Source organism: Tauraco erythrolophus, chromosome 18, assembly GCF_009769465.1.
Source record: "Tauraco erythrolophus isolate bTauEry1 chromosome 18, bTauEry1.pri, whole genome shotgun sequence".
Lineage (NCBI taxonomy): Eukaryota > Metazoa > Chordata > Aves > Musophagiformes > Musophagidae > Tauraco > Tauraco erythrolophus.
This window is the reverse complement of record NC_141482.1, coordinates 17,186,052-17,307,947: the sequence shown is the minus strand read 5'-3', so window position 1 is coordinate 17,307,947 and position 121,896 is coordinate 17,186,052. Positions and strand designations below refer to the sequence as shown.

The 121,896-nt window shown below is 59.3% G+C and overlaps 9 protein-coding genes across 9 annotated transcripts; 3 read left to right on the top strand and 6 right to left on the bottom strand.

Annotated features, from left to right (window-relative positions):
• Positions 1–4,381: 4,381 nt before the first annotated feature.
• On the bottom strand, positions 4,382–17,308 carry KIAA1755 (KIAA1755 ortholog). The gene is given in 20 exon segments (XM_086623177.1): positions 4,382–4,836; positions 4,839–4,963; positions 4,965–5,365; positions 5,449–5,544; positions 5,546–5,641; positions 6,360–6,482; positions 6,734–6,872; positions 7,876–8,024; positions 8,260–8,358; positions 8,828–8,944; positions 9,241–9,327; positions 10,211–10,304; positions 10,701–10,824; positions 11,472–11,594; positions 11,597–11,635; positions 11,743–11,895; positions 11,898–12,564; positions 12,566–13,030; positions 13,540–13,737; positions 17,195–17,308. Coding segments are annotated over 20 exon segments (3,864 nt in total).
• Positions 17,309–22,963: 5,655 nt separating this feature from the next.
• On the top strand, positions 22,964–31,813 carry LOC104377196 (bactericidal permeability-increasing protein-like). The gene is made up of 15 exons (XM_086622943.1): positions 22,964–23,078; positions 23,772–23,886; positions 24,450–24,578; positions 25,240–25,395; positions 25,846–25,909; positions 27,762–27,825; positions 28,249–28,340; positions 28,491–28,667; positions 28,924–28,983; positions 29,098–29,265; positions 29,688–29,755; positions 29,945–29,987; positions 30,366–30,429; positions 30,920–30,996; positions 31,722–31,813. The coding sequence occupies exons 1-15, from the start codon at positions 22,964–22,966 to the stop codon at positions 31,773–31,775; spliced, it is 1,446 nt and encodes a 481-aa protein (XP_086479069.1). The 3' UTR covers positions 31,776–31,813.
• A 620-nt stretch (positions 31,814–32,433) lies between these two features.
• Positions 32,434–38,982, top strand: CDK5RAP1 (CDK5RAP1 mitochondrial tRNA methylthiotransferase). Its single transcript, XM_086622964.1, has 13 exons — positions 32,434–32,683; positions 33,140–33,243; positions 33,683–33,717; positions 34,445–34,545; positions 34,733–34,943; positions 35,777–35,897; positions 36,184–36,414; positions 36,617–36,714; positions 36,809–36,864; positions 36,981–37,111; positions 37,948–38,097; positions 38,536–38,676; positions 38,814–38,982. Exons 1-13 carry the CDS (start codon positions 32,434–32,436, stop codon positions 38,892–38,894), a joined length of 1,710 nt encoding a protein of 569 aa, XP_086479090.1. The 3' UTR covers positions 38,895–38,982.
• An 8,408-nt stretch (positions 38,983–47,390) lies between these two features.
• Positions 47,391–52,612, bottom strand: LOC147527528 (uncharacterized). The gene is made up of 10 exons (XM_086623101.1): positions 52,504–52,612; positions 51,997–52,200; positions 51,585–51,903; positions 51,039–51,143; positions 50,136–50,282; positions 49,848–49,911; positions 49,258–49,318; positions 48,231–48,322; positions 48,104–48,146; positions 47,391–47,422 (listed from the first exon to the last, which is right to left on the bottom strand). Exons 1-10 carry the CDS (start codon positions 52,610–52,612, stop codon positions 47,391–47,393), a joined length of 1,176 nt encoding a protein of 391 aa, XP_086479227.1.
• A 3,727-nt stretch (positions 52,613–56,339) lies between these two features.
• LOC147527527 (BPI fold-containing family B member 4-like) lies at positions 56,340–64,187 on the bottom strand. The gene is made up of 17 exons (XM_086623176.1): positions 64,148–64,187; positions 63,595–63,727; positions 63,150–63,343; positions 61,955–62,495; positions 61,315–61,419; positions 61,024–61,167; positions 60,338–60,398; positions 59,716–59,776; positions 59,106–59,197; positions 58,564–58,773; positions 58,291–58,344; positions 57,848–58,018; positions 57,599–57,666; positions 57,434–57,476; positions 56,700–56,763; positions 56,476–56,552; positions 56,340–56,363 (listed from the first exon to the last, which is right to left on the bottom strand). The coding sequence occupies exons 1-17, from the start codon at positions 64,185–64,187 to the stop codon at positions 56,340–56,342; spliced, it is 2,082 nt and encodes a 693-aa protein (XP_086479302.1).
• A 671-nt stretch (positions 64,188–64,858) lies between these two features.
• Positions 64,859–71,368, bottom strand: LOC147527526 (BPI fold-containing family B member 3-like). The gene is made up of 15 exons (XM_086623175.1): positions 71,272–71,368; positions 70,540–71,020; positions 70,073–70,177; positions 69,838–69,960; positions 69,371–69,434; positions 68,822–68,870; positions 67,995–68,074; positions 67,197–67,409; positions 67,020–67,073; positions 66,755–66,925; positions 66,298–66,365; positions 65,928–65,970; positions 65,467–65,530; positions 65,128–65,204; positions 64,859–64,933 (listed from the first exon to the last, which is right to left on the bottom strand). The coding sequence occupies exons 1-15, from the start codon at positions 71,366–71,368 to the stop codon at positions 64,859–64,861; spliced, it is 1,764 nt and encodes a 587-aa protein (XP_086479301.1).
• A 4,568-nt stretch (positions 71,369–75,936) lies between these two features.
• On the bottom strand, positions 75,937–83,376 carry BPIFB6 (BPI fold containing family B member 6). The gene is made up of 16 exons (XM_086623174.1): positions 83,271–83,376; positions 82,731–82,830; positions 81,998–82,102; positions 81,774–81,920; positions 81,239–81,302; positions 80,738–80,798; positions 80,287–80,378; positions 79,816–79,992; positions 79,592–79,645; positions 79,106–79,276; positions 78,776–78,843; positions 78,251–78,359; positions 77,510–77,573; positions 76,761–76,837; positions 76,579–76,628; positions 75,937–75,955 (listed from the first exon to the last, which is right to left on the bottom strand). Exons 1-16 carry the CDS (start codon positions 83,374–83,376, stop codon positions 75,937–75,939), a joined length of 1,464 nt encoding a protein of 487 aa, XP_086479300.1.
• A 4,016-nt stretch (positions 83,377–87,392) lies between these two features.
• Positions 87,393–92,752, top strand: BPIFB2 (BPI fold containing family B member 2). The gene is made up of 15 exons (XM_086622626.1): positions 87,393–87,501; positions 87,755–87,854; positions 88,011–88,115; positions 88,279–88,416; positions 88,830–88,875; positions 89,135–89,195; positions 89,459–89,550; positions 89,665–89,841; positions 90,167–90,208; positions 90,344–90,508; positions 90,614–90,681; positions 91,320–91,365; positions 91,664–91,727; positions 91,815–91,891; positions 92,684–92,752. Exons 1-15 carry the CDS (start codon positions 87,393–87,395, stop codon positions 92,750–92,752), a joined length of 1,359 nt encoding a protein of 452 aa, XP_086478752.1.
• A 2,947-nt stretch (positions 92,753–95,699) lies between these two features.
• Positions 95,700–104,529, bottom strand: LOC147527525 (BPI fold-containing family B member 4-like). The gene is made up of 14 exons (XM_086623173.1): positions 104,403–104,529; positions 103,538–103,652; positions 102,932–103,036; positions 102,520–102,675; positions 101,104–101,167; positions 100,636–100,699; positions 100,148–100,239; positions 99,626–99,799; positions 98,867–98,920; positions 98,257–98,424; positions 98,080–98,147; positions 96,765–96,807; positions 96,170–96,233; positions 95,700–95,830 (listed from the first exon to the last, which is right to left on the bottom strand). The coding sequence occupies exons 1-14, from the start codon at positions 104,512–104,514 to the stop codon at positions 95,700–95,702; spliced, it is 1,410 nt and encodes a 469-aa protein (XP_086479299.1). The 5' UTR covers positions 104,515–104,529.
• Between the last annotated feature and the right edge of the window lie 17,367 nt (positions 104,530–121,896).

The following is a 121,896-nucleotide window of genomic DNA, read 5'->3' as shown; positions in this document are numbered from 1 at the left end:
GAGGAGGGCAGTGCCCCCAGGGCTGGTGTCCGTGCTGGATCCCCAGCCTGTCTGCCTCCAGGCTGGTTTTGTCTTTCATATCCAGCATTTATTACCTTTTTTCCAAAGGAAAAAAGTATTCCCCTGAGCCTTGTGGGCACTCCTCACCACGGTGGGGCTGGCCCAGTGCCCCCCGCCCTGGCACTGCTGGACCCCTGCCAGCCTGGCCCTGCCGGACCCCCCCGCCAGCCCGTGACAAATGATTTTGCCATTTTGTGTGTGGGAAAGAGACGTTGATTAACTCCTGCACTTGCCTTTCTGGAAAGGTTAGAGCTTAATTGGTCACACTTGGAGTCATAAATCACACGCTGAAGGACCAGCAGAGATAAGAAAATTTTTGCAGAATGTTGCAAAAACACTTTTTGGTGGGAGGCATCCAGCTGTGCCCACCCAGCTGTGGGGGCTGAGGGCAGCCGAGAGCACGGGGCTCTTCTGAGAAAACGAGTCACTCTCCCGCGAGGGGCCAGAAATTCTCCCTTCTGCTATCAGTTAATCTCAGGATTTGCAAAATATCCTTTTTTTTTTTTCCCTTGTGGAAAAGAAAAACAACAGGAAAGCCATTGTTTGCTTTCTTCGGAAGAAGCTGAATTCCATCTGGTTTGGAAGATGGTTCTGTTTCTCCGTGGAAGTGCTACTCCTCTAACATGAAAATGAAAATTTAAAAAGCCCCAAGTTTTTCCTCGCCAGGGAAGGCCGTCGAGGGGGAGAAAATGGCTCTTCCCACGAGGACAGGGGAGAGCGGACTGATGGCAGCACCTTCCTGTCCCGGCGACACTGGCTGGTTTGGGCATCCCACCACCTCGGGTGCTCCCGCACTGCACGGGCTTGAGCGAAGGCAAACGCCAGCCCAGCTCGGGGGTCCCCTGCCCCTGCCAGCCCGGGGAGCCCCCCGGCCCCCTGCCCTGGGGACCCACTGGTGCTCCTGGCCAAGTGCTCCGAGCAGGCAGGGAACGGTGTCGCAGATGTGCAGCATTTATTATTCATGTCAGTAATTATTTCTTCCCTGATTCTCCCCAGCATTTTATGGGGGAATTAGGGTGTTAATATGAGGAATCTCAAAACTGTGCTGCAGACAATCCTGCTGCTGCTGCTCAGAAATGGCAACTCAGGAAATGCCCCCAGCTCGCTGGGTTTGCGGGTTTGCCCCGGCTCGGCACCATCAGACCCTCGTCTCGATGTGCAGCCGAAGAAGGGCTTGGTGCAGCTCTGGGCACCCCTCCTGCTGCAGGATTGCGGCCTCTTTTTGCTTTGCCTGAGTTTATTTCTTAACCCCTCATCCAGGTCCTCCTGGATCCACCTCCTGCTCTCGCAGCTGTTGGGCAACCGGCAGGGCCGGGGGCGAGGGGGTGCTCCCCTGCCCAGCCGGGCCCCAGGTGCCAAAACCTCTCCGGGTGAGGTTAGGGAATGCCGAGGTGGATGTGAGCGCCGTTTCAAAGGGCTCCCGGGAAACTGGCTGAACAGGGGTGAAATGTATGAAAAATGGTGACCGCCTCTCCCATTTCCCCGCGGAAGCTGAACGAGCTGTTCCGTGCCCCAGTGAAGTCGGGAGGCGACTCCCCGGCACAGGGCCGTGAAGCCCGGGGCTCGGTCCCTGCCGCTTCCACACTCAGGGGTCTGGTCCCTCCAGCCCCGACCTCGTGTCACCTCTGGGACGGTGCAGGGGAACTGCAAAGCCCAAAACGCCTCCGGGCGCTGGAGGTGTGACTCCTACAAACAAGCAAAGTGCTTTGGAATCATTCTTTTTTAAATCAAGTTTTACTGGTGGCCTCTGGAGAGGTTTCATCTCCTGAATTATATGACGGGATAAAGGAGATCCCGATCCGGCTGCCGGCCCGGGTACCAGCCGCTCTCTGTCCACAGCCGGGTTGAGCAGCTCCCAGAATTAATTAGAATAATCAAAATGACAAAAAATGACAAAAGTATTGATTGGCGTTTTGGTCTCTCCACGGCCTGGCAGTGCTGCGGCTCCGGAAGCGCTGCGGGTCGGTAAAAAAGCAGCCTCAGCCGGGGATGGGAGATGCTTCTCCAGTGGCACCGTGTGACAGTGGGGGCTTTGTCCGCGGCGATGGCATCGCCCAGACGCTGCCACGCGGTGTTATTTCCGTGATAACATTCCCATCCCTCTCCCTCGCTCTTGTTCAGTTGATGCAGCGGCTCGTTTTCAATGCCTGGTTACTACTTTCCCGGACACGGCAAGCCAGCGGGAGCGGTGGGGAGCGGACCCTGTGCACCCGCCAACGCCGGGTGGCAGCTACCCGCATTCTGGGCAGCTTGTTCCCAGCAGATCCCAGCTGGTCTGGGTAGAGCAGAAGACGGGGTGAGGGCACCGTCTGGCTGCGCTTCCGATGCTGCTGGAGGTGGAAGAGATTTTTGGCTCTCGTGACAAGCTGGACGCCGTCCAGGCAGGCACGGCTCTCGCCAGCCATGCGCGGGGGGCCGGACGGTGGCATGCTTGGCGGGCCAGCGTGGGGACAGCCAGCCCCGGGGGGCTCGTGGGAACATCGCTGGGGGGGGGAGGCCCGTCCGTCTGCGCCTTCTCTGGATTTATGGGATACATCATCTCTGCAGCAAGGGGATTTCTGAAGCCCTTTGAAGTCAGTGCAGGGCCGGGCGGCTGAGCACGGGTAAATATCGTCACATGAAGAGGCAGGAAAAGTGGCCCGGCCGGGGTGGCCCTGGTGACATTCAGGACATATTCAGGACACGGAGTTTGCTGGAGAACGCAGCACAGCCGGCTGGGCTCACCCAGGACGGGTGGTGCAGCCCCCACCCAGTGTCTCCCCATGATAGTCACTTTTAAGCCAAAAGGAGCAGGACAGCCCTCGGCTGGTGGGATTCCAGCCGCGCAGCGAGGGAAGCGCTACGGGGGACACGAGGGATAAGCTGGAGAAGACGGAGCTTAAAAGAACGGACAGAGCGTCAGCGGGTACCGGGAGCAGAAGTGCTGGGCAGGAGGTCCCAGGGCAGCGCCTGGGGAGCAGCCTGGGATCAGGCTTCGTTAATGCTGCTGTTAATGAGCTGGGCAGGAGGAGCTGGGAGGGTGCGGGACTGCAGCCTGCCCAGAGGAGCCGAGTGGGGCTCAGCTCGGGGATTTGGCAACCCCGAGGCCGCGGGGGGTACGGGCGATGCCCACAAACGCTGGGATGGGCAAGTGCCCTTCGCTGAGATGCAGCATCGCGCAGGGCTGTGAGCCACAACCGCACCACTGCTGGGAGGGGGACAGTGTTTGTCTGGGTGAGATACGGCTTCTTCTACCACGTCTCTTGATTAGCTCACGACACGGCTGGTGGGCGGCATGGCGCCCTGGCCCGGACAGCCCGTATCCCGCCTGGCTTTGTCCGCTCCCGGGTGGCCAAACTGGCAGCGCGGTGCGGCGGGACGTGCCCGTGGGGACAGGATCCCTGAGGACCCCGGGCTGTTTGGTGATCAGTGAGGTCGCACCCAGCTCAGCCGGATCCCCAAGGCTCTGGGACAGCGCGTTCCCAACAAGCGGGGAGGCTGGGCAGGGTGACACCTCCCTCGCCCATGTGCCGCGGAGGGGGTAGGACAGAAGTGAGATCTGGAGCTGGCGGTGTTTCTTTTAACCCCGAGAAAAGGGTGGGGGACTCATCCTGGCAGTGCCCACAGCCTGGCAGCTGGCACGACAGCGCCGAGCGACAGCTGTTTGTGCAGCAAAACCACGGTGCTGGGCAGGAGAGCTGGGCTGTGGCCACGGCTCACGCAGGCAGCACGGGAGGCTCTCGTGGTGGCACCGTCGGTGCTGGGACAGGGCAGGGGTGGGGAGCCCAGGGGAGCAGCCCCGTACCTGGCTCTGGGCAGGTTCTGCTCCTCGAGAACCACACCAGGAGCTTCTCTTCAGGTTTATTAACGTTAATAACGTTAGTCCCACACTAACGAGCGCACGCGAACCAAACACCTGTGGCTGTCGCTTGGCCGGAGCCACAGCCGGTGGAAGCAGCCGGCAGCACGGGGAGCGTGGCAGGGCCAGCGGGCAGGAACGCCTCGGCACAGGATCGCGCTGCCCTGGGATGCTCCAAGCGCAGCCACTGACCACAGGGCACCCTCGCTGCTGTCCGGGGGCAAACCTGGAGCTTGCAGGGATAAGTGCACTTTGGGCGAGGACTGCAAACACCCAGTAGGTGATTAACGAGCCGTGGCTGGCGATGCGGTTACTGCCGTTCCACGGCGGGGTGAGCGCTGCGGACAGGGAACTGAAGGGCTCTGGGATGTGGGCTGGGCAACAGGTCCCGGTGTCCCACCTCCAAGCACGGGCCATCCTGTCCAGTTGGGATCGGGGCGTCCACAACTGGACAGAAACGGCCCTGGCGGGAAGGGACTGGTTTTACTCAGCGTTTGCTTTAGCTGGACTCTCAGTGTGGTGGTTCTCCAGGTAAACAATCAGGGGGGGCTTTCCGGAGGGGCAAGGTGGTCTGGGGCTCGGGAGGTCCTGGGGCAAGGCCAGGGTCACTGCTGGGGCTTCCTCGGTGGAGTTCTGCGAGTCTGAGTCTTCAGAGGAGAAACTGCTCTGGCTGGACACCTGGAAGTACTGGGCAGCTTCTGCCCGCTTCTCCGCAGGAGGACCGTGTGTGCGGGGGGCTTGGACAGTGGTAGGACACAATGGATCGGATGGATCGGCACCCAGAAACAGCCCTCGGGGCGGCAGGGTGAGGGGATGCCTCTGAGGGGGGTGGCTGCCCTCCTGGGCCAGGTGTCTGGCAGCCCCTGGGCAGGCTCCGCTCTCGCCTTTCCGGAGCGGGGTGTCAGCAGAGTTGTGGCAGCGGGAGGCACGGCCGGCCCTGGCCCCCCCGGGCAGTGGGGCTGTGGGGAGCTCGGCGGTGGGGCGGTGGCCTCGCTCAGCTCCGCAGCCAGCGTGGGGCTGGGAACGCTGCCGGCCCGGGGCTGTCCTGGCCCCTGGCACTGGGCTCGGGCTGCTCCGCGCCCCCTGGCCCTCTGGCACCGCTGGCTTGGGGCTGGCGGTTGCTTTGCAGACTGGGGCTTCCTTGCGAGGGGCTGTGGACCCCGAGCTGGGGGAGCCAAAGGCATCTCCCTGCCCGTCAGCATGCCCTCCCCAGGCCTCCCGCAGCTCTGCCAGCATCTCCTCCAGGATCTGCCGGCTCTCCCGGTACCTGTGCCGTGCCTCAGTCCAGCCTGCCAGCCCTCGGCTGCTCTGCATCCTGCGCACCTGAGCCTTCATCTCCTGCAGCTTCTCCAGGGCCAAATCCACCGACAGCTTCTGCAGGGAGTTCTGCAGGCACCGCAGCGCCCGGCCCTCCCCACGCGTCCCCCGGCCCGAGCACTGCCCGCACTCCGGCCGCAGCCCTGCGATCTAGAAAAGACGTCGAAAAGCGGCTGCTGCCATGGCTGCCCCGCCGGCACCGGGTCCGGCAGGAGCAGAGCCCACGCGCTCACCTTGCTGGAGAAGAGGCCGAGCTCCTGCAGCAGCTCCTGCTCCGCCTGCCGCCGCTCCACCTGCCTGCAGAAGCTCATCAGCTTCGTCTGGAACAGGGGCTGCGGCCACCTGGAAGGGCTCTGCCTCCGGGAACGCCGCGTCTTGGACCTCGGCCGCCTCCTGACACAGCGCCAAACCGCGCCGGTACTGCGCCTGCAGGGACGGCAGGAAGGAACAAGCTCCGCGCTCCGAGACCGGCGCTGGGACGTGGTGCTGGGACGCGGGCGCAGGGGGAGGCTGGCTGCAGGTCAGCGCTCCGCGGCGCTATCGACGCTACACGGGGAGAGTTTCTGGGCAAGTGAGAAGAAACAAAGGGAACGGGCATTCTCCAAATCTCTGCTCTGCCCTGGCTCGCTCTAACGGCACAAAACGCATCGTCCTGTCCTGAGCGCCGTCACCGCGCTTCGTCCTCCCTGCAGCGCAGGTCATTAAAGGGCCCCACATCTCGGGGCACGGGAAGAACAAATCCTGGTCGTCACCTAGTCTGATGTTGGATGGACGTCTGGGCTCGGCAGCCAGCGCTGCGGGACGGAGGGGGCTGCGAGGGATGGAGCGCAGGAGGGGTCAGGAACGGCCACCCCAGCCCCAAGCGCACCAAGGAGCCATGGAACCGTCCCCCTCCCCAGAGTGGAGCTGCCCAGAGACCCTGGCAAAGCCGGGCTTGGACACCGGAGCATGATCCAGCCGGACTGGGATGGGACACCCTCCTTCCAAACCTGGGGATCTGGGCTGATTGTAGCAAACTTTGTAACAACGTTCAACGTTTCTAATTGGGCATTTTCAGTTTGCCAAGCGCCAGGCAGGCGCGGAGCCCCTAACAGCAACAACACCCGAGGGATGGATGGTAGGGAAAAGCCCCCTCCAAACATACTGTTGCCTGGGCGAGGAACTCGTCAAACGGCTCGTCAGAGCCCTGGAAGCTGTCGGGGCTCCGCTCCTTGTCGCCCATCTCCTGCAGCCCGTGCCGCTGCCTCCCGTCCAGCCAGCACCCCAGCTGCGAGAGAGAGCGGTGCCAGCGGTCAGCCGGGACCAGCTGCCGGCAGTGGCGCCTCCGCGGCACCTCCCTTTCCTTCCCCAACCGGGGAATCCCATCCCAGGCACAGTTACGCACAGTCGTCCCGTAATTAACATCAAAGCTCAGGCAATCCTGCTATTCTCTGGGCATCCTTCATCATCAGAAACCGAGGAAATGTGCCCAAAACGCTTGGCAACCTCAACTTGCCGCACCCAGGGATGCCCACTCACCTTGCCGAACTCAACCTCCAGCTCCTGGACTTTTCGGAGGAACTCCAGGTGTTCCAGGCAGCTGTTGGACTGGGACACCAGCTCATGAAGCTCCTTCTCCAGCCGGCTGTACAGCCCCTCGGCCGACTCCATGCTGGTCCTGGCCATTGGCAGGAGAGCGGCCGTCAGTGCCAGGTACCGCGGGGTGAGCTGCTGGCTGCGCTGGAGGACGCCAGCCGAGGCAGCTCTCCGGCAGGCAGGAGCCTCTGCATGGGGCAGCTCCCTGGAAGCGGGCGCTGGCACGTGACCAAGCGGGCAGCCGGGAGCCGAGCGAGTGGACGGGCAATGACCCAGCACGTGTGGCTGGCGACAGCCCAGCAGGTGCCCGGGTCAGGACCTGACCAAGAGACCCCCCCACCCACTTCGTGCACCCTCAGCGCCCACCCGGGACAGGAGGGCACTAGCCGGGCACACTGCTGGGGAGCACCCAGCCATGTACATGCCCCGACACCTCCCTGTCCCACAGAGCAGGACGGGTGCCAGGGAACACGGGGTGGGAGAGCGTTGGCTGCCGGTGTCGCCTGGCCCAGCCGAGAGTGGGGAGCAGAGGGAGCAGCAGGATTAGTGCTGCTGGCACGCAGCGACTGCCGGACATGTGCAGTGCAGCCGCACGGGCATGGCATTGTTGGACCATGTGGCATCGCTGGACACACGTGGCATCGCTGGACACACATGGCATCGCCGGACATGCATTGCTGGACACATGTGGCATCACCGGACATGCACTGCCGGACACATGCGGCATCACCGGACATGCATCACTGGACACACGCAGCACGGCCGGGGCTTGGCCCCATCTAGTGGCTTTGCCCGAGAGCAGCCCCGAGGCCTCGCCGCAGGGCTCGCCGGGCCGTACTGGAGCGTGGTCCAGGGGCAGGAGACCCTCGGAGGGACCCGCATCCCTCGCCAGCTGGGAAATCCCGCAAAGGGCCGTCAGAGACGCGCGCTCCCGGCTCGGGGCGGGTCTGCAGGGCAGGAAGCAGTGCAGCATCAGCCCCGGGGCGAGCGGGAAAGCAGCTAGTGCTGACTGGGACCGGGCTGTCCCCGGGGAGGGGGGTCCCAGGCGTTGGCACCCCTCTCCCAGCGAAGCCGCCCACTCCTACCTGACGTGTGCCAAGGCGCTGAGGCGGGCGGCCTCCCTGCGCAGCCGGGCCAGCACGGCCCCCCCCTCGCGCTGCACCTGCACCAGCTGCGGGTCGCTCAGCACCCTCTGCATCAGCTCCTGGTGCCTCCCGATGCCAGCAGCCGCATCCTGCGGAAGGAGGGTTGGACACATCTCACCTGGGGAACCACTAGCAGCTCCCAGGCCGGCACAGTGGGGGCACCTGGGGCTGCACCGAGGGACGAGCGAAGGGGACAGGGGAGAGCCCCGTGCCGGGAGCAGCTGCTCCGGGAGCGCTTGCACCGAGGTGAAACGTTGCTGCGTGTAGGACTGCAGACGGGCTCTTTGGAAATGCCCGCGAGCCGCGGTGCCGCAGGGCCGGTACCTGCGTTCCTGCCAGCGCATCGGCGCTCCGCAGCTCCTGGATGCAGCTCTGCAGCAGCTCAGACGCGTGCTCAAGGCCAGCCGTGAAGGGATGCAGCTTCTGCAGGTGGGGGACACGGGTGGTGAGTGGGGCTGGGTGCTGGGCAGCCCGCCAGGAGGAGGTATGGCATCAGATCATTATCACCCAGCTGGACTGAGTTAACTAATTAACTAACTCAAGGTACCGACCCTGCCTACAAGAGGCAGGCCATTTCCTCCTGGCTGTGGAGGATGCAACAGTGTCCTTGGTGCTGCAGCCCAGGTTGGTGAGTGACAAGGAGGAGGAACTGTGCCAGGACAGCAGGGAATACTGCAGGGACTGGGTTAAAGCCAAGCAGGAAGGGAGCGTGGAGGTGGGCAGGAGCAGGCAGGAGGGGGTTGCCCTCCTGGGCTCAGAGCTCTCCTTTCCTTCCCCTCTCCTGGGCTTTCCTGTCGCTTTTCCAGGGATGGCTGAGACACAGAAGCCGTGGTGGGGACAGAGGGGCACCGTGGGGAGGTGAGGCGATGGCTGGCGGCGTGGTAACAGACACCTGGAAGAATCGCACCCACTCGCCGTGGCAGTAGGGGAAGGTGCCGTCCAGCTCCGGTGTCAGCTGGGAGCTGTCGATGTAGCGGCCCAGAGCCTTCAGTGATGCCACAGTCTCCACCTGTGGGGCACGGGGCTCGTGAGCTCGTGGGACCATGCCGGGTCCCCCCGCCAGACACCCCCAGGGACAGCCCAAAGCAGGGGCCACAGCCCCCTCGCACCCCGAGCACCCTGCCCCATTAACCCGTGCAGCGCTGTGGCCCCAGGAGCGCTGGATGCCGCAGGGCTGAGCGTGCTGTGCCGCAGCTCCACTCGCAGCATCTCCAGAGGCGGGAGGCTCCTTCCACTCTGGCTCTGCTCTTCCCGTGGGAGACACGGGGGGACACGAGGAGGGGCTGGAGCCAGGGCCAGGCTCACCTGCACTTCGGGCAGCCTCTCGCGGTGGGCGACCAGCTCCTTCTCGGCCAGCAGCAGCACGGTATGGATGCAGCCTGGTGAGATGCTCTGTGGGAAGCGGGGAAGAGTCACCACAGCAAACCCCATGGCACAGCTCCAGGTTACCCGCGGTGATGCCAGGGCTCCGTTGCCCGAGTTGGCTGAGGCTGGTGAGCTCATTACAAAGGAAGAGGTCTCGAGCTCGCCGGTGTGGGAAGTGGCACAGGGTCGCTCAGGCCACAACCCCCTCCCAACCACCAGCTCCCCCGCAGAAAGGACCAGCGGAAAGAACCTCGTGAGCAAAACCCTTCGCACCAGCGACGCTTCTCCGCATGGGGAGCTTCGGGGCTGGTGTGGGATTTACCGGACAGGCTGCAGCCAAGCCCTGATGCCCTGAGCATGCAGAGGCGAAGGATGCTGTGGCTGGGGGGTCCCCACGGCCCCCAGGACAGCACAGGGCACTCCCGCAGCGCTGCCTCGGCACTGGCACGGAAACCCTGCCAGGACAATCAACTGCTGCGGTGGGGCTGGCTTCCAGGTGAGCTCAGCCAGGGGGGTGCTGGAGGGTTGTGGGGCGCACCGTGGTGGCGAGGCTGAGGCCAGATCCTGCAGGGCTGGGAAGGGACCTTCGGTCCCAAACCGCCGGTGCCGCACGGTTTGGGACCGAAGTTTTCTGCACAAGGGCACCGTGATGCAGCCGCAGGCAGCCGAGAGCTGCCTCGGCAAATCTGCACCGCCGCGCTCACGGGTTCCATCTGCCAGCGATGGAAAAACTGCGGCCTCAGGCGTGGCAGTGCCAGGGGCTGCTGCAGAAGCTGCTGCCAGCCAGGGATTGCATGGTGCGGCGGGCGCAGGGTGGCTTCCGAGGGACCCCCCAAAGGGCAGCAGTGCTCGCTCCTGGGCAGGAACTCCCTGGCATGTCTGTGGCACAGGCACGCAGAGCCCAGTGTACCTGGACAGAGCGGAGAGCTGAGAACAGGATGGGAGCGGGAGGCTGCTTCCTGGCATCCACCACGATGGTGAGCCCGCTGTCCTTTGCTTCTCGCCTAGCAGGGGAAAACCAGGCAGGAGGTGGAGGGCATTGGTTAGAGGTGGCACATGAAGTGGGGTCCCTCTTGGGCAGGACCCACTCAAAGCCCCCTCTGGCAGCTCCACGCCCGCAGGCAGCTGGGTGAGGGCAGGAGGAACGAGCAGCTGCCCGCAACGGCCTCAGCCCCACGGGATGCCCCAGCCAAGGGCAGTGCCAGACTTTCGGTGCCGCGTGCCTTCAGCAGGGGCACGGCACAGCAGCCACGGGGCCGGCTGCAGCCCGGACAGTGGACACAGTGCCCAACACAGCATGTGCAGGATGCTGGGCATCCATCCTGCTTGGCCTGGGGCTGCCAGGGACCCCTGCGCTGGGAAGCAGCCAAGGGGTCCCGGCAGATCCTCCTGGCCCTTACCTGGGAAGGGAGCAGAGGTAGAGGATGAGCCTGGCCAGCTCAGCAGCCGAGCACCACGCAGCCTCCCAGGCGCTGCCGCGGGTGGTCACCTGGAGGAGGGCCCTGCCCAGCCTGTCCGAGCTCCCTGCGGGCAACGGGGCGAGTGACCCCTTGGCAGCCACCCCAGCACTGAGCTCCCCACGGGGCCGGGGCTCCCACCAGCCTTGCTGCTGCCCGCCAGGCAGAGATGGCTGCTGCGGGGCGCGGGCTCTGCCCCAGCTCGGCTCGGGGGGCTCAGCCCAGGTTAACACGGTGCAGCTGCTGCAGTGCCACAGCCACCCTGGTGCCACCTCCCCTGGCCCCTCCGGCGGGGCAGCACCTCTGCAGCATGTCCTCGGCACGAACGCCGGCCTGGAAATGCCAGGGCAGAGCTGCTGGGGACATTTTTCCCAAAAAAAAAAGATGGTTTTGTGGCTGTTTTTCAGTTCCTGGGAAAGGAAGAGGCCAAACGTTTAGCGTTTGGCAGCGAAAAGCTGAACGGCTTCATTGGAGAGGAATGGTGTGGGAGGGCTGGCGCCCGGGCAGCTGCTCCGAGCAGGCTGCTCGCCTTTATGGCTTTCATTTTTTCACCCAGCTGAAAGGAAATTTTCTGCTTGGGAGCTTCTGGCCTCCAGCAAAGCCCTGAAACCTTCCTCCCGAGAACCCCCTCCAGCAGCCCTCCGGAGGACCCCCTCCCCATCCCTCCCGAGGCCTCTCCCGACCGCCCCGGGGGTCTTGCTGTGCTGGCGGTACCTGGCAGGCACACGATGCCCGAGTGCAGCAGCCCGGTGTGCAGGTCTTGCCAGGCCGGTGGCTCTCGGCCAGGGGTGCTGGTGCCAGGCACTGAGGGACCATCCTTGCAGCTGGTGCTTTCAGGGACCGTTCCTCTGCCGGGGCAATGGCTGCCGCATCCGTACCTGCCCGTGGGGACAGAGGAGAGAGGAGCTGGCGACGTGCCACATGCAGAGAAATGCAAAAGCTCCCCCGAGCCCAGGCAGGTGCCGCAGCCCCACTCATATGGTACCTTTCCCGGCTGGTTTGGCTCTGCCCATCCGGGGCGAGTAGATGGCAGACGCCTTCTTCCAGGCCCCTTCGTGCTGGCTGGTGGCTCCTTCATCCCCGGGGGCCGCGCCAAGCCGCGTGCCCTTCAGGAAGGAGAACTTGTGGCTGGAGCCTGGGGGAGCCGAGGGCTGCCCTGCTGTGCCACGGCCCCCACCTGCGCCTCGGGACCCGCTCGGCGGGGACGGCGGGTGAGGAGCACGGGGCTGCGGGCCCCGCTCCCGTGCTCACGGGAGGTGGCGGGGGATGGCTCGGGGCCAGGGCCGTCGGGCTCCTCCAGGATGGCGGCCATCAGCCCAGGACCGAAGTTCACCGGGTTCTGCAGCGCGGCCAGGTAGGAGTCACGGTGGCGGCACCGCAGGCCATGTGGCCCCTTCTCCTGGCCCAGCTTCCTCCCCAGGCACGGGGTGCAGGGACCCTCCTCTGAGCTTGGTGCCCCCAGGCAGGGCCAGGGGTCTGCCCTCGGCTCCCTGCTCGCCCAGGGGAGCATCGCTTTGGCCCTGGCCCCCATCGGCCCCGCCGGGCGGGTGGGTGGCAGGGACCTGGCCAGGAGGTCAAGCTGCTCCTGGGAGAGCTCCAGCAGGTCCACGTACTCCCCCTCCAGGTTCTGGCTGATGATCTCGCAGAGGCTGGGCATGGCCAGCGTGGCCGGCTTCTTCTGCAGCCCAGCCTGGTCCACCTTGATCAGCCCTGGGTACCTTCCCTGGCTCGACTTCCGAGAGGTGACCCTGCAGCCTGGGACGGTGCCCGCGACGTTGCCGTAGGGCACTGGGGCGTCCGCCGTGCCGCGGGGGCATGGGCGCGCTGGGTGCCGCTGGCTCAGCTGCAGGTTCAGGAGCAGGGCCATGCCAGGTCCCCGCGGGCACGCCGTCAGCTCCAGCCCTGGGCTTGTCGACAAACTCCGGTGTGGCGATCCGGCTCCACGGCAGCGCGGCGACGCCATTCTCAGTGGCCACCAGGCAGGTGTGCAGGGGGTCCCTGGTGTGGTCACAGTTGATCTCCTCCAGCCACTCGTTGGTGAAGAGCAGCGCGTAGGCGGCCTCGGGGACGGGCGTCTCCTCCACCGTGCGCAGGTCGTGCGAGAGGTGCTTGACGGTGATGCGCGCCGAGCGCTCCTCGCAGGGCTCCGCTTGCAGGTAGAAGTCCCCGGGGCGCAGCAGGAGGGGGTTGAGGGGCGCGAGGTGGACGACCACTTTCTCGTGAAGACACAAGGGCCAGCCTTCATGGAGAAAGATGCAGTTAAAGTAGGGAGCCTGGGAGGGAGGAAGAACACAGCGTGTGAGCCAGAGCCCCCAACGGCTCCATACCCTCCCGGCCGGCCCCGCACGCTCCCGCTGCCCGGCTCTGCGCTTCCCACCATGGGGACTGAAGAGCCTGGTGACTCCATGGGATGTCCCTGAGCCGACCCAGAGCAGGGTCCTGCAAGCCTCCCCCAAGCCCATGGCCCTTCCTAGGGTGCTGCATGCTCCCCATGAGCTAACAGAGGGGAAACTCCCACTGTAGCCTCCCCAGGGTGAGATAAGGTGACCCAGGAGTCCCCTACCCTTACTGCAGGGACCACATGTGCCAGGCTCCATGCCAGAGCCGTCCCAGGGAGCTGGGCACACCACAGTCCCCTCTGCGGGGACGGAGAGGGGGACATGCAGAGATGGAGCCTGCAGCTGCAGCCCAGCGCAGGGCACGGCTGCGTGGGCACCATGCTCCAGGGCGAACCCCCCATGGGTGGGCACGAGGCGCGGGGCACCGCAGCGTGGGGGCTTACGCAGGCGGCCTGCCGCACGCGCTCGAAAAGCCGCTTGGCCGGGATGAGGAAGTGGAGCAGGCAGCAGAGCCCGTCCCCCTGGTAGCTGGTCTCCAGCAGTCGGAACACCTGGCTCAGGACCGTGGGGGCCGTGGCTTCAAACGGGGGGTAGAGGGCCCGGAGGGCATTCTGCACCGCCGCATCCAGCGACCCGGCGTCCTGCGGGAGGAAAGCATCACCAGTGGGGAGAGCGGCCCTGCAGCGGGACGCCGTCTCCCCCACGGAGCCTGTGCCCACCATTCCGCGCTGCACCACGCCTCTGCCACGGCACTGCTACGTCCACACTGGCAACGCCGCTGAGCTCGCGGGGCTCCAGACCTTCCTGGGCTGGAAACTGGGGAGGAACTGGGTGTAGAGCACACCAAGCACTGCGCAGCCAGGGATAACGAGCACGGCCGGGTCTGGCTCCCAGTGCCGGCGTGGTTTAAGGAGCCTGAGATGAGCCTCGGGTGCAGCCCGTGGCCCCGCTCGGCAGCGCTGGCCGTGCGGAGGCGGAGGAGCTGCAGCAGCCAAGGGGTTAAGCTGAGCCAGACAGGGAGCGTGGGGATGTGCCGGCTCAGCTGTGGGAATGCAGCGGATGGGAGGAAGGACAAACATCTCAAGATGGATAGGGTGTTTTGGTTCAGACCCATCGCCGAATTGGCCGAACTCAGACTCAGTCCTTGGAGCGTTTTCTGGGAAGCGCTCCGCCGGGATACAGCCCCCTCCCCTGCGCCGCTCCCGCACCGCGGCCAACACGCCGGCTTCATGCCACGCGTGAGCTGGCGGTTCCGAGTTTGCTCTCCCAGCTTTGCAGGAGACGTCGGCTGGGCGGAAGGCACCGGACGGCTCCCGTTAAATCCCAGCTGCGTTACAGGCGGCGCGGGGGTGACTACAGGCAGGGCTGCCACAAGGAGCCCATCAGCAAGCGGGAAAGACGGAGACTTCTCCAGCTCCTCGGGAAACCACAGACCAGGCTGGGACGGGTGGGCAAACGGCGCCTTTTCTGCTGGAAGTGGTGTTGCTGCCAGAGGGATGCAGGTTTCTGCGCGGTGCAGGATCAGGCCCAGCCTGGTTGGCCACGGACCTGCTGATCTGCAGCGGGACACCTCTCCTTCTCCTCCTCCTCCTCCTGCAGACATGGTGTGTGCCACCTCCACCAGCCGCCGGGCACCAAGGAGCTCCAAGCTCTACCTCTGGCTGCAGCCCACGGCAAAGCCAGGCCCATCACCCAGGGCCAGGCTCCAGATTTGATGCTGGAGGGACCCCAAGGGCTGGAGGCAGCCGGTGGGGAGCGGCCACAGGGATGTCCTCGTGGCAGCTGGGACGGCAGCCGGGTCCTGCGCCTCGGGCAGCCGTGGCTCACCGTCATCCTTGAGCTCCTGCACCGGCACCCGGGAAGTTGAATGGGATTAGCCGAAGGTGGGATTAGCCGAAGGTGGGATTAGCCGAAAGTGGGATTAGCTGAAGGTGAGCATTAGTTTCAGGCAGCTCATCCCTGGCCTGGGAGCCCATACAGAGACAAAGTGGCCTCAGCTAATTCAGCTTAATTAGCTTTAATGCGCTTTAGCTAAAGCACTTTGCAGTCACCCTTTGGTTAATTCTTCTTGACTTTTTCTCCATGTTTCCACGCAGGAATCTCCTGCCCTCAGGCCTGGCAGGAGAAGCCCTGGGGCCTGAGCAGAACAGGAGAGCAAGTCCCTTCTCAGTGCCATGGTCCGCAGGTACGTTCCCTGCCAGGCTCTCTGCCGTCGGACCACCGGTCTGCTCATGTCAGAGTCCCCCTTGTGCAGCCCTGGCACATCCACAAACCAGCTGTTTTAACACCGAATTAAGCTTTCCCTGGCCGAGCTCATGTGGCACTGATAAAAAACCCAAAGAAAGCAGAAAGACAAGCCAGGCCCCTGGAGACCAGGGCCGTCGGGGCTTGGCTCCGGGCAGGCTGTGCCATGGGGCAATGAGCAGCCCCAAACCCGGCTGTTCCCCGGCTCGGCCGCGCTGCCGGGGAGGGCTCTGCAGGGTGGGGGGCGCAGACTGTGGTCCGACAGGGCCAAGGCACGTGCTTCCAGCAGTCCCATCCATTCCTGCTGCCTCTTGAACCACTGTCCCCCACAACCCCAGAGCAGCCTCCCCGGGCCACGGCACACGCTGTCTGGCTCCCATGCCCAGTCCCGCATCTTGGGGAGAAACACCCGGAGTTTGGGTAAAGTGGCTGGATAAACTCAGGGTGTTGAGTTGGGGACAGCCCTGCGGCAGGGGGGAAAGGAAAAATCTTCCAAATCACCACCAAAACCCCACAGCAAAGGGACGCGCCAGCGGGTGGTTCGACGGAACAGACAAAGCCGCAGGGACTTCATCCAGCGGCAGGGACCGTGGGAGCCGGCGCCGGGGCAGACACGCTGGCTGGGGGAGGCACCAGTCCCGGCCCACCTGGTGCTGGGGGACACTTGGGCCTGGAATGACTAAACTGATGTCACCACACACTTATCACTGGGGGAGGTTTTTGGGGTGACCATGGCGCAGCGGCACAGTGTTCGTGGGAGCAGCTGAGGCCAGGCCGGCCGAAGCCCTTAGAAAGCCAAAAGCCACCATTAGCCCACGTCCCCCCGCCAGCTGCGGGGGAGCGCAGAACCGAAACAAAAGGCATTAGGGAGCATAAGGAGATTTACATTTGCAAAGCTATTTCCATTTTAATAAGCCAAAGTGCTGTTAAATAGAGATTGATATTTCTCCCCAAATACCCATATTTTCTGAAGTGGTTTCTGCCAACGAGCCGAGCCGAGCTTTGGCGTTTCAGTGCTGTAAAGTTGTTTAACTCGTACCCAAAGCCACAGGGTCACTCAGCTCCGTCTCCTTTCTCCCGCCTGCTCAGGAAGGAGCGAGGTTTGAGTGCTGGGACCAGCCTTGAATACCAATTCCTCTCCCCCTCCTGCAGCTCTCGCTGTCAGGGAGTTTGGCAGGACACGACGCACACGCTAACGAACAGCCCCAGCGCTCAGCACCGCATCGCCCGGGAGCCCAGGGCAACGGCGCGCGCCGGCTGCGGTGACAAACAAGATGGCCAGCGCAGGGCTGATCTGCCGAGCAGCCCGCACCGGCACACCGGGCAAGGTTCACGCGCTACCACCCACTTGGTGCACCCCATCCCCTGCCAAACTTCGCAGGGAAGGTGAAGCATCACGGGCTGCAGCCCCGCACGCGCCTGCCCGAGCGGCCGATGGTCCCCTCCACCTTCGCCCCCCACCTCCGCCTTCACACCCCACTTCTGCGCCCCACCCCCGCCTTCGCCCCCCATCCCGCCTTCGCTCTCGATGCCCGCCCCGTGCCCGGGAGGGCCGCAGGTGCTGGCGGGGGCCGGCAGCGAGCGGGGAGGGTCAGCGGAAAGGAGAGGAAAACCGAAGGAATTACCATGTTTACTGGGAAGTGGCGGAGGGGCCGGGGAGCACCAACCGTCCCTCCCCTCGTCCTGCCCGGGGCCGGGCGCTGCCCCACCGCCCCGGCCCGCCGTCACCGGCCGCTCTGCCCCGGCCGCCGCCGCGTCCCCGAGCTGGGGGAGGGCGGGCGGGGGCGGGCAGCCCCGGCCCCGTCGGCCCCGGCCCGGCTCCCTCCGCCCGCCGCGCCTCTTCTGGGGGAAAAAAAAAAAAAAAAAAAAAAAGAAGGAAAAAGAAAGAAAAGACGAAGAAAGAGCGAGCGCGGCGGGGCGGGCCGGGGGAGGGGGCTGGCGGGGGGCGGCTCGGGGAGCGCCCGGCATCGCTCCCGCCGCTGCGAGCGTTGCCGGGCCGGGGCGAGCGCCCGCCGTCTGTCCCCGAGGCGGCGGCTCCTCTCGGGGAGACCCCCCCGGCCCCCCCAGCCGGGTGCCCCCGAGGTGGCAGCGGGCGGGGGGGCAGGGGCGGACGCGGCGCCGGCTCCGTCCCCCGGGGGCGCTGGGGAGCGTGCAAGACCGCCGGAGAAAAAAGCCCCGCGGGGCGTGCGGGGGACGGCAGGAGGGCGGCAGGACCCCCCCCCCCGCGGCACGGTGCCGGGCAGGGGCTCTCCGCTGCCCCCCGCCCGCGGAGCGGCTCCCGCTCCTGGCGCGGGGGGATGCTTCCCGGCACCGGGAAAGCACAAAGCTGCGAGTGTGTGGGTGTGGGGGGGTGTGTGTGTGGGGGTGTGTGTACACGTGTGTGTGTGTACACATATGTGTGTGTGTGTACACATATGTGTGTGTACACGTGTGTGTACACATATGTGTGTGTGTACACGTGTGTGTGTGTACACGTGTGTGTGCGCACACGCAGGCCCGCGCTGCTGGCAGTGGTTCCCCTCGCACAGGCCAGTGCGGACATGCACCACGGGGACTGGTTCCTGTTCAAATCTGCGCACCGCGCAGCTCCGCGCTCTCATTTCTGAACTGGCCTGAACGCGTGGCAGGAGAAAAGTGTCTCTTAAGGCTCTTGGGATGTTTCAGCCACGGAAAGTACCTACTCGAAGGCAGATCTGCGATTTAGCAACCGGGAGCCATGCAAAAACAGTCAGTGTAAGAGCCAAGGCCACAGATTTGGTCTGTCCTAACGCAACCCGCGGCTCGGCACGGCCCTGTGGTCCCTGGGCACAGCGTCCAGCGCTCCCGGCCCCTCCGCTCCCCGCTCAGGCTGACGTCGTGTTCACTGTCGTGTTCGTGGGCACCGACTCAAGGACAGGACCAGGGCTGGGACGGGGGACAGGACTGGGATGGGTGGGACAGCCGCAGCGTGGGCTGCGCGCTGCCGGGGCAGTCTGGATGATGAACATTTGTGCGGGGTTAGCGAGCGGCCAAAGGACACGCTGTGAACACAAGCCGAGACGGGAGGAGGTACAGCTGGGCTGCTGGCTTCTTCGGCGGGAGGACGGCGCCAGGGAGGGTTTGCGTTTGCTTCCCATTTCCTCGGGAGCCAGCGAGAGCCCCGTCATCACCAGCACAGATCATGAGTGCTGGAAGAGCTCAGGTGCCCACGGTTGCCCCGGGGGGGCAGGGGCTCAGCTGTGGGGAGTGGGGTCGGAGCGCCGGGCTGCAGCCCATCATGTGGCTCCGGACCCACAGGCACGGCCACAGCTCCACACAGGGCTGGCCCGTGGCTCAGACCCGGTCTGAGCCGTCTGCCCAGGAGCCCTGATGGAAACTGGGCCAGTGCCTCCCTCCCCACCAGTGGCCAATTGCTCCTTTAATTGGGCTGGTTCACACACTCTGCTTCAGCCTTTTCACAGTGGTGCTGAGTGCGAGGGGGGCGTGAGCTCATGCTCTGACCTTCCTTAATTGCCTGGTTACCTCTGAAATGAGCCCAGGAACAAACTTTGGCTCATACACCTTCTGGGAGGCAGCGGGGCTGCTGGGGGCCCACGCCAACAGGTAGGACCCCTCTGGAGCACTGGTGCTGGGGAGCAGGAGGGGAAGGACCCAGTGGGACCCCACCATGCCAGCACTATGCAGTGCCCGAGGGCAGCAGCTGCCGGCCCGGGTCCTGGGGTGCTCTTACCAGCTGTGCTAAACCAGCCCCCCCTGCAAATGCACCCAGCGGGGCTGGATCCAGCCCTCCCCATGCCCTCCTGCCTCCCTGGGACAGCACGTCTTGGAGGGGGGAGCAGGGGTGCTGGGCAGAGCTCCCGGGGGGCTCCCGGGTACCGTCCTGGGGCCCCTGACCCCATGAGCTCACCCTCCTCCTCTGCTCCCTTTCTCCACGTCCTGTTTGTCCCGACCAGCTGCCAGGACTGGCTGCATGTGGCCTCCTGCCCTGCTCCTCCGCCGGCACAGAGCCCCCATTCAGATCCCCCCGGCTCTGCCCGAGGTCACCATTCCTGCATTTTTATTTTTACTTTTCTGTAAAATCATCCCCCTTGGCTCTGTGTCCCCTTTTGTCTCCCGGAGCTCGTGCCACAAGCTGACGTGCCGTAAGAGGAGCCCGCCTGTCCGGGGGGATGGCAGCCTGCAGCGGGCTCAGGAGATGCTCTGGCTGAAGTGCTGGTCCCACGGGACTGCCGGACGTCACTGGGACGTTGGGACAGAGGGAGGGTGAGGGTGATGAGCGCAGCATCGGCCACGGTCTCTGGGGCTGGGGTCCTGCTGGGACCCTCGTTGCTTGTGCCCCTGTCCCTGCACACAGCGTCCTTGTCCGCCGGGTGCAGCTGCTCGCCGTGTCCTGCCGGGCTCCTGCTTTATTAGTGTCGGGGTGCTCCTGGCTGCCCGGTTTTGAGGCAGCGGTCAGGACTGGCGTCAGCGGCGACACGGCGCTGGCAGAGAGCCCGTCTGGCTCCGGAAACAGCTGGGGCCGGGTCGCGGCGATCCCGCAGCTGGGAAAACAAGAGCGGAGGAGCCCCCGCGCGTCCCCTGCTGTATTTTTAGATGCTGCTGGATCAAAAGTTGCCAGGGACTTGCAGGTGATGGTGGGCAGCGCTAGCGGCAGCAAACCCACATGCATGGGAGCGGGCAGGAGCTGCAGCCTCCCATCTCCACGCTGACAGTACTTTGCCGAGCTGCGGGTCCCTGTGGGCCCGGGGACACCCAGGGTGGCTGGTCGGAGCCCTGACCTGTTGGTGGCCATGAGCTTGTCCTGGCTGGAAACAGAGAGAGGGAGGTTTTATTTATTTCTGGCCGTGGACTTCTCTTTTCCAATGTCCCCAAACCAGCCAGGTTGTTCTCGCTTTTCTCGCGGAGTCCCCGGGGTTTTCCCTGTGTTTCCCCAGCCCACGGCCCTGCCCCGTGGCTCCAGAGCAGCGGCAGCAGCGATGCCTCTGGCACCAGCCCGCAGGGCCTGGCACCGGGGAATTCCCGGGTGGTTGTGGCACCGTGCGGAACGGATGTGGGCAGATTTCCTTGCAGAAGGCAAAGGTGTCTGGATGTCCTTGCTGGCAGCCCGAGGAGTGACAGCACCTGCCGCGCTGCCCTGCGTCTGCCAAGCGTCCCGGGGACAGCGGAGTGCAGGCAGCCCTCGCCGGGGGCTCCCCTGGGAAGGGGCTCGGTGTGGCAGCGAGCCCACCAGAGCCGAGCTGGTGGCTGCTGGGGATGGAGCAGAGCCCCAGCCAACACCCCGGTCCCCAGGCAGCCCCAGCAGGCAATCGCAGGGTGCTTCGGGCCACTGCATCACCGGAGAGATGCAGAAAGAGCTGTGGGCAGGATCGGGAACTGCCCACACGTGCTGAGGAGCGTGTGCGGACAGAGGAAGCCCTGACCTGGGGACCGGGGGGTGGCCTGGGGACAGCAAGGAGGGGGTCCTGACCTGCAGCCCTGGGTGAGGGACAGCCAGCAGCACAGGGAGGGACCTCCCGCAGCTCCGTGCCCTCCTGGCCCCACGCTCCCGTCTGATGATGCCCCTTTCCTGCACGTACAGCCCAACAAACCCCAGCCCTGGCAGCCCTGGGAGGATCGGTCCTTCCCCAGCGGAGCAGCCCTCGCGCTCCCGGGACTGGCAGAGCTGCCCGTCAGGCAAAGCCTTTCCCCTCTGAAGGGCTGGGTTGGGCAGGGCAGGATTTCACGCTCAGCTCCCTCCTGGCATCCCCTGCAAGAAGCCCTGCTGGGACCAGCCCATGCTGGACGTGTGTTCAGCTGTTCCTCACCAAACACGGGAGTGTTTGGTCAGGGTTTGAGCTGTTTGAAGAGCTTTTTTAGCTGAACTTTCAAATGTGCTCAAACCCAGAAGGAACATTTCCTGGTTTTGCTTCCTCTTTGGGCTGCTTCCCATAAAATGTCATTTCTCCTCATGGGAGAGGTTCTGGTTCCTCATTGCTCATCCTGAATGTCTTAAACATTGTTTTGAAACCACCGTGCCGAGATGTGGTGTCACGGACAGGAGACAGGCTCTCCTCCACACCGAGCAAGACCCAGCAAAGCGCTGACGACGGGCAGCAGCAATGTCCAGGCACCACGGGGCTGCAGGTGGGGATTTCGCCTTCCAACCTTCTCCTCTGCTCCTGGCTGCTTCTCTTTGGGCAAAATGAGCTCTGCCTGTGTGCTCCTCAACCCAAGGATGGATTGGGACAGGCACTGATGGCAGGATCGCAGCCCATGGATGCTGTCTGGGTGCCTGTGGGACATGGCTCTTCCCACTCCAGCTGGCACCAGCAGCACCAGGCCTGCGGAGCTGCTGTGTCCTTGTTTTCCTACCCTGGATCCAAGAGCCGACAGTGACTGCGGTGCCGCTCTCCAAAGCTGTAGCCACATGAAGTCTGATGGGCTTTTGCTGTGCGTCTGCCAGGCAGCCTGCAAGGTCCTGTCCGAAACACGAGGAAGGGCAGAGTGGGTCCGAGAGCCTCCATCTCTCCAGCCCTGATCCCCCACGTGCCGGGTTCCTCCAGCACAGACCGTCCCCCCCGGCTCTGCTCTCCCCATCCCTCAGGGCCTCCTGGGGCTGCAGCGCTGCAGGGCACGGCCGTGCTGGGGGCTGCACTTGGGCAATAGCTGCGTTTCACAAGCTCCTGGTTCCAGGATGTTGCCTCCAGCAGACAGGACTTCCCTGGCTCCGGCACGAGATCTGCCGGCATCAGCTGCCGCGGGCTTCCTGCGCCCCGTCCCTCCGCTTCCCCAACGGGAAGTGAAAGTACCGTTACTAATTTCTTCTTCCCTCACCTCCATCCTGCAGCCCGTGGGCAGGGTCTGGCCAGCCCTGCTCTCCCCAGTGGGGGCTGTGCGGGTGCTGCCCCTCACCCCTGCCTGGCTGCACCCAGCTCCCGCGCCCGTCTCCGGACGTCGTGAGCCCCAGAGCTGTGACATGTCAGGGCCCCAGGAGGTTTGTGTCTGGGGCTTGTGCGGGAGCCTGTGGCAGGGCTGGAGGTGCAGGGCACCCGGCTGATTGAGTCCCCCCTGGAGCCCCGCTGCGGCCGCCTGGCATGGGCAGGTGCCTCTTCGCCAGCTCTGCAGGGTGTGGGACAGGGCTGGGGGGCAGCAGGGCTGGCAGCCAGCCTGGGGGCAGCCCAGCCCCTTCGCAGCCATTGCTCGGCAAAGGCAGAGCAGAGGAGGCAGCGAGAACGTAGCCCCACCAGATGCAGGTGGCAGCGCCAAACCCGTGCCCGCAGCAGGGCTGCTTCACCGGGAACCTGCTGCTGCTGCTGGGAACCGTTTACACCCGCCGCAGAGATGGAAACTGAGCTGTCACCTCCCGGTTCTCTCTATCCCATCCCTGCCTGCGAGGAGAGGCACCGGTGTGCCCCGGGTGCAGGTGTGCCGTGCCATGTGCCATGCCGTGCGGTGCTGTGCGTGCCGTAAGCATGGGTGCCACCTGTGCAGAGTAGCGGGGCGGTGGCAGAGCAGGAAGCTCTGGGGCTCCAGGGCACACGCTGCACAGGCTGCGTCAGCAGCTCGGCACCCCTCCCTCGCCCGCGGTTCCCGTTTTGGCATAGATATAAAGGTGGCGTGGGCAGGGAGAGCCCAGCAGCCACGCGGCACCACGAGGCAGCCTGGATGGGGACACAGAGCCAGGTAGTGGCTTGTGGGGCGCTGGCTTTGTGCCTGGCACTCGCCGGGGCTGCCAACCCTGGCTTCGTGGTGAGGATCACGCAGGCGGGCTTGGACTACGGTGGGTTCAGCTTCTGCCTTCCCTGCTCGCGGGAGTGCCAGGGGCTTGTGCCCGGGCTGTGCCAGGGCAGGCGCAGGGCAGGGGGTGGCAGGGTCCTGCTCTCATGGCTGAAGTCCAGGCAGCCCAGTGTGAGTCCCGCAGCAGCAAGCGGCAGAGAGGGGCTGGGAGGTGCGGGGGGGCAGGGATGGAGATGGATGGCATTGGGTGGGTTCATGGAGGCAGCGGTTATGGATTGAAATGCACCACGAGAAGCGGCTCATTCACCGGCAGCTCCGCGAGTCACACTGGAGCGGAGGACAGGACCCCCCCTTCCCGGAGGGATGCAGGGACACAGCACCCATTCACACTGTGCTGCTCCCTGTGACATGGGCTCCATCCAGCTTTGCCCTCCGGCACTGGGCACAGAGCGATGCAGTGTCTGGGGCCTCCCGTACCCCTCCCACAGCACCCACAGAGCCGGGACTGGGACCTCTGCCCACTTTCCTGCTGCCTGGCCACCACCTGCCCCCAGAGCTCGCCAGTGGGCAAGCAGCCATCCGGCTCCCAGGGCTCCGCGCACTGAGATTAGCTTAGACACAGCCTGGGAGCTGGGAAGCAATCAGGGCATCGCCTTGGTGTTTCCTTTAGCCCTCTCGCTGTGTGCCCAGTGCCCACTCCCTGCACGGCGCTGACGCTCCCCCTCTGCCCCTGCAGCCAATCAGTACGGCATCACAGTCCTGGAGAAGGAGCTGGCTCAGCTGAAGCTGCCGGACATCTCGGGTGACTTTCGCATCCGGCACGTGGGGAAGCTGCACTATGAGATCTCCAGGTGAGCCCTGGGAGCTGCTCTCTGCCCCCCACACCCCACGCAAGGGGCAGGAGGGGTGGGGGAGGACCGTGCTGTCCCCTCCACAGCCCCCTGCGACGTTTGCTCTGTGCTCGGTGCAGGTGGAGACGCTCCTGCTTTGCCCCCTGCCCAAAGGGGGAAAGGGAACCGGGGTGTTGGCACTGGGTGCGGGTGGGTTTGCGCAGTGGACGCCCAGGTGGTGGAGGTGGCCTTGTTTGCGGGAGCGGGGTGCCCGTACCCCCTGCGGAGCAGGACCCCAGCCCCTGTGGCGATCCTGGCTCCTCGCTGCCTTGTGGCACCTCTCTGCTCCCACTGCACGGGGTTTCCAGCTGCTGTCCGGGTGGCCACAGGGACCACATTTCCAGAGGCACCGCTTTGCTCCACACGTCCCAGCCTGGCATCACTTTGCCACGGCAGGATGAGAGCTGGGGATGCTGCCGGCGTGGTGGCCGCCGTCCCTCCCTCCCGCCCCAGCCGCGTGCTTGGAGGGTGAGGCACCCCCTGCAATGGGACTTTTCTCTTATTTTGTATTTATTCTCTTTTAGATTGGACCTCCGCAGTTTCCACTTGCCGTACTCGCGGATCTCCCTGGTCCCCAACGTGGGGCTGCAGGTCTCCATCTCCAACGCCTTCGCCGAGGTGGATGGGAACTGGCGGGTGAAGATCCACTTCATGTGCGTGTCCGGCCGCCCCTTCCCCGCTCTGGCCCTTCGCTCTGCGCCTCCCGCTCGGGGTCTGGACAGGTGTTTTCTCCTCTCCCCCTCCCCTGTGCCAGGGAAGCTGTCGCTTTGCTCTCTGGGAGCCCCTGGCCCCAGGGGAGCCCCTCGCCCTGGGGGAGCTCCGCCAGGTCTCCCTCCACACTGGGAGCCCTCGGAGCTGGCCGGGCAGTTTTTCTTCCACTCCCAAGTGGTTGGGAAGACGATGTGAAAGCCATCTCCCCTCTCGCTGGCACTGGGGGTACCGTCCTGAGCACCCGCAGGGACAGACCTGAGCCGGGACCCGGGGCGGGCAGAGGTCGCTGCTGCTCGTAAAGCCACTGAGATGGACAAAACGGGGCGGGGGCAAGAAGAAGGTGGACGATGGAGGAGCTGTGCACCAACGGTCCTTTCTCTTCCATCTCCCCCACTTGCTCTTGGTCCTCTCTATTTAAAGGTTACTTCTCCTAGTTTATGCTCTGGCGAAATTAGGTTTCCTGGAGTGTAAAATCCTTCTTGGTCCCCTCTGGGTGCTCACTACAAGGGAGAGCCTGAGCTAGATAGGTCTGTCCCAAAGCTCTGGCTGATTTGGGGTCCCTTCCCCAGGATTTGTCCCTTTCTCATCCTCCTCTCCCTGCAGCCGGGACCATGGCTCGTTTGACCTGAAGGTAGAGAACGTTGATATCAAAATCGACCTGAAGCTGGGCAGCGACGCCTCGGGGAAGCCCACCATCGACACCTCTGACTGCACGACCCGCATCTCCAAAGTCCGGGTACATTTTTCGGGCAAGTTTGGGTACGTATCTCCACCGTGCCGGCCTAGAAACGCTGTGTCAGCCCGTCTGCCGGGGAATGGGCTTCCAGGTCCTGCTGCAAGGAGTAAGGTGTCGGATGTCTGTGGCCCGTGGGGGCTGCCCCTCCTGCCCGCGGGCTGCCCGCACTTGTGCCCAGCAGTGAGCTGCCTCCGGGCTCCTGCGATGTACCTCTCACCCAGCCGTGCAACCGAATGAACTTAAACCTGCTCCGCATTTGTCCTGCCGTGGCTGCACACTGAGGGCAGTCACTAGACCTGCCTGCACGTGCTTTACCAGCAGGTCTGTTTGCAAATGTAAAGCCTGAGGCGAAGCTCGGTGCCAAATTGCTATGGGAATGCCGTTCCCGGTGTGCCACATCTCCAGCATCTCTCTTTCCTGGCAAACACTCCTGCAGCAGCCTCTGAGCTGAAGGACTCCTCTCTTCTCCGCAGATGGCTTTACAACCTCTTCTACGGCGCGGTTGAGCCCCCGTTCAGGAGGAGCTTGGAGAGGGAGGTAGGTGAGCGGCGGAGGCAGAGCTCCGGGCGTCCTGGTGCCCTCCAGCCCTCGCTCCTGGCTGATGCACGGGAAGGATCGGAGCCCACGGAGGGATTTAACCAGAGCCAGAGCACACGGGCACGTTGCCGATCTGGTGAAAACGAGAGGAATGGGCATCACTAACTGCAGTCCCTGCAGCTCCGTGTTGCTCAGGCTGAATCCAAAACCTGCAGCCTTTGCCAAAGGCCAGCATAATTAGTTCCTAATTAACAAAGACTTTTCTTTCCATGTGGTCAGTTAATTAGATCTTCTGCCTTGGCCATACTCCCTGGAACAGAGGAAACCTGATCAGAGCTGTCCTTTAAACGGCTGCGCTCCTGAACGCTTTGGGGAGCAATGGGGAGAAATTCTCATTTCTGGATGTCAGGCACTCGCCGTCTCGGTGTAACGGGGTCCGGCAGGGAGGCCCCGGTGCCGCCGCCCGGCACGAAAGCCTACATGCAGGAGAGCTGCGACAGGACACAGGAACAAGCTGTTAGCAGTAATTACTACAAGGCCAACTGGCACGAGTTACAGCCTCCCTGGCTGTGAACCTTGCTCAGGAAGGAGGCAGTTGGAGAACAGGCAAATCCCACTCCCGCAGCAGATCCCACCCTGCCCGGGCACTATTCCCGATGCCAGGTAGTGGCTTTCCCAAGGCCCCCGGGCACCATGGCAGCAGACGGGCTGGCAGCAGCAGCGAAGCTGGGGCTCAAAGGCCTTTTCTGCTGTTTTGCCTCCTGGAAGGAGGGCAGCTCGGGGACTCCGAGGGGATCTCTGCTGCCTCTGCCCCTCCTGCAGCGTGTCCGAGCCCCCTTTGCCCAGTGCATGGTGCGCAGTGTCTTACTCCACGTGTGAGCTGGCATGAGGAGTGATGGGCAGGAGAGGGCAGGGGCTGAGCAGTCCTCGTGCCCCCCGTGCCAGCGAGATCCCACTCCCGGGGAGATCCTGCTCCCTGGGGTCAGGGCTGCGTTTGCCCGTCTGCAGCTCGGTGCTCCCAGGCAGCGATGGGGCTTTTCCAGCAGAGACAGATGAATATCGGCTGGGCACAGGGAAGAGCAGCAACCCTCTGCGACAAGGCCATGCCCAAGGTTCTGTCCCTCCTCTTCCTCCCCAGCACGGCACAGCCCGTGGCCGCGTTGCTGCCAGTGTGGTCGCTGCTCTTCCACCGCATCTCGCTGTCAGCTGCCGCGGGCTGGATGCCCGGACAGACAGACGATGCCCTGATCCTGCCTGGCAGCTTCTGTGCCATAATGGGCAAAGCCCTGGAAAAGAGCTCATGCAGATTATCTCAGCCGTCTGCAGGACCGTGCCCTGCAGTAAATTTCCTGGATCAGTGTTTAGGCTGCAATTAAATCCCCCGGTAATGCTGAGGCTTCGCCAGTGGATGACAGTGGCAGAGGGATTTGCTCCTCTCCTCTGTGGGAGCTGGGATAACTCTGCTTTGTCGGTGCATCCAGTGCTGCTGGCCCTGCGGGGTGGGTTAACCCTTTCAGTTGCTGCACTTCAGCCAAGACTGGGCTGCTGAGCACCGTTCATCCCAGGTAGGAACAGTCTGAGGGCACACGTGAGATTCCTTCCATGGGCCTCGATGCAGCCGAACTGTGCACGGGGAGCTTGCTGTAAGCACATGTTTGCAGGTGTAAACCTTTCCTGTATCTTGGACACTTAATTAATGTGCTGCCTGATGGGCAGAGACAAGTGTCACTGTGCCCTTCCATTTGAGCAGGCTTTCGCACGGGCTCAGAACGGCACCGGGCAGCACAGCAGAGCCCACGGCTGAGGCAGGAGAGCTGCCCCTGCTCAGCTTCGCTGCCATTCTCGCCCGCAGGTCTGCGAGACCGTGGTCCAGTCTGTGCGCCGTGATCTCCAGCCCTACCTCCAGACCCTGCCAGGTACCAGGCGGGCACTGCGCAGGGTTGTGGGAGCGTTTCTCCATAGCGCTTCCCGGCCACGAGGACAGTGCTTCACCTCGTGTCCGCTCCCCATTTCCTTGTATTTGGGCACCCAAGCCGGGAGTGGGGAACACTGGTCAGCAGAGACCTGTCACCGCTCCGGCCGCGGGGAGAGGCAGTGCAGGCGGCTCAGCCGCAGGCAGCACCCAATGAGCCATGCCCCAGAGCCGGCGGGAGCACGGGCTGCCTTGGCAGGGGAACACAGGCCGTTCCTGGGGGCCAGGAGTTAGTCCATGTGGCAGGAGGGAAACGTGGGTTTTTGGAAGCCCAGCTATGGCACTGACTGGATGTCAGTGGATGCAATCTGCTCCCAGCTTTCCTGTGCCATCTCCCTCCCGCTCATCTATCTGTCCCGTTTTACAGTCACAGCCAGGATAGATGCCATGGCTGGGATCGATTACTCCTTGGTGGCACCCCCGACTGCTACTGCCCAGTCGCTGGACGCGGAACTGAAGGTGAGAGGCTGCCCTGATAAAGCTTGATGGGGCTGATGCCATCACCATGGGCGAGTGGGAACCACGTTCGGGTGCCTCCTGCAAATGCTGTTTCCCAGCTGAGTCCCACCACCCTCTGCTCTCCTGCTTCACCTCTTTCCCTCCTCCCAGGGTGAATTCTTCTCCCTGGCCCACCGCTCTGCCGTCCCCTTCCCTCCGCTGGCGCTGGCCTTGCCCCCGGATCACGACCGCATGGTTTACTTCGGAGCCTCCAGCTACTTCTTCAACACCGCTGGCTTTGCCTACCACGCAGCCGGAGCCCTGGTCTTCGAAATCACAGACTCCATGGTGAGCTGCGCAGGTGGGACTGGGGCTGTCCCAGCACCCCCGGGGTGCTCCATTTGCAGAGGAGCTCCGGCAGCAGCCTGCGGTCTCGGAGGGCTCCCCAGCTCCCCCGGCTCCCCCGGCTCCCTGCCCGGAGGCTGGGGGGTGCGGGATGGGGCTGGGGCCATACGGCACAGCAGCACGCGGGGGTGGAAGGGTCGATCTCACCGCGGGCTCGGCCATGCCGCATCGCTCCGGCGTGACCGTCCTCCCTCCGCAGATCCCAAAGGGTGTTGTCTTCCACTTGAACACCTCTTCCTTCTCAGCCTTCATCCCCCAGGTCAGTGGTCCAGCCCTGCCTCCCCGCAGTCGGGGGTTTGCTCTGTGCAAGGTGGTCCCCCCCAGCGATGGGGGTTTGTGCCGCTGTCCCTACCCTCTCCCTGCCCCTCTGCAGCTGGAGAAGATATACCCGGACATGCTGATGAAGCTCAAGCTGTCCGCCCCCTCCGCCCCATTCCTGAGCATCGGACCAGAGGGGCTCTCGCTCAGGCCTGTTGTGGACATCCAGGCTTACGCCATCCTTCCCAACTCCAGCCTGGCTCCTCTCTTCCTCCTCAGCCTGGTGAGTTTGGGCCCAGCGTGCCGTGGTGACTGTGGTCCTGGCTGGGCGGCTCCGGGTGCAGCCGCAGCTCCGGCTGACACAGTGCCGTCGGTGAGCTCTCCCCTGCATCTCAGTGGGGCAGAGACGGGAGCTGGAGCTGTGCACCGTCCCGCTGCGCTCGGCGATGCTGAGCCGCTGCTGCCGCGCTCCTGCCAGGAGAGGTGCCAGACACTGCCCCAAACCAGCCCAGTCCCGGCGCAGGGGGGTTGTGCCCAACAGAAAAATTCCCGAGCTTACAAATGCCAGGGTTAAGGCTGTGTGTGAACGTGCCCCTGGGCGGGCAGTGGTCCCGCTGCGTTTCGGCTGGCCTGAGCCGGTCCCCGGGTGTGTGGTTTGGGGGGAGGTGGGGTGAGCGCTGCTGCAGCGCTGCACTCTCTCCCCAGACAGGCAACGTGTCTGCCGTCGTCGGCGTGAGGTCCGGCCGCATAGTGGGGAGCCTGGAGGTGGGCAGGTACGGAGTGGGAGCAGCGCAGGGGGTGGCTGGGGGGTGCTTCTGTTCTGGGCTCCCGGGGACAGAGCGGAGGTGGGGGGGTGCTGGGGATGAGCTGGGGCTGGAGGGAGCAGGAACCGCACAGCCATCGCGGTGGGAACCGCTCCCTCCATGGGGACGGCCGTCACGGCACTGCTCGTGTCTGCGCAGGATGAAGCTCTCCCTGAAGCATTCGGATGTTGGCAGTTTCGAGGTAAGCTGCCCTCTGGGCCATGACCAGAGCCCCCAGCATGGGGGTGAGAGCCTGCTGGGGCCAAGGACAGGGCTCATTCCCCCCTGGCCCCCAACACCGGACCTGGGGGTGCACCCCGGACCCCACACTGACCCCACGGATGCCTCCTGCCTCAGCCCGCGAGCCTGGGAGAGGCCGCAGAGGCAGCTGCCACCGCCTCTCCCACCCCTACGCCCCTGGCCCCACCAGCGTGGCCAGACAAAGCCGTGGGTCTCTGGTGAAGCGTGTGCCCATCCCAGCTCCTCGTCTCTCTTGCTTTTCCTAATCATCCTGCAGTGCCCGGTCACCTGCTCTTCGCAGGCTGAAGCTCTTCTCCTTCCCCCTCTCTCCGCTCCCCAGGTACGGACACTCCAGTCCATGATGAACATGTTTGCTTCCAGTGTCCTGCTCCCGCGTCTTAACGGTGAGAACCTGCTGGGGGAGCGGGGGTGCTGGAGCAGTTGCTGGCCAAGTCGCTCCGTCGGAGCCGGCCCAGCTCGCCAATTAAATCCCTGCTGCCAAGCCACATCGCAGGTAAAACCTGCAGCGAGCGCAGGGGGCGGCAGTAAAGGCGCGTGGCAGAGGCCGGCTGCGGGCAGCGGCGTGCGGGAGTCCTCGGCTCCGGGACACGCATCCGGCGGTGAACACAATGGAAACAATGAGCCCGACACACATCCTAATGCTTTCCAGACCTCTCCCCACTCCCTGCTTCTCCTGACTCCCCAGCACGTGGGGCCTGAGCGGGGCTGGCGGCAGAGGGGCACGGCACAGCGTGCACCCCTGGCCCTTCTGGGGAGCCTGGGGTGGGGGCAAAGAGAGGGCCGGGGGAGGAGGCGGCTGCCACTTTGCACCGCCCGTGCTCCCTCTCGCTCCGGTTCCCATCCCAATGCGGCCACGTGCCTTGTCTCTTCCAGACCGGTTGGATCAGGGTTTCCCCCTGCCGCTGCCGGACAGAATACAGCTCTCCAACATCCTCGTGCGCTTTCACCAGGTGAGTGAGGGGCAGCGCCCAGCTCCGGCCAGAGCCCATTCCGCTGCTGCCAAGCCCCCCCACCGGAGAGCCCGGCTGCCTGCTGCTGCTGGCACAGCGTGCAAAGGCAGTTCCCCAGCCCGTGCTGGGCAGTGGGCAGGAGCGTACGCTCGGCAGGGATTCCAGCTGCAAACCAGAGCCCCGATTTTCCCGTCCACACCGTGGGGGTCTGGGCTCTGCGCCCCCAGGACAGCACCGCATCATTCGTCCGTTCTTAAACCCAGGGCCTGGATTTCCCACGGTGCTTTTTATAGCACAGAGCTCTGCAGTAGCGTTCACCCCAAGCCCCTGCCCTCCCCGGCTGGCAGTGCCCGGTTCGGTGCTGCACGTGAGTGCGGAGCAGCTGCTGCCAGACGCGTCTGCCCACAGTGGGACAGGCAGCACCTGCTGACCCAGCAGAAGGAGCCCGGCCAGGTCCTAGGGAGCGGAGGAAACCCATTATGGGAGGACTTGGGGATCCCAGAGGGGTGCCCCGACTGGGATGCTGATTATTTATTGCGAGGTGTGGTGGTGAAACGCCTTCAGAGCCCTTCCAGGGCTCAAATCAGGCAGAGGGGCTGGCAGATCCACATGCGCCAGCCATCCTCCTTCCCCAGGCGGGGTGGGTACTGGGCAGCACGGCAGCCCGCAATGAAAAGCGGCTGCCAGGGCCTGTCGCAGCGCCCCGCTTGCTTTCTTTCTCCCAGAATTTCCTGCTGCTTGGAGCAGATGTTCACTATTATCCCCGGGGACGGAACTAAGCCAGCGAGAGCCACCTCAAGCACCAGAAACGCTTCATCCATCCCATCCCTCCCTCTGGCGCTGCTGCCACAGATGAAGACTCCCGGTTCCGCCGCAGCCCCTCACCGCCTGCCCCGGCCCGGCTCGTGGCGGGGGCACGACCCCCCCCGGGGCTCAGCCCCGCGTTCCCCGGCCGGGGCCTCGCCCTGCGCTACCGGCGGCGGGGGGTCCCTGCCCCCTCCCGCCCCCTCCCTCCCTCCCGCTTTCCCGTGCCAGGGGCAGCTGGTGCCAATAAAGGTGCCAATAAAGGCGGCTGTGCTGGGGCCGCGTTCGCGCTGGTGCTGCTGTCGCTGCGGGACCTTCCCGGGGCGCTTCGCCCGGGCCCGGGGTCTGCGGGGGGGCAGGGGAGGGCGGGCGCCCGGGAACGCCCGGTTCGGCGGGTTTTGTCCCTGCGATCGTGGCAAAGCCCCGCGGACCATCGTGTTTTCAGTGTTATTTCACGTTTCCGCGGAAGCCCCGGCTCCGGGCGGAACGGCGGCGGCGCGGAACGCAGCGCGGCGGGGCAGAGCGCGGCGGGGCCCGCGTTTGGCGGCGCACGGCGGGGCCGCCCCCTCCCCGTTCGCGCCGCTTCCCGGCCCGTCCGTCCCGCAAAGCGCTCCGCCGGCCGCCGCCGCGGCCATGCTGCCCCGGGGCCGAGCGCTGCGGGCGGCGGGGCTCCTCCGCTCGGCCGCCGGCCCCCGCCCCGGTGCCGCCCGCCGGGCGCGCTGCGGGCCGGGCGAGGGGCCGGTGGGGCGCGGGGCCGCGCTGCCCGCGGGGCCGGACCTGCGGCACTTCCTGAGAGCGGCCGCCGCCGGGGAGCCGCGGCCCGGGCCGGAGCTGGAGCTGGAGCCGCAGCCGGAGGCGGCCTCTGCCCCCGGGACCGGGAAAGGTCTGTGGTGCCGCCTCCCCTCCGCCGTTCCCCCTCCGCGGGCGGTGCTGACCCCCGGGGCTGGCCCGGGGGCTGGCGGGGTCAGCCGTGCCCGCGGCCGTGCCGGGCCGGGGGGTGCGGGGGGGCCGGGGCAGAGCTTTCGGGCGCCGGTGCCCCCGGAGCTGGGCTCTCACGGCACCCGCTGTTATCTCGGTAACAACGCAGCTCCCCGTTCCCTGCCAGCCCCGATCCAGACCCGCTGTGCTGGGCGAGGTGCTCTGGGGCACTCGAGTGCCCCGGGCTCTGCCCCTCGGTTTGGCTTTTCCTCCCCGCATGGGCTGCCAGTGAAGGCGGCCGTCGTGCTGCTGCCCTGACTCCATGGTGGGACCGAAGGTTCCTTCCTATGGAAAAGGTCCTGGAAGCAGGTTGCAGGTGGGAGCTGAGGCGGACTTCTGCATCACGCTGCCTTTGTTGCAGTGTACCTGGAGACGTACGGCTGCCAGATGAACGTCAACGACACGGAGATCGCCTGGAGCATCCTGCAGAAGAGCGGCTACGCGAGGACGAGGGAGCTGGAGGAGGTGAGGCGGCTGTCCTGTAGCGCAGGGCTGCGCGCACGTGGCAGCAATGTCGTGCCCGTTGGTCCCACGGTGCTGATTTCTGCAGTCCAAGTCTTGGGCAGGAAGGGAAGTTACTTACCAAGCGTGCTAGAAAGCTGTGGGTTGGTTTTTTTCTTTAAATTGCTGGGTTTCCTCTCAGTCGGAGAGCAGTCGGACACAGCGGAATGCTCCCGACTCCTCTTTGCCCGAGTTTGCTTCTGCCATTTAGCGGAACACTCTGCTTGTCTGCTCTTAGTTTCTTGCTCCTTCGTTTGTTGGAACCCACCGTGTACTTGGGCAGATCTTTTTCACTGAGTTGAGTGAGTTTCATACTCTGCCTCTCCAGGCTACCTGTGCAGGGCATGAGTACTTACCGTGTGGGTTTTACAAATTCTTCCCTTTTTTGCTGTTTTCAACTTAGGCAGACGTGATTCTCCTTGTCACCTGTTCCGTGAGGTAAGGAAACTGTCGTCACTGCTGGTTTTGGACAGTTTTTAAGGAATTACCATTTGAAAACCAAGGCGATAAATGGGTTGTGTGTGGAAAAGAGCATGATGACGTGAAACTACCAGTTTAGTTGAGGGTAGGGCTAGCTGATGCTACAACGTGCAACGTTAGTTGCACTATGGATTGCTTTTCTATGCAGTGAGAAGCTCTTTGATAGTGTAAGCTCTGTGTATGTGTCATGGGCCGTTAGATACCTGTGCAGATTTCTGCTTTAACTGGTTTTTAATTTTATTTTTATTCTGTCTTTTCTTGAACTGACTATCTCTCTCGTACAGAGTCTGTACTTGAAAAAATTGGGGAATATGTTTAGGGGCAATTTGGGATATAAACGTCCAGGGAACATCGCTTGTTTTTTCTGAACGCCAGAGATCCAAATGCTCATTGTCACTTGCAAGGCAGCTCATTTTGGTGGCGAGGCAGATGTTTCCTCTGCAAGAGCTGAGTCCCTGAGTTGTTTCTGCAGTGCGGATGCTCCCAAGTGAGCGAAATGACAGCAGATAAGACAGAGTCAAGACCTAATCCCCGCACCACAAATGGCACTATGCCGTCAGATCCATTGGGTGGATGATTCCCTGTATTTAGTTGAACCTTCCTCTTAAAGCACTTGGGCTGCTTCAGGTTGGAGGACTGTTAAAGTGCAACAACTGGAATAACCGCTCTTTTCCTGGCTTCCCAGGGAGAAGGCAGAGCAGGCCATCTGGAATCGCCTGCGGCACCTCAAGGCGCTGAAAGCCCGGCGGCAGCAGGCTGGCTCGCCGCTCCGCATCGGGATCCTAGGTACCTGGCGGGATGGGCAGCGACGGGTGGCACACGCCGTTGTGCCACATCCCATCGTGCTGCATTTCCCCTTCCCCTCCGACAGCATCAAGCCTTTTCTGCGGGGTGAAAGCAGGTGGTGAAGGGGTGCAGAGGGGTAACAGGGGGTGGGTGCTTCCTGACGAGGACCCTTCTCCTTTGGCGGCAGGATGCATGGCTGAGAGGCTTAAGGAGGAGATTCTGCACAGGGAGAAGCTGGTCGATATTGTGGCAGGCCCTGACGCGTATCGTGACCTTCCGCGGCTGCTGGCCGTGGCGCAGTCTGGCCAGCAGGCTGCTAACGTCCTGCTGTCGCTGGATGAGACTTATGCAGATATCCTGCCTGTCCAGACTAGCGCGGGTGGCACAACAGCGTTTGTGTAAGTACTTTTCTTTCCTGTGTGTGTTTCTGTGGTTCCAGTTTGGAAATACTGCTGTGCAGAACAGACGTGTCAGTGACAGCAGCTACCCAAGAGATGCAACGCCTGGTCGCACTCGCTCCCGGCAGCCCAGAGGCACGAGTCTCCCAGACTGTGTGTTTGCTGCTGCTTCGCTGTCTGGCTGAGCCCTGGAGAGACTGCCCCGTGCTCTGGCTGTCTGCGGGCTTCTCTTGCTCTCCTTTGGGAACACTGACTGTCTAGGCATGATACTGCACCGAGTGATTTCTGTCCCACTGATGTCTGTGCCTTTCTAAAGTCTGTGCCTCTCTCATCCCCTGCCTTCTGCTACGTCCTGCCTCAGGTTCTCCTATTTAATTCTGCTGATCCTCCATACATTGTAGCTTCTGTTGAGTTTGTTTCTGGTTGTCCAGTTTTGATAATAGTATTCCCAAATGGGAAATCAGACTCTGTTCCGTGTGGCCGTAGAGTACAGAGTGACAGTATCCCGCTCGGTAGGAGCCGGATGCAGGAGGATCTTCCATCACTGCCAGATCGCACTGCAAGTCTGTGCCTCATTAGTTTTTCTTGGAAACGTGCGTGGAGAATTAGGAGGTGTTAACTGGCGGGAAGCAGAAGCCAGCTCTGCTTGGAGCAGTGTGTCAGGGAAAGCTGCAGAGCTGTGAGCTCTGTTCAGAGCCGGTGCTGTGCGTGCTGCGGGCCAGGGGAGTTGGCTGAAGGCAGGAGTGCTGGGCCAGGTCAGAGCAGGGCAGGATGCCACATGGATGATTCTTCTGGAGCAGTCGTAGTCTGACCTGTGCTTTACCCCTCGGCAGATCCATCATGCGGGGCTGCGACAACATGTGCAGCTATTGCATCGTGCCCTTCACCCGGGGCCGCGAAAGGAGCCGCCCCATCGCGTCCATCCTGCAGGAAGTGAGGATGCTCTCGGATCAGGTGAGGCAGAGCCACCTTCCCACCTGCCCCGAACCACGGGTGGAAGGATGATTCTCAGTGGAAGTGGTTTTCTGTGGTACCTTTTACCACTGACACTGCCTTAATCTGTGGAGATGAGGTTGCCACAGGGTTCCACCAGTGGCTGTTTGATTCCCCTCGTAATACTCTGAGACAGAGAGGGGAGGGAGGGCTTCCCTGGGAGACTCCTTGACGCGAAATCGCGGCTGCCCTCGCAGCTTAGCCGTCCTGCCAGGCTGTGCTTTTTCCTCTCCGCTTATTTGTGTAGGGAGTGAAAGAAGTGACCCTTCTGGGTCAGAACGTCAACAGCTTTCGAGACACGTCTGAGGTGCAGTTTCAGTCAGCTGCAGCCCCAGCGCTCAGTCGTGGCTTTAGCACAGTCTACAGAGCTAAACCAGGAGGACTGCGCTTTGCGCATCTGCTGGACCAGGTGTCTAGAATTGATCCGGAAATGAGGATCCGCTTCACCTCTCCACACCCCAAGGATTTTCCTGATGAGGCAAGTGTAAAATAAACACCTGGACCTCTGCTTGCAGGCGGGCAGCTCTCATCTGCCAGATATGGGCTGTGTCCTGGGAAGGAGAATGTGCCAAAGCTGGCAGGTTTGCATTTGCTGGCTTTTACCCAGGGAATACTCTTCCTCTTGGCATCCTGGCAGAGTTGAACTGTCTCTGATGTTGTCTCCTGATTGCCCATCGCAGGTCCTGCAGCTTGTCCGGGAGCGACACAACATCTGCAAACAGCTTCACCTCCCAGCCCAGAGCGGGAGCACACGAGTCCTGGAGGCCATGCGACGAGGGTGGGTCCTGTGCCCTGCCCTCTGGTTTAGGGTGCTGGTTTCTCCTCACCGATGTGACTTTCTGATTAGCAAATCCATGTGGTGTTCGTTGCAGGTACACAAGAGAAGCGTATTTAGAGCTTGTACACCACGTGCGTGAGTGTGTTCCAGGTAGGGGCTCCCTTTAGCTTCGTCTGAGCTCAGCACAGCTGTATCTTACTGTCCTTTCTTGAGTGAAGTGTTGGTCTCTTCCTTGAGGGAAGTGTAAAGCTGTGTCTCTGTTACAGGAGTGAGCTTAAGCAGTGATTTCATTGCCGGCTTCTGCGGAGAGACGGAAGAAGATCACCAGCAGACCGTGTCCTTGCTGCGAGAAGTCCGCTACAACGTAGGATTCCTGTTTGCCTACAGCATGAGACAGGTGAGTGCAGGACTTGATGGAGAAGGTTCTTACCTCTGAATATCTCACCTAATTCTCAAATGCTGTTTCTCACAATAAGACACTAAAAAACCCCCAAACCGATTGAAAATATTACCTAAAGACTTGGTATATTGGAAGATTGTTTTGCTTGCATGCAGCACTTTTAGGGTATGTGGTTCTGCAAGGGCCACCTTTGTGCCTGAAAGGCCTCAGCTCCTTTGTGTGAGCGTCAGGGTTGTTACTGACTGGGTGACCTGGTTCTGCAGATGCTCCAGTGTCATAGCAATGAAGCAGCCGTGTCTGCAGAGACCAGGCTGCAGGTACATTCTTCTTTGCTGGTGAGAAATTGTGCTGATGTAGCTGGGCTCCACCCCAGCTACAGAAACTCTGAATCGAGTCTGGAGAGTAGTGAATTTTCAGAAGGTATTCCCTCTCTAAAGGGTAAGATGCTGATGGGGAAGAGGACAGGAGGTTGGGAAACATAAGGAAGCAAAGGAGTATGGATCAGCTTTCAGCACATGGAACTAGGAGCAGTGGAATGCATTGCCTGTGCTTGTGGACAGATGGGCACCAGACATACCTCACACAGGAGCTGCAGAGCTGCTTCACAGCCTCGGATGCTCGGTGCCCTACATCAAATCTTCCACCAAAAGGGTGCAGAAAGAACATGAAGGACTCAAGGGTGTTGCTGGTGCTGAAAATGTTCCTTGAGATCGTAAATACAAGCTGTCACGTGTGGAAAGCTGTTGCTCGAAGAGCTCCAACTGGCCGGGGCAGGCGAGGTGGTGCTCGCAGGCTGGTTACTGAGGAGCTGTGCTTGCCCTGGCTGTTCGCAGAAAACCCGGGCGTATCACCGCCTGCAGGACGACGTGCCCGCCGGCGTGAAGAGGCGGCGGCTGGAGGAGCTCATTACTGTCTTCCGAGAGGAGGCGGCGAGGGCCAACGGGGCCATGGTGGGCCAGTCGCAGCTGGTGCTGGTGGAGGGGGTGAGTGTGCCTGGGGCACAGTTGTCCTTCTCCCTTCTTGCTGGCCAGGAGGCTCTTAGGCTGTGCACAGCAGTCATCGCCTCTGCCGTCCCTTCTCGCTTTCCCCGCGCAGCCAGGGGCTCCAGCACCACGTCCACACGCTCCAGCAGACAGCCTGATTGTTGCAGAGCGCCGAGCTGAGCGCAGGGGGGTGGGGATGGGTTAGGGACGTGTCTCTGGCCCAGCACTGCATTAGTGCAGGCTTTGAAGCGTTGGCTTTGGCGTGTGGGTGTCAGCACAGCAGCTCTGGCTGTAGGACTTTGTTACATGGCATGCTTAACAGTGTGGAATGTGGAGTGTAATACTGGCAACAGCGCTCAATTAATTCCTGAGGCAATAAAGCCCAGCAGTGAATCAGAGCCATTGCCATGCAGGTAATGTTCCCTGTCCTCCTTCCAGCCCAGCAAGCGCTCCGCCTCGGAGTTGTGTGGGAGGAACGACGGCAACATCAAGGTGATCTTCCCTGATGCCGAGACAGAGGATGCTGCAGGCTGCGAGGCTCTGGGCAGAGCCCAGCCGGGGGACTACGTGCTGGTGAAGGTGACCCATCTGCAGCGCGTGTTTCCTTGGGCTCTTCTTGCTGTTCTCCAGAGCAGCTGCTGCCAGGAGAGCCTAAAATTAGAATGGATCCTCCTCAGCCTTTCTGTTCCTGAGGACTGTGGTGCTGTTTTTTTCAGGTGACCTCTGCCAGCTCTCAGACCTTGAGGGGAGTTCTGCTCTGTCGTACCTCCCTCTCCCGCGCTGCGGCGTGTCGTTGAGCTGTCCCTGCTGCTGGGGCACAAAATCAGCACGTTTTCTGCAGGGAGAAACAGGGAAGTTTGGTCAGATGGAGAGGGGGTAGAAACAGGGAGATATGTGTAAAATAACTTATATATTAAATAATAATAATAAAAAATATATTTTTGTTTTGGCAACAACCTACTTCCCATATATCTGTGGGCAAAGGGGGCGGAAGCTGTGCATGGACCCGCCAAGCCCAAGTATGGCGCAGTCGTGTTTTCACTTGCTGTCAGGCCTGGCCCCCCCTGCGGTGCTGCAGGTCTGTCCTCTGACTTCGATGGGTTTAGTGTGCACGAGTGATGCTTAATCCGTTGTGTCTGAGGCTGAGGGCTCGCAGCCCTGCCCTGGTGCTGGGGATGTTTGGGTCTCGGTTGGAGAAGAAGGATTTCCCCTTCTCCAGGCCCAAGGGGCTGCTGGTGGGGGCTGGCTGCCCGCCGAGGGTTCTCGCCAGCCTGTTCAAACTTCAGGTGTGGCTTTGTAATCCAAACATCTGTGATGTCCATCCCTTTGCTCGCTAGAGGAGAGAAATGGATGTGCTGATCTGAATGGCCAATAACTTCATTAAGAGCATCTCGCAGTCCCCTGGTTTGGTCAGCCTGTGGCTGACCCGCTGCGCCGTGTCGTTGTGCAGCCTGGTCTGCCCAGTGCCCGTAACCTGCGCTTGGAAGTGAGCTCTCTTAGGGAGGGTGAGAAAGAATCCCCCCCTTTTAATACAGATAATCCCGTTACTAGAAGAAATTGCTGTAAAAGGCTCTGTCCGGTGACAAATGTTGAAGGAACAGCTGATCAACTCTTCATAGAGCAGTCACTGCAAGAATTTGCAGAGTCTTTAAATAAACATGAAAGGGTTTTGCTAGAAAGTCTTCTCTCCTGCTCAGCTCTTCCTGGGAGATAATTGTGTCTCTTTGAAAACAGGGTGGTTCACTGAATATTCATTAGACCTCAGATTAGGAAACAAATACATTTTGCTTATTATCTCAGAGCTGATTCTCTTCTCGCAGGAGTGAATCTGCACACTCAGCACTGGGCAGCGGGGTTCTGGGGTGCTGAGAACCACACCGCTCCGCTCCCCTGCCTGCGAATGGGAACGTGGCGCAGGTCCACGTTCCCAACCCGGGTCTTGGAGCTCTGCTGCCTGGTGAGTGTAAGGCTTTGGCCAGGGATTTTAGGGAAGAGGGAGCAAGGAGCTGTTTGCCCTGAAGTGCCAAAGGAGGGAGCAGGGTGTGGAAGCATCATCCCTCAGACGTGACAGGCACTGATGCCAACATGTGCTCCCTAATTCAAACAAGCAGGGAAGTGGCCCCGTTGTAGCTGCCCCGCAGCATCTCTCTCAGCTCACTTCCATGCATCCTGGAAGCGTGGCCGGAGGCAGCACCCTGGGAAGGGCTGACACCCGCCCTTCGCTGCTCGCTCTGACCTTCTCCCACCAGCACCTGTTCCAAGGGAGAAGCACAGACCCCCCCGCAGCTCCCCGCTCCGTCTGGCTTTGAGGGCAGCTGCGGTCCTTTTACCATCATTATTTTAAGAGCAAGAGACTAATGAGGAGGAGCGCTGGGCTGTACATTTTGATGAGCAGGTGAGAATGCTCACTGCACAGGCTCCCCGAGGAGCCGTAGCGCTTACCATTTGCTTCGCCTCCTTAGTTTTTATGGGCCTCGGGAATGAGGGCTGAGGTTTTCAGGCAGCGAAGCATCCGTCAGGAGGTGCTTACAGTGACCTTGGGGGCTGAGTCAGTCGTCTGGCAGTGCCTGGAAGCAGGAATGGTGTTTTCTCCGGGGCTGGAGGGTGGGATGAGGTTTCTGTATCGCTGGTCAGAAGATTTGCACCTTGAATTTGGCTGTTGGGAAAGCTGAACTTGTGTCCTGTGTCCGTTCTGCGTTGTGCTCGATTCTCGTACGTTTCTTTTCCCAGCCCGAGCAGGGACCAGAGTCCTGAACTCCACAGGGTTCTGAATCTCCCACGCTGGTTTACACCTGTGCCTTCTGCCACTGGCAGCTAAAGTGTTGTGGAATTTCAGCCCACTGGAGATGGGAGTGATGTTTTGCTGCTGGAAGAGCTGTGGGACCAAACTGGCATACTGGTTAATGTAAACACGTGCTGTGTTTCTGCTCTCTGGAGAAACACAGCTCCAGGAATCTGTAAGTCAGGATTAAGTAAGTGTTGGATCGATGCTGGTGTTCCGTGGCAGTGCCAGCGCTCTGCCCTGGCGCAGCCCCTCGCACCGGCCGGGTGCTCCAGCCTGACCCACCGCTGCGGAGCATCAGGGTTTTCGCGGTGTCCGGTCTCCTGCGCTGGATGGGCTGAGCTGTGCAGCAGGAGGTGTTGGGCTGTGGGAACATCAGCATCCTGAGGGCTCAGCCGGACCTTTCGGGGCCGCACAGAGCCCTGCCCGGCTCCGGCAGCTCCCTCCTTCCCGGGCCGTTGGCCCGAGGTCCCTCTCAAGAACACGCAAACTTTGTTTTGCCTCTGCCCAGCCCGTCCTGCCCCAGTCACACTGGTGGGAAAGCACTGAAGGAGGCACCTGGCAGGTCGCTTTTCCGAGCGCAGACCTGAAGCGCCGGGATGACGTTTACTCTGGAGCATCACCCGTGCTCGAGGCCTCTCCTGACACGCGGGTTTCGTAAGACACAACCCGCTCGCTGTTCCTGCTTGCGGGTGTGTCGAGTGAGGCTGGGCATCACCACGGGCACACAAGGAGCTTCACGTGGTGGGGCGGTCGCTGTCGGAGGGAACAAGAGCCCGTTTGTTCTCCCCATCGCACGGCTCTCGGCTGCGCTGCTGGGGAGGAGGGACAGACGGCGGCGGGCGCTGAGCCGGTGCTCAGCTGCTCCGCGCTGCCCTTCGGCCTGAGGACAACCTCCAAGTCGCCCGTCGGTGCCTTCGCTGCCCTACCCGCTCCCTTCTCCGGGGCTCGCGGAGCGGCTCGGGCAGAGCCGTTGGGTTTTTCCCAGCTCGAGCAGAGCCGTTGGGTTTTTCCCAGCCCGGAGCTGGCCGCAGTGCATCACGTCCTGCCCGGGAACCCCAGCGGGCTGCCGTCTGTTTTCCCTCTGAATATCAATGATGTTGGAGGGAAAGACTGATGTTTCCCTGATAGCAGCTGGTAAAGCCCAGTTTGCTGCAGGTCAGCTGAGGCAGCAGCAGGAGACCAGGGGCATTGCCTCCACGCAAGGTGCCAGGCTGCCTGGGTTGAATGCTTTCCTACCCTTCTCCAGGAGTTTTCGATGTGTGGCTTCAGCACTCGCAGCCCTTTTCCCTCAGACCTCTTCTTCCCCCTTTCACCAGTACTGCCATGGGCTGGAGGTCCCTGGGGTTCCCTTCGGTGGCTCTCCATCACTGTCACTGAAGCTCTTTGCCCAGAGCTTTGGGGTTTAATGCACCATACAGAACTTTAAAAAATGTTTTCCATTTCTAAAATCACTTATATCTTTGGCTCACTCCTTTCGGGAACCGGCTGCGGTTGGGTTCCAGCAGGAAGGGTTTCACCTGCTCCTAAAGGCTCCACTGCCAGAAACCTCCACTGCGCTGGAACCGCAGTGGCTCCCCCCGCAGCGGGGTCGGTGTGTCCGTCTGTCCCCTAACCCCTGGAGCAACACGCTGTCCCGGGGCTGGCACCGAGTGCCCATGGCAGAGGTGCTGACGCTGAGTGGCAGCTCCCATTTTCCAGGGTGCTGTGAATCCCGTGTGTATCGTACAAGGCTGTCACAGCAGCTGCGGTTCTCCGGGGCCTGGGAGCACCGTTGTTTTCCCTCCTCCCTCGTGAGCAATTTGTTTCCTTTCCTGACAGCTCACTATTGACTTCTCATTCTCCTGGAGATGAGATGTCCTGTCTCATCAGGTTTAAATTGGTTTTATCTTTAGACTTGCCTATTAATAAGCTCTCATCATGGTGTTGCTACTTGATATCTATTTTCTGATGCTTTTCATTAATGGCTCTGTATCTTCCAGATTTTTTTTTCAAATATTTTTTCCCACTGCTGGCTGAGTTATTTAATGGTTGGGCACGGATCAGGGGCGTGAAGGTGGTCAGACGCGGGTCAGAGCTGCGTGAGGAGCGGCCCAGTGCCCGCCAGCCGCCGTGCCCGCGGGGAAGGGTGATGGGGCTACGACGGGGCTGGCGGGGCCGGGACGGCCACCCGCTCCCTCTCTGTGTCCCTCTTGCCCCGGGCTGGTGCTGCCACACCGGGCGCTCTTGAGGGCATGAGTCAGCGGAGTGATTAAAACACCTCCCACCAGGCAAAGGTGGAGCAATGCGTTCGGACACTTGTACCAGACCCTCTGGGAAGAAGAGACGAGGCCTTTCCGTGCCCCATCCTGCAGTGCCCACTCCTGTGCCCAGGCACTGGCTCTGGCCCCTGGGCAACAGCCCTTGGGCCAGAGGCACCCTGTGGCTCTCGTTTCCCGTACAAACCCTCCATCCTACTCAGGACTCTCGCCTGGGTCATGCCCGGGGACACGCTGCGTGTTCAGGACACCCTCGCTGGGTGCTCCGGGGTGCTCTGCCACCACGTGGGGATGGACAGCGGGCAGGGTCCGAGGGCATGTGGTGAACAAATGCACGTGGTGTATCGCAGTGGGCTGGCTGCGGGGCACAGTGCTGTGCTCGTGTGCCTGGCAGGATCTGGTCCCTATGAGCAGAACTTCCTTTAGGAAGCTGGAAGTGAAAGGGAATTATTTCACCTTATTTCAAGGGGGGCCATGACCGGAATCTCTGTTCCTGCTGGGGCAGAAGCACCTTGCCCACCCGCCAGGCTGGCAGGAGCTGCTGCCGCTGGGAGCATGGGGACAGGCAGAGCTCCCAGCCCAGCTGAGTGCCCTCAGCTTCAGGGATTGTCTTGTATCTTCAGCGGTGCCAAAAGCAAAGCCCATCAGTGTGGAAAACACCCAAATCTCTGAAGTCTCCTTAAGACCAGGAAAATGCCTTCCCTGGGCTTCGCTGCCAGGAGTAGCGTACCCGGGGCGTGGGGGTGGGAATGAGGAGAGGATTAGTGCGAGAGGGAACCTCGTTTCCCTACGTGTACTTCTCACGTTAACGAGGAGGAGAAAGGCGCCCAGTTCCCTGAAAGCCGACGCCGGGAGGGCAGCAGCCTGATGCACAGCGGCGTTTCTGACGGAGCTGGCAGGGTGCTCCAGGGACACCCCGGCTCCTGGAGCGGCCGTTATCTCCGACGTCGGGTCGCAGCGCAGAGGGCTCTCGCCCGGCGCTGCTGTGCCGGAACGACACGGCGAGCCGCCGCCGAGCGCAGGAAGGGGGATTCGTGGCGGTGCCACGGCGCCGGGCTCAGGCTGATTAACATTCAGCGCACTGCCGTGGGCACGAAACGCCAGACAGAGCTGTCCTCCTCCCCTCGCCGCACCCGGGAGGATGCCGGGGGGTGAGGGCTGAAGCACAGGAACAAAAACAAGATTCGCTTTCGGTCAAGCTCATCCGTGCTTTTGGCATTCTGGTTCCAGGATTACCGAGGAAATCGTGACACCTGTCTGCAGCTGTTCGCAGCCGGTGAGCCAGGACGGGAACTGGCACTCGCTTTCATCCCGCTCCTTCTGCTGCCTTAGGAATTGGAAACCGAATGCGCCCAACCCCGTGTTACATATCAGCCAGCCTGGGCCAGGGCAGTGCCAGCCTCTGGCGGCTCTGCCACTGCCCTCGAGGGACACCCGGCCTCCAGCCCTCCACCCTCACGCTGCCGAGCACACGCGGCTCATTGGCAGCGAGTTCCCTATCCTGGAGCGCCCAGCGCCGCGGAGCTCGTGGCAGTGGGCGCGAGAGGCGGGAGGGAGGCACTGGCTGCAGCCCCGCGATGCCTAATGGCCACATCTCCATAGCAGCCTCACCTCTGTGTTTAATTGGCGAGGGGGGGTGGCATCCTGCCCCCCGCCCAAGTCGGGCTGCCAGGCGCACTGCTCGCTCGCCTGTGGGTGGAAGGAGCAGTGGGGCCGGGGTCCCTGGGCGCCGGGGGCACCTCGGTCAGCCCATCGACTTGGGAAAGGGCAGCGGGAAACTCCGGGGTGTTTGGTGAATCATTTACAGCCCTGGACGCTCAGGCACGGCGTGTGCCAGCTCTAGGTGAGGCTGCAGGGAAACGGGCTTTCCCCAAGGAATGTTTTGTTCTTTCGTCAAGAAAAAGAAAACTGAAAGCTTTTGCCCACAAATCAAATAGTTCCGTGGGGAACCTGAGCTGAAGTACTTGATTTCTGGGTCAGCTGCATGGGAGCAGCCGTCCTCCCCATCTCACAACTCCTCTGGTTGAGCCTTTCCTCCCTGGAGCCGCTGCTGCTCGGCAGAGCCGTGGTTTCTGCAGAGCTAATTTAACACAAAAAAAACACTTTCTGTCAAAACTGGTTCAGGTGTGACGTTTCAGAGCAGTGCTGGTGCCAGCTGCAGGGGTGGGGATGGAGATGGAGATGGGACTGGGGCTGTGCCAGCCAACAGCTCCAGCAGCCCTGGGCTGGATGGGTCAAATCGGTGGGCAGCTCAGAGGAGGTTGTTGGTGCATCCCGGCAGCGATGCCCAGCAGAGCCAACGTGAATGCTGGGAAGTGGCTGGTGGCACGCAGTGCCATGCCAGTGGCCCTGGAGGCTGCAGGGCACGGGGATCCGGCCCCGGCCCCAGCAGCTCTCGCCGCACAGCCGTTGCGCGCCGGGGCTGTGGCACAGCCGAGCCCAGGGCCCCAGGACAGGTTTCGGTGCGGGAAGCAGCTGACCAGTTCCGGCTCCCCCTGCGCCCCAGCGCTCACTGCCATCGCCCCTGCTCGCCCCCGGGGTCCCGGCCACAGCCCGGGGGGGCTGTCCTGGTGGGGCACGAGGGACGTGTTGGCTCATGTCAAACAGCTCCCAGCTCACCGGCAACAAGCGGGGAGCAGGAACGGGATAAAAGAGCCAGCAGCTCAGGGACAAGGGCAGAATAAATCTGCATAAATACAAATGAGGGGAATATTTATCTCCCACACTGACCACGTTTCTGTAGCTACTTTAAGCGGCGCGAGAGACTGGGGTCCGGGTGGGCTCCGACCCGGCTGCGGGGCAGCAGCTCCCCGTGGTTCCCCGCCTTTCCCGCAGACTTACCCATTAAATATTCTTTGCGTGTGAGTTACTCCTGCAGCTGATGGGAGAGATAAATAACAAAAGCCTCGCAAATGCGAAAATCCTTCGGCAGTTTGGAAAGGAACCAAATCGCGTGCTGAATGCAGATGAAGAAAAATCCTTTTTATTGTAAGGAGGACCAGAAGGGAAGCGAATCCGCCTCACTCGCGGTGTGACACGTCCAAAGCCGCTCGGAGATTACAAGGCAGGATAGCATGTACTCTGATCGGTTCAAAGCACAACTGTTTGGGAACAAATCAGCTAAGTACACATTTTGATTAGATTTTAGGCCTTTTTTTTGCCTTGTTTTTAACAGTATGAAATCACTGGAAACGGCAAAATTTCCTTTTGAAACGGCCAAGCAATCAGCAGAAGGAGCGCGAAGACAAAGCGTTTACATTCCGTCACCGCAGGTCCCTTTTCTTTCTTCCCTTTGCGGGAATTTGGTGCAGTCGGTGCCAACTCACAAAATCCCCGCAGGGCAGTGGCTCGGGGACCCGCCGGGCTGCTGGTCCAGCGCCAGGACAGTCCCCTCTGTGCCCAGCAACTGCCTGGCCTGAACCACAGTCCCGGTCTGGGGAAGGACTGGAGGGTCGAGAAGGACCTTCGGCAGCGCTTGCCGTAACGAGCGGCTTATGGCCATGGCAGCCGGGAGGGCACGCGGGCGTCACCGGGGTTCCTGCCTCTGGCTCTGCTCCCAGCAGCACCATCGGCACAGCTAACCATTGGCATGACTAACCATTGGCACAGCTAGCCATTGGCACGGCTAACCATCGGCATGGCTAACCATTGGCACGGCTAACCATCGGCACGGCTAACCATCGGCACGGCTAACCATCGGCATGGCTAACCATTGGCACGGCTAACCATCGGCATGGCTAACCATTGGCACAGCTAACCATCGGCACGGCTAACCATTGGCACAGCTAACCATTGGCATGACTAACCATTGGCACAGCTAAACTTTGGCACGGCTAACCATTGGCACAGCTAACCATCGGCACAGCTAACCTTTGGACAGAGACGCCAAAGTCTGGTAAGGCTGAAATGAAACGCAGAAGACGTAGTGTATTTTCTTGGTTGGGTTTCTCCATTTGGACATCTGTTCTCTGGGCATTGAGTCATCTTCCTCCCTTCCCTCCTCTTCCTCCTCAGGGCGGAGCAGTGGGAATTGCCCCCGGGGGCACCTTGGGAGATGCCAGAGCTGAAGTTTTGGGCAGCGCGGGAGCTCGGAGCAGCAGCCCCGCGCTCCCTGTCACCTCCTGCCAGGCGTCAGGGCCAGACCCAGCCCAGGCACCAGCACCGGCGCCGGCACCGGCACGGTGAGCAGCAGAGCTCTGAGCGGGTCCCAGCCAGCAAACCCTCCTTACCCCACGGCGCTGGTGGCCCCGCGGCTACTGAGTGCTCCCCGGATCGACACCTGCGGCTGGGGCAGAGGGACTCGGGTCAGTGCGCTCCGGCCCCCCGAGCCCCCCCAGCCCCGGCAGCCCCCCGACCCGCGGGGCCGGGCTACCCGGCAGCCTGAGAGCCCCCGGCTTTACGGGCTGAGATGATTTAGTGCCCCGAGGAACTCGCCTCCGGGGAAGCTGGGATGGCTTCCAGCTTTTCCTTCCCCTCCGCACATTTCCCGTGCGTGCAGAGGGAGCTCCAGTCACCTCTGCAAATATTAATTAATCCTCACAGCATCCCCAGGACCATTATTCACTCCTACTAAGTAAATATTATTAAATCCTTTTACGAGAGGTGAAGCGACTCTCGCAGGGCACGCAGGGCTAAGCAGGAGCGCACCAGCTCTGTCTGCCCACCGCGTGCCCGCAGCCACCGAGCGCGGCGAAGCCACTGCTCATGGCTAAACCTGCCTGTGCCAGGGCCAGGGGCTGTCTCCGAGCACCAGGGACCCCGGTCGCCCCACAGCACCGCATGGGACTGACCCGAGCTGCGCCAGCACCCGCGGCTTCAGCTGCACCCCAGGGCCAAGGGACCCACTCCCTGCCCTTGGCCAGTGCCTGTGCCAGAGCTGTGCCCCCCTCGTGCACCCCCTGCCAAGGCTACTGCCCCTTTCTGGCTCGCAGACACCAGTGGGGATTCCCGTCGGGGCCGGACTCACTCTGAAGGAGCCAGTCGATGAAGGTGCTCGGGAACGGGGAATTCTGCAGAAACCAAAAGCAACGTTACAGCGTGTAGCATGGGGGCTGTGGTGGGCAGGGGGCACCGGGGATGGGGCATGGCCGCACCTGCAAATCCAGCTCCACAAAGTGCCCGGCCGTCACTGGCAGGCTGGAGAGGGCCGAGTGGATTTTCCCCAGGAGCCCGAAGGAGATGACACCTGCGGAGAGGGAGAAGCTGTCATGCCGGGCAGAGCCGCTGCCAGTGCAGGTGCTGGCGAGAGCCCTGCCAGTCTGGAGCTGCGCTGGTGAGTGCGGTGTCTGCCGGAGGCTGGGAGAGCAAAGCGTGGGGCATGGAGTGACAGGACACGGGGTAATGGCTTTAAACTGGAAGAGGGGAGATTTTGACGAGATATAAGGAAGGAATTCTTCCCTCTGAGGGTGGTGAGGCACTGGCACAGGTTGCCCAGAGAAGCTGTGGCTGCCCCATCCCTGGAAGTGTTCAAGGTCAGGTTGGGTGGGGCTTTGGGCAACCTGGTGTAGTGGAGGGTGTCCCTGCCCATGGCAGGGGGTTGGAAATAGATGGTCTTTGAGGTCCTTTCCAACCGAAACCATTCCATGATTCTGTGACTCTATGGAAGTCCCTGCCCGGCGATGTGCCTGGCACCAGAGGAAAAACCCTCGTCCCTTCCGCAGGACTCGAACCTCCCGGGGTCCAAAGCTGCTGTGAAAGCTGCCATCCTGGAGCCACCTGGCCCGTGTCTCGTCACGGGGAAAAAGTTCTGGGTACGTGGGGACAAGGTTGCTTGGGATGAAGCAGCAATTGCGTCTGTGCGGGGCTGGTCACGGAGCAGGGGACGGAAAACCCACCGGCTGCGCGGGGCTGCAACCCGGGGGCCGGCAGAGCCGCCTCCGCCGCTGCCACTCGGCTCTGGGCCCACTTAGAAAAACACCCGTGGGCACAGCGGGACCGTGACGCCGGGCAGCGGGAGGTGAGCCGGGGCCGTGCCCTCGCGGTGGCTTTGCCCCCGCGCCCTGTGCAGCAACTCCTGCCGCGGCCCCGGCTCTGCCGGGGGCTCCCGCGCCCGCGGAGATGGCTGCACGCACAAAACTCCGGCGTCGCTTAAACACTAATGCAGAAAAGTTAACGACTTACGGTTGAGGAACTGCAGCTTAATATTGATGACGCTGACCCAAATGTTCACTATCGGGCAAAGCTGCAACGGCAAAAGCGGCACAGCCGTGGTGAGAACACGGTGGGCGACGCAGCGCGTCCCCCGAGCGTCGTCTGAGTCCCACAGACTTCAAATCCAGATGGATGCTCCTAGAGCAGTTTCCTCCATGGCAAAGGAGCAATATAAAATAGCTCAGCCCTCTGCTCAAAACGGCACGGATTCCGTTCAGCAGAATAACGGGATTTCTAACGAGCACCTTTTCCCCCGGCGAGGCTGTCGCTGCTGTCGCTCCCACCTACCGCACCGCCGCGGGACCGCGACCGGGTTCAGAAAGCAATTGGCTGCAAATTATCCCGTAACATTCCATGACGGAATCTGAACTACTGCTAACAAATAAATCCCGACTGTGAGAAAGATCAAGGGACTTTGCAGGATTCACTTAAGGGATGCAGGCACGTCCCCGTGCACACACATATGGGGGGGTGTGTGTAAATCTGCTACACGATTATGGCAGGAGCAGGAATTTCGGTTACGGAGCAGCGTTCCCAGCGAAGGACCTTCAGGCACTCACCAGCGCCGGCACGAGAGACCGAAGGGAAGAGTTCAGCAAACGGCTCACCAGGCTGAGCAGGGAGCTGGGGAGGGACGAGAGGGGACAGAAGTCACCGGGAAGGGGTCAGAACCCGCCGCTCGGCGTCGGCACAAACCCCAACTCTGCTGCTCTGCACGGTGTGAGCACCAAGGAGGAGCCCCCTGCCCTGCCCTGCCCTCCCCTCCCCTGCACCCCTCTGCCCTCCCCTCCCCTTACCCCTGTGCTAAGCCGCCCCCAGCCCCACGCTCGCCCCGTTCCCGCGCTCACCCCCTCGGCAGGCTGACGCTGAAGCCGCCGAGCAGGCTGCCACAATCCTTAACCACCAGCTTGAGGTCCCCGGGGGTGTCCTGGGTCAGCGCGATGTGTGATGTGACGTTGGTTTCTAGCGAAGAGTCGCTCAGAAAGTGAAAAATCCTGAAAAAGTAAGGAAGTGGCTTTGATGGGTCACAGAGGAGACCAGAGCGGCATGGAAGACCTGTGTCTGCAGCTGAGCGGCAAGCTGGGGCCTGGCTGGGACAATCCTTGAGTTTCAGGATCTCCCTCAGGCTCCTGGTCCTGTTAGAAGGTTGTCACTGACGCCCCATCGTGCAAACAGGCACCCAGGGGTTCCCAGGACAGTTCTGATTTTGCAGGGAGAAAGGACAAGTGGACATGAACATGGAGCCTTCTTGGCACTTTGTTTCCAACAGGATCACTGCCTCTGAGAGCCACCGCAGACTGGGATCGTGCCTTTGGAGTAAGGGCAGCTGGAAATGTCCCCAGAGAGAGGCAGCAGCATGGTGCAGAGCTTTCATAGAGTCATGGAATGGTTTGGGTTGGAAGGGACCTCAAAGATCATCTAGTTCCAACCCCCCTGCCATGGGCAGGGACACCCTCCACTACACCAGGTTGCTCAAAGCCTCATCCAACCTGGCCTTGAACACTGCCAGGGATGGGGCAGCCACAGCTTCTCTGGGCAACCTGTGCCAGTGCCTCACCACCCTCAGTGCAAAAAATTTCTTCCTTCTGTCTAATCTAAACCTGCCCTCTTTCAGTTTAAAGCCATTGCCCCGTGTCCTGTCAGCCCCTTGCTCAGCATTTGGGGATGTTTCTCCAGCACCCAGGAATGCCCCATCCTCCTCAGCACCCTCAGGCCCCTACGGCCTCGCTCCGCGTTCTCGCCCTGCTCACCCTGGCAAGCGCAGCACCACCTTCGAGTACAGGTTCAGCACAAGCTCAGACCCCCGAAGGACCTTCCATGACACTCGGACGTTCTCGAGGTTCAGCACCTTCAGCCTGAGGATGAACACAGAAGCAAACCCGCCATGAGATGGCAGGGCCAGCAGGAGCAGACCGGTTGCCTATGGGGATATTCTCAGTTAAAAGTGAAGGTGGGGGAGGGCCAACCCCTGCTCCAAGAAGACCCAACTTCAAAGCAGGGTCCAGTTGCTCAGGGCTGTGTCCCACTGAGTCTTGACCATCTCCAAGGGTGGAGCTTCCCCCAGCTCTGGGAGTACCCATCGCAGCATCACACCGCTCCCATGGGGAAGGCTTTTCCCATCTCTGGTTGGAATTTCCCCCATCACAGCTCCTCATGTGACCTGCAACCCGGGGCTGGTGGTTTGTATACCAGGAAGGATCTGGTCTCCTGGGGCACCCTGTTAGGGGAGCCCTTTCTATGAACCTTATTTGCTATCCTGCAGAGACCACCACTGCTGTGCTCCTGCTCTGACTTACCAGGCAAAGCGTGTTGTCTTGAGAGGGACACCTCCACCCAGCAGTCCTCCTCCACTCAGCAGTTCTCCTCCACCCAGCAGTCCTCCTCCACCCAGCAGTCCTTCTTCACCCAGAAGACCATTGAGACCAAGTACACTTCCATTGCCTAGAAGACCTCCTTTTCCAAGTAACCCTGTGCCAAGCAGACCTTTGTCTCCAAGAAGACTTTTATTGCCGAGGAGGCCATTGCCGATGACGCCATTGCCGAGGAGACCATTGCCAAGGCCTTCCCCACCAAGGATGCCTGTGCCGAGCAGACCGCTGCTGCCGGGCTGTCCTCCTGGAACAGTCAGATCTCCATTACCATTCTGTTTTTCATTGCCAAGAAATCCCCCCCTCCCAAGTGCACCCATGCCAAGTAGACCTTCCTCACCTAGAAGGCCTGTGCCAAGGACCCCAGATCTACTTGATTCATTTCCTGCATCAAGGGGACCTCCACTTTCTTCTCCACTTGGACTTCCTCTGCCAAGGAGGCCAGTACCAAGTAACCCACCTTCTCCAAGAAGGCCTGTGCCAAGCAATCCATCTTTTCTGCTGATGATGCCTTCACTGCCGAGAAGACCAGTACCAAGTAGACCTGCACCAAGAGAGTCCCATAGTTACTGAGTAGACTTCCACTGTTGGAAAGGTTTCATTGACAAGAAAGGTTGGTTCAGCCATGTTAAGTTGACCTGCTCATGAGGTCTCACAGTGACCCCTGAGCATCCTCGCGCAAGGTTGGGTTCCCCAAGGAGCTGAGCCTGCCAGGAGGCAGGTCCTGATGAACAGAGGGATGCTCCATGAGCCTGATGTGTCACAGGACACACCAGGACCAAGGCAGGTGCACACCCGCCTGTGCTACGACGCTCTCCTGGGAAACATGAAAAATCTCTGATCTCACCATCTTTGGATTGGGCTGGGCTCAGCCCAAGGACGCTGCCCAGGTTGAGGAGGCCCTGGGAGGTGGGCAGGAGGCCCCCAAGGAGGACGAGACACCAGAAAGGCAGCATCTCTGGTCCCAGCACCTGCGGAGAGACACACATCAGCCCAAGCACCAGCCCTACCATGTGAGAACCAGCAGCCCGGGCACCAGCCTGGCTCTCCATCCTTCACACGTGCCACCCTAGGGCGGTGGGGCAGGTCCCCCCTGGACATGCAGCCCCCAGGCACCGACCCCCAGCCCCACAGGACCAGCCCAGACCCACAGCATGCTTTTCCCTCCCAGCAAGGTCGAACTGCTTCTGGTGCTCGGGGAGCAGCTGGAACATGGTGACGCGCTCCTCCAGGGTCATTGACGTCTCCGTGCCTGGAAGCTTGAAGGAAGAAAATGCCATTTTAAAGAGAGCAAGAGGGATGGAGATGAGGCAGGAAGACCTTGTACCGCATGAGATGGATGGCTTTCGACTGCTCCGAAACGGCCCTGGAAGAACACTGCAAGGGGCAGAGCTGGATAAAAAATGGTGTGTGTCAAAGTCGTGTCCTTCTCCCCGTTATGTAGAACATCTTAGAATCATAGAATCATAGAATGGTTAGGGTTGGAAGGGACCTCAAAGATCATCTACCTCCAACCCCCCAGCTCAGAGCGCGGCCAAAATCAGAGTCACTTTCCCGTGGGCAGGTTGTTTGTTTTTCTCATCTCGCCCTGGCCGGGCTACGGGAAGTGTCCACTTTCCCTCTGTTTGATCTGCCTCTAGTCTAAAGAAAACACCTTCAAGGACCTCACGTTCCCGCACAAGCCGGATTCCTCAGGGTTGCAACCACGGCTGCGGAGTGTTTGTTTCTGCACGGAAAGGCGTTTGCAAAGAAACGAGAAAGGCTGAAGCACTGCCGTGGGTCCCAGTTTGAGGGAGCACCCACCAGCCCATCCCACGTCCTGCGCCGGGCACCCGGCGTGTCTCTTCTGGGAAAAACAACGTACGGGCTGCAGGTTGGAGGTTCAGCACTGAGAAATGACATTATTCAGGTCAGACAACAACTTCTTTATCTGTTCCAGATAGTTAAGAACAAACCCCTCCATGGCAGTTCTTGGCACAATTAATCGGACCTTGGTTCACCAGATCACCCTTCGCGTTTCCCCTTTGATGAGCACGTAACGGCGCGCGGCTCCTGCGGCTGCGCTTATCCAACAGGAGAGGAAGGCAGAGGCTCGAGCAGCTGCCGTGGAGAATCGTGTCAAATAAAATCAGTGGGATTTGCTGGAGGGTCTCCGCGAGGCGTGCGCCGCATTGCAAAAAGGTGCCAAAACGGTTTCCAGGTCTCTTAGAAGAGCTCTTAGAGGGAATACGTGACAAAGCAGACAACTACCTCTGCAGTTGTTAACGATGCCCATCAGGTCGGTGCCTCCCCGCTCACGCGCGTTTAAGCGAGCTGAACACCTCGTGTACGCAGAACGCACGTACGGCTTTGCAGACCAGCGCTGGTTTTATACCGGCTGAGACGAGACCTGATAAGCTGAAAATTGTTCTGAATTCTGGTCACCGAGATCGTGAAAAAACTCCGAGTCATTTCTGCCAGCTTGGTCATTACAACCAGCTTCACAACAACAAAACTAAACGAGGAATTTGACAAGCGAGAGCTCTACTAGCTTTAAAAATTAATTTTCATAAATGATTAAGTGCTGCTGCAGAAATCAAAGGAAAACATCATTAAAATTCCTGGTTGTGCAGCCCGGTTACACTTTGCTGTAGGTCATGTAACGGGAGCGGGAGCCGCAGAGCCTTAATGCCACTTACCTGGAGCCCTTCGCGTCGCGGTGCCACTGCCCACGGCCTCGGTGGCACCTGCCAGGAGCGGCTCTTATATCCCCGAACTGCCGGAACAGGGAAAGTCCAGGGAAGGACGAAGCAGGAATAGTTCCTCTTCGCTGGCTGTGAAGTGTGAACCCTGTGTCAGCCCCATCCTGACCGTGCACACAACAGTGCTGGATCGTGGCCAGCAGCACCCACCCGGCCGGGCACTCACCCCCTGCCCTGCCAGCTCTGCTGTCTGGCCGGGGCACTTGCCATGGGGCTTGGGCTTGGCCCCTCCAACAGTGCATGCTGTGTCCCAGGGTCCAGCAAGGCAGCCCCCTCCCAGCCCCCCCGCATGGCCATCAGTGCCCAGTATGGCCACGGGTGCCCGGCACCGTCACAGGTGTGGTGCAGCCAGTGCTGCACTTTGCAGAGGGCAGTGAATACCTGCTCGCAGCTCCGGTGGCAGCCGGAGGCACAGGGTGGCAATCTGGGCCCCTCGCTCTCCTGCCTCTCCTCTCTCCCTCTCCGGGTTCCCATGGGACACGCAGAGCCCGGAGCATCCCCTGAGCGTGGTGGTTGCTGTGACATGACCTCAGCGCTGCCAGGGCGAAGGGCAATGCCACGGGGCACTGGGGATGCTCCCGGCTCTCTGGCCGAGCAGAGGGTCCTGGGGCCACTTTGGGGCGGCACCTCCCCAGGGGATGCTCCGTCCTGTTCGGCAGCACACGAGGGTGTGAGGGCGGTGAGAGGGGAGCAATTCCCTCCCAACCAGCTAATTAGGTACAGAAACAGCACGAGGCTGATTAAAAAATAGTTATCCCAAACCAAGGAGTGTGTGGATTTATGGGACACCAGCTGCACCAGTAAACTGCTGTCAGCGGGAGTGAGCGGGAGATGGCTCATGAGTCCAGGAAAGGTTCTGGAGGTTTAGAGGAGGCTTGAGAGGCAACAAATGAAAGAAAATGGGGAGATAAATACAGAGGAGAAGGGAAAAGGAGCATGAAAGATGACAGAAAGCCCTGAGTCTGAGGTTCCAGGTGGTTTTCGAGGTGGATCTGGATGGAAAAAGGGCAGGACAGCCCTAATGGCAGTGGTATCCCAGTCCTCCCCTCGCACCCCGGCAGCAATCGGTGCCTTCGGAGCCGTAAATTAGCAAAAGCTGCTTTGCTTCAACAGGCACCCGGACCGTGGGGAGAGCCCGTGTGTAAATTAACGGTGCGGTTCATGTGGCGTTCACGGGCATCAACAGCTGTGCCATCCCGGCCACGTGGCACCATGGCTGTGCCATCCCGGCCACGTGGCACCACAGCTGCACCATCCTGGCCATGCAGCACCACAGCCATGCCATCCCAGCCACACGGCACCACGGCTGTGCCATCCCAGCCACGTGGCACCACGGCTGTGCCATCCCGGCCACGTGGCACCACAGCTGTGCCATCCTGGCCACGCGGCACCATGGCTGTGCCATCCTGGCCATGCGGCACCATGGCTATGCCATCCCAGCCACATGGCACGACCGACAGCTCAGCCTCCGCTCGTGGCCGGGGGAGCGTGCTGGGACCAAGCTGAAGGGTGGGCACAGCCGGGGCTGGGCAGTGGGCAGGGGGCTGCCGCCCCACCGCAGCACAGCGGGGTCTGTCCTGAGCCCCGGGGTTCATCAGAGCCGCCCACCCCCGCAGGCTCGAGCACCCGCTGCGCTGCAGAGAGGGCTGGACTTTATTAAACCCGAGCACGGGAACGCGGAATACACCCCCGGAATACACCCCCGGAATACACCCCCGTCCTTCCGAGCAGCCACGAAAGAGTCCGAAACGCGACATTTGGAGGCAAAACCCGCCTGCATTCCTCCTGCTCCGAGCAACGGAGGTGGGATGCAACGTCTGCCTGGAAGAGACCGAGCTGCTGTTCCGCTGTGCTGGTGGTGAAGAGGAACACGGTGGGGGTCCTTGGGGGGAAGCTGCGCTCCCATCCCTCCAGCGTGTCCCTTCCCGTCCTGTGTCCCCGCTCACGCCGACAGCACGAGGAGGTCCTGGCAGAGCCGTGGCATTATTTTCCCTCCGGGCAACCTCGGGTGCTGCCACGGCTCCGCGTGGAGCGGAGGTGCCACGGGGGAACCTCAGGGCATGGTCCCGAGCACTTACCTCGATGACATCGATGCCGGCGTTGGTGAAGTCGATGTTCAGCAGTCTGGGGAGGGGCACCCCCCCACCCAGCACGCCTGCGGGTCACAAACCCGCCCCGCTCAGCACCGTGGCAGGGGGGTCGCTGCCCCCCGCAGCCAGGTGAGCTACACCTGCGTGAGCTCGTTGTGGAGCGCAGGGCCTGGCGCTAACGAGCACGCGGACGAGGGTCTGAGCCTCCTTACTGTTCATGGCGGGCAGGAAGGCGACGTCGAAGATCCGGCCAACGAGCGTCTCCAGGAGCGAGACCTGCAACAGAGTGGGGGTCGCTTGGCGCTGCCACCAGTGCCAGTCCAGTGGTCAGCCCGGCCCCGTCCTGTCCTCGGGCACGTGGGGACACTCCGCTCGCACCACCCAAACCTGACCCCGCTGTTGGGGCTCCAGCTCCACACCCATCTCATGCAAAAACTCCTCATTTTGCAGAAATTGGACTTTAAGTGTTCTGTGGCCAATTTTTAGTCCTCAGATGCTCCCATCGCACAGGTCCCGATCTGCTGGTGTTACAGCTGCCAGCAGTGGCCACCTCTGGGAGCCAAAGATGCTCTGTCTGCGGGTACCCCGTGAGAGCAGAGTCCAGGGTGTCGTCTGAGCAGAGCCCAGACATCTGCCGTCGTCCTGGACAAGGCACCGGGACAAGTCCCCCCCGGTGCATCCCGCGGGGACGTCGTGGGTGTGGGTGGGATGTCCTGCGGTTCACCGAGGACCCAAAACCTCTCCCTCTCAGGGAGGATTGTTTTTGCAAACTTCTCATGGATCGTCACAAGAAAAATCCATCTCCAGAGGTGAAAGGCAGGTGCTATCAAAAATGCGACACCGCCGTCACACCATAACGGCCCCTACTCCTCCCACACCAGTATCTATCGGCACTTTGCTTTCTGCAATGGGTTTCGCGTGTTGCTGGGGCTGCCCGTGTGCTTACATCGAAATCTCCGACGGCCGAGGACACCAAGGAGAGGTCAGCCCTGCAGGAGGAAGCGGAGGTGAGTCGAGTCAGGCAGTTCCTGCAGTGACCCTACCGGCACCCTCATCATCACGCAGCCTGGGAGGTCCCATGGCCACCCCCAAATAAAGATCAGTGCCCTACTTCTCCAGGCTGACACCGATCTTCAGTTTGTTCTCCTGTACCGAGAACTGGGCCAGCAAGGATGTGTCCTGCAGTCAGACAGAGAGGACAGGGCAGGGGTGGCTGCTCCAGCTCGTGCCCAAGCCCAAGCTGGCAGCCTGGCCGCGTCCTGCCGGGTGCGAGTCCCATCTACCGGCACCCCCACACCCGCCGTGCCGGGAGGGGAAACTGCAGGAGGAATTTCTGCACGGGTCGTTCCTTCATACATACAATATTCAGAAGGCAGAGAGAGCTCTGGACGCCTTCGGCGTGGATCACCACCACCTCTGCCCTCGCCGTGAGCTGGATCACGCCTTTCTTTTTCTTTAAGGTCACCACAGGTGCTTCAGGGACTGCAATTCTCAGCAGCAACTCACACGGCTTGGGGTACGTCTTGAAGACCTGTCAACATCCAAAGGTGGGGAGTGTCTGCCGGCGGGAGCACGCGCAGTGCGGGCACCGCACCGGGCAGAGCGAAGGAGCGAGCGGGAGGCCGAGCGTGGGTGCCTGCTCCGGCAGCGTTGGCACAGCGCAGCTCGCGGGGGCACGTCTGCTCCTGAACGGCTCCGGTCCAGCAAGTCTGTGCCCCGGCTGCTGTGAGCTCAGCCCCACGGACCTCCCCCGCCCCGGGTGCTGTGCCGCTGCCCGCAGTGCGAGGGGGACCCCGGGCTCACCGCGGGCACCAGGGCTCCGAGGGTCGATGTCGTCAGTGGCGGGAGCTCAGGAAACTGCGACAGAGGAGAGAGAAACGCTGGGCGTGTGAGCGGCGGCGTTCGGCAGAAGCCGCTTTCCCCAGCAACCCCCCCGCGGCTCCGCCGTGCGCCCCCTCGCTTGTGTCTTTCTCCTAAAACAGCGGAGACCCCGATAAACGCTGCAGAGGTGCGAAGGTGCAGCGGGAGCGGGTCGTGTGGCCAACTGCCCTGAGCCCTTCGGAACGCGGGGCTCACCATGCCGCTGGAGATGGCCATGTCCAGGGCACCCTCCCTCTGCAGGACGGACAGCACGGCGCTCAGGAAGCTGACGGAGAGGCCCAGCTGGGAGGAGGCGGTGTCAGCCATGGCGGGCAGGGGTGGCATGGGGACCCGCGCTGTCGTGGGGTCTCCCGGCTTTCCCAGCGGATGGTCCACCAGGCTGCCAGCCGTTCGCCCGACGACGGTCTGTGGTTACAGGGGAAGGAAGGGTGAGCCAAAACGTTTGCAATATTTGCCTTTACGGTTAACTTCACGTCCCTTTAGTGTGAAATCGCTCCACGCACGATGACGCCGAGTCAGGCGCCGTGACACTTCCTTCTCCAGAAGTTTGTGAAACACAAAGCCCACCGCGCTCTCCCGTGACGGTGGCAGCGGAAGAGCCGGGCACCGGGCCAGCACCTCCCCGAGCTCCGCACCGCGGGTGCGGGTGGCGCCGGGGACAGCCCAAGGGGACCTCAAACCTGAGTGTGGCACCCCACCCCTCGCATGGAGGGGGAAGGAGACGCTGCGGGACTTACGTTCAAATCCACCTCGAGGAACTGGCCGGTTACCAGGGGGAGGCTGGACACAGTGTACTGGATGCTGCCCAGCAAACCCAGCGGCACCAGCGCTGTGGGGAGAGGAGGGACTCAGCCATTCTCTGCTGGGCTTGAGTGCAAATGCCCCCTGCCCTCGCTGCCCACAGCTCTTCCTCCAGAAGAGCCCTGGCTCACAGGTGGACTCAGAGCAGCCACTTGGAAAGACATCGTTTCCCTAACGAGCAGTGGGTGCCATGGCTGCAAACGAGGGGGCCGGCTCGCAGTCCCCGTCCATGACACCCGTACACACCCAGGGGTCCTTCTGGCTGCGGTTAGGGACGGGGAAGGGGAGATGTAGGGAGGGGAGCACATCCTGCGGCGCGCTGGGATCTGCTCCCCAGCAGCTGCCCGGGGTGATGGGGTCTGGGCACAGAGCTGCCAGGGGTCCCAGCGCCCTGCATGGGGCAGAGCAAGGGTCTGTGGGGTGAAGCAGGGGTGAAGAGTTTGCTGTTCCTGCCAGGGGTGCAGCAGGAGAATGGTGTCACAGTCCTGGCGTGGCCGGAGTGGAGGTGACACGATGGGGAAGGTGTGGGACCCAGCGGGCACTTACAGTTCACAAGACCCAGCTGGTCGTTGACGAGTCCCAGGGTGATGTCAACCACGGGGCAGAGCTGCAAGAGTCAGGGGGGACAGTGAGGAACCCACGTTTGGGCCAGACACGGACACGCAGCCCAGCACGGCTCTGCTGCACTTCCCCTGGGCACGGGAGCACCAGGCGCATGGGATGGCAGTGCCCGCTGGCGATGCAGCCGTGCCACTGAGGCTGCCCCAGCCCTTCATCAGAGGAGCGGGGCTGGGGCCGGGTCCCAGGAGTCCATGTGGGGCTGGAGAAACTCTGGTGCTCTCAGGGGAGCAGAGAGGTTCGATCAGCCCATAACAGGGCCCGGGGTGTCACTACAAACTCCCAGGCGCTTGGGCAGACCCGTGCCACGCTCGCTGGCGTCGCACTCGGAAGGAGGGAGCGGGTTCTCCAGAGCAGCCGGAGACATGGCGTATGTCCCTGTAACCGCACGCCGCGGGGCGGGCGCGGGACACCACGGCCCTGGGACATCAGCTGTGCTCCCGTGCCGGGGCGGGAGCGATGCTGCGGGGAGCTGCACCGCGGGGAGCCGCACCGCGGCTTTTCGGGCTCATCACTCCTTTCTGCGGTGGGGAATTTTTTTCCGACTTACCAGATTGGGAAGAAGTCTGTTCAGCACACTCGCCAATAAATTATCCACGATTGGGAGCAGGCTGGGGGAAAATAAAGGAGCACCATGAAAAAAACCTGCTGAAGAGTCAACGGGTCTTGTTGAACAATTCCCGGCGAGCAGCCGAGCGCAGAGCTCCCGGAGCGGCGCGGCTGCAGCCGCACAGTGTGTGGTGGCACAGTGCGTCGTGGCACAGCGCGTCGCGTACGCTTGGATTTTGCATGAGATGAGTGTAATGCGCATCCCAAAATAGTCAGCAGGAAATTTACTGCTGCCTTTAATCTCCCGGTGCCCAGACTCCTTAAATGAGCAGAAACAACCTCAGTCTGAGCCTCAGCCCGAGCCGAGGCTGTTTCTGCTCATTCTGATTTACGAGCGAAGCGCCGCGGCGGTTAGAGCGACCCGTGGATGTGGCACATGGGGCAGAAACATCCCCCCAGGACCCCGCGAGGTCGTGCAGCCCCTGGGGATGTGTGTCTGTTACCGGGGCTGCACAAGGGGTGCGCAGGGACCACCGTGGCTGCTGGAGCCACAGTCGCCCGCAGGATCACGACGTGCCGTGGGGAAACGCCCTCATGCGCTCACCGTTCCGCAGGCACGGGCCGGGGCCGGCAAAGCCCGACGGGGAGGTGGGTGATGCGGCAGACGAGGGCACCTCCAACACTCACCCTCTCAGGAGTCTGACTTTAATGCCACCGAGGAGGGTGTCGCATCTTTCTGTCACCAGTTTGGGGTAGCCCGTGCCGTCCATGGTCAGCCTCACCCGTGCCGTGATGTTCACTTCCACCGCGATGTCCAGCAAACCCAGGAGGCTGTGCCAGGGGCAGGGAGGGACCTTCAGAGGAGCAGCCCCTTCCCGGCGGACAGGAGCAGCGTCCCCCCGGGACATCCCTCGTGGCAGTGCTTCCAGCGGGTCCGGGGGCACAGGCAGCACTGCCCCCAGCACCAGCCTGACCTACCACTTGGCGTTGAGGGCCAGCCGGGTGTAGAGGTTGAGGTGGACGCCAACACCGGGCAGGAGCCGCAGGGACACCCTGGGGAGCGTCATCTCCACGATCTTCAGCCTGCAGGGACAGCGAGGAGGACACCCTGCGAGATGGCCCCGAGCCCACCGACCCACCTGTGCTCTGCCGCTCACGTGAAGCCGCTGCTCGGGAGGCGGGCGAGCCAGCGGCCGTCTGCACCAGGAACGGCAGAACGTTTGCTCAGTTATTTTCCAGTTTTATCAGAACTTTTGTTCTGGCTGCCTTCTGGTGCTGGTGCTTGGTGCTGGGCTTCAAATAAGAGTTAAAACGGGACGGTTGCCAACAAGCGAGGGTTGGTTTGGCAGTGGTGGCACCGGCCACCCAGGACCAACGCGGGTCGGGGCACCCTCTGCGAGCAGGAGCCTTCCCACTGCCGCTTCCTTTTGCTTTCCTCGTGTAGCTCGAGGCTTTCGCAGCCGCGATGCAAACCTGGCCGCGCTCCCAGGCAGTGTTGATCTCAAAGCATCAGCTCCAAAGCAGATCTGAGCATCTACTGGGCGATCACCATTGCTCCCCCCACCAAAGACCACCGAGGTTGCCCCCCTGCGAGGAGCCCAACCAGTGCCATGCTTACCCGGTGAGCCCCTGGACGGTGCTGAGCAGGCCACCTTCCCCGAGGACGCCAAGCACGCCGCCGTCTCCCAGCAGCCCTCCGTTGCCCAGAAGCCCTCCGTTGCCCAGAAGGCCTCCAGGGCCACTGAGGATCCCTGCTGTGCTGAGCAGACCTCCGTCACCGAGCAGACCTCCTTGTCCCAGCGCTCCTCCAGCAGCCCCGGTGGGGATGCCGTCCCTGGGGACATCGCCGCCAGCTGCTGGCCACCCTCTGGGAGGGTGTCTGGTCCTCCCCCCGTAAGTGCCTTCACCATCCCCGCCTCCCAGCAAGCCATCGCCGGCATTGTCCCCTCCACCAAGCAGCCCGCCCAGCAGCCCTCCGCCAGCGCCGCCCAGCAAACCACCGGTGATACCACCCAGCAGACCACCACCACCGAGGACACCTCCCCCGAGGCCACCCAACAGGTCTCCACTTCCATCCGTGCCGGGACGTCCGTTTCCGAGCGGCACCTCTCTGAGGGCACCGCGGAGGACGTCGCTTTGGCCGAGCGAGCCTGTAAGAGCTGGAAAAGTCGCCTGGCATCAGCCCATGAGGCTGAGCTGCCGCCCCAGCTGCTGCCACGGCCTTCGAGTGGGGACCTACTGACAGCTGCCCACCCCCTGCCCACACCGTTGTTTGTTGTGGGCTGCGGAGGGTTTGTGCCCCCCGTTACCATCGCTGCCTGTCCCACTCCCAGCTATCCGCTGTCAGCTTTTCCCGTATATGATGCAACGGAAAAAAGGCTTTGGGACGGGGCGGGGGGCACCACGTCACTGCCCGAGCAATGCCATGCGGGGGAACTTGTCTGCAGCCGTGCCAGCGCGATGGCAAACGGTGTGGCACAGGCACTGGGGCCGGGCGCTGGTAAATCCTGACTGTGGGGTAACCGAGGTGCCGCGTGGCTCCGGAGTGGAGCGGGCTCCTGGGAGGAGCAATCCTCCACGGGAGCCACGTTTCCCTCCTTTTAGGAGCCAGGCCAGTGGAAACTTTAATTTCACAAAAAAACAACTCCAGGTTCTGTTTGGAGCGAGAGGTTTGCACCGCAGCCTCCTGCTCATCCGTGATCCATCCCCTCCCTTGCCCGGCAGATGGGGCTGTGCTGGTACCACCATGCCACCCCCTGGACCACGGCCGTTCCTGCTCGCCAGGGCCCCGCGGGGGAGGCAGAGTCACTCACCGTCACTCAAAACCCCTTTGTTGAGCCTGAGGACGGCATCTTTGGTCTGGGCGAGCGCGGGGATCAGCAGGGCACACAGTAGGGCCATGCCCGGGGCACCCATGGCCTCTGCCTCTCGGCCGGGGGTGGCTGCAGGCGCTGGCAAGACCCAGGACAGGACGTGGGAGAAGGGTGGGAATCGGCCAGGTGACCCCCTGGAGATAAAGGGGAGTCAGATGTTTTGAGCTGGGTGAAAATTTTTCAGTGAATATAAATGTTGAGCTTTAGGAGGACCCAAACTGTTCATGAGTTCACGCCCCATCGGGCAGACGGGTCTGGGGGCACCCGTCGTGGCAGGGGGCTGTCCCGACATGTGGCTGCTGGGGCTTTTTCAAGCCGGATTCTGCTCAGCCCCAGCAGCCATTGGCTTGTTCCCACGTGCGGATGCCCTGGGCAGCGTGCTTACCTGGTCTTATCCCGAATTTCAAAGCCTGGCTGTGGCTGCTGGTGCTGAGCCCTCGGTGACAGGGAGAGCGGGCACGTGTCCGGGGGCACCTTTGCTCCAGCGCATGGGAACGGTGGTGCCTTATATAGCAGAGCTGATGCGGAAAAAAGGGGAAAAACGCCTGAATTGTGTAAGCTGGGCCAGCAGATCGAGTGGATAAAGCAGCATTTGTGGGTTTCACAGATTCCAAGATAAACAGAGACTCGTAAAACAGGGAAGAGCATTGAGCAACAGGTCATCGGATGCCCTGCTGCGGGCAGCGCTGTCCCCGGGACCCTGTGGGCTGCAGCACCCAAAGCTGCCGCCGACCCCCAACAAGCTGCGCTGGAAAATCAGCGTATTCCAGACAAATCCCATCAACATTGGCACTGGGAGGCTGCCACACACAAACTACCGTATCAGGGTAATTTCTCAAGTTTCCAGCAAGCACGTAGGGAGGGTCCAAAAAAGCACCAGGAGATTTTTATCTCCTTTACCGCTCGACCTGAGAAGCGGCTCCTGAGGATTGTCCCACCTGTCCCCGCGGCCGCCAGCTCCTTCCCGGCAGGCGGCATTTCCGCAGCCTCCGAAAAGCCCCTGTGCGGTGGGAGATGGGACCCAGCCCCTGGGTGGTGGGACACAGCCCCTGGGCGGTGGGAGATGGGACACAGCCCCTGGGTGGTGGGACGCGTCGCTTCACGTCAGCTCCGGCCCATAAGGGCACTTTTGTCTTGGTGTCCTCAACACTTAATACCTTTGTGAGATAAACCGTGTCGCTAACAACCTGGTGCGTCTTACACAACAAGGGGATAATACGCTCCGAGACAAAGCCATACAGAGGTGTAAGGGAGGTGCAAGCTCCGTGTACCCGTGCCTGGCTCCGCGTGGAGCCTTGCATACCCAGCACCCCGGGCTCCACGCGGGACACGCTGCAAAGGAGCCCCCAGAAACCCAAATAAATATCCAGAGAGAGAAATACGGAGGCGGTGGAAGATTTTATTGAAGGAGCGACACGAGAGCAACATTTAAGCCTAAGAGTGAGCTCAGCTGCCCGACCTTGGATGTTAGAAGTGGCCACAGAACCCCCCAACATCCACCGGCCGAGCAGCTCTCCCTACCCTGACCTGGGCTGCGCCGGGCACTTGTGCCCCCGGGACCACAGTGGTGGCACGGGGCAGCTCGAGGGAAAAGGGGGAGGAGGACAGCAGAGCTGAGCGGGAATCGGGGCTGGGGGCTGTGTCCTGCCTCAGGCGGCGAGCGGGGGCTGGGGTACCCCCGAGCAGGAGCTTTTCAGAGCCATCTGGTCCAGAGCATCGTCTGCCTGGAGGGAACACCACAAAAAATGTTCCGTTTTCTTGTTTGTGCTTTCACCGGCTTTTCCCTGTATCCCGGGGAGGGGGCTCCTGTGGGGCCACACTGGTGGAGGGACCTCCCGGGAAGGTTCCATGGGACCCTTGGGCTCCGCACCCCCCCCACTCCCCGGGGAGCCGGCGCTGCGGAAGCCACAGTCCTTACATCGGCGATGTCAACGTTGGCGTTCCCGAGGCTTCCGCGGAGGGCGTCGGGCAGAGGGACCGACAGGCGCAGGGCATCTGCAGGAGGGAGGGGAAGCGTCTCGTCACGGGGGGGAACCCCAAAAGCAGGTGGCGAGGCAGGGGGAGCACCCCAAGTCCGGATGGGTTTGGGAGAAGCAGAGAGCCGGGCACTGGCCGTACGTTCAGGGCAGGGACGTACCGTTCAGGGCAGGGACGTACCGTTATGGGCACAGATGTACCATTAAGGGCAGGGATGTACCGTCAAGGGCAGGGACGTACCGTTCAGGGCAGGGACGTACCGTTCAGGGCAGGGACGTACCGTTCAGGGCAGGGACGTACGCCGCGGTGAGGACTTGCTTGAGCCACCCTGCGAGTCGGGGGAGCTGCAGGGGAAGGAGATGCGTGTCAGGGTCCCAAGGGGACGAGCACAGTGACATCAGGCATATCGGCTGCGTTCCGCTGCTGCGGGATGCTTGGAGCTACGAAACGCAAACGCCGGGAACCTGCCTCCACCGAGACTCTTCCAGGATGGAGAGTGGTGGGATACACAGGGACATGCTCTCTGGGTAATATCTTCGTGATTATTCCTCCCCCCATCCCAGCACCCGACCGTATATGCCATGTCACTGCTATAGGGCCCGGGGCATCCCGGGGCAGACCAGAGTCAGCCTCTGCCTCGAGAAGAGGAAACGTGAGGACTGAGGCAGAACTGGCGTTTCGGTTCTTCCCCGCACGGAGCCTCTGCCGCCACATCCGCGATCCGGAGCCGCATGCACTTACGCTGAGGGGGTCGAGTCTCGGGGGTGCCTGTGTCAGGTTGATGCTATGAAAGACAAAACCGAGGCAGAGTCAGGGGGAAGGGGCGCAGCCCTCCCCGGCTCCCCACGTGCTGTGCAGACCCTCAGGCCAGCGTTGGTCTCAGCCATGAGAAGACACCAGGATTTTGAAAACGGGGCAACGTTTTTACAACTGTCTCATCACTTCAGCCACGTTTGGGATTGGGGCTGGGAGGGGGCAGGAAAGCTCCAGCAGCCCGATACAACCCTACTGCATCTGCAGCGCCGCCCGCCACCCCATCCCGTCGGGGTCCCGGCAGCGGCCCCGGGCAGAGCACCCTCCCTGCCCGCAGCGACCGTGAGCTCGGCTCTACCTGTCGAGAGCCAGGGAGGTTCGCAGTTTGCCATCGGACACCGACGGGATGATGTTCAGAGCCATGTCCTGAAATTGGAACAAGGGAAGAGATGAGGTGATTTCCCTGCGTAGCTCCCAAGACTGAAAAGAAGTCCTAGAGTATTTGTAAACAACCCATTCCAAGAAAAAGCACCTGTCTATGCCCAGAAATGGCATTTTTTTGACGAATGGCATCCTGTACCTCTCTCCCCAGGTTCACACTCCCTGTCTTTATTTTGAATTATTCCTTAAACATTTCACTTGCACTTGGTTACGAGCGTTTTAAGAGGATGGGGCACCACCGCTTTTGAGACGTACGGAATTGAAGAGCACAGGCACCACCCGGCCACGGGCGGCACTGGCCGAGCGGACGCCCAGGACAGCCAGACTCAGCCCTCATGCTGCTTCGGAGCCCTGGCCCGCGGGAGCTCACTCACCATGCCGAGGGAGAAGAGGGTCTTCTGGGGGGACCCCAGTGCAGGACTGAGCACATCGATGGAGGCTTTGAGGGTGGCGGTGGCTCTTCCATCCCTCACGGTGACCACCGGCTCATCAGCCACCTGCACGCGCAGCGCCAGCGGCAGCGATCCGGGGAGGGTCTTGGCGAGCTGCACGGGGCAGGGGGAGGTCAGGGCAAGGGGGCTTTGATGGCTCCGGTGGGTGGTGGGGTTGGGGGTCGACGCACACGAAGGAGGCACTGACCTGGGGGATGAGCGGCAGGAGGGCGGACGTGGACAGCGGGATGGTATCAGGCACCTGTGGGAACAGCACCAGCGGCGTCGGTGGCCACGAGGTTTGTGCCAAAGCCCCGCTGGGCTCGGCTGGACCCCATGAATACAAGCACCCTTGGGTCACCCGAGAGCAACCAGGAACCCCGACCCAGCCCCGGAGAGGGGAGTCGCGACCCACCATGGCATTGGTGATGTTGGCATTGAAGGCTCCCTGCCCCTGGGCCAGCGCCAGCAGGGCATCGAGGCTGTGCCGGGAGAGGCTGAGCCACGGCGGGCGGCCGGTGGCCAGCAGCAGCGTGGCGGCGAGCGGCGGTCCCTGCGCGGGGGCCACTGCACCGGTCTCTGCGTCGCCGACGTGGAGCTGCAGGGACAGGGCAGGAGAGGGATGTTGGGGGCTTGGGGGGCTGCGGTCGCACCGGGCACCCGCCCGCCCGTGGACCTCGCGGGGTTAAGGGACACTTTGGTGCACACGGGGCTGCTTCGGTCCGTGCCGGCACAGGCGATGTGCCTGCTGCAGTTTTGCCTTTAAAACGGTCACAGACACGTGGCCGACGGTTTTGGCCTGATTACGGTCCCCCAGTCGCACCCCAAACTTTGACAAACCACTTGTAAGTGGAACCTGCCCGCGAACGGTGACCAGTGCCCCTGTACGAAACGAAGCTTTTCTGATTAACAGCCACGAGAGTGCCAGAATTACTCTAAATTAAGCTGCCTCAAGCCAATCTGGCTCATGCTACCCTCAAGGATCAAGTGAAAAAATGAGGTAGAGACTCAGCCGTGGCATGAGCACGGGCACAGCCGGCCCACGCTCACGGCACCTCCCGGCCAGTGTTTGCCCGAAGGCAGCTGGAACACGGGGAGCCTTCGACAAAGAGCCACCATGCTCAGGTGAATCCCCGGCACACTAAGCCAAAGGGTTGGGGCTGGGGGAAGTGGTGGCACTCACGTTCAGATCCATCCGGATGGCGTCGCTGCCAATGATGGAGAAGGGGGGCAGATCGCCCAGAGCCCCACGCGGCAGCACGGCTGTGGGACACAGGGAAGAAAGCTCTGAGGCTGCAGTGAGGGGGATGCTCCCAAATCACAGAGTCATGGAATGGTTAGGGTTGGAAGGGACCTTAAGGATCATCTCGTTCCAACCCCCCTGCCATGGGCAGGGACACCCTCCACTACACCAGGTTGCCCAAAGCCCCATCCAACCTGGCCTGGAACACTGCCAGGGATGGGGCAGCCACAGCTTCTCTGGGCAACCTGTGCCAGTGTCTCACCACCCTCAGAGGGAAGAATTTCTTCCTTTTATCTAATGCAAATCTCCCCTCTTTCAGTTTAAAGCCATCGCCCCGTGTCCTGTCACTCCATGTCCTTGTCCAAAGCCCCTCTCCAGCTTTCCTGTAGCCCCTGTAGGTGCTGGAAGGTGCTGGAAGGTCTCCCCAGAGCCTGGTCCCAAGGCAGATGGGAACCAAGGGCAGCTCCTGCTCACGGTGTTCCCAGTTGGACCAGAAAGCACCACTTTGCAGCAAAGCTGCTGTTTCTAAAAGCAACACTCTCTGCAGTGGCTTCCTGCAGGAAAAACTGCCCGCTGCTGCTCTGGGGCGAGGGCAACGGGACGCTGTGCTTGAGCGGGCAGTTGGGTTTAGGAAGTTGTTAAAATATTTGTATTTACCCAATGTAAAAAAAAACAACCAACCCCAAGGGCGGGGGGGGGGGGGTGTCACATAGGGGGTTGCACGGGGTCACAGAGGAGCAGAGGAAAAGGCGGGTGCCAGCACTTACATGCCCCAGAGCCGAGCAGGGCACTCCCCGCGCTGACGATGTCGCACCCCTGGGGAGGCAGAGGAGTGTCAGAGCCCCAGGTTGGCAGCACCAGCCGTGTGCGTGGCATCGGCATGGCTGGTGAACACTGGCTCTGCTGGGCAGGAGCCGCTGCCAGGCAGGTGTCAGTGGGATGCCCCGTTCCTGCGGTGCCCAGCACCAGGCAGGCGAGCAGCCCCACTGAGCCGGGCTGGGCTTCACTCCCGGGGCAAGACTCGCTCCTGTGCCTGTCGAACCACTGGAGCCTGGCACAGGTGATGGTGCCGGCGAGGTGCCGGTGCCCGCTGGTGGGGAGAACGGGTTGGGCACCCCGACCGAGCCCGCAGCTGTGCAAACAGCCACGTCTGCGGGGGCAGCCTGGCCTGCTGCCCACCCTGCCCGCCCTGCCCGCCCTGCCTGCGCTGCCCGCCCTGCCCATGCTGCCCGCCCTGCCTGTGCTGCCTGCTTTGCCTGTGCTGCCCACCCAGCACCGCGCTGGGGGCTCGCATGACGCTCGCTTGGCAAACTCACCACCTTGCTCAGGGCATCACTAAGGAGACGTTTTAAAGGCTGATCCACAAGTGGCACTTTGGGTCTGGATAACGGGAAAATAGGAAATAAAAAGTGACACAGATTAGTAGCTGGAAAACAAAAGTACTTTGCACAAGAGAAAGTGCCTCGCTGGCACCGTCCAGGGCCGTACTTCAGTGCCAGAATATTACCAAAACAAGGTGCTCTGAATCCCAGCCGGCGCTGGGCACCCAGCACAACCCACAAACACCCTTTCTTGAGCCCAGATTTTCAGAGCAGGGTTGGCAGCTGCGCTCCGAGGCTGGCAGCCGAGTGGTTCAGCCTCCAAGGCATCCGGCACAGCGGTGCCACCTTCAATGGCCAACAGTATCAGGGCTCCCTGCTGCCACAGGGCCATGGGCCGGCCACGAGCATGCTGCTGGCACGACGCCGACCTTGCAGGGATGCCCCCTCGCAGGGACGCCTACCTCACGTGGATGTTGATGTCAAAAATCTTGCAGTCCTCATTGTTCTGGAGAGCCGTCCTCTTGTCCTGGACCAGCATGGCCACATCTGCTTCCAGCTGCAGGCAGAGCGTCTTGCCCGGCGCGCTGCGCGGGGGACACGGCGCGCGGCTCAGGATATTCGCCGGCATCTACTTTCCAAAGAGATGGTGAACCCCCATCACCACCCTGAGTTGTGCCCCTGCTGGACATGCCATACCTGGTCGTCTCCACCAGCAGCTGGGTGTTGAAGCCCACCTGGTGCCCAAAGCCCGGCAGGGAGCGCAGACTTATTTTGGGGAGGGTGTTGTTGAGAATTTTTGGTCTGGATGGTTGAGACAAGGAAGAAGCAGTAAGTAGCACATTCATAGAGCAGATGCCCTGTCCCCTCAGCCCCCAGCGCAGTGGCTGATTGCAGAGTCATGGTCTCAGGGTCCTCTCTGGCCTGGGTCAGTGGGGGTCCCTGCCACCTGGGAGCTGCTGGCGGCACACACAGGCAGCCTGGCATGGCAGGCACGTAGAGAAATTCCCAACAACTGAACCCTCGTTTATGAGCCTGCCCCAGGAGCGGAAAGAGGGAGCCCCGTGTGTTCATACAGCAGGCTCCAGAGCAGAGCCTCCTTTCCCCAGCGTGGCCCAGACACACCAAGGGTTGCTTAGGGACACCCATCTCCCGCTCTCACTTACCCTGTGAGATCTCCACCATTTCCACCAAGAAGATTGCCAACGAGACCATTTTTGCCAAGGAGACCATCTTTCCCAATGAGAATACCAAGAACAACATCAAGGAGACTGACAACAAGACCATCTTTGCCGAAGAGACCACCAAGGACACCATCTCTGCCAAGGAGACCACCAAGGACACCATCTCTGTCAAGGAGACTGCCAATGACACCATCTCCACCAAGGAGACCACCAACAGCACCATCTCCGCCAAGGAGACCGCCAAGGACACCATCTCTGCCAAGGAGACTGCCAACAGCACCGTCTCCACCGAGGAGACTGCCAACAGCACCCTCTCTGCTGAGGAGACCACCAACAGCACCATCTTCGCCAAGGAGACCGCCAAGAGGACTGTCTTTTTTAAGGAGACCGCTGAGCAGATTGCTGCCAAGGAGACCACCTGGAAGCTTCTGGAGGTCACGTTTGGCTAGTGAACCTGTAACATCTGAAAAAAAGGATGAGAGGTCACTGTGAGCTATGTGGACTCAGCACACAAGCATGTTGTGTCAGCCTGGCTGTTCCTTCCCCTCCACTGTCCCTTTATTTCCCTCTTTACACAATAGGGGTGGTGGCAGCATTGCCACTACTGCTGGGTGGATCTGGACCAGCTTCTGATTTTCTGAGCATGGTCAAGAGACAGAAAGCGCAGAACTGGTCTCAAAAAAAAGATAAATCCTGTCTCTTCCATACACTTACCATCGACATCCACTTTGGGGACCAAGGGCATGATTCCAAGTCCTTGTGAAGGGGTCAGCAGGACGCAGAGAAGGGAGACAACCCACAACGCAGACATCTTCGGTCCCGGTAACTGTGGGAAGTGATCGCCGTCAGCACAATGTCGGGACAGAGGAGGGAGGAAAGAGGAGGATGGAGGAAAGCAAAAGGAGGAATGCCTGCCAGAGAAGACAAAACCAGGGGAGAAGCCGCTGGCACCTCTCCCGCCTCCTCTCCACACTGGTGGGCACAGTAAAACTCCTGATGGCACCTTCCTGCAGGAGGAACCAGAACTTCAACAACCAATGGTTGCTCCAAAAAACAACCATCAACCATCTCAGCAGCCGAGTGACACGTGAGGGCCGCTCAGCTGTTCCTGCTGCAGCCCGTCGGTGGGCAGCGTTGGTGACTGAGCTGGACAACCTGGGACGCACCTGTTCTGGGTGGGAATTTCTCCAATAAACAAGATCCTGTGTCCCACATGATGGGAAAACAGGACCTTTCTGACAACCTGATCATCTCTAGTCATGGAAAGAAAAGCAACAGCATCTACACAAGACAAACACTCCAACATATCCACCAAGGAGAGCATCTCCTCGTTTGAATGTCATGATCTCTGCATAAATATCAGACATCCGAGGCTTCCCTCTGCACAAAAGCACCTTTTGCTACTATTGTAAGAAGGAGAAAATAGTTTTTAAAGTTTCAATGTCACCGAAATATTTCTGTGGGACCTACAGCTTGAAGTAGCTTTTTTTTTTTTTCCAAGAACCATAATGAACTTCATTGCCCCAAATCTATTTAAATGTAAGTAGCACATCAAAAAGGGATCAAAAAAAGCATGAGAGGTCTAATTCACCTTGGGTAAAATGTACCTCAGGTAACAGAGTTATACCCAAAATAATTTAAGTGATAATTGTTTGTGAAAACCATGAAATACCCTTTCTTCTTCAAGGACTGCAGATACAATGAACTGGCTCGTCTGTTCTCGAGAAACTCGCAGCGAAAGCCCCCGCGCGTTTCACTTGTCAGAGCGTAATTCAGGCAGGCAGCAGGCAAGAATAACAATTTTTGTTAAAAAGCCAGCACTCCGGATGAACACCGCGGGCTCTCCGCTGGGAAGCACTCCGAGCTGCAGAAGCTCAGAGCAGGCTTCGTGAGCCGAACCTTTGCTCTTACCTGACCAAGGGCTTGAGGCTCCCTCCGCCGGCGTCCCTGCCTCCTGAAGATGACCCGCACTGAGCATCCTCATATATAGAGCTTTACGTCGGGAGCGATGTCATCGAGGGCATCCAGAGTAATTGGTGGGGAGCAAAACAAACAATGTATGGTTTCTGGTGACTTCCACCGCAAATATTTCCCCAGAGATGTCAGGAGTTAGGTAAATCATTGAGCAATGACCCGGCGGTGCAGAGGCAGAGGCCAGCTCCAGGTGCCAGTCCGCTCACCGCTGCCCGGTTTATCAGGCGTGTTCTCATGTCAAGACATGGACATGGCTGAAAAGTCATGGCCTGATAAAATGCTCTTTTTTTCCCGAGTAAATTGAGGTTTTGACTGAAAAACCTGTCAAAATACCAATCACCCCTCACCGTTAAGTACTTCTACAGTTCTCAGCGCTGCAGTACTGAGCACTTCACCCTCGCAGCAAACCCATGCAGTGGGGATGTGCTACACGGTGTGGGTGGTCAATGAAGGACCAGGTGGCACCTTTCTCGATGGCCCTGGAGAGGGGCTTTGGACAAGAGCTTGTAGTGACAGGACATGGGGCAATGGCTTTAAACTGAAAGAGGGGAGACTTCCATTAGACAGAAGGAAGAAATTTTTTACACTGAGAGTGGTGAGGCACTAGCACAGGTTGCCCAGAGGAGTTGTGGCCGCCCCATCCCTGGAAGTGTTCCAGGCCAGGTTGGATGAGGCTTTGAGCAACCTGGTGTAGTGGAGGGTGTCCCTGCCCATGGCAGGAGGGGTTGGAACGAGATGATCCTTAAGGTCCCTTCCAACCCAAACCATTCCATGATTCTATGATAAAGACAGACCGTGGAGACAGTAACAGAGCCGGGTATTCACCATCCAGGCCAGCAGGACACGCCCGGTATTCCCATCCCAACATGACCTTACCCGACACTTATGAAACCCAACAGCACCTGTCCAGGGACCTGAATGGCTCACAGTCCGTCTGATAACTGAGGAAAAGGAGGTATTGAACTGGGAAGGAATAGTGATGCCATGATAAGGCATATCGGTCAGGTGTCATGGCTTTATGGACACTCTGAGCTGACAGACCCTTTGGAGAGTCACCATCTGATTTGGAAATACTGTGCTGGTCTAACTGGCATGGCATTATTTCCAGGTCCATCACCTCTGCCTTGGAGCGCTCCAGGAGGGTGATGGGATGTGCTGTCATGGGGAGACACTGTTGAGAAGGTGACAGCATTGACCATGAAGTCAGGGAGCTCCCAGTCTGGAGCTTGTTGGCTCTGGATCATTTTGAAGCCCTGGAGGGACCATTGATCCCAGCATGGGCACACCGGGTGAGGTGGCCTCCCTGCCACCCTGCCCCACATAACGCACGTGCTGCAGGAGGGGATCAGCCGTGCAACCGCCCGGGCTCAGCTCTGTCTGGGCCCTCTCAGGTTAGTGGGCAGGTTTTTTCCGTGCTGGAAAAATTGTATCCCACCTGGTCCATCATGGCTCGTTTGCTGCCAGATAATTTACTGCTACAGGCAGGAGAAAAGGAGGAAAATGTCTGCTGAGCCCATGTCATGCGCACCCACAGCCACGCTGTCTTCTGCCCTCCCACCCCATCCCATCCCTGACCACCGGCACCGCACGGACACGTGGAGCCGCTGCCTCGAGCTGCACTGGAGCAGCAGCTCTTTGGGGCAAGAGAAAGAAAACCTTGTGCAGGCGACAGACCAAACGTGGTCCCCGTGTGCGGATCGTGCCCCGACGTCCGCGGCGAAGGCTCCGTGGCGGAGGGGAGGACGTGTCGGCCGAGGGACAGCCGTGAACTCTTCACTCCCCCGACGTGCTCTCTCATGGCAGGGGTGGAGGGGCTGCTCCCCAACGCTGAAGAATAACAGCCCAGAAAAATGCTTCCTCGGGGTTAAGACTTTCTGCAAACTTGGAAATAAGTATTTCCAGCAGATCAGCCAGCTTCTGTCACACATTAATTCCGGCGTTAGAAAGTACCTGAGCTAAAGGCCAAGGAAGGGATGGCGACGGTGCCAAAGTACCTACGGAGGTGGCACTCTCCCTGCAACCCGATCGGCCAGGCACCGCGGGAGCACAAAGCCCGGCTGTCACAGCTCGATCGTGACATTTGATAAGGTGGAAGAGAATGTTAACAAGGCGGTGTTATGTCATCACCCCTCCTGAGTGGCTTTATACTTTGGACAATCGCTACACGAAACCCGAATCACCGTAAAGACAGACCCGATAACGGGCAGCACACAGCGAGGAGGGGCTTTGGCACCGCCGGGAATAGCTTCTGCGCAGCGACCTGTGCGGCGTGCCGGCAACTTGGCCTCGCACCAGCCACTGCTGAGCACGGACGTCTCTGGCAACTAAATATTTTGGATAAACCAAAGCAGATTCCCATAAAGAGAATGGCATTGTGAGGCCCAGGTCTCGCTAAAGCGACTTTCAAAGCCCCGAGAACACAAAGTCAAATCACCGTGTGAGGACGGAAGCGCCGAGTGAACCAGAGCGGGGTTGGCCAAAGGGAGAGGAACGGGAGTGGTGGGAGCAGACGCTGCGTTGGTGCTCGGATCACCCGGAAACAGGCGCGAGGGCAGGCGGTGGGAGGCACGTACCCCCGAAGCGCTGGAGATCTCAATGTGAAGGGGGCCATGGGCTCCGGCCAGGGTTGGCACCGCGGGTCGCCTCAGCCCTGGCTGAAAAACGAGACGGTTCTGCTCTGCCATCGATGGCACCGTCCAGCTGTGGCCCTTCTGCGCCAGGAAATCATCTCGGCGGGGACCCGGAGCCCGGGCAGGCTTGGTTGGCTCCCTCGTTCCTTGGCACCATTATCTGAGAGGGGCCGGTGCACCCCCTGCTGCTGGGGGCATCCGAGCAGCCGCGGTCCCTCCGCAGCTCCTGGGGACAGCACCGGTGCCCGCCCGTGTCCAAGGGCTGCACCTCCGCCCAGTGCCGGGGCAGCACACAACCAGTTGCACCATCACGCCGCCAGTAAGTGTCTCCTGGAAAATCAACCGGGTGTCCCCTGAGACTCCCAGCCTCGATTCCTCCTTGGAGGGCTGCACGCAGATATTTGGATTCGTTATTTTTTTATTGTTCCGTTCATTATTCCCTGCCTCGAAAGGGAACTCACGCTGCTCGATGGCTGATTAGTAGCACCAGAGCAAAAGCACAAACCTCTCCAAAACGCCGCGCTCGGCGTCGCCGGCGTTCGCAGAGACGCGAAGGGAGAAGGCGCCGGGAGCACCCGCCCTGCCAGGGAGACGGTTTTCCAGCCGCTTCCCGCATCGCTCAGGGCTCCTGACGAGGACAATTCTGTAGGCGCGTGGCAGAACAAATGCCCGCCGGGTCTGGCAGCGCTCAGGGGGGCAAACGGGGTTCTGCCTCACAGGCTGGTTTTCCTGGGGACAATCTCTTAAAAACACAACGGTCTTGTCAGAGACATCCTCAGTTCTGCACCAGCCACCTGTCACCGCGACAAAAAAGGCTCAGATCACGTCAGCTCGAAGCAGTCGGGATGGAAGTTGTTTATTGCCTCCCTGATGACAGGGGATTGTCCCGCCAGCAGTGACCCACACGCGGGGGATCGGTGCCTACAATGCAGCCGCTGAGCCCCGACGTTGGGCACCTCTGAAATAGCAGAAAACACACAGAGATGTCGAAACGCTCCTCTCTGACTCATTCCGCCAAGACCTAACCCCCCACCCCCACCCCGACACACACACTCCCCTCCCCGGCAGCACAGGCACCCCGGGAGCAGGGGGGTCCCCTTCTTGCAGCCCCTCCTGCAGCAGCAGCGGGTCCTGCTCCGCGCTGGCAGCACATGGATGCACGAACTGTTTCTGCTGCAAATGTCAGTGATTTCGGGGCCAGCCCTTCCACCAAACACGGCGTCCGTCGACGTGCCCACCGGGCTCCGCCAGGCGCATGGGGCCGGAGTCCCGTCGTGGCAGGACGAGGCCTTTTTATTTCGGCTTATGGAGTCAAATTATCGGAAAGCGGAAGAAACGCGCCTGGAGCTGCAGCACTTTTTGCCCCTTTCCTGCCCGGTGCTGCCAGTGTTGGCAGCAGTGGGGGCCGCAGCCGTACCTCCCCGCGCCACAGGTCCCCGCGACGGGCACGTCCAGCACCAGAGCGTTCTGCAGGTTTAAGAACAAAGAGCCCAGGGGTAGGATTTAGTGGCCGTTTCCGTGCTCCGACGTGGCAAATCGATGCCAGGGATGAGCCAGGGTGCAGCAAAGCCCCCCTGTGAGGGGACCCACGGTGCCTACCTCCATCCCGCGGATGTTCGCCTCCTGGTAGGTGATGCCCAGCAGCTGGGGCAGGGGCACCCCTCGGCGTAGCACCCCTGCAACAAGGAGGGGTGCCGTCAGCCGCTCCGGCGCTGCCGGCACTTCCCTACTGCCTGCTGCCAAGTGAGGGGTTTGGGGGATGCTCAGGTAGGAATTTGGCAGGGCTAGAATTTGTGGTGCAGATTGGCATGAATAAAATTTCTGCTTTCGGCATATTCTCCATGAGTTAAGCAGATAAATCGGCATTCCAGGATAGGGATTTTTACCGGCACTTTGGCAGTTTCCAGGCACGCTACAGAGGGGCGTGCTGGTTTTTGGGCACTTCAGGAAGGCAAAGATCTTATGAAAAGTGTTCCCAGTGGTTCCTGGCAAGTGGTTTTGATTTTGAGGACAGGAGCAACGTTCAAAGAGGCTTCAGAGAAGCCCACGTCCTCCGCGGTGGGTCTGTCCTGTGCAGGCAGGTCTGTCCTGCCTGCGACGCAGTGGCTGTGCCGGAGCGCGGCTGTGCCGGAGCTCTGCCCGGCCCCAGCTCCCGCCGCACACCCCGCGGGTACCAAACAGGGATTTTCCCAGCAGAGCCCCACAGCCCCGTGGGCAGGAGGAGCGTGCAGGGCCGGGCAGGCAGTGCCTTTTCCAAACAAAAGATCACCACGGTCTGTAGGAACAGAGATGAGAGCCATTTTCCCCGTGCAGAAGCGGAGCCCCGGGGACGCCGCGGCCGCGCTTACTGTTGATGGATGGCACATAAGCCACGTGAACAACCCCTGCCAACACTCCTTGCAGCGGGAGCGCCTGAAACAGAGAAGTGGTGTAAGCGGCACACGGCTCTGCCAGTGCCCGCCAGGCTCACCCCGTCCGCTCACCCCGTGCCCTCCGATTACAGCAAAATCGCAAATGCCCCCCGAGCGGGACGGGACCGTTTGAGAAATCCTAAATCTCCACAAAAAGTGCCCCAGTGAGTGTGTTCCTAGCGCCGGCAGCTCCGCTCCTGCCCTGCAGCTGGGGCTGGGCAGCGGGTGCTGTCCTGGCAGCCAAAGCCCTGCTGCGGCTGGACCAAATATCACCAGCCCGTGCCCCCGGGCACACGCCCTCCCCAGCATCTCTATCTCAGCATCAGGATTAGAGGGAGATGAGGAAAACGAACATCCGGCACACGCGGCCTCAGCCCAGCCCAGCCCACGCTCCCAGCCCGCCGGCGCTGGCATCAGGGATGGTTAATCGTCGCCAAAGCTTTGCCGGGAACGAACACGGTGTGGTACAAGAGGGACCCCTTCCAGAATGTTCATGCCTGTGGGCAAATGGTTTTGGCAGATGATTTGTTATTTCAAGGAATAACAAATGACGTTTCGATCTTCAGCATTCCCTCTGGTCTGCTTTTGGTTTTTTTTTTCTAACAAATCTGTTATTGATAATGACAGCAGTGGGACAGGGCTCCAGGGAGCGAATTCCGGGAAGAGTGTTGTGCAAACCACCAGCACCAGGATTCGCAGCAGCACCCGCAGCCCCCGCGCAGCACAGACCACCCGACTCACGTCAAACGTCCCCAGGGAGGAGGAAGCCATGGCCACCCGAGACAGACTGCAGGAAGAGGAAAGGCACGGTGTCACTCGGCTCCCCCAGCCCTGGCAAGCCGCCCCCTCGCCCTCAGCAACCCCCTCGCCCGCCCTCAGCCTCCGCTGAACCCAGCACCCGCGGTGTCGAGCCGCCAGCAGCATCCTGGGGTGGGGGGGCTGCATCCCACCGGGGGCATTTCTCCATCCTCAGCCAAGTTCAGCTCTTCAGACTTAAAGAGCCAAAAAACCCGAACAGGTTTCAGGTCAGCAGCATTATGTCGCGTTGACCCTCATCTAATTTCAACAGCTGTTAGCATAAACCATGGAGAAGTCAGGCAGAGGCAGCAGAGGTTCCTCCTGAAAAGGCAGCGCGTGGCATTGCCCCCGCGCAGGGACTGGCACCCGCCGGGGGGCACTGGGGACCGGCAGCGCCGTTGGTACCTCCGCAGGGACAGGGAGAGCCACAGCGTTTCCTCTGCGACGGCAAAGTGTGCGTCCAGGTCACTGTGCTGCGAGGGAGAGGGACAGGGATAGGGATAGGGACAGTGAAAGGGACAGGGATAAGGGACAAGGGACAAGGGATAAGGGATAAGGGATAAGGGAGTCCCCATCAGGACCTTGGTCCCCCCCCACTCCAGCCCCGCAGGACCCCCATCCAGCCGTCCCTGCCCGCTGTCCCGCACCCCCCGCTCCGGGGTCGGTGGGGGTTTGCTGGCCAGGGCAGGGGCGAGCGCATTCAGTCCTCGCCTGCTGCAAAAGGCTTCAACTCACGACATCCAGGACGAAGAGGGGTTCGGGAGCAGAGTCCGAAGGGGAAACCCGGAACTCAGCGGTGCTGAAGAGCTGCACGGAGCTTTTGTCCGGGGTGATGGTCACCAGTGGTGCTTTTGCCTCTCGCATCTCAATCAGCACCGGCTGTGACGGAGGCAGCAGCCTGGAAATCTGTGAGGAGTCAAAGCAAAGGGGTGACATTCCGTTTTCTCCCCAGTTCACTGCTCTGGGGATTATCCTGGTGGGCGCTGAGCATCGGTGACATTCACCAAAGCCGGGGGAGTCAGTCAAGCTGGTCCGTACTGCTCAGTAGTATGTCCCATAAATGATCTTATTACTGCAAGTTTTACTAATAAAATAGAGCACCCATTTGGCCTGGGGGAAAAGTCCCCGGCAGGTCTCTGGGAAAGGAGAGCAGCTGTATCTGCTGCTGTAAGTAGCCTGAGATGACCCACAGACCAGTAGGATCAAGCAATGTCCACCCACCTCAGGGAGGAGGGCTCCCAGCGTCGTGGTCACCAGCGGGGGAAGCCCAAGGACCTGTTGAGAAAGTGTCACAGGGCAGAGACTTAATGAGCTCACCTGACTGGGGCGGGGGATTTTAACACGGGGAAGGGAAGAGGAAGAGACAGCGCATGGATCTGCCTTGAACTTGGGTGTGGATTTCTGTAGTGGCCTCTTGAGGAACATCTCAAGCCCAAATCACCCACCATGTTATTGCTGATCTCCAGGTTGAAAGACTCCTGCAGAAGGGAGAGCTCAGCGCCCAGGAAGTTTGCAGACAGGACAAGCTGGGTAGCAGCATCTCTCTGGGGCAGCAGAGAAGCAAGAGACGGCTGGTCCGTGGGAAGGTCAACCTCCTTTCCCTCCTTCTGGTGGAGAATGGTCTGCAAGGACCGGTGAGAAGGGCCACGTCAGGGAGCACAGGTCTGTTTCCACAATTTGCATTTGGACCATGCACAAGGCAGTGGGTGCTTTGCTCTGCAGTCTCAATAATGAAACGGAGCAACAAGATCCATAGAAAACGAGGAGCGGAGGCGGCGGGGGGGTGATGTCACGCCACCAGCACACACCTGCACCCCTCCCAAAGCCTCTGCTGCCCAAGGCTGAGCAGGACAACTCCAAGCAAACGGATGTGAGAAATACCACCGCTCCACACCTTGGTGGAGCATAGCTCTCACCTTCAAATCCAGCTCTATGAAAGTTGCAGTCGTCACCGGGGGGGTCAGCAAAGCGTACTGGAGGGTCCCGGCTGGCCCAAGGGGGAGCTCGGCTGTGCGGAAGCAAAGAGGGACGCTGAACCAGGAGCACGCGCTGCGCCACAGGGAGAGAGCTCACCAGCGCCCGCCGGTGCCACGGGCCATCTACGGCCTCAGTGGGCTCCTGCCTCCCTGCCAGCCTCTGCACTGCCAGGCTCGCCCCAACACGCACCGAGGAGGGGGTGAGTATTCATGTGGCCCCCATCGGGGTGTGTCCCTGCCTGGTCCTAGTCAGGGCTCAGCAGATGGTCCAACCTCAGCAATAGATCTGATAGATCTGTGCCTTCCCCTTGCCAGGGCAAGGCAAGGAGCTGGGTGGGATGGATGGGCGGGTGGGTGGGTGGACAAGTGGGTTAGATGGATGCCAACTCACCAGTCATGGTGGTGAACTTTGCATTCACAAGGTTGAGCACTGCATCGACAGCTGGACACAGCTGTAGGGTGAGAAGAAAGGTGTGAGAAAACCTTGCGTGGAGGGTTCTGGTGGGAGCAGAGCTTTGTGGCTGCCAGATCAACACAACTCCTGCCCAGAAGCACGAGGACCCTCCACTATTAGTTACCCAGATAAGGGTTTGCCTCAGTTTTCTCTGTCCCTGGTTGAATCAGGATATTCTGGAGTAAACCTGCCTTAAGCTTAGTGAAGAGCAGGGCCAGACCCACCCCCCCGAGATCTGGCTAAACCAGACCGACTCCATGACCCACGTCACCCTTCAACAGGCCTTTGGGAACCAGCGTGCTCAGCATCAAGGTCAGCTCTGCCCGAGCATCACATCCCCACCCGCCGGCTGGGACGGGGGGGCTTTAGGCAGTGGCAGGAGGAGGAGGAGGAGGAGGTGATCTCTGGGAAAGAAGGATGGGAGGAGGATGGACTTACCAGACCTGGCAGCACTTTTTGAAGGGTGCTGGACAGAAACTTGCTCATGACTTTGGGCAGCACGCTGGGCAGAGACAACACGGTACGCACATAGCAATGGTTATTTACTAGAGATCCAAAGGCGAGAAAGTCAGGCACCAAAGAAGCCCCTCTGGTACGGACTGAGCGAAAACACTCCTAACATCGATAAAAGACGTCTTCTGTCTTTACAAACCTTTTCTCAAGAATGCCATCTTCTGGCTTTAAACAAAGCTAAAGGTTCCTGTGCCTAAGAGAAGCTCCGCTATCCCCGGAGCACAGCACTTAAATGAGGACCGATGCCAAAGACGGGCACGGGCACGGAATGGCACAGCCAGAGCTGACCTGAATCTGTCCGTAAAACATGTTGGTTTTCTCAGGGGAAAAAACGAACAGTGAGAAGTGTTTGTGTTCTGTAGAAACCCCCACCCAGAGACTGAAGGGTTTGGCAGCGCCGTTGCCTGTCTCTGAGGAGCTGTCAACATTGGCAAATCACCGGTGCCGCCCGGAGCCTCACCTGCTGGGGAGGTTGGCCTGAACGCTCACGAGGGCGACATGGCAGCTCCCGGCGCGGAGGAGGGGGATGCCCGCGGCGTCCTGCCCCAGCTGGCTGCCCGCTGTCAGGTTGGCAGCCAGAGCTATCTCCATGTTTCCTCCCACGAAGCTGCGTGGAGCAAAGCTCCGTCACCGCGGGGCGAAGCCCGGGGGGCCGGCGAGCCCCCGGCCGCTCGCCCCACTCACCTTCTCCCAGCGATGGTCATTTGGACTAAGACGGCCATGAAGAGCCCCGAGCCCGGCCGGAGCCCCAGCGATATCACCGGGGGACGGAGCTCTTTCACCTTCAGCCTGCGGGAAAATAGAGAGGAAAAGAGCTGGGAAAGCGGCGCCCGCGGAGCCGCCGGGTCGGGCTGCTCACATCAGAGTCACCTATGGCTGATATTGCCATCGCCGTCTCTATTCTTCCACTTCTTGTTTAAACTTCCCATCTAAAACCACTTTTAAATTTAGAAACATGCTTCTTTCTAACAAAAAGACAGCACCGTTCAATTGGGGAAAAAAAAAAAAAAAATGTTTAGGTGTTCAAAACATCTCCAGACTTTCACCCAGAATGAATTTGCGGAACGGAGGGCCAGTTCTGATCCCCCAGAAATTCTGGGGTTTCCTAAGGAGATCGTTGACAAAAGCTGGGACCCCCCGGCTGTGAGAGCCGCCCCCCCCCCCGGCACCGCAGAGCTGCTGCCGCCGTCCCCGGCCGGTGCTGGGGCCGGAGCCGACACGCTTTGTTGCCTTTAAGTTCCAGTTCCTCCGTGTGTTTGTAGACACAACCATGCAGAAAATCACCGGCTTTAATATCCCGCTTGTTAGCGGGGAGTGATTCGTTTCTGCCTCCGGGCTGACACTTCCCAACCTTCTGCTTTTATTTTCTCATTCCCGGGCCCGGGCTCGTGGTGTGACGCTGCTGATCATCACTCACCCCGAGATGCCTTTGATGGGTTTGGCGTTGGGCTTTTCTTTCCCAGCTTCCTCTGCCATTTTCTGCAGAACATCACTCTCGTTCAGAGCAGCGGACACCACTGGAAGGTTTGCACAAGACGAGGAGTTTGGCACAAAATCCCCAGGGAGGGGCCGGTGCCAGAGGGCCGTGGGACTCGGCACCCCCCACCGCACCCTGTAAAACATCCCTATTAACATATTCCCATTCCAGTGCACGCTGGCACCGGCAGGACGCTGCCCGTGCTGTAAATTTGGATCACTGGCATTCCCACCATCCCGGGTCCTGCCTGTAGCGTCCCATGCGGGATGCACAGACCATTGCAGCTCCTGTTGCAGATCCTGGCAGCGCCTGGAGCCCGCCTGGCCGCTGGCACTCGGGGCTGGGGACGTGCCCGGGGATGGGGGCTGTGCAGCAGTGAAAGGCGGCTTCACCACCACGACGCGGCTCCTGCCCGCGTGGCTGCACGGACAGACTGACTCCCGTCATACACGGGCCCCGACGTGGCCGTGCGCTTACCGCAGTCAATCGTTCCCAGACCGATCCTGATGACGGCTCCCGGGCCATCAGCTGCTCCTGGCCACGCCAGCCAGCCGCCGAGGAACAAAACGCACCAAACCCTGGACATCCTCCGATCTGGTACCGCTGCTCAGAGCTCCGGAGGCAGCACAGGCTTACAGGAGCGTACGGGCTTCAACAGACAGAGAGAGACAATGAGCTGGGGAAGGGTCCCAAATGGTACGTCAGGGGCAGAAGGCTGCACCCACGCCAGAGGGAAGCAAGCACAGCTCCATGGAAGCCCAGCAGAGCTACATCAGCCAATGCACCACCAGAATACAAGAATCAGTCTCCAAAATTCAAACATCTGGACACCTCAGAGCAGCCCCATCGGGATGTGCCCACATCCTGCACCACCCGCCCTGTGGTCGGTACCCAAACCAAGCACTCAGCCTTCCTCTTCCACAAGCACCGGAGCTGCTCGTGATGCCTAAAACCTGCCGTGGGGAAAGGGCTGGAGCTGCCTGAAGCAGCCGTGGCCCCAGGAGCAGCAGGAGAGCTGGTGGCTGTTGGCCGTGGCAGTGGCACGAGGCGAGGCGAGCCTCCCCATGGGCTACGGGCACGGCTCCACGGGTCTGCCCTGGCCCGGCTGCCCACTTCTCTCTTGCACTGGAGGGAAACAACATGAGCTGCTGCACCTCACCGCAATGGGGGCTCCCGAGGCAAGGGTCCCGCCGTCACCCGGAGAGTCCCCGGAGGGTGTCGGAGCTTTGCACTGATCTCCTGGAGAGAGGCAAGACACAGCCGGTATATAAACCCCGACCGAGAAAGAGGAAAAACCAAAAGATCGGAAGGGCTGGACAATTACCGCGGTGTACCCTAATCCCTGAGTGTTTCTGACATCTGCCAACACAAATAACTCCACTAACACGTTTGAAAGTCCCGGTAAGCCCCGAGCCGTGGGCACCAGCACGTGCTCCGGGCAGGCTGAAGCCAACGCTCTTGCTCAACACCCAGGAAGAGCCAGTGCAGACTGGCACCTCGAGTCCGACGGAAAAACCAGATCGGTTCAATTAGAAGATACAGACAGAAGTGGGAGTCAAGGAGAAAATCTAAGACACTTAATGGTAAATTCTGCTTTTGGAGACACCCATGTAAAGGTGACGCTCAGGGTGAGCAGCTCTTGCTCCCCAAAGCTTTGTGGAGCTTGTGCAAGCGCCGGGGAGGACATGGGATCAGCTGGTGGAGAAACCACTGGAAACTGTGACAGTCTCAGCAATATTCTTACTGATTTCAGCAGGGTCGGAGCGAGGCTAAGAACTGCCACCTGCCCCAGGAACAGGCTTCTCAGCCCCAGCCCTGCCCTGCTGTGGCAGAGCCGTACGTCCCACCAGGCTGCACGACGGTCTGCTCCAGGCTGGTCACACTGTGCCACCGCTGCGGCTGCCTGGGCCAGGGCTTGTGGCCACCATGGTGTCCTCACCCTCCTCTCCCACGTACCCACCCAGAAGGACCCGGCTCTGGGAGCTCACCCCGGTGGGATCCCGCAGCACTGAGTGATTTATTTCTTCTCTTCATTTCTGTATAAAACGTGTCATGAGGTTTAATCTGCCATCACCTCCCCCCGTGCTGCCCGCCGTGGTTCTCTGCTCAGCCCCGACAGGGAGATTTACATCTTATCTAACAGGAGCGTCGGATTTACAGATAACTCCCCTTACAGAACGCACCGCGCCACAGAGACGCTTTTGTGCTGGTAACTTGATCAGTCATTATGCTATAAGTTGACATCTAATTAAGCCTCCACAGGGATTGTCGGGTCCAGAGTAGCTCTTCAGGAGGAGAAAATCCACCTCTAAGCTCCACGGTGCCATCTCGTCCTGGCAGCTTATCCCCAGACCCTTGCACTGCTGTAAATGATAATTAAGCTCCACCGATAAATCTCCAGTACAGCTTCGGGAAGAGCTGCCCACATTACCTACACTGGAACAAGGTGTAGCAGGGACCGGTTTCCAGCTGCTGCTCTAAAACACAGCAAAGATTTGTTTCTCAGGGACATTTCTAGGTTGTGTCCAAAGTCAGATGGCAGGAAACACTTCCCATGGCCCCGGGGGACTCATCTGCAGGTTACAACCTTCTCAATGGATTTACTTTGCTGAACACATTTCTTGCCTCTAAATGGGCTGCGTACATCAGCACAGAAGCATAAATCCTGCTCTCTCTCAGCAGGCTGCTGGACATATATCTTCCTATTTTCCCTTGACAATCCTATTTGGAAGCCTTCGGTGGAAACGCACAACATGGCTGGGACCCTGCTTTGCTTCTTGGCCTTCCTCTGTCAAGCCGAGAAGAAAAGCAACAGCGCTGGGGAGAGCCAAAGGCTTTGAACGTGCCAAGATGCACCTGGAACCAGCGCCCCATAACTCACTTTGTCGACGCACAAAGGACAATGGTTGTCTCCCCAGGCAGCAGGTGTTTCAACAAGCACTGAACACCTTATCCCATTGCCAAGGGGTTCAGAGCGAAATGGACAACTCAACCCTCTCTGGAAGACCGGTCATGGCTCAAAGTTGAAATCGCAAATATTGGGGTGGTGGGGGAAGGCCAGAACACGGAGCACGAAGGAGAGTTGGGTGAGGCCATGGAGGATGCGCTTACCCGGCGTTTGCAGGTAGTTCATGCTCTGGCCTCCAGGTCAAAAAGAAGTCCTGAGAACACAATGGAGCCCAAGCACAGGAAGGAGTGGGACTGTGAGTCCCTTCCATGAATGCGTTCAAAGCTTGTAGAGACATTATCAAAGAGGGTGAACATCACTCACCATTTTTTCGACCAGTTGTAATAAATATTGCCAGTGGCTTTTGATTGGGAATGGGTTAAAGAGCGGGAGAAATTATTGCATGTGGGTCATTCTGGAGGGTAGAGGAGATAACTTAAGAAACCCTGATCTTCTGTCTGGTCTAAAACTCCCTGAACCCAACAGAAACACTCCTGTCGCCTTCAACAGACTTACCCAGGCCTGATGTAAATGGAGGACAACCTTGATGAACGGCCAAGACCTCCTTCAGCACGACACATGCCAGTCTTGTCCCTCCTGGTCTGAGCTGCCCAGCTGAGACAGTGACACAAACCACAGCAGCTCCTTGCTGGTGCAGAGATGGCAGCGGCTGTCCCTGTGCGTTCGGCAGAAAGCGTGGCTGCAGAGCAAAGAAACACACGGTCACTTTCTAACAATGTTTGATTTCTTGGCACCCTCCACCCAGGGGCCTTTCTTTGTGCTCCTCGGTAACACCACGTGAAGGCAAGTTGCCCCAGCACCTGCTGTTCAGCGTCTCACCTCGCCAGGTCAACGGCCAATGTCATCAAGCATTCGGGGAACAATACAAGTGGCATACAAAACCAAGTCTCCACCCAACCTCCTGGTTTCCAGCCCTCTTTGCCAATTCCTGCCCCAGCAGCCTCGGCTGAGAAGATATATAAAGCCAGCGCAGATCCCTGGCGTGGCCACGGCAAGACTTGGACGGAGTTGGAAGAACGGGAAGCCCGGCCAGGAAAGGTAAAGACGCGTTTGCCGACTCCACGGCTCGGCGTAGGCTTTGCTCGGGCTGACTCCGGCGTGTCCCTGCAAGGGGCCATTCCCACCAGGGGCAGAACTCTGCAAAGACTGGTACAAGCATGTACGTTCTCTGCAGGTTAAACTTCCCAAATTACTTGTTTGCTGAGTATTGTAAGAGCATTACAAACATCATAAACAATTTCCAAATGTTTTTCAGGGAGGCAGATGACACTTTTCACCTTTCCATGCGGTTAAAGCCTCCTCCGTAACTTCCATCCGTTTCTCAACTAGTTTTAGCTCGTTTATCTGCTGGTTTGATCCCATTGCAGGCGTCTGTACGCTCTTCAGCAGGGACGACGTTGCTGCGAGCACCGCTCCAGCTCGCATCCCGGCGGGAGGTTTTCAAGGCTGAGCCTTCCGCCAGCGCTTTGGAATCGCCGGGCGCTGCACGGGAGCCGTGCGCTCCTATTGCACAAGAGCCAACAAGCACAGGGCCACAAACCTGACCCAGCAGCGGCTCCGTGCCTCGGTGGCCGGGCCAGGGCCACGCGGCTCTGACCAGCTGCTGCGGGCACCCTCCTTTCCCAGGCGCCAGCATGGCGAAACTCTGCACCCTGAGCGTCCTCCTGAGCCTCCTGGTCGCTGTTCAGGCCACCCGGTCCCCCGACTGCGCGGGCATCCTCACCCCGGCGGGACTGAGCTACAGTGAGTCCGGACCCCCCGTGCCATCAGAGGGAGGGGTGGCAGCAGCATCTCAGTCTGGTGATGAAACACCCAACGCTGTCACCAGAGACTTGTGCCGTTAACCATCTCGCTTTCGCCACCCCCTTTCTACAGCGCGTAACGAGGGTGTAGTAAGGGATGGACATGCATCAACTGGACAGATTTCGGTCTGTCCCTCTGTGCATCAGGCCACGAGCTCCAGAAGGTCTCACAGAACATCTGCCCTCTTTCGCAGTTGCTGAAGTCTCGAAGGCGCAGGCGGAGGCAGTCCTCCGGCAGGACCTGATGGCCCCAGCAGTGCCGGACCTGTTCCTCGGCTCCCCAAAGCCCAGTGGGTGAGTCCGCGGCTCCACTCTGCCCAGTCTGTGGCACTGAACCACTGGTGGTTGACCGGGGCACGCCGGGCACATCTCATGGACTTTTCGGGGAGCAGCCAGGGATTGCACCCTGCCTGTGCCAGTCTCCTGACACCTTCATTTCCGCTCCAGCAGGAACCAGATTAACTCCGTCACAGTCGCCGAGCTGTCCCTGTCGCTAATCCCTGACGCTGGGCTGCGGCTCAGCATCGATGTGGACCTTGGCATCACACCCGCCCCGTGAGTGCCAAGGACATGGGGCTGGAGTCAGCCCAAGCTCCTGGCCGGAGTGACGGGGCTGCATCCAGCACCCGCCGTGTGTGGGAAGAGCCGGGGACGCCGGGGCGAGCGGGACGGGAGCAGCCTCCACCCTCCAGCCTCCGCCTCTCCTGCCCTGGCACAGCTCGACCACCAAGGTGATGAGACTGTCCATCCTGGCCGACCTCCACGTGGAAATGAGCCCCGAAGGGAACCTGGAGCTGGTGACCTCCCCCTGCAAAGCCACCTTGGAGGATGCACAGAGCACTGAGGGGGTGGAAAGGTCGGACCCGCCTCTCTCCTCGTTTTGGGATCTGGGTAACGGGGGGAGAGAAGAAACTGAGGCACAAGCCTAGGCAGGACGGTGACATGACAGAGACCTGCTCACTGCCGCAAAAGCTTACAAAGGTCGACACAAAAACGTGACCTTCCCGGGAGGAGCTTTGTTCCGCCTGCGGGGTTGGTTCCCCCGTTTTAAGAGAGTTTTGTTCTCTCATAAGGGAGCGGATCTTTTAAAGTAGCACAGCAGGAACGTTTCTAACGCAATTCCAACAGCAACTCGTCAGTGTTTTAGGATTCTGCATTGTAATTGTAGCTTAATAGATGGTAGAAAATGACAGCAATGCTGTCCCTGGGCCAGATAAAAGCTCACCTGCCCTGGCTGAGCCTAACTTCTTCCGTTCTGTTTTCATCCAGCAAGTCCTCTAGTTCCGACGCGGACGATGAGATTAACGTCGATAAGGTAAGATAAAGTTCGTAAAGGCGTCAGCAGAAGATGGAGTCACGCAGTTCCGTAAGGATTAGAGCCCTTTGAGCCAACCCGGTGCTTTGCCAGGTCCCCCCCGCAGCCCCGGGGCCACCCGACACTGCCGTGCCCCATCTCCCAGCTGCCGCACGGCCGGACGATGGGGACACCGGCTCCAGAGGCGTTCGGGGGACGCCTGATGCCATCAGACCCACATGTTCATCTTCCACCTCTTTTTTTGTCCTTTATTCCACAGATTTGCCTGGAAGTCTCCAAATTGCTGCTCTTGCCAAACGAAGAGCTGATGTCCCTGACAGGTGAGCGTTTGGCTTCCAGTCTCGTTACGGACTAAGGGCTTCGGGGCTCGTTTTGGAGCAGGTGAGGTGATGGGATGGGCTCCCACCCTGCAGCAGACCCCCAGCAGCAGCAGCTCCGCTGCTGTCATGTCCCTGCGGACCCGCTCCTCCCACCCATCTCTCTTCCCCTGGCTCTTTACTTGGGAAACCCGGATGCTTCCCAACTCCAACCTGCCATCACCACTCCCCTCCTCTTCCTGAGGGTCTCTCTGCTCCGTTTGCAGCTCAGCTCCCCGTCACGCCGAGCTGCCAGGTCCAGTACCTGCCCCTGGCTGCACCCGTGTTCTCCAAGCAAGGAATCGCCCTCTCCTTGCGAGTAAGTCCTCCCTTCCCAGTGCTCACCACCCTGCTCCAGGCTTTGGGAGAGCCGCCTCCTCCCAGTGCCCCGGGACACCTCAAAATCCTTTTCTCCTTGTCCGTGTCCCTGCAGACCACTTTCCACGTGGCGGGGATACCAATCCCACTGCCAGTCAGCCCCGTGCCCTTCAGCATGCCCGTGCCAGCGAGCTCCAGCCCTGCCCACCTCACCCTGGCCTTCTCTGAGCGCTTCTACACCAGCCTCTTCTCCGCCCTGGAGATCGCTGGAGCCTTCAACATGACCATTCCTGTGAGTAGAGCACGCACGGAGCAGAAAATACACATCTGGAGGGGCGGCCCTGCCCTGCGAACGGCTCGGAGGAGCCGTGTGCTCTGCAGAGAAATGAGTGCACGTCCCCGAGAGCCCGTGGGACCCGCAGCCCCTCGGCCCCGGGCTCCCCAAAACATCGCTGGTCTCGTGGTGTGCGGGGAACTTGCCATGAAGAGCAACCAAAACGCTGCTCCTGGCACACGAGTGGCACAGGGCTCAGCGCGGGGTCCGTGCAGCCGCGCTGGGCACGAGCCACAGTCCCATCAGCCGTCAGTCGCATCACGGGCTGCGCTTTGTCTTTCAGAGCCCGCTGACCACCGCTACCGTGGCACAGAAGATCACCCAGGTTCGTTGCCATTGCTGTCGCTCGGAGAGGCACGGCCCTGGCTCGGGCAGTGCCCGCCGGCTGCCTGCCTACCAACCTGAGGGCACGCAGGGGACGGTCCATGCCAAGGAATAACCAACCCCCCTCCCTCGGCAGATGAGCTCCCTCTTCCAGGATGACCTCCCGGTGACGCTGCAAGCCGTGTTCCGGAGCTCACCTCGGGTGGTGCTGGAGGAAGGCAAGGCAGCCCTGAAGCTCTTCCTCACCGTCCATGTCGGGGAGGGCTCACCAACTTTCCAGAGCTTCCTGAGCATCAACGTGGTGAGTGTGCTTGGCGAGTGTGGGGAGCACGGGGATGGTGCCCGAGCTGAGCGCGGGCAGTGCCCTTTGCTCACCCTGATCCTGCCCTCCCGTATGCCCTCGCAGGACATGGCTGCAGGACTGCTCCTCAGCGTCGCCGACACAAGGATGATGATCTCTGCAGCAGAGATAGAGTAAGGAACCCGTTGTGCTGCAGGGCCTTGAAGGGGACGCGTCCCGGGCAGAGCGGGGAAAGGAGAGGCAAAGCGATCTGGGGAATTTCTCAGCTTTTATGGTTTGGGCACGGCAGAGGCAACTCTGTGCCAAGGGAAAGGGTGAGACTCCAGCAACGCGGTTAGAGAGAAAAGTGGAAATTGCACCTTCCACCCGCCGCGTCCAGCACAGGTGTGCGCAGGCGACGGGCACACGCCAACACCGTCCGCCTCTGCCAGCTCCTGCCGCAGCACCGGCACTGCTGCTGGGACAAGCACATGCCCGACTGCCCCATCCGCGAACACAGCCTACAGCTGGGGGGCTCCGGGGTCCCCGGCCACAGCGGCACCCGCGGCTGCCATCACCCTGACCCCGACCCCATCCCGCAGCACTCGTGCCCCAGCCCTCGCCGGGCACAGCCTGTGTGGGTCAGCTCAGCCGGAGTCCGGGGGCAAAGTGTTGGCTGCACCTGGGGAAGGGGGGGTCGGGCTCCAGCCGCCCGCTCCAACATGCCCAGGCCCCACGTTCACGGCTGGCTTGGCGCCGAGCTCGGCCGCGGTGTCTGCGGGGACACAAAAGCTGCTGCTGCTCACCCCGGCTCCTGTGCTCTCTTTTCCAGGGATGTGGAGCTCAGCCTGGCTGCCTCCGACGTGGGCCCCGTGCCGGTAGGTGCCCCCGGCTGCGTACCCGCCGCGCTGGGACCCGCTGAACGCGGCAGCCCCCGCTGAGCCCCGTCCTCAGCAGCCCGGTCAGCCCTGGCAGCATGACCGGCCCCACGCCGCCCGCGCCGGTTCCGGCAGGGAAATAGGTGCTCCAGGCACGGGCTGCGCCCTGCGGGAGGGAACAGCGGGTTGGGGGGATGAGGGGGTGCAGGGAACATCGGGATCCCTCTTGCTGGTCCCAGCCCCTCTCGTCCAGCTGTGGGGCCGCGCCGTGCGCTGACCAAGGGTCTCCCTGTGCCAGGATGCCTTACTGCAGGAGCTGATTCTGCCCACGATCCGCCAGGAGGTACCAGCCCAGATGAACGGTGAGGAGCCGGTGGTTCCGCAGTGCAAGCACGGCGAGGACGGAGGCAGCACCCAGCTGGTAACTTTCCATCTTTTTTTCTCCCCAGAGGTCCTGAGCGAAGGCGTATTCCTGCCCCACGTCTCCAGCTTCACCTACACTGACGTCAACGTCATAATTCACAAGGTGAGAAATAAGACATTGAAACTGCTCCCTGCTACGTTTGAGCCAAAGGGAACCCGGGAGCAACACTCACCTCCGGGCTCCAGAGTAAATCGGAGCCGGCTCCTCCAGCCCTGTGAACCTGCAGAACCGAGCACCTGCAGTGCTGCATTCAGCTCTGGGGTCCCCAACACCAGAAGGACATGGGGCTGTTGGAGCGGGTCCAGAGGAGGCCACGGAGATGATCCGAGGGCTGGAGCACCTCTGCTCTGGAGACAGGCTGAGAGAGTTGGGGCTGTTCAGCCTGGAGAAGAGAAGGCTGCAGGGAGACCTTCCAGCACCTACAGGGGCTACAAGAAAGCTGGAGAGGGGCTTTGAACAAGGGCATAGAGTGACAGGACACGGGGCAAAGGCTTTAAACTGAAAGAGGGGAGACTTCCATTAGACAGAAGGAAGAAATTTTTTACATTGAGAGTGGTGAGGCACTGGCACAGGTTGCCCAGAGAAGCTGTGGCTGCCCCATCCCTGGCAGTGTTCAAGGCCAGGTTGGATGAGGCTTTGAGCAACCTGGTGTAGTGGAGGGTGTCCCTGCCCATGGCAGGGGGGTTGGAACTAGATGATCTTTGAGGTCCCTTCCAACCCAAACCGTTCCATGGTTCTATGAGTTCCATCACTTTAAATAGGCACCTGCCCCTCTGGCCCCTCCGCCACGAGCACTGGCTGTGCTGGAGGGGCCGGTGGGCTGCGGCCAGCCCCGTGCTGGCAGCAGGAGCCGCGCAGACACCGTGCTCAGCCCTTCTTCCTCCCCATGCTTAGGACTACGTCCTGGTCCCCTGCAACCTCCAGCTACAGGCGAGGACTGGAGAGCAGATCACCGTGGGCTGAGGTCTGGTGTCCGGAGCACAACAGCGACAAAACTCTTCTGTCGGCTCTTTCAAGAAATGTTGAAAATCTTTTCTTGCCTTAGCAGAACAACACTTTCTCGGATTTCGGATAACAACCACGTTGCACTACTGGTTCTCTCTTCCACTCCTGCTCTTGGTATTCCTGTTGCAAAAGAGGATGGATTGTTACAATGTTCCATACTTTAATTAAACATTTCTCTTTCATATTGCATTCTTTGGTCTGACTATTGACTTTTTTCCCCCTCAACGATTTGTACCTAAAGACAGATGAATTTTGTCTTGCTAAGAACTGGTACCAGTACAGATGTCCAGACCTCACTTTTAATTAAAGGAGCATGAAAATTCCACTAATTCATAAGGACACCAAGCAGCCCCGTGCCTCACAGCTGCAGAACGACACGGCCCCCACCAACGAGAGATCTTTCAGCTGCTTTTCCTCCGCTTCCCGTGTTACTATGGGAACATTGAGGCTGGTGCTTTGCCCCGGGTCAGAAAGAAGGGGGGGGGGGGAGAAATATATATCTCAGTCTGCACAATGGTTTCTAATTTTAGACTTGAAGGCAGTTATATTTTCAAAACCATACTTGTGACGAAGCTCATCACAGAGCAAACACTGGGTGGGATGCGGTGGCACACACACAGATGGTGCTGTGTGCCCGCACAGCACACACCCGCCCACGGGCACCCGTGGCTGCAGTCGGCGACGTCGGAACGCTCCGTCCTGCCGACCAAATGCACCTCCCCGCGCCAGGGGTTGTTCAGCAAACTAAAACAGGAGAGAAAAAAAACCACAACAGACTTGAGGGTGGGCTGGTAACAGAGCTCCTGAAGTTGCTCCATCGCTGGGTGCTGTCAGCAGCTGCCTCCGGAGAGGCGTGGGCACAGCCGTGCCGCTGCCCGGGACCTCTGCAACAGTGGTGCCCGTGGAACCATGTCAGTTACACGTACATCTGCTTTCACTTGCAACAGCTACGCACATCGTTTCTGGCCTCTGGAGCTGCTGAAAAGCATTTCAAAACCTCATATTTCAGAGACTCAGAAATAGGAAAGCAAACAAAACAAGCCAAGTTGATTTATTACGAGGAGTGAAAAACCCTGAAGGTTTATATGCTCAGCTTGGGGAACTGACTAATGACTTTAATGCCTGAAGTTGGCAATAGCGGGAACCGCTCCTAATAAAAGCTTCCTGGTAGAGCTGCAACCATTATTCTTTGACTAATGTATCTGAAACCAGTTTCCCAAAAGGAATAAGCTCCAGCAGTAAAAAGCAGTATTTATTTGCCAGTGGGTATTCTCTGCAACATCTCACTGTGGTGCTGGGGACGGATGCGGCAGCCGCAGGCTTTGGCCGGGCAGATGTTGAACCATTCTCACCTTTAGGCAGAAGCACAGAACAGGATACGGCCCCGTCCGTCCCCCGACCGGCGCTGGGCTGCTGCCGCGCACCACCCGTGCTCTGCCAGTGCCACACCGCCGGCAGTGCGGGGGACACTGGTGATAATGATGGACACACCAGTAATGATGTCTAGTGCTGGGAAAAGCAGGTATTTGAGAGGCCACTTCAGACCTCAGATGTTGTTTTTTTTACCCAGAATCATTTATTTTCTGAAATGAAAAAAGCCAGCGTTCTTTTCCCTGAAAAGAGACCAACTGGCTGCTCTGGCAGCCGGAGCAGACGTGGATGCCGTGGGCACGCGGGTGCACGTCAGCGTTATCGCACTGCTCAGGCACCTGGTAAGGACGTTTTCCCTTCAGGTTCTGTTAGGGAAAGCTTCATGGCCTTTGGAAATTCGATTCCATTCTGATTTCTGCCTGTGGATTAGCATGTGGTCAGCAGCACCCGGCCAGAAGCGGCCACCAAAAACCCAAGTGGGTTTTTTCCTTAAGAAGTTTGGGTGGAAAAAGTTTTCAAGTGGAAACCCAAAGTACCAGCTGTCGCGAAGGAGCCAGCCCCCAGAGCAGGATAGGTGCTCTCCCTGAGAAGCATCACAAAACAAGAGCCTCATTCCAAGCACTAAAAAAGTAGGAACTTTTATTAAAAGATTTACATGAGGAATGTATCCTGAGCTCCCGCTCAGCACGTCGCTCCCTGCCGAACGCGGATGGCGACATTTGCTTAGAAAGCCACGTGCAGTAAGTTCCCTTTTCCATTACATCCAGAACAACTTTCCCTCAGAACAAATGCAACAATTCCACTGTGGCATCACAGTAACTGCTCTAACTGTGACCCCCAAACCACGCTGATTTCTCTAAATAAATATTATTTCTCTAAATAAATATCAGGTTCCGCTTTGTGCGGGGATCTCGGGACTCACACGAGCCAATTAACTTCAAAGCGTCTTAAACGTTATCAAGAACCTCGAATGGAGCTGAGAGAAGCAAAGCCGACCACGCCGCTCCGCCGCTCCGTCCTCGCGGGTCTCCCTTCCTCCTCCTCTGCCGGCGGCACTCCGGCGCCCGGCGCTGCCCGGCTCACATAAGCAGTGCCAGCAGGCCCTGACCGAGAGCAGGGAGCGACACGTCCACGTTATTTCCCGACCCCGAGGGATGCTGGTTCGCACCAGCTCGTCAGCAACGTGGTGACCAGAAAACCCTCTCGGCAAAGGTCCTCACGTCAGTGTGCAACAGGGAGGGCACGGAACGCTTTGGGAAGTGCTGGAGAGCATCCCAGTCCTCCTGGGACACCTCCGGCACGCACAGAGCAGGAATCTGGCATAATCTAAGACACTTTGAATGGTGCCACTCGAAAGGGCAGCCAGACCCCCGGTCCCAGAGCGGAACGGCAGCCTGGGTAGGGGGAGCAGGGCCCTGGTGGCACTGGGATGAAGCATTTTCTGACCTGGAGTCAGGCAGAGCACCCCCTGCAGCCTTTCCAGGCTCAGCACCTCCAGCTCCCGCACACCGAACCACCGCGGATGGGGTCCAGGTTACCCGCGCCCCGCACCGCTGCCGTGCAGGGGGACAGGGCCCTTTCCACTCACCACGAAGATCCGAATCTCCACCTTTACTAAGGGAATGTCCAGCACCCTCGGCAGAGGGATCCCGATGCGCAGAGCATCTGCGGGGACAGACAGGTCCTTGCACGGCGCCCGAGGGGCGAGCACAGCTCCCCCCCGCGACGACGGTGCTGCCGGGGAGCGTGCGGGCAGCGGAGCTGCTTGGGAGGCACCGGTGGCTGCGGCACCACCGCACACACCGAGCTTTGGCTTTCCCGACGTTCTCTGCCACTAACTGTCCCCAGGGCCCTCAGGACTGAAGCTGGGGTGGAGGGTGTAAGAATAAGGTTGGGGCTTTTAACTATGGCCTCGAAACGGGGGTTGTGGACCTTCAACCGCGCACACGCACCCCTCGCCCCTCCCTCCCCAGACCACCGCCGCGGCTCTGCCCGTCACCTCACCGTTGAGTTCGGGCATGAGCATTCCCACCAGCAGATTGCTGCAGTGCGGCCTCAGGCTCGAGATCTGAACCGGAGAAGGAAGGAGCGTGTGAACGGCGCTGCCAGGTGCCCGACGGCGGCACCACAGCCCGGCACCCCGGCGGGCAGACGGCACGTCCTCCACACTGGAAATCACTTCCTACTGATGCAGCAGAAGAACAATTTGTTCCTCTTTTCTTTAAAGCAAATCTACTTTCCTTCCCCGATTTGTGTTTGGTCCTTCCTTCGGGGACCTTTCCACCAGGTAAAACTCCTGCCGGAGTTCCGGGTGAGCTTTGCCCACGCAGGGGTGGACAAACAGAGTTCAGGCTTTACATTTGCATGATTAGAAAAGGCAGGGGGAAAAAAAAAAAAAGCAGCAAAAGAGAAGTTGCTACGACCTACAAAGCAGAGCAGCTCCCAGCCAAGACCCTCAGCAGACGTAACCCATCACAGCCGGAACACGTCCCAGCACCGTGCAGCAACCGCCCGTCTCCCTCCATGCCCGGAGCCGTGGGGCTCAGCGCTCAGCCCCTCTGCCCGCCCGGCACAGCCTGCGCCGCTGCGAGGGACTTACGTTACTGATGCCAACGTCAGAAGACTCCAAGGAGAGGGAAGAGCTGCCGGCAAAGGAAAGCAAACGGCCCGTCAGACAGAGAGTCACTGGCCCAAGCTCACTGACCCCCACCCTGAGGCCCCACCACCCTATGGCCAAGGGACCCCTGGGGGCATCACGGGGGCACCCACAAAGGGACCGCTATACCGTAACACAAAAGCAGGCACTGCCACACTTGCAAGACAGAAAAGAAAATAGGAAAATAAAAGCTTCACTTAATTTGTATTTGTGTGCAAACGAAGCACAAATTTGCTGGCAAACGCCAGCTCCTGCCTTCCCCTTCCCTCTCCGTGCCAGGCAGTTATTCACCTTGGGAAAGGAGTCAGCTCCTGCTTTGCCGAGAGCAGAGCTTCTAGAAAAACCTTCCAGTCTGGATTTAAAGATCATGAGCTCTGGAGAGTTTGCTACAGCTCCTAATCAATCACTGCAATCACACAACTATCGCTACAGCTAAAACCTGCGCCTTATTTCCACTTTGAATTTCTCTTTTCTGCTTCCATCGAATCTTGTTATATCTTTGTCTGCCGAATTCAAAGCCCTTTGATGCATTTCTATCCGCTATATCGCTGCCAATGTTGCTTCTAAATCTCTCTCTTTGACAAGCTGAACGGCTTGAAACCCTCCAAGCTGGCGCTGCGAGGAATGCGTCCCAGCCCTCCATCACGCCCTGACTGGCATTAACGATGGCACTTTCCTTTCCTCCTTTATCACTCGTGTCCAACCGCAGACATCTCGAACGGCTGCCCGGGATCAAAGTCAAGCTGACAGTCGTACAATTATTCAGATTACAGCATTGCTCCTTGTCATAAAACCCACACAGACTTTTCCCCCAGTCTCCTAAAACTTTCCCACTGCCATAATGCTTCCTGTAAGTCAGCAATACCCGTCCGCCCCGTGCCATCAGCCAGGTACGAAATTCTCAGATTCAGGAAATGAAACGTCTGTTTTACAGCTCGAACTGGCGGCTCCAGAGCTGCCACGGCAACACGGAGCGCGCCGCCAGCCTGCGGGCACTGTGCCCGCCTGCGCTCCACTCCTGACCCTCTGCTGTGGCTCAGGCAGCTCCAGCAGCGTGGTGTCACCGCGGGACACGCTGTCACAGCACCCGGAGCGTCCCTGAGGAGGAGCAGCCCTTCCTGCTGCCCAGCTCTCTTCTGCCCACTGCATCCCAGAAAACTGAGCCTGCACCCGGGAAAGCTGGAGCTCCCCAGCCGGAGCGCCCCAGGGTTGGGGCAGGGGAGCGAGCAGGATGGGGCAGTGTCAGGGCTTTGCCTACCTGCCCAGGGACAAGCCCAGCACCAGCCTGCCGCTGGCAACCACCATGTGGACGTCGAGACTGAGGTCCTGTAGGCAGATGGGAGAGGATCAGCCTGCAGAGATGCCCCATCCCAGCTGCCAGGCGTGCGGCTGGCTGCACACTTCACCAGTTCAGGGTCTTCACGTCCACACTTACGGCTTTTGCCAGCAGGAGGTTGATGGTGGTTCCATCCAAACTCTTAAGGGACACCAGAATCAAGACTGAAAGTTCCACGGTGGCTTTGTTTTCTTCCAAGACAATGAGTGGGTTCCCAGACAATGCCAGCCTGATGCTCAGAGGACTGGTCCCACGGCATCTGGAGCACTAGGGGAACACACGGAGGTGGCTATCAGCATCCCAGGCACTGGCCAGGCAGGGGACCAGCACTGCTCCATCGGACTCTCACAGCCCCATAACTCTGCAGGGTCTCCCCCACAGTCGCACAGACTTCGGACAAGCCCAATACAGAGCAATTAGGTGCGGCAGTGCGGGTGGGCACTGCTGCCTGCGGGCAGTACAGGGCTGAGGAGGCAAAGGGGGACATGAAGGGGGCTGTGGCTGTGACGGGGTGCCCCGGGTGCCCCGAAAGGGGCTCCGCTCTGCTGGCATGGCTCAGCCATGGCACACGCTCAGCAGGGCCGAGGGGAGGGGAGCAGAAGACCCGAGACCTTTGGCAACAGCACCCCGGCACGTCCAAGTGCGTCGCTGGCACGGCCTCGGACCTGGCAGGGTTCACACAAACCCGTGTGCCAGAAAAGCCACTCACCCCAGCAGGAAAGAGGGTCACGATGGCTTCCTGCAGACGGCTGGCACCGGAGAACTGGTGGAACAAACACACAAGCAGCCCCCAGTGAAGGCTCCAGCTGATTTCAGCAACACCCATCCTGCCAGGGCCACCCCTCTCCCAGTTACGTCCCAGTTCCCAGACAGCCTGTTTGCACTCCCGGGGCTGGTCCCTGAGCCCTCATCCCCCCGCTGTCCCCAGCGCTGCCATGGGCAGCCCAGCGCACCTAGCCCTGTGTGACCGCAGCACCCCGAGCCCTCGGCCCCCCTCCTGCTCCCCACGTGATTCCCAGTCGGTCACTAAGGTGAGAGCAACTGGCAGGGGAAGGAAATGCAACCCAGAGGCTTTTGACGTTTGCCAGCACGTAGACCCCTGATATCTCCCAGCAGAAGTACAATCGCGGGTACGGAAAACATACACAGAGAATTGCATTGCATGTACGAAGTTGCTTTTCTCAGGGGTGTTTTGCAGACTCCGTGGAAGGGATCACACACCCCCAGGAGCCCATGGCACAACCAGCACACGGCTGGTTCCATCAGGTATCCCCGGGGGTGCCCAGAGACAGGAACAGCTGATGGCTGCAGGTGCCACGGCCGCTTTCCGAGCAGAGCGGCGCGGAGGCAGCGCAGGGGCTGCAGCGCCCGCACGTGCGAACGCCTCGCACGGCTCGCGCCGGAGCCGGCCCAGGGCCAGGCTGACCCGCATGCCCCCGCCATGCCATACAGGTGCCACCACACTCACGGCTTCTGGCGTGCAGGAGAAGGTCTGCGGTGGTGGCCGCATCACCAGGTGCAAGACCGCATTGAGGAAGCTCTGGTGCAGCCCCAGGACCATTGTCTTGCCCAGCAGTGGTGGCAGCGCCAAGGGGGATGAGTCGTGGGGGATGATGCTGCCTCCCACCTGCTTCACCGTACCCTGCAGAGAGAGGGGACACCGACGTTGAACCGACCCTGGAAAGCCACGGGCTGTGCCCAGACCCTCGGGATGGAGTGTGGGGTCTGCACCAGCTGGAACAGCCCCCTCTTGCCAACAGCTTGGGGAAAGCACTGGACTCGGGGCAATTCCCGCTGTATCCATCAGATGAAAGGAGCTGAGAAAGGCCACAGTGTGCATCTGAGGCTACAAACACACTTGGTCCAAATCACAACTCGCTGCTTCATTTCACCCCCGAGATGTCCCTCCGAGAGCAGATGGGCAGCGCTGCCAGCACGGCGGTCCCGGCCCTGTCCCCCTGCCAGCGCCCAGCACCCGGCCCCGACTTACGTCTAAATCCAAGACGAGGGAAGGGCCGGAAGTGAAGGGGAGGCTGGCCAGCCTGTAGTGGATCGTTCCCACCGTGCCCACTGGGACCACCGCTTCGGGGAGGAAAAAGGTGGTTACAACATCAGGAAACTGGCCGCAACACCCACTCCTGCTCTGACCCCGCAGAGCTTGGCCAGGCTCCCACCCGCAGCCGGCCCCGAGCACGCACTCCCGTGGGATGCTCGCTGCCACTCAGGACGGGCCAAACACCCCCAAACTCAGCTTTGTAGGATCTGCATGCAGAACACAGCCCAAAAGAGCATCGAACGAGCTCGATTCAGGGGTGACGTGCAAAAACGGCGTAAGGAGGGACGAGGCGCGAGCGGTTCGCTTGGGTGTGAATTCCGGGGTCGCTGCCAGCCCCACGGCTCCGCCGTGACGGACAGGACACAGGAAAGGGCACGTCCCGCCGCCGGGAAGCGGCGCCTCATCCTCCGCAAGGCACGTACCGTTGACGGTGCCCAGGAGCCGGATGCTCACGAGTTTGACCACGATATCGACCATCGGACAGAGCTGCAAGACAAAGTAGAAACGTGACAGCTCAGCCCCCTGCGTGGGGACCTGTCACCCCGCAGCCATCAGCCTCACTCCTCTTCATCAAACCCCCAAGGGGAAAAAAGCACCGTGTGGCGTCTGGGCCCGCCACGGCTGGGATGTCGCGAGGGACCCGGGGGCAGGGAGCATCCCGGGGGCTGCGGCACCGCACCAAAGGGGATGCTTTGACGTGGGGAACGCCGCAGGCATCGCCCCATGGCACGCGGTGCCAGGCTGGCCACGGGCATCCCTGCCCGGCACCGCGTGCCCGCGATGTGGAAGAGCGACGCGGGAAGACGGCGCAGCTCGCTGCCACCCCGCAACACGCTGTTGCTGGTAGTTCTGCGTTTCAGCCAGGGAAGGAGGGCGATCCGGAGGCTCACCAGGCCCGGCAGCGTCGCTGTCAGCTGCTTAAGTACAATCTCATTTACTGATAGGGAGAGTATCCTGGAAAGGAGGGAAAAAAAATAAAAGATTCGGAATCACTGCAAACACAGCTCCGGGACAGGGCACCAAAGCGTCTCCAGCCTTTGTTTTACACACTGCCACGTCTCTCCAGGGACGCTGCTGTGGATAATCCCGGCCAGAGCAGGGTCTGCGCAGCGGCAGGGGGGCACGGGGCTGTTCCCCGGCCCAGGGCAGAACTGGGCTCAGTTCTGGGCTTTCGGGGTGCGCAGCCGTCGCTGCACGGAAGGATCCAGCCGCCCACAGCGTAACCTGAGCAGTATTTAAATCAGGGCTGGAGTTAAGGGAAGGTGGGATTGTTATGAAATATCTCCATGTTCGTTATGGGGAACAACAGGAGGAGAAATGGGCTGTGCAACGTTCCAGCACTGCTGCTGAACGGGCGCCTCTGGGACGGGTGATGCCTGCAGGCAGCGCAGAGCCATTTGCTTCTGATAATCAATATATTTCCGGACTGTTGGGTTAGAACACGCAGCAGCACACTTGGCAAGTCACAGACAGCAGGATTCATTTATGGCCCAGTTCTGCCTATAGACACATCTGAGGAACTGCCACGAAGTCAATCGCACACGTCCACGCTCCTCCGTACCGCCCCAGGAGCTCTGCTTCCCGCACACCATCCCTTTAATCCTGCTAAAACTTAAAATACGACCCCCAGAGCGGGTGAGCCGCGTCCCTCTGTTCACTGACACAGTCTCTTTCAAACCAGCTGCTGCACTGATTGAAATATAATGCATAATGCAAAAATTAATTAGGAGAAATTCAGCGAACCTGAAAAGTGAGTAATTCAAAAGCAATAAAAGAAAACATTTCCCATTATCAATTTACTGCTGCATTCATCAATACATGAAGTCAGCAAATTCTTTCTGCCAAGAATTTAATAAGACGGAGCAAGAGATGGGACCGTTGCGTGGAATTACGCAGACTCGCAGCGACAGCCCGTACAACCAGTACCTTCTGCGACAGCAGCCCAGGGCAGAGCACAAAGGCAGGGCAAGCCATGGTGCTGCTTTCCTGGCACACTCCCTGCCCTGTCATTCCCACCCTTTGGATGCCAATTCACTGGCTGAGTCTGGCAGGAGTGCATCGGAGGAGGCACCAAACCTTGTATTTTACATCTTAAAATTTCCACAGGCAAACAGGGCAGATTAACAGCCAAATTTTTCACCAGTTCCACTGAAGCAACTGGCTTTGACAATGGGAAAGAAATGACTTCCCTGAGGCCTGGCTCCGTGCCGGCGCAGCACGGGCTGTGTCCTGGCAGACTGTCGGGATCACGGGATAAAGAGAAGAGGATTGCACGCAATGGAAAACATCAATCTGCAGGCACTCACCCAGAAAGGAGCCTCATCTTGATGGCTCCAAGGATGCAGAGGCAGTCTTCAACGACGACCTGGACTGTGCCCGATTCAAAATTTGTGCACTTAATGTTTACAGTGATGTTCACATCCACTAAGATGTTAACTAGTTCTGGAAGAAGGCCAACCAAGCTGAAAAACAGTGAAGAGGTGGAACAGGTTTCATCTCTCAGCCTCTAACCAGAGAATCTCAGCAAAGCCAGAAGCAACAAATGCACCTCCACCTCCTGCAATTCATCACAAATGCCACCTCCTGGTGCCAGCTCTGCTCACGGCGTTAGGAGAGGTAGGAAACACCAGGAAAGCCACAAAAGATGCAGAACGTTGCACAATAGGATGCCCGTGGTAGGGCTCTCCCCTAACAGCCACCGTGAAACGCCGCACTCACCAGCTGCCACCGAGCTTCATCTTTGCGGTGATGGTCATCTGGACGCCGATTGTCGGCAGCAGTGCCACCGACAGCCTGGGCACCAGGATCTCGGCAAGGTGCAGTCTGTAACAAGAGCAAAAGCTGGCACAGATGAAAAGCATCCTCCAACAGCTGAGCAGCTGCGGGCACTGAGGAACCTGCAGTGCCCACATCACCACAGCCACCTCCAGCTGGAGGCACCAGTGCCAAACAAGAGCCACCAGCTCCAGGATGAGAAGCAGAGTCTGAAACCCAAAAGAAGCAACCTAGGACCAAGTTGGGGTGGAAGCCAGCTTTGTAGAGCAGTCAACTTTCTCTCTCTGTGGCACCTCCCTCCCTCGGTGCTGTCAAGCATCTCAGGTACCAATGGCAGCATCACAGCTGTCATTCTGCCTCTGCACCCGTACCATGCACCTCACCGTCCACTTTGCTACTGCACAGAAAGCTTTTGTCGTGCCAGAGTATTGGTATCGCAATAAACCAGGGACAGCTACTTGGGCAATGGTGCCAACTGCAGCTCAGCTTTTGTTGCTTCAAATTGCTGGTCAAGGTGCACTCACGGAGAAGCCCTCGCGCTCCACTTACCCGGTGATGCTGGTGGGAGAGTTCGGCAGACCCCCTTCACCCATGATGCTGGGGATCACCAGGCCATGCAGGTGCCGCTCGAGAAGCCTGTTCCGAAGTACGGCATCCGAGAGGACTGGAAAACATCTCCGTGTGAGGACCAGCACTTGCAGCAACGACCGCTCTGCACTCGGTCAGGTCTGTGCTGGTGAGGGCATCACCCAAAGCCCCCCCTCTCCCCAAAACTCCTGACAAAGTCATTAGCCAGCTCGGTGCAGCCAAGTCACACGAGGGACGATGTTTTACAATGTGCACGAAGCCAAACCGCCCGCGGTGAATGACCAGGAGGGAGAGCGGTGGAGAACATCCCAGAGCCCCAACGCAGCTGACAGCGCGGTTCTGCCCTACCAGAAACGACAGCGAACCCCTCAGCCCCACTGTGCTTCCACTCACAACTTCTTTCCCATTTGTAAAGGGGCTGGGTTGGGTTTGTGGCTGTTTTTTCTTTTTTAACTAGAAGCTACTTGGAACAAGCCTCTTTTTTTTTGCTGGAGCATCGCAGATATCAGCACAGCCGCTGAGCTGCACCGCGGTCGTTTGCCAAATATCAGCTGCTCCAATATGGACATGAGAAACGAAGACAAAAAGAGGAAACAATCCAGATCTAGTCTGGAAATTCTGTATGGCTGTTTGGTGCTGAAACGTGCCCCGGGTCTGGAGCAGAGAGGTCTCCCTGACCTGAGAGCCCAGTGATGGCTGTCAGAAGCTCTAAGCAAAGGCCCTGAGGAGCTATAAAATAAAGACAAAGACTCTCGGGAGGTTCTTCACTCCACGTCGCAGTCCCACATGGCCTTCAAAATAAACTTAACTCATGTTTTCTGGTTACCATTCTGCATTGCCCCCGGGCTGACGGCGCAGGACAGACCAGACAGGACTTGGTGAGAGGGCAGGAGGACACCGCAGAGAAAGATGATTCCAAAAAGCTTCAACATCGTCATCTCCAGAAGAGTCCCCTGCTGACATGGGAGACATCAGCGTGAAAAGCAGGGGGAAAGCCTCTAGGAAGGGATCCCAGTGTCTTTTCAAGGAAAGAGGTCGAGTGAGAAATCCCTCCTCTGCTCTTTATCGACCCCAAACGAGACTCTGCTCGAGCCCGGGGCAGCAGGACCCTGTTCACGTCCACACGTGTGGACAGACGCCAAGCGTGGGTCAAGAAAAGCCCTTTCCTTGTCCTTTGTGACGTGCCCCAAATATTTACATGTTCACACAGACACAAGCTGAGCTGCTTCCCCCTGACCTGATGCTTAAGCAGCCGTCGTTGCTGCATCCCTTAGATGCGGTTCCAGGTGTTTGGTTCCCTCGCCACGGGAGGCAGCTGAGGGCGATTCTTGTTCTTTCTGCCTTTCAAAAGCAATAAACTAAGGCTCAAGCGACAGAAATAAGAAAACTATGACGTCATAAATAATAATTATTAACCTAAATTCAATCATGCCATGGCAGACGATGAGGTGCTCGGCGCTCAGCAGGCTCACACCGAAGCAGCCCCCCCCGGGCACACACCACGCGGGTCCCGCCGGGGCGACGGCTCTGCCACCGCGCAGCCTTCGCCCGCCGAGCCCTCGATGCACAGACTGTGCTATTACCTGCAGCAGCTGCTGTCAGCTGGGAAGGGCTCTCAGGTCCACTCGGGCTCCTCTGGAAGTCCTCGAGACCCCACGTCCTCCTCCCTTTTTTCCCCGCAGCCGGCGTGGAGCAGTTGCCCTTATATACAACCCACAGCCAACGGACACACCTTTCCATACCGACCTCTGTGGCTCAGGAGTGGCCACCCCACCGTGCCCGTGCTCTTGGCAAGCAGCACCCAGCTGCCACCTCTCCTGATTTATGTGCAGTAACGTCACCGCTGACTTGACCGGCTGCCGTTTCCCTCCGTGCCCCAGATCACTTGGATATTGCTTTTCCCCTCTAATCTGTCTTAACGAGGATGCCCCGTGATGGTGGGCCCAGGGGGAACCCTGTGCTTTGAGAAACTCACTTTTTAGGAAATCATGAGAATTACTGAAGCATCTGAACCTGAGAGGAGGCTGATGGGGCTGCGTGGACAGGGAGGCAGCACGGATTCCAGAAGGCTCATAGCAGGAAACGATCCACTGTTCCCAATCTCTGAGGAATTGTGGGACTTACAATGCTCATTCCTATCTCAAATGCAGCACGGGAAAAAGATTTTGACAAAAAGCAAGGTGGAGAGGTTGCATAAACCTGACAAACGTTGGCTTTAAGACCAAGCTTCAAAGCAATTTCGGTTGTATCTGCAAAGAGTGTCATGAACTGACCGTAAAAACCGAAGCTGTAATGAAATGTAAAAAGCCAACAATAAACATCACTTTGAACAAGCAACGCCCACGCCAGCTGAACGAGCCGAGAGCAGCAGAAACAGCTGTTTCAAAGGAAAATCTCGTCCCTCAGCGGACGCCTTGGCCGGCTCCACGGAAGTTTCCATTGTGCAGAGCCCTGGGAAGATCTTATCGGGGACTTTGTTCGGGTCTGGTCACCCATGGGCATCAGCGACAGACCCCGACGGAAATCGGGCAGCAAAGAGCTGCCGAGACGATTGGGAAAGCGGAGAGGGGCCGGAGCGTCGGCATCGCGGAACAAAGACGAGCAGATACCATCACCCTCCGCAGACGCAGGAGAGGGGTAAACGCTGGGCAGGGGGAGGAGAGCTGGGCAGAGCTGCTCGGGCTCAGGGACAATGTTGGCACGGGAACAAACACCAGCCGATACGTTCGGGTTGAAGTTAGGACGAAGCTGGCACTGCCACGGCGAGTTTCGGGCTGGCTTCCCCGTGGGAATACAGAAGGCAGCGAAAATAGCCTTGGGATGCGCTTCGATGCCGCGCGCGGTTCAGCGAAGTGCTCTCCCTGAGCAGGAAGGTCGTCCGGCACCTGCTCCCGCGGGCTCCGGCTCAACGAAGCGACCCCGACACGGGAACGCCGTGTGAGCTCCTGTTTCACCCACCGCACGCGGTGTGCCCATGACCGTCTAGTCCCAAACCAGGGGACGACGTTAGCCCCTCCGAGAAGGCTGGAGCAGAAGAGGGAAGTCAGAAATCATCTTCCCCAGAACGGGCAGCCCAGGTGCCCGCTGAGATGGTGGCTGCGGTGCCTGGTCAGTGGGGAGAGATGGGGAGCAGCACCGCCCCGGCCCCTCGCGGGGTCGACATGCAGAGCCATGCCAGCATGGCCCTTCCCGCAGCCGACCCCTGGCCAGGGCACCGTGGCGCCCGTGGCCAACTGCCAGCTCCAGCCCTGCCTGCCCAGCGCTCTCGGGGTGATCCACACTTACTGGTTTTATTGCTGACTCAGCTGCTTGCCCCAACGCCCCGGTATTGCCCAGGACAGCCCATCCACGTTTCTCCTTTTCCCCTCCCTTTCAAAAAGCCTCATCCAACCGCACCAGCCCGAGCGGTCACCATCGATGTTCACAGCAAAGCATCCAGGAGACTCTGCTCCGGCCTCGTACGCGCTACAGGAACATCGCCGCTGGCAGAAGTCGGCTGCCGAGCGCGTACGGAAGCAGATTCCCCAACGGCTTCAGACACAGCGCTGCGCGTGCGATAGGCGCCCGAGTGGCTGCGTGGGCACACCGCGCCGCACGCGGCTCACGGGCGAGAGGCAGCCACCTGCGCTGGCGCCCGGCACGCGTGCGGCACCGAGGGCAGCGAGCAGAAGCCGCAGGGAGAGCGGCGCGTTTCACGCATCGCCGTAGGTATTTCTTCTCGCCGCGAGTTTTTCCTGCTCGCTCGTGTCCCCTGCCTCCCTCTCACGCTCCGATATTTCATTCCCTCCTTGCAGCAGTGATTTGGGTATCGCTTCCCAGGAGGCTGAAGTCAGTTCCGCAGGGACAAGTGAATATATGTTAAAATGAAGCATTGCAAGAAATGCTGGAAGAGATTGTCACGACGCAAACGCCGGAAAGTGGAAGGGCTTATGGAAAGACTAACGCCCGCAGAGGAAAAACTCCAGAGCAGCTTTCGGCATTCTGAACGGCCCGGAGCTTGTGGCTCAGGAAGAGCAGGTTGAACAGCAAGAGGAACTTTAGAAGAGTAATATTAAAGTAAATAAATACTATAATTTTTATTAAATATGATCAAATTCACTGATTTTTTCTCTGACTTTCAGAACCACAGAAGCTTAGGGAAAAGTTGGGAGAACCGCGTACATCTCAAACCAAAACGTTGAGCAACGTTAAAGAAAAACATTCCGAATTTTTCCAGCCCAGTCTGAAGAACAGCATCACATTTTTATGATAAATTGTGGTTTTGATACATTCCAGAGTTTTGCAAGCTACAGGAACACGAAATTTCTTCATTGTTATGTGGTGAATAAAAGGAAAGAAGAGTAACCTCAGCCTGTAAAACTTCTTTTAAGGGGCAAATGGCAACTCCTTATTAAGAACAGACATAAACCGAACCCTGTCACTCAAGGTGGAGAATCTAAACCTGGCAGCACGAATGACACCCCGTGATGGAGCCACCTTGTACCAATACGCAGCCTGTTCTCCCACAGGGACACCTCCCAGCACCCCGTGGCCCCTTCCGAAGGGATGCTGCCAACTTTAACGGAATTGCTCCGTTCAGGCATCAATGGAAAGTAACTCCCCTGGTGTCAACAAGAAGCAGTCAGCTCCAGGGGAAGGAGAACGCGCTCAGGCAGGAAATGAGACAGCAAACCTCGGACTAAATTGGGCTGAAAGGACAAAATCTGGGCAAGGAGGGGGAAAAACAAAGTAAGTTTGAACTGGTGACCGCACCTGGGCTGAGAACGAACGGCTGAAGTTCAGCTTTCTGAACCGTTTGCCCTCCTGTTGGTGCACTGGGAACACGGCGGCGGCGGCAACGCGGTCGGGTTTGCGCTCGGCGGGTCGGAGCAGCGCGGCGGCCAGAGGCAGCGCGGTCCAGAGACTGGGAAACAAACGCACGGACAAGTGTCGCTGGATGCTGGATCCTCTCTGCAGCCTCGCTCAGGGCAGAATTTCTTCCACTCCCGTTTATCGGACTGCTGAGGGAAATGGAAGGAGGGAACCGCTCCCTGAACTCCCCATCAGTAACGCGCGGAGCGACGCTCACCAGGAACGCCGCGTCAGGGAAGCGTCTGCGTTTGCAAAGTTACCGGCGTTCTGGTTTGGGTTGGGATGAACAAATCCTCCCAGAGCCAGACTCCAAAGCTAATTTCTAGTAACAGGATTTGTCAAAACATGAACTCAAAATTCCTAGAAAGGAGCTGGAGAGTTTTAGTAAGAACTGAAGGAATCAAACTCTCCCCAAGTTTTGGGACTGGACTTCAGCCCAGGATTGTCAGAAAACCACAATCCCCACTGCCAGATGTACAGCAGCTCTAGCAGCCTCCACTGCCAGCAGTCCCCAGGGGCAGAGCAGCTTCATCAACACCAGCCAGCCTTGCCAAACCGACGCTGGGCTCACGCTGACCCAGGGCTCCTGCTTAGGGCACGTCCCAGGGGCTGGTGGGACGTTGTGCGTGGGCAGACATCAAAAGCATCCTTTCCAGACCTGCTTGTGTCTGATCGCTCACCCATGCAGTTTCCTACGCAGGAAACTTGAGAAAGAGAAACATAAATCTCGGGGAAGGGCCACGCAGGGAGCACGGGCAGGAAAAACAGGGAGAACACCACGAGCCTCGGGGCAGTGGCTCTAAGGAGCTGCCTGTCCAAGGGGGTGAGAACAGCAGCATCGATTCCTGGATGCATCCGCAATGCCGAGCACACGCAGCAAGGCACAGGAAAATCGCTGCCGTGAGATAACAACAGATCAATGTCTCCAGGAATTCTATAGACAGGAACCTTTCTGCTTCCGAGATGTGAACTGAAGCGAAACGAGCCTAATGTTGTCGGCCACAGAAAAGGCACAAACTTCATCAGCCAGGCGCAACGTGACGAGTCGCAGCGCAAAAACGGAGACGTTTTTGCAGACACGTCTTCAGGCCTTGCCCAGACATGGGGCTCCACACCAACCCCAAAGCAGCACTGGCCAGAGGGCTTGCAGGGGCACCCAGCCATGCCGGGCAGGACGGTCTCAGAAGCAAATCCTTCCCCTCTGCGTCGGGCAGTGCCCGTTTCACTGAGTTCTGCAGTATTTTGTCGGTGCCCGTCTGTCATCGGCCCGCAGAGGCTGAGCTGACATCCGAGCGCTGCCCTGAGCATCTTTCTGCGTGGAAATCTGACATCTTGGCATCAGAAAGCCAACCGGATCCTGGGCTGTCCCTGCCACGGCAGGGACGTTGGAACTAGATGGCCTTTAAGGTCCCTTGCGACTCAAACCGTTCTATGATTCTACGATCTTGAATTTTTCCGGTGTGGCACATGCCAGGTCTCCCAGCGCACCCTTTGCCGCCTGCAGCAAATCCCCTGAGTGCCCGGAGCCCCCAGCGAAAGGCCACGGGGCACACACGGGCTCACGGCCCCACGGTTGGGGCACACGCCCCAGCACGGCCACGGCAGCGTGGGCTTCTCAGTGATGGAACGTGCACCTTAAAACCTAATCCAGCCCTACATTTTAAACGAATGAGCCCCTCTCCTGCCTTCTTCCCATCGCTTCCAATCACTCGCACCGCGAACACCTCAATTCCTCCTCACTCTTCATTCTCCCAATTTATTTTTTGCCTTCGTTCCAGACGGGAAAATGGATTTCTGTCCGTTTCATTGTCTCAGAAAGTGTCAGCACTGTGGTGCCAACAGAGACTTTTCAAACAAAGACAGCTATTTCTGTTTGACTGAAAGAGCAACACAGGCTCAAAGTCATCCTTCTGCCATCCCTCAGGTTTGGGGAAGCTTCGCTTTACAAAAAGAAAAGCAATGCTGAGTGAAACTGTCCTTGATCGTCCCTATTAATCCCTGGGAAGAATTAGCAGCAGCCTTGTTTTGCACACATACATCTTCTGGAAGTAAAGATTTCAGGCTTTCTGTCTTATTCTCAGCTTTTAATAGAGACTTGACATGGTCTCCTCGGACGCATCAGCAGCACAGGTGGCAGAATTAGTGCCGTGCTTTGTCCAGACATTCCTTGGGGGATAAATTACAGCCCCTACAACTACTCAAGGGTTTGGAGTCAGCATTATGTAAATAAACGCCTATTTCTAGGGAGATATCAACTGCTCTAAAGAAACTGCAGCTGAAACAAGAGAGTTCATGCTAAACAAATGTTGCTAATGAGTTAATTATCCCAACAAGTAGGACTGAGGTCCAACTCACCCATATGCTGCTTCCCTTCCATGGTCAGTCCGGTGTCGGCAGGTACAAGGATCCCGTTTCAGGGCAGAAGCCTCATAACGCCAGCGTGAGGCTGAAACAAGGAGACAAAGAGGCATTAGAGGAGATAAAACCCAGAGCAGGCTGGAGAGGGTGAAGAATACCGTCCCACTTCTGACCCTGCTGTGGCTCAGCATCCCTATCATGCCTCCAACTAGCACAGGTAATTCCGAGTACCCATCCCCTGTCCAGCTCCTGGGCGCCAGGGAGACGTCACAGATCTCATACGCACCTTCCCTCGGCTCCCGTTTCCAAACCGAAGGGCAATTTCGATGCAGAAAGGGGCGAGGACCCCAGCTCGCAGAGCGGAAAACGAGGGAACGGGAGCAAGAACCAGCCACGTCTCCTCGCCCCCTGGCACAGGCAGTGCTGGGAGCCCGCAGCTAACCCGGGACAGGGGTGGGCAGGGACCGCGTGGGGCAGGGACCCCCCGCCGGGCACAGGGACCCCCACCTCCCCCCCGCCTTGTGAGCAGAGCGGGGTCCGGGCTCAGCGCGGAGCGGCGGCACAAGGGCGTTGCTGCAGCCCGATGCCATTCCACGCGTGGCTGCAGCGCTGGTGCTTCTCGCACCCATGGCCAGAAGCAAAAGGGTCGGGAACGTTACGCAGAAAATATATTTCAAAGACTCCCACGGGATGACACTCTTCTAAGGCAGCTCACAGCAGGGCCAAAGGGATTCCTGCGCACAAAAACGCGACGCAGACAAAAAAGGGAGATCGTTCAACTCTCCTTTAACCCTGACCAACGGTTCGATGCGTAGCTGACGCGTTGCGAAGAACTAAGGGTCAGCCCAGCAAACAAACACAGCGCAGGGGAGCGAGTCCCGCACCAGGGCCCCGTATTCCACACCGTGGAGCGGAGTTAAGGAAAAAAAAAGAAATGGCTCAAGGCCAATGCCGCTCACACAGAAGAAACAAGACTTTGTTGATGTTGGAACAGCACAGATCGATCCATCAACCACCCGCACTAACGAGCTCCACGACCAGGGCTCCTCGCGCACCCAACGGCAAACTCCCCCCTACCCCATGGCAACATCCCCCCCTACCCCAGCAGCCACAGGCACCCACCAGCCCCGAGCCAGTGGCCCCACGGGACAGCACACCACAGCCCTCAGCTGGGGGTCATGGTTACCACCTCGCTGCCATCTCATTCAAACCTAAACAAGGTTCCACAGCTGCTTTCAGCATCGCCCCGCTTGGCAAGAGACCCCCTTTGCAACGCTCGGGGCACAGACGCTTACGGGGAAACGGCCGAGTGCCCCGCTGAGCCGTTCCAGCCGGGTCACCTCGGACACTGGAACGGCCGAACCGCGGCGGCAGCTGCTAATATTGTCTCCGAAATAAAGAACCGGCTTCTCGAGGTATCGCCAGGCTCTGGTAATTTCCCGCAGCCTCTCCTGACTGCGGATGCTCAGACCATAAATAATCACTACGCATTTTTGCTGCCGCTGATATTTTATTGCCCGAGGCAACCACTGGCTGGTCTGCCTCCCAGATAAGGCCAGGCGAGCTTCAGAGGGTTTGGCTACTTTGAGCGGAATCTTCTCAACATCAAAGTCCCAGTAGGGTTTTTAGAGAGACTTTGGGAACCAAGTTAAGGATTTTTCATGTGCCATACCCCAAGCAGCATCAAAGCAACAGTCGTCTGCAGGGAAGTGCTGTTTAACAAAGTCACCGATGGCAGAACTCGGGCTGAACTAAACAGCTTTATCACCAGTATTTTGAGAAGCTTCTATGTGCAGGAGATGAGCACTCTGGAGGTTTACTTGGAGCAGAGAGTCTGACTCAAAATAAAATTGACTTCCCCATTTGCCATATAAAATTACTCAGACGAAAACGAGGTCTCGAGATTCTTTGTGCTTGTGCCGCGCGGCTCAGAATAAATATTCTGAGTTATGGTACGTCGCAGCCCTCACGCAGAACCAAGGTCATCTCCAGCAATTTGCAAGAGCGCTCTGCTCCCTGAGCTTTGCTATTCCGGCACACGACTCTTTTCATTTCTCAGCAGAAGTTATTGCTAAGCAGGGGCCATGGGGGCTGCCAGGAGAAGGACAGTGTTTGACATGAGCCCAGGAATCACCAACATCGCTGCGCGGCAAACGCAGCCGTGCTGGGCGGCCTCGGGCTCCGGTCAGACCGGCGACGTGTAAATCATTTTCTCCTGTCGCTCATCTCCTCCCAGGAACCGCCAGCATCTTGTCGCTGCAGCGAATTCTCTGCGTGCCCGCGACCGACACCGCGCCCTTCGGAACGGGTGCTCAAACGCCCGGACGCCGGGGTCACGGCGCTGCCCGCGCTAAGTCCCGGCAGCGGCGAGGGCAGCGCCCGGGCTGCAGCTGCAACAAGGAGCATCCGTTGTGTCCACCAAAACGCAGGGAGGAACCCGGGCGCTGCTGTCGCACCGCTGGCTCCATCGCTCGCAGCGACGCGGGCAGCTTGGCCGGAGCCACCACGCGTTTCCCGGCTGTCACCTCGATTTCACTGAGAATTATGCCAAGCGAGGGCAGGGCAACGCTGCCGTGGCAGAGGTGGGTACACGGGTCCCTTCTGCAGAGCTCCATGCCCGAAGTGAACGTGAAACACATTGCGCAGGCGACTGGACACGCAAAGATCAAGCACACAGAACACACGATGCCGGCAGCCGTGCCTCGCCTGCGAGACGGTGACGGCTTCAGACCCGCACGAGTCTCACTTGTTCCCACCTACCCGCGATGCACGGAGGAGATCGGAATTTTGACCCAGTTTTCTAAGGAGAAAAGCAGGATCCTGATGAGATGCCAGCTCCTGATCAAAGAAAACGTGCACCCATCAGGTGGATATTGCAACACTCCACCTTCCTACCCCTTCACTTTTTTTTATTTTTTAAAGCAACGGCCTCTAGCATCTTTTCAGATCATCATGCAACGTGGGTACAGATGCCACGGCCCTGGTGCTCAACGTTATGCTGATGAGACTCGTGCAAAGCAGCAAGCCCAAACTGAAAGGCTTTGGGCAGCTTTTCATGAGTCATTCTGCTTGGACAAACACGGGCACCTGCTGTGAGGCAGCGCCGGGCAGGAACAGGCTTCCCACGTGCCACACAGCTGAAAAATCAAATATTATTAAGTTAACACCAGCCCTGGGTGCCTCCGCCAGCTACCGAGGCCACCTTCGGCTTTAGCAACACGCAGTGCCTTGCAGAAGGCTGAGCAGAAGCAGTATTTCATGGCTTGAATTGCTTCAGATCCCCAAGGAACAAGTGTCAGGACTTTCAATAGCTATAGTGTTAATAATAAAACAGGGACCTCTTCCAGTATCAGAGCACAAACAGTAGTTATTTCTTTCAAAGCTTTGATTCCCAAAACCTTTCTTACATTCAGCTTGACATCAAAACACCCATCTCATTCACTCCGACTGCCACAGGAGAATTGTGTGCTGCTATTAGAGACAGCCCTGAGGTGAATTAAGAACAGCCTGTAATGATGCTCCACCACAGCAACTTTATTTCGACCAAACCAAATAAACGAGCGATATTTTATCTGATGCGCTTCGGCTCAGCAGAGAGCGGCAGCTGCTCCCTGTGTGATTTACCGCATGGATGTTCTCTAAATAGCCAAAGTCGGGCTCTGAAGCCAGTCACAAAATCTCCTTTTCACAACAGCCCGGAGCAGAGACAGGGAGAGGGAAATCCAGGCGGTGGGTAGTGCTGAGTTCGGGCACGAACCATTCTATTTGCAATTTTTTTCCCCTATAAACACAACACACATGCAAGAAGCTGCATAACAGAAATCTATAAATATTGATGCTCAACAGCTGGCAGCAACGACGCAGGGCACAGAACGCCTCTTACACAAACGCAGAAGCAATCCAGTCCCTTTCCAACCAGCACGAAGCCAAGGGAACGGCGGGTGTCCAGAGGCCCACAGCGTGCCTCCAGGAGACGGGTGATGGGGAAGGAAAGACGGACCTCGCTACGTTTTTGGAAGCGGCACAGGCAGCACGTCCCAGCACCGCAGTCGCACCGGGGTACGGTGGTACCATCACACACCCGGTACGGTGGATTGCTGCACCGGTTCCCCGGGACAGCCAGCGCCAACGCTACGGTGAGATAAGCAGAGATGGAAGGAAAAGACAGAAAAATAAATCCCATAAGCACAAGACCTCCAGCAAACAGGACTGTGGCATGAGCCGCTAAAGCGGGGATTTGGGGCTTTTGGAGAACTGGCAGGAGGAAACGTGTTTTCACGGTGGTGATTCAAATATGGGATATTCTGCCAAAGGACAGCTCTGAAGCCAGGAAGTTAATTAGATTCAAAAGAGGTCTGGACGTTTGGACGGACACCGAGGACACAGGGAAACATCGCGGTGACCGGTAACACATTTCAAGGGTATTACGCTTCGGAGGGCTCCTGTTCCTAATCCCAGGGATTCCGAGACCAAAACCAGGCGGTTCCACCCGTGCTGCAAAGTGCTGGTACCTCCCTGTGAAGGACCCAAAGCACAGCTGTGAGCAAGGGCACGGTCCCAAACGGACCGAGATGATCCGTCCTGGGGATTTTCATCGTTTTAATGCCAGAGCAAAGGGAAAAGCTGACGAGGGCAGAGCGAAATCGTGACAAGGTGGCAAGTGCCCCGAGTACCCCACACTGGGATTCCTGCCCTGAGGTGTGAAAAACGCCAAAATATTTATAGGCTAAGGAATGCCAAGCACTTGGTTCCGTGCACTGGCTGGGCGTTTGCTCCGGGACCAGGAATGCTGTCCCTGAACTGCCGGGAATAAGGGAGCGAGAGGCCCATGGGCTGCGCTGAACAGGCACCGGCTCCAAGAATTACCATCTGTGGAACTGCTGATTAAACACAACCAGGCTGGGAGGAGAGGCCAAATGACATTCTTCTGTTGGCTCGGAGCACGTTAGCTGTATCTCTAATGAAACATCAGTGAAGCCCTAAGGAAAAAATAGCTTAAAACGTTCACACGATGCTCACACAGGCTTGTCCTGATGCCAGCTCAAGTCCCTCTGTGCAGATTCCCAAACCAAAGAAGCCTTTGATGCCAGCGAGGCACACGTTTTGCCACGATATTCCACTCCAGGGCTATTTAAAAAAAAAAAAAAAATTCTCTGATGCTTTGCCCTCGACTAATATGCACTTAAAGAAATAAATCACCACCTGGTCTTGCCACTGAAGAGTGGCACAAACATTTCCAGAAGCAGATTATTGACCAGAAGCACAGAAGCCAAGTTATAAACTGGTTAGTGATTCACTAAACAAAACAGTTAAGCATTTCCAAACAAATCATATAAACCTCATTTTACCTGCCCTCCTGCAAAAGGAGTCAAATATCTATTTATGAGATTATAACTACCTATTTTCTATGCCATTTACCAAAAAATAAGAAAAGGAATCAAGGTAAAAAGAGGGCATATTTTAGCTGTAAAGGATTTATCCACTCAATTTGCATTTGAATCAATTATCCAGGCAAAGCTCAAACACTGCCAACGTGATTTAGGTGGCTGAACACACCCCGTAACTCGTGCAGCCTTCACGTCGCGTAATCCGGATCTGCAATTCCTGGGGGCTTCACGAGCAGGCAGAACATCCCGGCTCCGCGCGCCTCTGGGATCCCTCCTTCAAAGAGGACCCTCAGTTCTACACTCTGCCCAGTGGGGCGGGATGGAATCGTGGGTTGGGCACCCAGCGAGGACCAGCGCTGGGCACAGAAGAGCCGTACGGAGCAGGGCAGGCGCTGACCCGGCTGAGCTGGAATTTCGCCCCCGCGCTGCGCCAGCCATGCCGCCGTCCTCGCCCACCGCTCTCGGACCGGGACAGCCCTTCACTCGTGCTGTGCCCAGAGGAAACACCAAACAGCACGATGACGGCCTCTGGCAGATTTTGGCCAGGATGGACGTTATCCACACAAGCTCTGCCCACGACGCTCGGTGTAGCCGGGGCGCCAGCTGAAGCACTCGCCACTTCCCCGCGCTCGCTGCCCGCAGCCCGGCTCGGTGATCCAGCCCGCGGGCAGCAGCTCTGTATCACCAAACTCCTGTTTGGCAGGAAAGTTACGGACCAGCCTCTGGGCAGGACCTACCCTGTGTTTGAAGAAAGCCAATCTCATGTAGTTTTTGAAAGACGGGAGGTTTGGCAGTTATTTTCTGCCCACAGAAAAGGAAAAGAGGTGTGGATGCCCCCGCGAGCCCTGCAACGCCCGCTGCTGCCCGAGCAGGATTCCCAGCAGCCTGCCACCACGTTTTGGCACACATTTGCTGGGCTTGGTCTCGTGCCCAGGAGAGGCTGAACGCGGTCGGATCGCGGGGTATCGGCACAGCTCTGCTGCGGGGAGACGTGGGAGGAAACGCTTCTGCCACCCCGCAGAGCATCTGCGGCTCTCGCCGCTCCCCGCTTCTCGCGGTGCGCACGCAAAGCGCAGCCGCTCGCTCCCTCCCTGGGGAACGGCAACGAGAAGGAACAAATTCCTGCTATCGGGGGAAAAAGATCACAAGGAGAGTGCTGGCAAAGTACAGCCATTCATAGAGAGCAACCAAAAAAGAAAGCAGGAGGGACAGTCAACGTGCCAAACTTTCCCTTGAAGCACAAAACCAGCTATGACACTGGTTTGGGAAGCAGCACTTCCAGTAAAATGTATTTTTAACGAGGGGGCTGTTTGTTTAGATCCTCTGTGCTTCCTTAGCTCCAACGCAAAAGCAGACACAGGAGTTTTTCCCCTCCATTCAAATAAAGCAATCAAAGTTTTAGAATGAACAATTCTGTGAATTAAAATATCTTCAGCTCATGATGGTCTTTCTCTTTACTGTTCAGTGTCAGAGACTGCAAGCAACTCATCCTGTACCTCACGGATTTCCTTTTGGAAACGACACATGACACACATCTCTGGGAGAAGAGCAGATGGAAAAAAAGCACAACTAATTTCACAACTGAGGAGTGAATCCTGTTTTCTGCTAAGTTTTTCTCCACTAGAACATATCTACTCTGCAATAGAGTTTAGCCTTGTACCAAAGCAAGAAGAGAGACAAAGAATTATGAAGCTATGAATTCCATTAGCATCCAAATGCAGCTACGGAGACACGGGGATTTTATGGGATAAGGCATTTTTTGAAAGAGTACCAGAAGAAGGAAAAATTTCTTTTACAAAGCACGCATTTTTCATAGACCTGGAATCCACAGCACATTATAAAACTGAATTAATGCTGTTGTTTTTACTTTACAGCATTAATCACTAAAGGCTTGCTTAGGTGGGCAGGAAAAATCCATTTTCCATTGTATTAGCTCCATGGAATTTAAGAAGCCTGTCAAGACCCACATAAATGTGAGTAAACACCCCCAAGCCCGGCGGGTCCTGTGCTCGTCTGGGCACGTGGTGCCTGGGCACGACCAGCCGGACCTGCCTTCTGCAGACGTACCCACGTGGCCGCTCCGTTTAAAGCCCTGAGGAAATCAGCATTCCCAGAACACCGTTCCCAGTATTGCAGGGGTGCGATCCCATTAAATCCTTCATCTTGGGCTGCCCAGTCTCCCCATTCAGGTCTGACTAGAACCAGGATGGGGGACAAAAGTAAGTACCAGAACGGTTCAGAGCAAACATTTAACAAATTTCTTTGGTATTTGCAAAAGCTGCTGTGCGTTTACAACACAGGGATATCACTCCAGTGACAACACGCCGCCTTTCCTCGATTCTTAGCACAGTTATCTCACTGTAACGTGAGGGAACAGATGGATTCGGTGAACACATCTGGAGATAAACAAACCTACGTCAGGTGTAGGCAGAAACATGCACCAGGGCTTTTGAATGTCACTGTTCAGTCCCCCAGACCACCACATCTTCATACGAGACACATGTGCATTGCTTTGGCACACACACAGTGCCACCTAAGCACCAAACTGATGGTTGTGTACATCCCAGATCCCCAACATCCACCTGCCTTTGAAGAATTAACACATGTAGAACATGCAACTGCTCCAGCAAAGAACAGACACTTGAACTGCTCCAAAGGGGAAAAAAAAAAAAAAAAAACACAAACAAAAAACCATCACCAAAGCAAAGACCCCCACACACCACCAAAACCCCTCGTGGCTTGTATAATTTGGGTTTTGTCCAATGATAAATCAGGGAAGAAAACACCCCTCTGGACTTAAAGTCGATTTCCAGAACAAAAGCTCCCCAGGGGTCTTGAACAAGGTTGATCTCAAAACCAAAAGATGACCTCACAGGACAGTCAGAGGGACACACTGCTGAAATCCCACCCCGTGTCACTTAGTGGGGAGTGGATTTCTGCTGGAAAGGCTTTGCACACCACTGCCACGTTAGCGAGGGCTGTTCTGGCATCACATGGCATCGTCACGGGTCTGTCCCCCACTCGTGCACAGCTTCTTGCAGAAACTATAAAGCAAATTGTCGTGAAGCTCCAGTCCCACAAATGACACCGCTCACACGAACCTCTAGAAGCATTTCAACAGAGTCATTACGCACTTTGGGTGGCTGGAGCACACGTGATTTTCCCTTTCTCAGATGCAATTACAGCTGCACAGAGAGAGAGAGAGATTTATGGACGAAACTCCAGTAGAATCAATACATCAGATCAGATGGAAGACCATGATTTTGAGCTGCTGCTGAACTACATTAAACCACCTAAATTAACTTAATTAGGTGTCAGAACGAGTCTGTTGGATATATGAGAGAGATTTGGTTTTTAACAAAGCAGGCTCAGCTCCTAATCAACATAGGTCCTCCAATAAACTTTTAAAAACTGCGTATGCCTTGAGACACAGGCCATCTCTGCAAAAGAAGAGTCTGCAGATTATAAACAAATCACATGTTAATTATAAAACCAGCCACAGCAGCTAAGAAAACACTGGGAGGTAACTACCTGCTCTGATGAGATGATTCTGCCCCAGAGCCAGGGTCCCACTCCACCAAGGCCAGGCGATACCAAGGGGTGAGCGTTCCGTGTGGTTGGACCTACACACCCCCCGACAGCCCCGACGTCGCCGCTGCTGCTGCCAAACCTGGGGCTTTCTGTACAGAGTGTGAGACATCTTCTTCGAACGGCCCTCCGACAGCTCAGAAGCTCTGAAAGGACCAGGGATGAAATCCAACCGTTCACAACCTGCTGAACAGATAAAATAAAATTAATTCCTGAAGATTCTCAATTTATGGAGGTTCTTGTCAGTTTAACCTTTACATTTTCTCCACTATCTAAATTATTTCTGCAGGAATTGTCACTGTGACTTTAAGAAACTGCAAGAAAGTTATCTGGAAAAAAAAAAGGGGGGACTTTTATCCCTTCAAGGATGATACCATAATGCCCAGTGTCAAGAAGACCCAGTCGTTAGCACCTGTAGACTTGGCCTGGGCGACTCCGCTCGCCCTTGCCGCGCTCTGCTCAGCATGTGCCCAGCACCCCTCCTTCCTCACCCACTGGTGCCACGCGGCCGCGGGCGCCCTCGGGACGGCGAGCAGGGCAGCTGTGCCGGGATTTCGCTCACGTTTCCGCTGTGAAGTGGCCGACAAGGGAGGGGCAGAGCGACCCACGCGTTGTCTGCTCTCCTGCCCCCGTCACCAGCGGGAGGCTGCGGAGCAGGACACCACTTCTGACCTCTACAGCTGCTGCTTCAGCCCTTCCATCTTTCCGCCTGTTTTTTCTCATTTTCTTTTTGCGAAAACGTCAGGTTTAGCAGCAGCTCCCTGGTTCTGGAGACAACTGACACATATCTTGGCATTTTCACCTGCTGCTGGTTGGGCTGTCTGCAAACGTCAGAAGCATCTTCACATGCCCCAAGCTCCTCCGCTTCACATCACACCCCAGAGACCATTATGGTCCTGCTTTTATCTGAGCTACATGCTGCACGTTTGAAGGCTGTGACAGCACTTTTTAAGGGGCATTATTTCTTTCAAGATCAAGCATAAGAGAACGTCTTGTAAAGACAGATTCTGCAGCAACTTTACTGAGATATAAACCAGCCAGAATTAGAAAGCTACACTGCTGACCAAGATAAGGCAGAGAGAGGCAGCAATGCCAGGAGGTGCTGCTGCTTTGTTTCTAAAGCAATCTGTCGCTTGGGAGCAGGATCCGTAGAAAAGAAGCAACAGCGCTCACCCAGCGAGCGCAGGTTGGGTCATGTCCGAGTCGGCTCCAGCTCTTACCTGACTCACAGGACCACACTGGCTGATGTCCTGTTGCTTGAGCAGCCTCTTCTCCCTTGGGCTCCTTCATGAGGAGTGACGCAGATGCCAAGTCCCTGCCGAAGTAAACCAGGAAAAAGTCTCTCCAGCACCTTGAGGCATCGCGTAAGACGACATGAGCCCACCCAGCACATTTGCCAGCCTCACATGCAGCTTGCACAAAAACTTCCTGTTTCTTTTGCATATTTCTCATGGAACCCTCTTGATTCTCAGTAAACGTCTGACCACTGGAAATGAGTCATGTTTCACCATGAAAGCCTCAATTGATGTTTCTGACTATCTTTCTTTCATCATACTACGTTCAATACCACCCATTCACTCCAATAACAAGCACTAAACCAGCATCCACTACTAGAAACAAAGGAAAAAGTTGAATCACTTGTTCAGAGACATGCCGGGCAGGATGGCTCCAGCAGTTCCCACCAGCGTCAACTTAGAACGGCTCCATTGAGAATAGGACAGAGCCATCAGGTCAGCACGGGATGAACTCCACATCAAAACAATATTCATTAGAACACCAAGATGATGATGTTCCCTCCTGCTTTCCTTAAAATCAACTGCTTCAGGAAACCAAAGGTCAAGAACACAACGCATTGGCAAAGCATGAACAATCCCACCCAGGTGCCAGCAGTGCTGGCCAGAAGCTGGAAGAGATTCTGAGCACCAACACGTAAATCAGAGCGGTGAGTGAGTCATGAGCAGAGTTTTAATGGAAATTTCTTCCATTGATGTGGCAGAAGATTTGTTCCACATCAAGCTGTTTATGTTACGATGTGCAAGATTTAGCTCATGTTTCAGTCCGCTAGAAACCAAAATATTTCTTAGAAACACGGTCCATTTAATTCTGCTTGGTTTTCACTGCTGGAGTGCTATTAAT

Bases quoted from the DNA above. Each gene is read 5' to 3' on its own strand.
- LOC104377196 (XM_086622943.1), top strand. From the start codon at position 22,964: ATGGGGACACAGAGCCAGGTAGTGGCTTGTGGGGCGCTGGCTTTGTGC. The intron at 28,341-28,490 runs GTGAGAGGCTGC...CCCTCCTCCCAG, and splicing joins CGCTGGACGCGGAACTGAAG to GGTGAATTCTTCTCCCTGGC. The intron at 29,756-29,944 runs GTACGGAGTGGG...GTGTCTGCGCAG, and splicing joins GGGAGCCTGGAGGTGGGCAG to GATGAAGCTCTCCCTGAAGC.
- CDK5RAP1 (XM_086622964.1), top strand. From the start codon at position 32,434: ATGCTGCCCCGGGGCCGAGCGCTGCGGGCGGCGGGGCTCCTCCGCTCG. The intron at 36,415-36,616 runs GCAAGTGTAAAA...TGCCCATCGCAG, and splicing joins CCAAGGATTTTCCTGATGAG to GTCCTGCAGCTTGTCCGGGA. The intron at 37,112-37,947 runs GTGAGTGCAGGA...GGCTGTTCGCAG, and splicing joins TTGCCTACAGCATGAGACAG to AAAACCCGGGCGTATCACCG.
- LOC147527528 (XM_086623101.1), bottom strand. From the start codon at position 52,612: ATGCTGCCTTTCTGGTGTCTCGTCCTCCTTGGGGGCCTCCTGCCCACC. The intron at 48,147-48,230 runs GTGCGGCCATGC...TGGTTTCTGCAG, and splicing joins TTGTGGAGCTGGATTTGCAG to AATTCCCCGTTCCCGAGCAC. The intron at 47,423-48,103 runs GTGAGTCCGGCC...CCTCTGCCCCAG, and splicing joins CATCGACTGGCTCCTTCAGA to CCGCAGGTGTCGATCCGGGG.
- LOC147527527 (XM_086623176.1), bottom strand. From the start codon at position 64,187: ATGCCGCCTGCCGGGAAGGAGCTGGCGGCCGCGGGGACAG. The intron at 62,496-63,149 runs GTGAGTGACTCT...CGACTTTTCCAG, and splicing joins CAAAGGGGTTTTGAGTGACG to CTCTTACAGGCTCGCTCGGC. The intron at 60,399-61,023 runs GTGAGTGTTGGA...ATTTTCCCCCAG, and splicing joins AAAGTCAGACTCCTGAGAGG to CCTGCTCCCAATCGTGGATA.
- LOC147527526 (XM_086623175.1), bottom strand. From the start codon at position 71,368: ATGTCTGCGTTGTGGGTTGTCTCCCTTCTCTGCGTCCTGCTGACCCCT. The intron at 67,410-67,994 runs GTGAGTGCCACC...CTGTCCCTGCAG, and splicing joins CCATCCGGATGGATCTGAAC to CTCCACGTCGGCGACGCAGA. The intron at 66,366-66,754 runs GTGAGTGAGCTC...TTCCAATTTCAG, and splicing joins CCCTCTTCTCCCTCGGCATG to GACATGGCTCTGAACATCAT.
- BPIFB6 (XM_086623174.1), bottom strand. From the start codon at position 83,376: ATGTCCAGGGTTTGGTGCGTTTTGTTCCTCGGCGGCTGGCTGGCGTGG. The intron at 81,921-81,997 runs GTGAGTGGGGCG...TGCTCCACGCAG, and splicing joins ATGACCATCGCTGGGAGAAG to CTTCGTGGGAGGAAACATGG. The intron at 79,277-79,591 runs GTGGGTGGACAT...GACTCCTCACAG, and splicing joins TGGGAGCCCTCCTCCCTGAG to ATTTCCAGGCTGCTGCCTCC.
- BPIFB2 (XM_086622626.1), top strand. From the start codon at position 87,393: ATGGCGAAACTCTGCACCCTGAGCGTCCTCCTGAGCCTCCTGGTCGCT. The intron at 88,116-88,278 runs GTGAGTGCCAAG...GCCCTGGCACAG, and splicing joins CTTGGCATCACACCCGCCCC to CTCGACCACCAAGGTGATGA. The intron at 88,876-89,134 runs GTAAGATAAAGT...TTTATTCCACAG, and splicing joins ATGAGATTAACGTCGATAAG to ATTTGCCTGGAAGTCTCCAA.
- LOC147527525 (XM_086623173.1), bottom strand. From the start codon at position 104,514: ATGACGATGTTGAAGCTTTTTGGAATCATCTTTCTCTGCGGTGTCCTC. The intron at 103,037-103,537 runs GTAAGTGGAGCG...CTCTTGTTACAG, and splicing joins TCTCCCACCAGCATCACCGG to ACTGCACCTTGCCGAGATCC. The intron at 96,234-96,764 runs GTAAGTCCCTCG...TCTCCGGTTCAG, and splicing joins CTGACGTTGGCATCAGTAAC to ATCTCGAGCCTGAGGCCGCA.